This window comes from Simochromis diagramma, unplaced genomic scaffold, assembly GCF_900408965.1.
Source record: "Simochromis diagramma unplaced genomic scaffold, fSimDia1.1 OVJJ01000131.1, whole genome shotgun sequence".
NCBI classification, from domain to species: Eukaryota; Metazoa; Chordata; class Actinopteri; order Cichliformes; family Cichlidae; genus Simochromis; species Simochromis diagramma.
Genome location: NW_024387200.1, coordinates 5,194,738 through 5,333,986, shown reverse-complemented (window position 1 = coordinate 5,333,986; position 139,249 = coordinate 5,194,738). Strand labels below are relative to the sequence as shown.

General features: G+C 40.1%; 14 protein-coding genes and 1 long non-coding RNA gene across 17 annotated transcripts; 7 read left to right on the top strand and 8 right to left on the bottom strand.

Moving 5' to 3' along the window:
- Window positions 1–9,250: 9,250 nt before the first annotated feature.
- Window positions 9,251–29,846, bottom strand: LOC120745655 (granzyme A-like). The gene is made up of 5 exons (XM_040050697.1): window positions 29,717–29,846; window positions 29,391–29,532; window positions 28,558–28,696; window positions 10,043–10,300; window positions 9,251–9,909 (listed from the first exon to the last, which is right to left on the bottom strand). The coding sequence occupies exons 1-5, from the start codon at window positions 29,778–29,780 to the stop codon at window positions 9,745–9,747; spliced, it is 768 nt and encodes a 255-aa protein (XP_039906631.1). The 5' UTR covers window positions 29,781–29,846; the 3' UTR covers window positions 9,251–9,744.
- Window positions 29,847–33,125: 3,279 nt separating this feature from the next.
- On the bottom strand, window positions 33,126–36,450 carry LOC120745651 (granzyme K-like). The gene is made up of 5 exons (XM_040050693.1): window positions 36,084–36,450; window positions 35,757–35,898; window positions 34,997–35,144; window positions 33,885–34,154; window positions 33,126–33,796 (listed from the first exon to the last, which is right to left on the bottom strand). Exons 1-5 carry the CDS (start codon window positions 36,145–36,147, stop codon window positions 33,635–33,637), a joined length of 786 nt encoding a protein of 261 aa, XP_039906627.1. The 5' UTR covers window positions 36,148–36,450; the 3' UTR covers window positions 33,126–33,634.
- A 3,519-nt stretch (window positions 36,451–39,969) lies between these two features.
- Window positions 39,970–43,428, bottom strand: LOC120745653 (granzyme A-like). Its single transcript, XM_040050695.1, has 5 exons — window positions 43,230–43,428; window positions 42,905–43,046; window positions 41,912–42,050; window positions 40,579–40,848; window positions 39,970–40,441 (listed from the first exon to the last, which is right to left on the bottom strand). The coding sequence occupies exons 1-5, from the start codon at window positions 43,291–43,293 to the stop codon at window positions 40,280–40,282; spliced, it is 777 nt and encodes a 258-aa protein (XP_039906629.1). The 5' UTR covers window positions 43,294–43,428; the 3' UTR covers window positions 39,970–40,279.
- Window positions 43,429–47,520: 4,092 nt separating this feature from the next.
- On the bottom strand, window positions 47,521–49,749 carry LOC120745780 (granzyme A-like). The gene is made up of 5 exons (XM_040050927.1): window positions 49,637–49,749; window positions 49,273–49,414; window positions 48,809–48,947; window positions 48,298–48,573; window positions 47,521–48,202 (listed from the first exon to the last, which is right to left on the bottom strand). Exons 1-5 carry the CDS (start codon window positions 49,698–49,700, stop codon window positions 48,041–48,043), a joined length of 783 nt encoding a protein of 260 aa, XP_039906861.1. The 5' UTR covers window positions 49,701–49,749; the 3' UTR covers window positions 47,521–48,040.
- Window positions 49,750–53,749: 4,000 nt separating this feature from the next.
- Window positions 53,750–58,641, bottom strand: LOC120745859. Its single transcript, XM_040051052.1, has 5 exons — window positions 58,350–58,641; window positions 56,605–56,973; window positions 55,115–55,423; window positions 54,843–54,932; window positions 53,750–54,752 (listed from the first exon to the last, which is right to left on the bottom strand). The coding sequence occupies exons 1-5, from the start codon at window positions 58,393–58,395 to the stop codon at window positions 54,649–54,651; spliced, it is 918 nt and encodes a 305-aa protein (XP_039906986.1). The 5' UTR covers window positions 58,396–58,641; the 3' UTR covers window positions 53,750–54,648.
- Window positions 58,642–60,659: 2,018 nt separating this feature from the next.
- Window positions 60,660–72,522, bottom strand: LOC120745796 (cell division cycle protein 20 homolog B-like). Its single transcript, XM_040050951.1, has 12 exons — window positions 72,260–72,522; window positions 71,861–71,909; window positions 67,514–67,730; window positions 66,876–66,985; window positions 66,265–66,316; window positions 65,639–65,755; window positions 64,612–64,823; window positions 64,379–64,473; window positions 63,903–64,131; window positions 63,568–63,693; window positions 63,355–63,478; window positions 60,660–62,137 (listed from the first exon to the last, which is right to left on the bottom strand). The coding sequence occupies exons 2-12, from the start codon at window positions 71,900–71,902 to the stop codon at window positions 62,040–62,042; spliced, it is 1,422 nt and encodes a 473-aa protein (XP_039906885.1). The 5' UTR covers window positions 71,903–71,909; window positions 72,260–72,522; the 3' UTR covers window positions 60,660–62,039.
- LOC120745799 lies at window positions 66,688–67,577 on the top strand. Its single transcript, XR_005698701.1, has 2 exons — window positions 66,688–67,031; window positions 67,533–67,577. It is a non-coding gene; the product is annotated as an uncharacterized LOC120745799 (long non-coding RNA).
- On the top strand, window positions 68,381–70,938 carry gpx8 (glutathione peroxidase 8 (putative)). The gene is made up of 3 exons (XM_040050954.1): window positions 68,381–68,647; window positions 68,807–69,068; window positions 70,314–70,938. Exons 1-3 carry the CDS (start codon window positions 68,441–68,443, stop codon window positions 70,475–70,477), a joined length of 633 nt encoding a protein of 210 aa, XP_039906888.1. The 5' UTR covers window positions 68,381–68,440; the 3' UTR covers window positions 70,478–70,938.
- A 2,872-nt stretch (window positions 72,523–75,394) lies between the features above and the next one.
- On the bottom strand, window positions 75,395–78,010 carry LOC120745894 (multicilin). The gene is made up of 7 exons (XM_040051102.1): window positions 77,966–78,010; window positions 77,773–77,845; window positions 77,589–77,668; window positions 77,059–77,113; window positions 76,693–76,919; window positions 76,202–76,312; window positions 75,395–76,061 (listed from the first exon to the last, which is right to left on the bottom strand). The coding sequence occupies exons 1-7, from the start codon at window positions 78,008–78,010 to the stop codon at window positions 75,618–75,620; spliced, it is 1,035 nt and encodes a 344-aa protein (XP_039907036.1). The 3' UTR covers window positions 75,395–75,617.
- Window positions 78,011–79,419: 1,409 nt separating this feature from the next.
- On the bottom strand, window positions 79,420–81,866 carry LOC120745797 (cyclin-O). The gene is made up of 3 exons (XM_040050952.1): window positions 81,099–81,866; window positions 80,536–80,721; window positions 79,420–80,456 (listed from the first exon to the last, which is right to left on the bottom strand). The coding sequence occupies exons 1-3, from the start codon at window positions 81,450–81,452 to the stop codon at window positions 79,845–79,847; spliced, it is 1,152 nt and encodes a 383-aa protein (XP_039906886.1). The 5' UTR covers window positions 81,453–81,866; the 3' UTR covers window positions 79,420–79,844.
- A 209-nt stretch (window positions 81,867–82,075) lies between these two features.
- tut7 (terminal uridylyl transferase 7) lies at window positions 82,076–94,940 on the top strand. Of its 2 annotated transcripts, none has more exons than XM_040050727.1 (29): window positions 82,076–82,208; window positions 83,144–83,566; window positions 83,686–83,840; window positions 83,972–84,088; window positions 84,209–84,386; window positions 84,487–84,575; window positions 84,980–85,031; window positions 85,152–85,221; window positions 85,356–85,482; window positions 85,603–85,722; window positions 85,854–85,988; window positions 86,181–86,358; window positions 86,849–87,552; window positions 87,708–87,858; window positions 88,779–88,865; window positions 88,991–89,091; window positions 89,370–89,427; window positions 89,702–89,805; window positions 89,897–89,986; window positions 90,083–90,196; window positions 90,430–90,504; window positions 90,605–90,782; window positions 90,923–90,970; window positions 91,092–91,183; window positions 91,297–91,412; window positions 91,520–91,719; window positions 91,806–91,873; window positions 91,968–92,034; window positions 93,132–94,940. In XM_040050727.1, the coding sequence occupies exons 2-29, from the start codon at window positions 83,164–83,166 to the stop codon at window positions 93,188–93,190; spliced, it is 3,936 nt and encodes a 1,311-aa protein (XP_039906661.1). In that variant the 5' UTR covers window positions 82,076–82,208; window positions 83,144–83,163; the 3' UTR covers window positions 93,191–94,940. The 2 variants fall into 2 exon arrangements, with proteins under 2 accessions (XP_039906661.1, XP_039906662.1); XM_040050728.1 differs by lacking the exon at window positions 82,076–82,208 and adding an exon at window positions 82,255–82,553.
- Window positions 94,941–95,467: 527 nt separating this feature from the next.
- Window positions 95,468–100,809, top strand: isca1 (iron-sulfur cluster assembly 1). The gene is made up of 4 exons (XM_040050731.1): window positions 95,468–95,599; window positions 97,284–97,337; window positions 98,986–99,091; window positions 99,776–100,809. Exons 1-4 carry the CDS (start codon window positions 95,519–95,521, stop codon window positions 99,922–99,924), a joined length of 390 nt encoding a protein of 129 aa, XP_039906665.1. The 5' UTR covers window positions 95,468–95,518; the 3' UTR covers window positions 99,925–100,809.
- A 121-nt stretch (window positions 100,810–100,930) lies between these two features.
- LOC120745671 lies at window positions 100,931–103,960 on the top strand. 2 transcript variants are annotated; one of them, XM_040050730.1, is made up of 4 exons: window positions 100,931–101,007; window positions 101,108–101,168; window positions 101,550–101,994; window positions 102,148–103,960. In XM_040050730.1, the coding sequence occupies exons 2-4, from the start codon at window positions 101,121–101,123 to the stop codon at window positions 102,312–102,314; spliced, it is 660 nt and encodes a 219-aa protein (XP_039906664.1). In that variant the 5' UTR covers window positions 100,931–101,007; window positions 101,108–101,120; the 3' UTR covers window positions 102,315–103,960. The 2 variants fall into 2 exon arrangements, with proteins under 2 accessions (XP_039906664.1, XP_039906663.1); XM_040050729.1 differs by having other exon boundaries at window positions 100,931–101,168.
- A 121-nt stretch (window positions 103,961–104,081) lies between these two features.
- Window positions 104,082–108,912, top strand: kiss1rb (KISS1 receptor b). The gene is given in 8 exon segments (XM_040050299.1): window positions 104,082–104,304; window positions 104,307–104,345; window positions 105,389–105,400; window positions 106,054–106,260; window positions 106,800–106,824; window positions 106,826–107,027; window positions 107,123–107,263; window positions 108,027–108,912. Coding segments are annotated over 8 exon segments (1,035 nt in total). The 5' UTR covers window positions 104,082–104,132; the 3' UTR covers window positions 108,264–108,912.
- Window positions 108,913–110,538: 1,626 nt separating this feature from the next.
- Window positions 110,539–117,920, top strand: psat1 (phosphoserine aminotransferase 1). Its single transcript, XM_040050968.1, has 9 exons — window positions 110,539–110,728; window positions 112,603–112,663; window positions 113,001–113,070; window positions 113,550–113,755; window positions 115,301–115,473; window positions 115,734–115,903; window positions 116,008–116,136; window positions 116,923–117,060; window positions 117,478–117,920. Exons 1-9 carry the CDS (start codon window positions 110,672–110,674, stop codon window positions 117,578–117,580), a joined length of 1,107 nt encoding a protein of 368 aa, XP_039906902.1. The 5' UTR covers window positions 110,539–110,671; the 3' UTR covers window positions 117,581–117,920.
- Window positions 117,921–139,249: the final 21,329 nt, after the last annotated feature.

The following is a 139,249-nucleotide window of genomic DNA, read 5'->3' as shown; positions in this document are numbered from 1 at the left end:
TAATACTAACTATGAAAACAGTGAAAACTATGAAACCACAATGAAGATTATGAATACTAAGATGAGATGTGGATGGTAAACAGACGACCTGACAATCAACAAAGGAAGACAGGGGACTTACATACACACAGGAGGTGATCAGAAGAAGCTGGATTCTATCAGTGTGCACGATGATCCTCCTTCGCTCCTAAAAGAAGACCCACCTCGACAACGGTTGTAGTCATTTAGCAACAGAATAGTTAGGGTTTATAGTGTGATAAATTGATTATTCGGTTTTGATTGTTTAAATTGCAATTAAGCTGTTTGCTAACCCCTGCTGAAATATTGCTTTAATAAAAATTATCTATCTGCATTCAAAGTCAGAATTGTGGACATTCATTCTATTACTTCCTTAAAACAGTAAATGGTAAGACTTTATGTGTGTGTTAACTCATAACATCAGATTTAGGGTTCTTATAGGTTATTCTAGTCAATCATTATAACACGTCCTTGGGACCTACTGTCCAGTAGACTTGTAGTCAAGACCGCCTAATCTGAGACCAAGACAAGACCAAGACCAGAGGGTATCGAGACCAAGACCGAGTCGAGGCGAGACCAAGACCAAGACTGAGACCAAGACAAAAAAAGTCTTTAAACTGCAGCCAGATGCTATTCTATATACATATGCAGGACACCTTAAACTAGTTTTTTAATTAAGCAGCAAGGCAGAACAAAGTCAGGCCTGTATCAAGACACAGGGACTAAACCCCAATTCAACCAGACCCAGAACTGATCCAGAATTAAAACAGGACTACAACAGTAACCAAGACAGAACCAGAATCAGAACTAAATGATAGTGGCACTAAAAATCATCATAGACCTGCACTACACTTATTTTTTAATTCTACCAAAGTACAATATTTAGATTGAGAAAAGTTTATATAATTATTTAGCCTTGTTGTGCAAACAAGCCTGCATAACTTAATAAATATAGAATTTGAAAAGTAACAAATGGTATCTAAAAAGAAACACTAGGTACAAGATACATGTTCTGATGAGTTTTGGCAAACAACCATTTGACTAACATGTGTGTCTCACCTGCTCTTGTTCCATCTCTGTTCTGTCGTCATTCTCTCTCTCCCTCTCTGTTCCTCTCTCTCCCTCTTTGTGCTGACAGTCATCAAATATACAGTTGAAACCAGATATTTATGTACTCTTCAGATAAAAACACAAACACTTTTTTAATTGTAACATCAAATCAGACTAAATATTTATTTTTTTTAGATTGATAAATATAAAAAACACATTTGTTAACTTTAAGAGTAAAGAGAGAAACTATCTGTATTTCTTAATTGCAAATGGCACCAAATTGTACTCAAAATTGAGCCACACTTATGGAGCTCCACAATTCTTTTCCTGGTGTTTTGGTTGACATCTCTTGATTTTCCCATGTCAAAGAAACAGGCTCTGTGTTTTGCCTTATATGCATCCACAGGTGTGCTACCAATTTACTCACATGGACTCTACTAACCTATCAGAAGCTTCTTCAGCTCAGAATGGAATCGTCTGGAGTTTTCTTATTAATTAACAATAAACTTGGTGTATATGTGCTCCTAAATTTGATGAAAGTGATTAAAATAGACAGCTCCCTCTTTTTATTCTGACATTTAACTAATTCAAAAGATATTTCAACATTTATTTATCTAAAACAAAAGTTTACTCTAAATTGATGTTTAACAGTAAAAAAAAGTTTTTATGTTTTCTCCATAAAGTGTATGTAAATATCTGGTTTCAACTGTGAATATACTGCTGTGTATTGAAATTCCTCTTGTTTTGCATAGAAATATACTGAACAACATCCAAAGCATAATATATAAAATAACATCTACCTGAGTTTTTTCTTTGAAAGAAGCTCCTTATGTCCATTGTTGTGTTCATCAGTACACAACTGAAACCGATTTAGAGAGTTTGTTTAGCCGTGGAGGGTAACAACTGAAAATATTGTAACGTTCACAAGAACCAGACGGTTGGGGTCTCAGTTTGTCCGTTTATTTGGCACATAAGCCAGCGGGTTGTTAACGCAGGGGGAAGCGCTCTCGAACTACACCTCTCTTCAGCCTGGCACACACACACAGAACAACCAGGTCCCCCCACCCCTTCCTGTACACCACAACCAAACATGAATCTTAAAGGAACAACAACAGTGTGCAGAGATCACCAACATGTCACTGTACAATAACATTTAACCATCGTTACACTGCCCCCCCAGCAATAAGTTCCTCGTCCCCGAGGGAACGACACAGTCTCTGAGGCGGGGTGGTAGCCTACGTTCCCTCCTTGACCTCCTGAGCCCCTGAGGTGGACGCGGAGCTTCGGGGCTTTGGGGTGGAGCGTCCGAGGGAGGGGAACGCAGCCCCGGTCGGGGGTACACGTCCCTCTGGAAAGGAGGGGAGGGACTGCCCTCTGTAGGGGGCCATCCGGTCTCTGTGCAGCGCTACTATCCTCCCCCTAGGAGGCAACTGCACCCTGTAAACAACCTCCCCTACTCGCTCTAGGACGCTGCAAGGCCCCACCCAGCTGCTATCCAGTTTAGGACACCGTCCCTTCTTCCTCTTTGGGCTGTAGACCCACACCAGCTCCCCAGCATGGAAGTGCCTCCCCTTAGTGGTGATGTCGTAATTCCTCTTTTGGCGCAGGCCTGCCTTCGCCAGCTGCTCTCGGGCGTAGGAATGTGCAGAATCCAGCCGGTCCTGCAGCTTCCTTGCGTAGTCCCGGCCCGGTGGTGCCTCTGGCGCGTCCGGGGGCTTCCCAAAAGCCAACTCTGCAGGAGTTCTCAGCTCTCTCCCTAACATGAGCAGGGCAGGCGTACATTGGGTGGAGTCCTGTACTGCCGACCTGTAGGCCATGAGGGTAAGGGGAAGATGGTAATCCCAGTCCCGTTGGTGTTCTGAGGTAAGGATGGCTAGCTGCTGGGCCAGCGTCCTGTTAAACCTTTCCACCAGCCCATCGCTTTGGGGGTGAAGTGGGGTGGTGCGGGTTTTCTTAGTCCCCAGGCGTTCACACATGGCAGCAAATACCTTGGACTCAAAGTTACGCCCCTGGTCACTGTGGAGGGTCTCTGCTGTTCCAAAGCGGCTGAACATCCCCTCCACTAATACATCAGCGACCGTCTCAGCCTCCTGATCTGGGATGGCGTATGCTTCCGGCCACTTGGTAAAATAGTCCATGGCCACAAGAACATAGCGGTTTCCTCTGTCTGTGCGAGGAAATGGGCCCATGACGTCCACAGCTACTCGCTCCATTGGGGCTCCTGCTGGTTGCTGCTGAAGCTGAGCCCGGGACTGGTCCTGTGGCCCTTTGTGTGAGGAACATGCATCACAGCTGCGGCAAAAGTCCTCCACGTCCCTCCGCTGTTGACCCCAGTAATAGCCCTGGCGGAGGCGGCGGAGAGTCTTGGAGACCCCAAAGTGGCCGGAGCCAGTGCTCCCATGGCAGGCTTCCAGCACAGCTGACCTCAGCGACCTTGGCACCACAACCTGCCACCTCTCCTCCCCCGTGGCAGGATCCTTCCAGGCACGCTCCAACACCCCCTCCTTCAGCCTGAGAGCTGCAAACTTGGCCCATAGCCCCCTGGTACAGATGGAAAACCCAGTGACCTCATCCCAAAGGGGTTGCTCCCCCTTCTCCAGCCACTGCAGGACCGGCAGCAGGTCCGTGTCTTGTTCCTGCCGTGCCCTCCACTCCGCTGCATCCACCACCAGAAGAGCCCTGCAGGCGAGCTGTGCTGCTCCGTCTATTGTCGTGAGTTCCCGCTCTATTTCCTCTCGCTTCTCACAGTAACGGCAGCCAGCTGCAGCACATGGGCGGCGAGAGAGGGCGTCTGCGTTAGAATGGTGCGTCCCTGCTCTGTGCTCCACAGTGAAATTGAAGGCTTGGAGCTCCTCCAGCCAGCGAGCCACCTGTCCCTCTGGCTCCCTGAAAGACAGCCACTGAAGGGCAGCATGATCAGTTCTGATAACAAATGCTGTGCCGCACAGGTAGTACTTAAAGTGTCTCACCCCCGCCACCACAGCCAACAGCTCTCGTCGTGTGACACAGTAGCGCCGCTCACTCCTGTTCAGGACCCGGCTGAAGTACGCCACCACCTTCTCCCCTTCCGGCCCAACCTGCGACAACACCGCTCCCAGCCCCACATTACTTGCGTCAGTGTCCAGGACAAAAGGCAGGGCGGGGTCAGGGGGGGCAAGGACTGGGGACTCTGTCAGCGATCTGCGGAGGGTGTCGAACGCCTGCTGACAGTCCCGGGTCCAGATGAAGTCACGGTCCTTCTGCAGCAGGTGGAAGAGTGGTGCGGCTATGGAGGAAAAGCCCTTCACAAACCTCCTGTAATAAGACGCCAGTCCTAGGAAGCTTTTGAGCTGTTTCTGGTCTGCTGGTGTGGGCCACTCGGTAATGGTGTGAATTTTTTCCTCCAACGTACTGATGCCCTCACGACCCAGCTTGTGGCCCAGAAACTCCACCTCCCTCCTCATGAAGTGGCACTTGTCGGGGTGCAGCTTCAGGCCTGCAGCTGCCACCCTCTCCAACACTTGTCTCAGGGCATCCAGGGCAGCATCAAAGGAGCTCCCGTGCACTAGAAGGTCATCCAGGTAAACCAGACACCGTTGCCGTGGGACGCCAGCCAGCACACTGTCCATAAGCCTCTCGAAGGTCGCAGGAGCGTTGCAAAGACCAAAGCTCAGGACTTTGAACTGCCATAGTCCCCTGTTAGTGCAGAAGGCTGTCTTCGGTCTGGATTCCGGGGACAGTGGCACCTGCCAGTAGCCACTCCGCAGGTCCAGGGTGGAGAACCAGGAGGACCCGGCTACTAAGTCGAGAGACTCATCAATCCTGGGAAGGGGGTAAGAGTCCTTCTTCGTCACTTTGTTGAGTGGTCTGTAGTCCACACAGAAACGCATCCTAGGACTTTTTTTCTTAGGCACCATCACCACCGCGGAGGCCCACGGGCTATCAGATGGCTCTATGATGCCCGCCTTCATCATTTCACACAACTCTCTGTCCGCAGCCTCCTGATGAGCCAGGGGCAGGCGGCGTGGGCGCACTTTAATAGGCTGGGCATCCCCGGTCTCAATGACGTGCTCTACCAAGTGTGTCAAGCCAACATCACTTTCTTTCAGGGCAAAAATGTCACTAAACTCTTTTAGTACCTGCCATAGACTCTCTTGCTGCTGTGGAGTCAGCCCCTCACAGTTCTTTGACCAGATACTCCTCACTGCTAAGAGCCTCTCCTCCTCCGCTCGCTGTTCTGCTGGCGGGTCTGCAGCGGTCTCTGCGGTGGAGGTGGACGCCGCGGCAGATGCTGTGCAGACCGGGGGAGGAATAAGCGGCACCTTCTTCCCATCAGGGGTTACGAGGAAGCCTTTGCCTAAGTCCAGTACACCGCCAATGGCTCGTAAAAAATCCAGTCCAAGGATGCAGGCGTCCTGCACGTCAGCCACCCAGGCAGCATAAGACACACCGAGGTCCCCCACCTTGAACTGGAACACTCCCCTCCCTCTCATTGGGGCCAGATCACCGGTCACAGTCTTAAGTTGCACATTAGTCGGTTGCACAGCAGCTCCGGTTGGGACAATATCGGGTCGGACCAGCGTTGCATTGGACCCCGTGTCCAGCAGGGCCGTACAGGACACCCCCGCGATCGTCACTGGAACATGGCAAAAGCCGCCAACCTGGGTCCAGCCCACAGCGATGGTCGCACCGGGTGGAGGTGGCGGTGGTGTGGGGATGTCGTTCTCCCAGGCCCGTGTACTCCCGCCTACACGGGCCCGTGGGCGTTTCCCTGTACCGCTGTAAGCTTGGGGCACTGCCTGATGAGGTGTCCAGGTTGTCCACATCCCCAGCAGCTCTGTGGTCGGCGGTGTGGGCCAGCCCGAGGGGAAGGCGACTGCAGCGAAGCCGCCTGCACCAAACTGCACAAGCCCGCTGGCGTCTCCATCTGTTCCACAGGTGCTGACACAGCCCTCACCACGTGTGCGTCATCAGCGCCCCCAGAGGATCCTGCAAGCATCTCCCTCTCCAACGCTAGCTCCAGGGCTGCACTGAGTGTGGCTGGCCGAGCAAGCTGAGTTTGCATACGGAGCTCTTTAGGGCTCAGGGCCTGCAGGAACTGGTCCCGAGCTAACTCCGCTTGCACTGATGGTGGCATGCTGTCATACGCCCTCCGGCAAAGGCACTCGATTTCATGGGCCAAAATGCGGAGGGGCTCGCCTGGCAATCTGCGTCTGTTGTGGAACTCCGACCTCAGCAGCACTGGTTGGTTATACTGCCCGAAGCACCTCTGAAGTGCTCCGACCAGAGCATTATAATCTCCCCTCTGCTCCTCGGTCAGCAGCAGCAGGCATGCAGCTGCATCCTCACACAGACACAAAGCCAGTTGGAGAGCTTTATGTTCCTCAGACCAGCCAGCTGCGACAGCTAACAGCTCGAACTGTGCGATAAACACTTCCCATGGCGTCTTGCCGCTGAACTTAGGCGTTTTTATATTCGCTGCAGCTTGCTGGGCGCCGCCATGTTTGCTTACATCACGTGACGGCGCGCCAAGCGAGGTCGACTCCTTCCCGCCGGAATCGCGGCCGCTGTGCGAACAGTTCCCGAGCCTAGTCAAACCTGGAGAAAATCCAGCCTCGGCAGACAGCCGCAGCGCCGTTTCCCTCACTCCATGGGCGGGCGAGCGCGGACGAACCTCCCTCTCCTCCGTCTCCTTCTTAATCTTGCCCGGCAACATCCTCGTCTCGTAACGGCAAGCGTCGCCAGCAACAGGGTGTCGGGCGTTCTGGGGTTCTTTTTTCTTTCTTCACTTCTGACACCAATGTAACGTTCACAAGAACCAGACGGTTGGGGTCTCAGTTTGTCCGTTTATTTGGCACATAAGCCAGCGGGTTGTTAACGCAGGGGGAAGCGCTCTCGAACTACACCTCTCTTCAGCCTGGCACACACACACAGAACAACCAGGTCCCCCCACCCCTTCCTGTACACCACAACCAAACATGAATCTTAAAGGAACAACAACAGTGTGCAGAGATCACCAACATGTCACTGTACAATAACATTTAACCATCGTTACAATATGAAATGTAAGCTAAGACTCTCTAAAAAATCAGCATTGCTGTTCGGCTTTTTATTTATCCATTTGTTGATTCACTCGAAGAGCAAGTAACGCAACCAAGTGATCAGTTTGATATCAATCTTTTGTGATACACCGTCATATTTACATTATTAGTTCAGTACGAATGATTTGCTTTGGTACCTGGTCAAACTTATGCTCTCCTCTGTCTGCAGCAAACTCACAAGCAGCAGCTTCTCCCCCCTCGCTCACATGGGTGCTGTGCTCAGTCGCCTAGTGCCTGAGCTCGGATCATACCAAAATTAGGGGGAATTTACGACGGTGCGCTCTGTGCTTTGTGTGTTGTGTTTGTTTTATACAGTTGTCAGTCAGGCATCTAACTAACAAATTACACTCCAAAAGACCCCATGCTTCTGAAAAAATGACCCGGGCTTAAGCCCAGTAAGCCACCCCCCCGCTCTGCTGATGGTTGACTCCAAATCTCCCGAACACTATGTCGATTTGAGAACGCAAGACCGAAACAGCGAGACTAAGACCGAGACCAAGACAAAAGTCCGTCGAGACCAAGACAAGACGAAGACCACGTAAAAGTGGTCTCGAGACCAAGACCGGTCTCGAGACATCCAACTCTACTGTCCAGGTCACTAAATTTTACTCAGCACAATAACAAGTGCCATAGATCATTAGAGGAGAGCTGCCGTTAATAAGTGTGGCTGACAAATATGTTTCATTAAGGTTGCCAATGAGCGCATAGAGTCAGAGGTAGTGCAGGGCGGGCGCTTAGACGAAGGCAGTTAGAGGCTGAGGGAGTCTCCTCGCCACCGGCTTAAACTAGTCTCAACATCACCTAACAGGGTAATACCCGTAGGGATTAAGGGAGTCTGACCCGAAGGATGGAGAGCCAGTCCAGACCACCTGTACAGGGGTAACTGGGATCTAACACTGATAGATAGACATTTCTGCACGCACAGAAAGCCTGTAGTCAAATGTTGCAATTTATCATATATAATAACCATAGCACAGTGGATGCAAATATGCATGTATGTAACTGCCATTTTTAACTACACTTGTAACAAAAAATTGTAAAAATAGATGAGAATTTGTGGAGGTAAACGTGTCAGTAGTGTTTGTCATTACCGCGTGGAGAGGAGAGAGTGTGGACCTAAGTGTAGACGATGGAGACAGAGTGAGGATACTAACAAAAAGTGAGACTTTATTTAGGGCTGCACAAAACATTACAACCCAAAGGCAGGAAGGAAACTAACAAAACCTAAACTGGGAAAGCTAAATACAAAACACTTTATGAAACACGAAACCTGGAAACGGGGAAAGAGAAGCAGATGAACTGACAACAGACAGAGGAAAACAGGGGACTAGATACACAGAGGGGTAACTAGGGAATGAGGACCAGGAGGGAAACGCAGCTAGGATTAATTACAGCGCTACCATAGAGAGTCAGACAACCATTCACACTCATATTCACAAGAGAACATGTGCATAATAACATGATTTGCAACTGGTGTAAATGACTTTTTCAGAATAGCAGTGTCAGATGTTTTAGAAGGGAGAGAAATAAAATATGCATATTACCGTACTGTGAACAGTGTTTTTACCTTGTTTTTTGTTATCTGTATTACTTCAGATAGTTATCTGTATATTGTGAAATCATGCGTGGATGTGCTGCACATGTAAAAAAGTGTCTACATGGGCCACAGTCACTGACTGGAAGGGGAAAGCCTTCAACATGTGCAACTAAATGTTTTAGGATTTGTATCAATTAGTTAAAGTTGATACAAAGAGCAGGAAGAAAAGAAGTGAAAAGAAGTGAAAAAGTATCATTTTTCTTAGGCTTCAAAGTCAGACTGTAGTCATCACTTTCCTGCTATTACAAATATTAACTTTTGTTTTTGTCCTAGCTCAGGAACCTATTTTGATAGGATCAGAGAATAATCACATCATGCATCTGCTGGTTTGTTTTCTGAAAATACAATTACAAAAATCTTTCTTAGCCATTAAAAGTTATTAAATTTGAATACAAAAAATAAAAGACTACACTATCAGTTTTGGGTCACAAACATTTAGGAGTTAGAGTAAAAAAAATTTTTTTGAAAGGAATTGCAGTACAAACAACGAAAGAGAGAAAGAAAGAAATCTTTTTTGTTCATGCTGTTAGCTTTATTAGAAAGTAGAAAATGTAAAAGGTATATAAAAATGTTGCTGGGGGTTTTCATAAACAAATCTTTTATGTCAATTTTCTAGTTAACAGTACTAAGTATTATCTTTTCACAAGTAAGACAATAAAAGACCGGTGAAGGTCATTTTCCACTGCAAGAAGAAATTATTTTAGGAACTGTTCTTGTAGAAATTCTTTCAGAAATAACCACATTTAAGTAGACTCTACAGCAACAGCAACCAAAATGCAATTCTCAAAAATTAAATAATCCACAAACCTTTACAGTGATTTTCCAAGAGAAAGGCTGCAAAGAAGATCTGGTTTTATGTTTCTGCAGTGGACAGTACTAACCATGAGATGGCCGATATCATATATGTGTAGTCTATATGGTGAAAGCAGTGACAGATTAACCATAAAAGCATAAAATATTTTTGTCTTGCTTAGCTCATATGTATTGATGCCTGTGGATTCATGGCATTTCATATGACTTCATTGTTTCTTTGATCCAGCTGAGTTGTTTGTTTGAGACAAATGCGTAGACTCCCGGTACGTTCTCTTTACTCTCACACGTCCTTCCAAAAGAAGTAGCTCCAACCAGCACCCCATCGCACAACAGTGGCCCTCCTGAATCCCCCTGCAGCAAGAACAAATACATGGTAGTCATTCTTTGACTACTTGTGGATGTGAAAAAGCCAAAAGAGTGTTGAGCTGAATGCCTGTTTAATTCAGAGAACTAATAAATATACACACACACTCTATATACTTACTTGACAGACATCAACCTTTTTTTTACCAGTTGAACCAGCACATATCATGTCACTGGTGATAACAGTATAATAATAAGAGTTGCATGTCTTTCTGTCGATCACAGTCACATTGGCAGACATGAGGACATCAGATGGTTGGTTGCTTTCAGTTAGTCCCCATCCAGCCACCATACATTTGCTGCCAGCTGGAGGCTCCTTGACGGTGTTGCCCAACTGGAGACACTTCACTGTCTTGGTGAGCTTCACTGTTTTTTTAAGCTGAACAATAATTAAATGGACATGTTACATACTCATTATGACTGTTTATATTTGACCTTTACAGAGCAGGTCATAACGTAAGTATTCATGCAGCACTGTGCTAAAATCTTGAACCCCCACTCATGTATTTACACATTTTGTTTTGTAAATGGAAAATAGGTGTTGTAACTTACTGAAAAATCGAATTATACGTACACAAAAATACATTAAAGAGAATAAGTCTGCTTTTACCTTTTATCCTCCTAGTAATACCCAGCAATTATTTTTTGTCCTCTGTCAAGAACATGAGTCTGAGACTGCACTGTCAACCACTGTTTATGCAATCTATATTTTATGCCAAAGGGGGTGGGTTATACTTTTTTTAAACAAATATTATAATTCTGCCGGTTAAACTTTTTTTTTTTTCTTCAATTTGACAGCCTCAACTTTGATTTAGTAGGATTTTAGAATTGCACAGTAATTTTATCCCTTCCAAAACAAAACTTATTCATTGTCCTTTGTAGTGGACAGCAGGATTTACCTCACATTTTCAACCAATGTCCATACTTCAGGAAATCGGAGATTAGGGAGAAAAGCAGAAAGAAACTACGGAAGGGGAGTCTGTCTTCCTACTGTCAGGGGTGAAGGGAGACCAGACATCAGAGCAGGAAGGTGAAAGCTCAGAGGACATATCAGCTTTTGAGGAGCCTGAAAAGACATTTCTCTTCACAGGCTTGTCTCCTGTATGGTGGTTGATAAACCAAATTCCAGAACTTCAGAGCCCTAGCTCATACAATACTTCTTATCCACAATGGACACTATCTGTCATCATTTTGCCCCTTCTCAGGGTCCTCAAAAGCTGGTATGTCCTCCTTCTGAACTTTCACCTTGTTGCTCTAATGCAGGGGTGTCCATTTGATTCAGGTGTGTCAGAGCAAGGATGCATCTAAAGCTGCAGGACAGTAGCTCTCGAGGACTGGACTTGGACACCCTGCTCTAATGTCAGGCCCTGACAGCTCTTACAGTTTTTCTCAAATGCTAAAACACAAAAGCCAATCCTCTAAACCAAATGACCAGTTGTCTAAACACATTTACTAAATCTAGCCATCATTTACCAATATCATAAACAGATGTCACATGAAGACACAATTCACAGAACACAATCCTCCATTGTCATAAATCTAAACACATCTTTCCTTGCTAAAACACAAGTTGCAAAAGAACTCTGCTCATATTCTCAAATGAAAGCTCATGTGATGCAACATGCTTGCCACAGTCAGCAATATTTGAACACAATGAACACACCTGGCGTCATTCATTACACACAACTACTCAAAATTGAAGACACCTGTTGCTAATGCTGTGACCACATGTATAAAAGCAAGTTCAGAGTGCACAGTATGCTGAAGATTCCAAACAAACACCATGGATGAAGGCAGAGTCAGGGGAAGAGGAATTCGATGCAGAGGAGGGAGAAGAGCTGGCCCTGGAAGAAGAGGAGCAGGCCAATGAGGAAGAGGAGTTCAAATGAGAGGAGGAAGAGGAGCAGGCCAACGAGGAAGAGGAGGAGGCCAAGATGGGAGAGGAGAAGGTCCAGGAGGGAGAGCAAGACAACCTCGCACCATCATTACGGACGAGATGCGAGCAACAGTCATTGACCATGTCATTGACCATGGCATGACAATGGCTGAAGCAGGACTAAGAGTCCGTCCAAACCTGAGTAGGTTCACCGTGGCCACCATTATCAGAGCATTCAGACAACACAACAGGTATTGTACTCTATTGCTTTCTTTGTCATAGTTTTACAAACCTGTGAAAGTAGTCTATTGGTTTCAAATCAGTTGTGACTGTATTGTAACACATGTCAATTGACAACACATGTTTCTTTCTTTAGAGTTGAAAGAATGCCACATAGAGGTGGGAGGGTTGCCATATTTATTTATTTATTTATTTATTTTTGCCTGTCCCGTTTGGCTCTTTTGCCATCAGAATTATTGTCTAAAGGCAAAGAAAGATGCCCAACGGATTTACTTTACCAAATTGACCATCCCAGCCTTGCCGTAATGGTCCATTTGATTCACCTTTTATTGTTTATTTTATTTTCACTTGCTGAATACGGGACAGACTTGACTGGAGGAAAGAGGGGGAGAGAGAAAGAGGGAAAGAGAAACAGCTGAGAAGAGGGACGGGGGAGAAGGGCAAAAAACAAGAACCAACAGAATGGGCAGGAAAAAAAAATGCATATATCGATCATGGATCACCTGTTGAGAAAGAAAAAAAAAAAAACAAGCAGAAGAGAACAAGAGTAATAGAATAAACAACATCACAATGATATATGGGAATATGACAGTAAATACTAAATATTAAACATTATTGTGCAGCACATAAGATCAACAGAACACAGTGTGCTTTGAGGTAGGAGCCAAAAAGGGTGTAGTTTGTGGGTGTGATCACCCGTGTGTACACCTGTGAGAATGGACGCGCTTGTTTTTTTTGTTTTTTTTTAAAAGGTTACTTCATGTAATGATCTGCTAGAGGGTGTGGGGGGGCCACAGCCCCGTCCTCCAGGGCATGAAGCAGGTATGGAGGAGATCAAAACTCCAGACATCCAGAGGCCCCCAGAACACAAGAGACCAAGGAAGACCAACAGAGGGGCAGCCGCGCCACTGTCCCAGAAAGAGCTGAGGAGAGTCCCAGATGAGGGTTCACTCAGCAGCCGCGGAGCAGAAGCCAGGGGGAGTTGCAGTGACGTGCCTGTGAGCTCCGCCGGCAGCCAGCTGTGTCTGAGTGACCGAGCCCCAGGCCGAGAGGCCGGGGGCACCCCACCTCTGAAGTGGCCCGAGCGAGCCCCAGGCTCCAGGCCCCGATAAGCGGCCGCCAAGGAGTGAGCCGGTGTGTACCTGGACGCCCATCCCCAGACACAAAGAACCACCAACGCACCGATATCTGAGGGAGTCCGCCACTGGCAGGGGGAGTGGTGGTGGGGGGAGATAGACCTCCAAACCTTGGAGGGCCTGAGATGTCCCCAGAAAGGTGGCGTCTGATACCCAACCTGACATATAGACACAGACATACTTACTCCACACTCAACCAACGTGGAGACAGACATGAAGAGATGCTGTACACACGATCACACTCCCCAAGCGTACTCTACGAACCGGGTCTAGGTACCCTTGCCCCTGGAGGGGGGAACTGCACCCAGACCCAGGTGGTGTTACCCTTTTCCCTGCGGTGGGGAGAGGCAGACCACCCCGACTCCGCAGCAGCAGGGAGGCCCCACACTCCAGACCGCAGTCGGACAGCCAACTCCTCCTCCTAGCCCCCCCGCTCCAGCAGGTCGCAGAGAATGGGGGTGAGAGAAGACTCCAAACCTCCCTCTGCCCGCTCATTGTAGTGTTGATGCATGTGTGTTCTAAGGTGCATTTAAAACCCAGGAGGGCATGGAGCTACCTGCCAGAGAGCAGCAGGTAAGCGCACAGCCCCTCCTGCTAGCCCTCAATGTCTACGTGTATTTAAAATTGAGGGGTGGGCAACGACGCCAGGGGTGAGGTGTACACCCTGATGGTCTTTTGGAGTCCGTGTAGCGTGCCCACTCCCAAGATCCTATATGTATGTGTAATGAGAGTGTGAGTAATGTGAATGTCTAAGTTGTGGGATAAAATTGAGGCAGAGGCAGCCAGAAGGGGACGGGGGGGGGCTCCTCTGCACCCTGGTGACATACCCCTACTCCAAGGCCCTGCATGTGTGGGTGGTTGTGGTGGAGCGGGAAGAGGGAGGCAGCTGGAGATGGGGAGGGAAGGAAGGGAGGGGCAAGTGACCCCTCCCTGGGGCCAGCTCACCCGCTGACCCCAGTAGGCACTCCGCGACCCGCCAGGGAAAGGGGGCCCAGGCCCATCCAGACCGGGGCCCAGTGCAGCAGCGCCTCCCAGCCCCACAGAGCCCGGGACAGTCCACCCAACCCCACCACAGAGAAAACTGCACCCACCCCACCATCCACTCATCTTCCAGACTACATAAGACAATAGACGCCCAGGCTGAGATCTTCCTCCACCTCTCCTGTATCTCCCCTTCCTGCAGAGAGAGTACCTGAAGAGAGGAAAGCTCCTGCAAGATGTGACAATCTCCCCCACCAGTTGAAGAGCCCCCCAGGTAGGGTTGCCATATTTACAGCAGCACAAGAAACCCTCATTGTGGATATGGTTCGTGGGAACAACCTCATCAGACTCCGGGAGATCAGAGACAAAGTCATTGCCGATAATGTCAACTTTGAGAGCATTGACGATGTCAGCTTGGCCACAATAGACAGAGTTCTCCGGCGCCAAAAGACGCAGATGAAACAGGTCTATAGGGTTCCCTTTGAGCGCAACTCTGCGCGACACAAAGACCGAGTAGGTGCAAGTAAGTATCCATGTTCACAGTACAGATAGTGGACATACTGTGTTGCTCAGTGGCCTACATTACTTCTGGACAATACTGTGCTACCTGATTGACTGTTGTTCTGAACACCTGTGCACTTTCACATTTTCACAGAGGATATTACAGTTGGACGCGATGGCCAGACCTCATGAGTACCTCTTCCTGGATGAGGCTGGCTTCAACCTGCAGAAACGAAGGCAAAGAGGCCGTAACATCATTGGCCAAAGAGCCATCACTGAGGTCCCTGGCCAATGGGGGGGGTAATATTACCCTTTGTGCGGCCATGGGTTCGGAGGGGCTTGTCCACCGGCATGTTGTCCTTGGGTCTTACAACACCCAACGTCTCCTCACCTTCCTAGAGGAGCTAAAAGACATCCTCCTGGACCGCCAACAACACCATCCTGGGCCCGCACATCACATTTATGTGATCATTTGGGACAATGTCCACATCCACAGAACAAACCAAATCAGAGAGTGGTTCACCACCAACAGTGACCACTTTTTAAATGTCTGCCTGCCACCCTACTCCCCTTTCCTGAACCCTATAGAGGAGTTCTTCTCATCGTGGAGATGGAAGGTTTATGACAGACAACCATACACATGAGAGAACCTCCTAAGGGCAATGGAGCTGGCCTGTTGACATCCCATGTCAACAGGACATCCCGATGCAGCTCAGCGACATGATGCCGCACAGTGATTGTGGTGTGTGTGTGGTGTGAATAACGTAAATAAAAAAACTTCACATCCTGATCATGTTTTCAAGAGTACTGTTGTGTGCAATAGATTCTGTTTTTGCATTGAGTTGTGTTACAGTAGTGTACGTACATGCAGGATTTTCTATAGATTTATACTCTTCATATGAAACTCACAAATCTAAATGCCTAATCCTCTGCAGAGATCTACGACGATCCGTTACTGTATAGTTTCTAAAAATATGCATTGGCAGTTATGAAACAAAGAACCTTCTCACAAATTGAGCATTGTGTTTTCAATTGTTTTGCTGTAGTGTGTAATGATGTGTATAGTGTTTACATTTTTGAAAGCTTCGAGCTGCTCTTTTGGTGTGACAGTTTGAGTTTTGCAGTGGGAAGGTGTGGTTGTGTTTATGTAGCTTTAGAAAAGGGTGTTGTGTTTAGACATTGGGGAACATGGTGGAAACGTTTGTGAAATGTGTTTTAGCATTTGAGGAAAAACTATTAAGCCTTTGAATGAAAACAAACGCTGTTGTGACAGTGATGTACACTGTCTTGTTGTTATATGTATGATTTCTATACGTTATACATCAGATAAAAACTTTGGTTGTAAGATTCAGATAATTATTTAATAAAAGCTAGACATTTTAAATGAGAATAAGAAAAGTATTTCTTTGTTCCCTGTTAATGCCCTACCTGGCCCCCTGGCAAAACTTTGCTAGACCCGCCCCTGCACAGTTACCAGCTGTCAGCTACTTAGAAAAGGATCCTGGTGTTATTTGTCTCTCAGAAACAGTTCATAACTTCCCTTCAACTCATTCATGTCACCTAAAAGGTAAACCTATTTCTCCATCACCTGTTCAGTAAGGACATCTCCTGGTTTAATCTTCATGTTTCCCTCTCCCCAGATATCCAAACCGACATCATGGCCAGCAGCTTTTACGGCTGTGGCTCCAGCAAATATCAGCTGATACTAGAAATTAATATTAAATAAATTCTAACAACAGCTGATCAAGCTTAAAACGTGCTGCTGTTGTTTAGTGCGACATCCGCTGGTTTCCTCTTTCTGGCGCAAAGTGGGCGATAAACAAACAACAGCTGGGACTTGCGTCAGAAATACCGATCAGCTGATCATTGATCAGTTTTATGATTGAATGAGAGAAGAAGAGGCAGCTGACAGCGTAAAGATGCAGAATAAATCCAGCTTTGTGTCTTTTTCCATTCTAGCTGAAGTACGGGACAAACTGTGTTCCTTTTCAGCTCAATACGAAATGCGTAATATTTTCTCTGAATGCGGGACGATTCTGTTTTTACGGGACGGTTGACAACTCTACTAACTAACCTTATGAATAAAATAAAGTTCACTATCAGTAACATCATAGCACCCACCCAGCTGTATAGAAACTCCGTCATGCTAGCTAGTACGCAGTACGAGTTATTGTAACTGACTGTAAAGACTCAGCACAACGGAAATAAACTCCACCTAAACTTGGTTTATATCTGACCCAGACAGACTGCAGTTCATAACTGAAAAACAAAATAATAAAAAAAAATCATCGGCCCATAAAAACGAAAAATCACCATCGGCCCACCGGGCAAAGGCCCGGTATGCCCGATGGCCAGTCCAGCTATGGTCGTGCCATCAGTTAAGCCTTTGCGTGTCAACTGTGGCACCCGTGCCCAGGGTTGCCGACCCCTGGCATAGAGGATAGCACTGGCCATAACAGAGACACAAAAAGATAACATGAAACGGGACATCTGCGACAAGCTTGAATGGAAGATTGATACGGTTACCCATACACTGCGGTCAGAAATATCATCTGTGACAGCTCAGTTTAAAGCTGCTATAACCACCCTACAGGCCACCGTTAATGCTCAAGGGACCACCATTAAAGATTTGGAGCTTTCAGCTACAACCTGCAGTGACGACCTGACTTCTCTTCAATCTGCTGTAAGTGTCCTAACGGAGGAGGTCAGACAACTGCAAGCTAAATGTGAGGATCTAGAAGGAAGATCAAGGCGCAATAATATTCGCCTTATTGGCATCCCCGAGGGTTTGGAGACTTCTAACCCTAGGGAGTTTATTTCCCATCTCCTGCAAGATCTTCTGAAACTGAATGAAGCACCTCTGTTAGATCGGGTTCACAGGTCCCTTGGACCAAAGCCCAGAGAGGGAGCGCCTCCTCGCCCACTCCTCATTAGAGTCCACTACTTCCATGTCAAGGAACAGCTGCAGGGGCAAACTCTCCTCTACTTTACCAGGGCAGAAGGATCTCCATCTTTCCAGACTTCACACCTGCAGTGGCTAAAAAACGTTCACAGTTTACTGGGGTCAAGCGCCTTCTACACTCTTGTCCTGGGATCAAGTTCGGCCTGTTCTATCCTGCGGAACTGAGGGTGACACTTCCAGATGGAGTTGTACGTAAGTTTACTGATCCTGCGTCTGCCACGGACTTTGCCAATAAGATCCTGGGGAGCCCTGCCTCTCAGGGCACATAAGTGTCTTAGCCCATTGGGCTGATATGTCCATCTTGGTTAATTTCTGTGAAATATTCTATTCTATTTTTTTTTCTCTTTCTTCACTGTTTTTTATTTTTTATTGTATCTTATTGTATTTTTTTTTAAGTAACATACTTATGTTTATTTGAGGCGAGCTTGATTTATAGGATGTGTCTTGTTCTAATATATTTTCATACAATCCTTGATTTGTCTCTGCCTTGTATTGCAAGGAGCTTGAACTCAACTGGGACTTCGAATGGTTGGGAGGAAGTGCTCAGGGGTGTGTTTGGTGGGGGGTGCGCGCATCTTGTTAGGGAAGATGCTTCAGCATTTAGGGGGAAGTTTGGGTGTTCTTTGTTTTTTATGTTGTACTGTTCTGTTCACTGACTTTGTTTTTTCTGTGTTTTTCATCGGTCAGCTTCGGGTTTTTTCAACCTATGTTCTAACATGGTATTGCAATTAAATACTAATAATCAACAAGCAGGTCACTCGTTTAAGTTCTGTAGCTGGAATTGTAAAGGTCTGAATGAACCTATTAAAAGGAGCAAGGTCCTCCATCATTTGCAATTTTTGGGCGCCCAGGTTGTGTTTTTACAAGAAACACACCTAAAAATTTCAGATAATTTCAGACTTCGTAAGGGGTGGGTGGGCCAACTCTATCACTCTACATTTAAATCCAAAGTTCGTGGTGCTGCTATTTTAATACACAAACCAGTGCCATTTGTTTCTTCTAATGTTATAGCGGACCAGAATGGTAGATTCATTATTGTGAGTGGTAGTATTTTGAACACTAAATTCATTTTTGCCAATGTCTATGCTCCCAATTAGGACGATCCAAATTTTTTTTAGCACTTTTTTCACTAAAATTCCTGACTTGTCTTCCCACTATTTGGTTCTTGGTAGCGATTTTAATTGTTGGCTCGGGCCGCTGGATCGATCCTCATAAGCCTGGTAGGCAATCCAACTCTTCCAAAATTATTAATATGTTCCTTGAAGAATTTTCTGTTATTGATGCCTGGCGTTTTCTCAACCCCACACGTAGAGAGTACACCTTTTTCTCCCCTGTTCATCATACATACACTCGTATTGATTACTTTCTACTGGACAGTCGACTTACTTCACAGATTCGCTCTTGCTCTCATAGTGCTATTGTCATATCAGATCATGCTCTGTTGACTCTAGATTTGGCAGTGGGCCAAAGTTCTCCACCAGCTCCATGGCGTTTGAATACACGCTTGCTGTCAGACGATAAGTTAATCACATTTGTGAATTCCAAGATAGACTTATTTATAGAGACAAACATTACACCCGGAATATCACCCTCCATTTTGTGGGAAACGTTTAAGGCTTTTATCAGGGGACATATTATATCTTATGCTGGTTTTGAGGCAAATCAAAGGAAAGCAAAGTTGTCCGAGCTCATAATACGCATATCGCAATTAGATGAGTTGTATGCTGTCTGCCCGGCACCAGAGGTCTATAATGACAGGCTGTCTTTGCAGACTGAGTTTGATCACCTGTCCTCTGCTCGGGCTGAAGAGATGTTGTTGAAGTGTCAGTACTCCCAGTATGAGTATGGGGATAAGGCCAGTAAACTGCTCTCCCATCAGCTTCGTAGTGCAGCAGCTGCACATTCCATTCCTCGGATTCAGACATCAAGCGGTGTTTCTACGGATCCTAAAATAATTAATGACCAATTTCGAGACTTTTATTCATCTCTCTATGTGTCTGAGTGTGCATTTAGTACTGAGGCTTTGGACTCCTTTTTCAATCATCTTAAGGTCCCATCAATTGATCAGACACACAGCCTTCAGCTGGAGGGACCAGTAACTGTAGAAGAGATCCTGCAAGCTATCAGCAAATTGCAGTGTTCTAAGTGTCCCGGACAGGACGGGTTTCCTGTTGAGTTCTATCGTAAATTTATGCCTAAACCGGCCCCACTCATGATAAATATGTATAAGCATTCACTGGAAGTTGGATCCCTCCCACCCTCTCTACTGCAGGCATCTATATCCTTGATCTTAAAAAAGGATAAGGATCCATTACAATGTGGCTCATACCGTCCCATTTCTTTGTTAAATGTGGACTATAAAATCCTTGCTAAACTTTTAGTGATGCGTGTGGAAGCAGTCTTGCCATCTGTAATTAACCCGGATCAAACTGGCTTTATTAAAGGGAGATATGCCTTCTCTAACCTTAGACGTTTGTTTAATGTTCTTTACAATCCCTCAGACTCCAACAGCCCTGAGTTTGGGATCAGTTAAGATGCTGAGAAGGCTTTTGACAGGGTCGAGTGGGGATACCTTTTTTATGTTCTGGATAAATTCGGCTTTGGTAAAATAATCATCTCCTGGTTGAAACTTCTTTATATATCCCCGCTTGCCGCTGTCAAAACAAATGGCACATGTTCTGACTTTTTTCCTCTGTTTAGGGGGACTAGGCAGGGCTGTCCCATGTCGCCGTTGCTCTTTGCAATTCTAATTGAGCCCCTGGCCATATCGCTGAGATCAAACCCAGGTATCACCGGGGTTACTAGAAATGGTATAGAACAAAGGGTCTCCTTATACGCAGATGATTTTCTTCTTTATATCTCAGAACCAGCATCCTCATTTCCTTTGGTGCTCTCAATACTTGAACAGTTTAGCCTTATTTCTGGCTATAAGCTGAATCTCGCTAAGAGTGAACTGTTCCCCCTGAATGCTGCTGCACAGAAATATCAGTGCACAGCACTGCCTTTTCGAGTTGTATCGGACAACTTCACATATTTAGGGGTTAAAATTACAAGTCAATTCCATGCTCTTTTCAAGCTTAATTTCGACCCACTTGTGGAGAAAGTTAGGCAGGATTTGGACAGATGGTCTCTACTCCATCTGTCTGTAGCAGGGCGCATAAATACAATTAAAATGAATATCCTCCCAAGATTTTCTTTTCTTTTTCAGTGTGTCCCTGTATTTATCCCAATTTCCTTTTTTGTTAAATTAGACAAGATTCTCTCTGGGTTCATTTGGAACAAAAAAAACCCTAGAATACGCAAGACATATCTTCAAAGACCGAAAAAGATGGGGGATGGCTTTACCAAACCTTATGTTCTATTATTGGGTATGTAATATTCGTATTCCCAGGTACTGGCTACAGGGGGAAGGCATGAATACTGCCCCGGCCTGGCTGAGTTTGGAGACTTCTTCTTGTGCCTCATCCTCTTTACCAGCCCTGATTTATGCCCAAAAGCAGCCTCCGAGTGCAGGTTCTTATAATAACTCTATTGTCAAAGTTACCTTGAAAATATGGTATCAATTTCGTCGTTATTTTAAGTTGACCTTTTTTTCCCTTCAGTCACCCATTTTGAAAAATCCCTCTTTTCAGCCTTCGTTAGTTGATGGTGCTTTTTATTTGTGGGCCTCCTTGGGTATCAGGTCTTTTTCTGATCTGTAAATTCAGAATACATTTGCCTCCTTTGAACAGCTCTCATTGAAATTTGGCCTTCCAAAAAGTCACTTTTTTCGCTACTTACAAATCCAGAGTTTTGTTAAGGAGAAATCCTCTCAGTTCCCATCTAGACCTCCTTGTCATGACTTTGATAACCTTCTATCGCCTCCCCCTTCATCACAGGGCCTGATCTCTTGTCTGTATGGGAGAATATGTTCCTTTGGCAACTCCTCAACCTCGGCTATTAAAATGGCATGGGAGCAGGATTTGGGGTGTGTGATTCAGGATGACTCTGGGGATAAAATTCTTTACCAGGTCCATGGCTCCTCATTATGTGCCAAACATGGGCTGATTCAATGTAAGATTTTGCACCATGTACATTGGACTAAAGCCAGACTAGCTCAAATATACCCCAACCTTAGCCCTGATTGCGACCGTTGTCATCAAACACCTGCCTCTCTAATACATATGTTTTGGTCATGTCCATCCCTCAAATTAATTAATGGATTAATATTTTTCTGACTTTATCAAAGATCATCCAGCTAACCCCCCAACCTGTGCCCTTAACTGCTTTGTTTGGGGTTCTTCCTGATACAGTTGTCTTGCCGACGCCCCAAGCGGATCTGGTAGCATTTCTCACCTTATTAGCAAGACGCAGAATATTGTTATGTTGGAAGTCCCCTTCTCCCCCATCCTGGGAAATCTGGATCAGAGACGCTTTGCATTTTAGCAAACTCGAAAAGATTAAATTCACCCTGCTTGGGTCTATGGCCAAATTTTTTAAGACCTGGCAACCCTTTTTTGAATATGTTCAGATTTTGCAGTCTCGCAACGCTCCCAATTAGCCAGCTCAGACTTTATTCTATTTTATTTTATCTTATGTTTAAGTAAGATGTTTAAGTTTAAGTATATGGACTCTATCCGATTGTTAAGTGATGACGTGACGAATCCTACTTCCGGGCCTAAAGTAGTCTGCATTTAATATGGCTTTTGTGTTGTTAACATGTTTAATGTTATGTATTTTCTTCTATTTAATCTCAAAAAGCTCCTAAAACAGTCAGTGATCACTGTTGACCTCACTCGGCTTTTATTACCGCTAATCATTTATTTAAGCTCAGTTTTTAAAACCTTAGGATGTAACTACAGCCCAGCCCATTCAGCAGTATATGAATGACTAACCTCGTATTGTGGATGGATTATCTCAGTTGTTCTCCTGGCTGAAGTTTGGTCCTTTTACAGCATCCTGCCATGCGATTACATTTGTTCCTGACCACTGAGAACCCTCACGTTAACTTTTATCGAGTGAAAAAAAAGTTAGCTTGTTTATATTATGCTAACATAGCTGTGTCGCTAGCGGCCACGTAGCACATCATTATATACCAGCTAGCCAAACTTCAGTAACCCTACAAACGTCACTGCTGTTTAGTTTTCTGTCTTCATTTATGCTGGAAGTGTTACGGCCCTAGCAGGGCCTCTCTCTCCTGAAGGTGCCTGTGTGGGCGTGTCCCACTACCTCCTCTGCCTGAGGTGCCACCTTTCCCTCCTGTACAGCTGACTCCCATCAGCAATTAAAGGTATATAAGCCCAGAGAAAGGTGAGCTCTGGGCCAGAGTGCCATTTTGTGTGGGCCCAGCTAGTGAGCTGAGTGTCTTGTGGTGTTTCCAGCTAGTGAGCTGTGCTTTCCTTTTGACTTTTTGCTTTATTTGACCAACTCCTGAGTTTTGTTTGTGTTTCTTTTATGGTGATAACGGCTTGTCCGTCTCTTTTAGTTGAATAACTTCAATAAAACTGTTTTATTTAACTGTTTTGCCTCCCTGACTCCTTTTTCTGACCCGGTCACTTTTGTTGCTTCCCCCTTAACGCCTAGACCCCCCCAGGGGAACGTAACAGAAGTGATAACAGAGCTGTACGTTTTAATTTGTTTCCAAAACCCCGCAGTCAGGACATGCTATATTGTATTTAGATAGAAGCTAACGAGCTAACTCCCTACTAACTTCTAACTCCGTTAAATGTCATAAATTCCGTTTTCATGGATGCCTGGATGTTAAACTCAATTGCTACACCTGGTAGAGCAGAACGCTGATCATTTTATTAAAGATGAAAGACTTTAGACAGTTTTTCTTTTTGTACGACCCTTTCTTTTTGTACACCCACTGGTACTCCTATAATTATGAGGTGGGAGTGTATGTTTCATATTGTTTTATGTTCTTCAAAAAGAAAACGGCATATTGTTCAATTTGTCTTTTGTAAAAATGGATGCAGAAACTTTAATAAAAATATCTGAGGAAAAAAAGATAACATTAATTAGTAGGGATAGTGAAAACTTCTGTTTACGTTTGTTATAACAAACGTAAACAGAAGTTAGCCACTTGGCTATGATAGTAAAGAGTAGACACTGATGTAGCTGACTGAATCTTTTGGACTGTGTTCAGCACAATATTAATTAGTCATTGTCAACTGCTGATTTGTCGTATTCTCATTGTATGACTAATTATAATGTCTTTTTGTTAGCCGTTTGCATACTATGCGTACTCTCTCTCTCTCTTCGTGTGTGTGTGTGTGTGTGTTTGTATGTTTATCTGGTTAAATTCAGTATGCTTCCAACAACAGTTTTTACAATAAAATAATAAAATATTAGCTATCTAATTTGCCGCCTTTCATCAGTGATGATATATTGCTGGAAGAGTTGTCACGTCATGGTCAGAATGTGTCGGCAATGGTTATGCTCCCCTCTGGGTGCAAATCTGCGAAGTTACAGCATGTTGTTTCATTTCCAAGACGGGTGTATATGATTCCAAACAATGAGAATGAGGAGCTGAATATAGTGATGGAATTTAAGGTTGATGGGTTTGAATACACAATCTTTGCAACGATAGAAACCATGAGATGTTTTGGGTGCAATCAGGAAGGGCATTCACTCCGTAATTGCCTTGAGAAGGTGCAAAAAAAGGCTGAAATTGTGCAGGGTTCTGAAAACGCAGGGGAGGGCACTTCAGCAGAAAACTTGGCAGGAGTTTCAGCAGATAAGGAAGGGAAAGGTGTTTCTCCAGGTAACGCAGAGAAAGGAGCTCCAGCAGTTACTGTAGGAGAGGAAAGGAAGTCCAAGGTTTCAAGGTATAAAATGCTTAGCAGCCAAGAAAACAGCGAGGTTGCCTCTACTTCTTTTTTTTTTTTTCTTTTTTTTTGCCTGTCCCGTTTGGCTCTTTTGCCATCAGAATTGTTGTCTAAAGGCAAAGAAAGATGCCCAACGGATTTACTTTACCAAATTGACCATCCCAGCCTTGCCGTAATGGTCCATTTGATTCACCTTTTATTGTTTATTTTATTTTCACTTGCTGAATACGGGACAGACTTGACTGGAGGAAAGAGGGGGAGAGAGAAAGAGGGAAAGAGAAACAGCTGAGAAGAGGGACGGGGGAGAAGGGCAAAAGACAAAAACCAACAGAATGAGCAGAAAAAAAAAAAGAAAAAAAAAAAGCATATATCAATCACCTGGATCACCTGCTGAGAAAGAAAAAAGAAAACAAGCAGAAGAGAACAAGAGTAATAGAATAAACAACATCACAGTGATAAATGGGAATATGACAGTAAATACTAAATATTAAACATTATTGTGCAACACATAAGATCAACACAACACAGTGTGCTTTGAGGTAGGAGCCAAAAAGGGTGTAGTTTGTGGGTGTGATCACCCGTGTGTACACCTGTGAGCATGGACGCGCTTGTTTTTTTTAAAAGGTTCCTTCATGTAATGATCTGCTAGAGGGTGTGGGGGGGGGGGGGCACAGCCCCGTCCTCCAGGGCATGAAGCAGGTATGGAGGAGATCAATATATGCCTCTACTTCTACTTCTGCTGAAGTATGTGATGAAGTTCGCCAAACTACACAAGAAGGAGTGCAGCAGGTTATGGATGTGGATGAAACGGCCCGTAAGGAAGGGAATTTGCTCAGGGATGATGAAAGTATTTTTAAGGTACCAAATGTTAAAAGGAAACCTAAAGATTCTAAAGGGGTAAAACCAAAAAAGATGCAGGTGAAACAAAAGTGTGGAAGAGAGAGTGAGTCGGATGTTTTATCGGATTCTGATAGTGATAGAAAGGCATCTGACGCTTCTATTCCTGATGGCCAGAGAAGCGATGGGTACAGTCTTGAACAGATTAGAAGTTTTTTGGAAGTAACTAAAGGGAAACGAGATGTAGCTGTACAGGATTTCTTCCGTGATCGAAAGTTGTTTCTTGATTCAGCTAAATGGTTAATAAGACAAAGGACTCCTGATGGCTTAAAGGACACTGAAGTATATAGACTGCGAAAACTGATGCAAAAAATTAGAGCTCGAGTTTAATGTGGTTCCTGAAGGAAAAAGACAGCAGATAAGATGCTGTATATTAGTTTTTTATGGCTCTTTTTTGTGTTTCTATGAGTTCCCTTAAAATCTCAACCTTGAACCTTAATGGTGCAAGGGATACGAAAACCAGGGCGATGTATTTTGAACTTCTAAAATCTAAATGCATTGACATAGCGTCAGGGGTGGATCTAGAAGGGTGGCATGGGGTGGCAAGTGCCACCCTAAAATGATTCCTTGCCACCCCAAGTGCCACCCCAGTTTTACATATGACAGTGTTGTTTATTAAAATAAGATAGCATTAACAGTTTGAGCGTAGTTACAGTCAACAGTGAATATAAATGCTAAAACTGAAAATATTGCATAGTGTTACCCCCCTCCACCATTAACAAATGTTTCAGCCCATAGCAGGACCGGCTTTTTTCTTATTTTCAGTAGCAAGCGATGCTTATGATTGTGCCAGAGCGCATTCTGAACAACACCATGGGAATTTCACTTTTTACACAGGCGGGTGGATGTTACACTCTGGAAATGGAAGGAAGGTGAGTGTTATGTCAGTGCGCCCCAGGGTGGCTGTGGCTACAATGTAGCTTGCCATCACCAGTGTGTGAATGTGTGTGTGAATGGGTGGATGACTGGATATGTAAAGCGCTTTGGGGTCCTTAGGGACTAGTAAAGCGCTATATAAATACAGGCCATTTACCATTATTAACCCTCCATTGCCCACGGACACGCTGCACCTCCAAATCACATGACTGATGTAAGCTGACATAGCAACAAGCTGCTGACATGCTGAGTTTCTATTTCAGCCCACATTGAAAATGCGGACTTCAAAGTTTTTAAATTTTAATTACAGGCCAGTAAATCCAGAGTTATGATAATATATATAAGCCACGCTTTTTTCTAAATACTGTCGTCACGTTTGTGTGTGTGTGTGTGTGTGTGTGTGTTTTAAGCGTTTTGTAAGGACAGCGCGAAAACAGTAAAGAAAGAAAAAAAAAAAAAAAAGCCACCGCTTTCCTATCGGTGGAAAAATGTACCATGTCGACCAATTAAAAAAACAGTCAACACGTGGGATTTGATTGTTTAGGAAGAGGGAAAAGTTTTAGGAGTGACGGTAACGGCAGCGAGACAGAGCGAGCGAGTGAGAGAGAGAGCGAGTGAGAGAGCGAGAGAGAGAGCGAGAGAGTTTTTAGATGTGGGAGATTTGTGACGTTTAGTGTGGAGTGTTTACTTAGTGTGTTGTCTTGTGTAGTTGTTCTGTTGTGTAGTCGTTTTGTTTTGTGTTTCAGTGAGGGCACTAATGAATGTCACAAAGGCACATTTGCAACGTAAACACTGTCACTAAGTAGAAAACCAGCGGAGTGATACACCTCCTGTTGTCAGGCCTGCAGGTTTATCTCTGTGTTGTTCTCCTCTGTCTTTTGGTGGACAAACTTTTTTTTTTTTACTGGCACACATCATTTGTGGGGCATCTTATTGCGACACCTAATTGTTCTCTCATTTTAGTTTTAGTAATATTTTTAAATTACGGAGCCCCACAGGGGACATGGGAGAAAAAAAAATTAAGACGGACTTTTGCGAAATCTCGCAAAAGTTTTGCGAGATCTCGCAAAACTAACTCGGGATCTCACAAAACTTTTGAATTAAATGGTTGTACAAAATGGTTGTACAAAATGAAAAAAAAAAACGCAGGTGTATTGGCTGCATTTTTAGATAAATAGTTGTATATTTTTACAAAATGTACAATTTATATTTGCATTTCAAGTTATAAAAATTTACTGTTTTTTTTTTTTACAGTAAAAAAATACTACTAGGATTTTAAGTTCTTTGTGTGATTTCAGATCAGTAATACTAATGCAGTATGTCAGTGAAAAAAAACAACTAAATTCAGTTGAGCTGAAAAGAATGACACCAAACAAGGCAAGGGGAAAAAAATAAAATGAAACAATTTGAGGGTGAAATACAAACGTAAACTCAAAAGGAGTCAAAAATGGCCGGTTGTATTTCAGACCTCAGTGGGTTAATCCAACAAATCATGAAAAATTAGGTTTAAATTTTTGTTCATGACAGTGCAGATTTCTGACATTTTGTGTAATTTAAGCATGTAACAATGTGATTGTTTTCTAACAGTGTGAAACTTAAGTTAGACTTGTGTTTGTAAATGAACCGCCCCATGTTGTGTAGCTTTCTGGATTTCATACTTGTTGGGCTACATATTTATTTATTATACAGTACATAGAATCAAAACTCACATGTTTTATGTAACTAAAGTGTGTAATTATGTGGGCTACAGACAATAATTAAATTCTAGACTATATTTATATGAAAAACGTGTGTACTTACTGAATTTGAATTATTCTAACCATATGTAACCACCTGCATATGTGTTTGGAAAAAAAAAAGGCTTCGATTTTGCCACCCCATTTGATTTCTTTGCCACCCTCATGCCACCCTAAGAAAATTTCTCTAGATCCGCCCCTGCATAGCGTTTGCTCAAAAAACTCAGTAATATTGATATTGAAGTTGACTGGAAGAAGGAATGGGGTGGAAATATTGTTCATAAAACCTCACTGAGTTCAGGAGTAGCAATTCTTTTCTCAAGAAACTTTCTTCCAGTTTCTATTGAAGTAGATGATATTGTACCTGGGAGGTTGTTAAAGGTCATTGTTACGTATGAAAATTTCAAGCTGACATTGTTAAATGTGTATGCTCCAGTCTCTCCTCGTGTTCGATGTGTTTTCTTAGCGAGTACGCTGTTAAGTTGTACGTCAACGGATCATTTGATTTATTGATTTATCCATACACACACAGAAATACATCATATAAGATTAAAAACAAACGTATTCACATAAATGAATCTTTTTTTTTAACTTGGTTTCAGACAATGAATGATCACTTTACCTTGAGCAACATGAGGTCATTCTCCTTGGATCCCTGGCAATAGTCAGGATGAGGAAAACGTTTATCAACCTTTTGGACCTGTTTAGAAGCTTTTTCTTTTTTCTTGATCGAGTGTGCTCCCAGCGTCACTTTACTCATACTGTAGAAGAAAAAAAAATGTATTAGTGAAAGTTCACTTATAAAAAAGATTAATAGGTTAGATTAACCCTTTTAAATAAAACAGTTATAACATTATCATAGCTGCACAGTTATTTCATTATATGTGTATTATTGTATATAGTTGGGTTATGGTTATTTTAGAGACGTAGATAAAGCTGCATGGTGTCTTCCTCCAGGTGAATAAAGAATTTTCAACAATATAACATTTTGCAGTTATGAAATTTCTGAGTGCAGTCTCTTTCTATGACAGTGATTACCACACTGTTTAGATAAACATTTAATCTTTTTTTTTCTCATTTGGATTATGGCCAACATCAATATTTATGTGCAATGCAGACAAATCTACTTGTGTTTTGCAGGCTTTTCTATAAAAACAACAGACAATATGTTTGATGCCAATTTGATTTGTATCTATGATAAGGAAATGAAGAAATTCTAAAAAATTTAAAAAAAAAAATATGACAATGATTAGTGCAAAATTCTCTGTGAAGATATTAATTACTACAAGAATATGGACAATCTATAAATAAAAAAAATAACAAACATTTTTACATTAATAATTATAATAAAGACTTTTTCCTTCTGATCTCTCGTGAAATCTCTTTATGTATTATCTTTCACACCGTCAGTTAAACATAAATATTACAATATTGTGATTTGAAAAGCGTTCCTACTCTTTGCAGTGGGCAGCTGTCAGGACCCATTGTGGATGGATTAACGTCCCTCCACAGACAGATTTTTTGCTTTTCACATAGGCCATGAAAGGCAACGAGTGTGGCTCGACTTCTTTCCCTCCAATAATCTCAGACCCACCACCTAAAACAAAAAGAAAATATCCATCACATAACAAATTCAGCAGATGATGCAGTCAAAAACAGATGAGTGAAACAAATACCCTTCACCAACTGCTTTTGTAATGCCGAGTATGCATTCTGCTTATTTAAATGAATGAGAAAATTGTCTACAGGTAAATTAAAGTACCACATAAAATATTAATCACCTGGCTGGATGATCACGAGGAGCATGCATGAAACGAAAACACTGAAATAACTCTGGCAGAACATTTTGCCCTTTGTCTCTCATAGATGTTGAATGCACTGAAACCGTGACGCTCAGCTTTATACAGAGAGCTGAAAGGATGTGGTCTGACAACTGAAATTAACAAGTCAGCAAAGTGGGCTCCTAAACGATTCTAAGGTTGTGATCAAATATATCATTACCAACCTTACCCCATTCACCATCACCACCAATAACAACAACAACAACAAGAACACACACATATACTTACCCACTTTTTGACCGTGAGAAATTTGACTTGGTGTATTTCCCATGGATGAATACTTCATTGTCCTTGGCTTGACTGTTAAACTAAACTTAGATTGTTGTAATTTTCATTCTGTGCTTTAAAAACTTCCATATTTCATGACATAGTATCTGTGGTGAGGCATGGTCAGTGGTGCCGTGCGGCCGCACCTGCACGGCATCCGCAATCACGCCTGCCGTGTTAAAAACGCGGGGAAGCAGGGGTTGTTGTGAGTTGTGGTGTGATGAATGTGCGGCTGACAGCTGAGAGGTGCAGCCGAGTGTGCAATAACGATGGCTTTGCCTAACACTCTCTGGACCTGCCGTGTCTCTATCACACACCACTCATTCAAACTTATGGGACAATTGAGAGAAATGTGTAGGCTGGTCAGCAGGATACAGCTGAGACTTAATTTTTTTAAAGTTACTATTCAAAAACCATGTTTGGACAATGTGTAAAGCAAACTAAAAAATAATTTGTTTATGTTTGTACTGTTTACTAATAATTGATCGACACTGTATTGCCAACAGTATTTGTTTGTCTACCTTCACACACATATGAACTTGAGTGACAGTAAAACAGTAAAAATATGATGTCATTCAGTGGTGCATTTGGGTAATCTCAGTCTCTCACTGAATGTGCTCCTGTGATTAGCTAGCACGTTATGGAGTGGGTGCAAGGTATTGTCCAGCGTTGTCCTTATGTTGGAAAGCGTCCGCCTCTCTGACACCACAGTAAGAAAGTCCAGCTCCATCCCCACATCATTTCCGGCTTTGCCAATCAGTTTATTGAGTCTGTTGAACACAATAAATATGTCACAGTGGGGTACGCCGGTGTGTTTTGAATATAGACCCAAATGCAGACACTGAGCAAGGAAACAAAAGCGATCCTTCATTAGGGCTGACGACGAAAAGTGCAAACAACATGAACAGTGACGAGAACTAAACTAACACCTAAACTGGAAAGAACTAATACTAACTATGAAAACAGTGAAAACTATGAAACCACAATGAAGACTATGAATACTAAGATGAGACGTGGATGGTAAACAGACGACCTGACAATCAGCAAAGGAAGACAGGGGACTTACATACACACAGGAGGTGATCAGAAGAAGTGGAAACACAGGGGAAACAGCTGACTAGAACGAACATAATGACGCCACAGAGGAAGTGAAACAAAAAACAATGACAAAGACACACAAGACTCTTTCAAAATAAACCAGGAAACACCGTGAAAATAACAATAATCAAAGAATAAAACGAAAACACACAAAACACTGGATCGCAAACCCAGTTCCGTGACAAAGAACAGCTATGGGAAATTTTGTTTAGGTACATCTGACACCACCAGGTTACGCTGCAGACTGTCCATGAAACCAGTTATGCCCTGGTCACCTCTTGTAGGAGACCCCCCCAGGACACCCTCTGTCATCTCATTGGGAGCGTGCCCTAGCATACATAAAAGCACATGAGAGCAGGGCTCTAGACTAACTTTTGGCCACGGTTGCACTGGTGCACCTAAAAGTTAGACGCCCAAATTTTTCAAGCGCATCGCTTGACACCGCAGTTTTACATGTGCACTTTTTGGGCCGTCCATACAGACAATATTGTCTGTAAATGATTAACTAACGATCTTGTCAACAAGTTACTGAAAAAGTGCTTGTGCTTAAAGTGCTTTGGGACTCTTTGGTAATATTGCAGACAATGTTAAACTTAATCATCACATCGACCTCCTCTGATGACCCGTTTGCGATGGGAAACTGTTCTTAAAGTACACTGAGAGAAAGAGAGCTGTGCATGAAGTATGATTTTAACGTGGTGGAAGCAAAACAGCAAAAGTTAGAGGGAATTAATGACGACATTTATCAAATGTGAAGCGTAGTTTGAATCTTCTTTTGCTGCTGGTTCAGTGAATTTTGGTTAAAGAGAGACAAAACCTAGCGCACAAAAGATGTAAACACAAAGCGCGCATCCGCGCTCTGTGTTTACGTTGTTGAAATCGTTTTGTGAGCTTTAATCTGAGATTCTGGCGTTTCTGGCAAAAATACATTTATATTTAAAAGTCAATTCAGGATTTAATGAATTGATTTCTCTTTATTCAAGCTACTCACCTCTATCTATCTGCCTGCACTTTCAAACGTACACACGAAGGACTACAGGAATATCTGGACTACGGCTAATTAGAGAGGTCCCACCCCTGACTATCTCTGACTGGTTTAGACCATGATAGGGGCATAATATATGTCAGTTGTTGAACACATGGAGACTTTCAGAGTTGCAGCGGCTTTTCTTTCTTTTTTCGACACTGCAAAGAACTCTAACTAATGGTATAGTAAGAAACTGAGCGTCAGTGTCACATGAAGCTCATGGTCTTACAAGTAAAGATATTATTTATAATATTTTCGGACTGTTCATGTTACAGTAATGCTGAGATGTATTTAGAGGGCTAAGTAGATTGGTTACTTTCCCTTTAGGATCAATAAAGTTATTCTTATTCTTTAACTATTCTCAACTCGCAGTGCAGCTAATTGGTTGTCATCAGCAGACAGCAATGAAAGAACAGCATCATTTAAGGTAAAACGTCTAACTAACAAATTGAGACTGCCCCTTGTCATGGATGACACTTGTGGTATGTCATGACATTTTGCACTCTTCCTGTGCAGGGTCTTAGCATTATTTTTTGTGGTTTGCTCTTAGTCAGAGGCTCATTATGCTTGTTCTTCTAGAAGTGAATGTCTGTTGTGTTGACATTACTACAGAAGAAAGAAGAAAATAAATTACAAGATATCATCTTTACTGTGTAAGTGATTTAATTCCACAGCCATTCACTGGTATCTGGTTACAGTGACTCTAGACATGCTTGCAAAAGTACGGGACAAGTTTGCCAATCATATTGACATATGTCACATGTCTGGAGAGAGACATATTAAGTTCAAGTACTGTATTTATAACTTTTATTAACTATGTATCTTAAAATGTAAGGTTGGCTCTATGTCCATTACTTTTGAAGAATGTAGCATTCTAAAATCAGATACGTTTTTTATATGACATATATTATGTTTGAGAAATTGGAAATTTGAAAGAGCTATAGTAAAAACAATGAAATAAACAGTGATTCCTTTTAAAATTTTGCTTTATTAGAAAGTAGAAAAAGAAGAAAGTGTAGTCAAAAAACAATACAGAAAGAAAAGTAGAAACAATGCAGATTTAAGGCACTTTTACATTTGCTTATCTTTTCAGGTGTGAAAGCTATGTAACCATGTTTATGTATGGTGTGCAATGACAATTGCTAAAATACTGGACAGTCAATCTTTTCCTACACAATACTAAAAAGACTGGTTATAGATATCTCACCCAAGTTCCTGCAAGGGAAAGGGTGATGAACCCACTTCCAGTTATATGATGTTTAAACAAACGCCTGTTCATGTAATAGATGTGCTGATGCTTTCAATAGTCTGTAAAGATTATAGCAAGCAAGGAACCTACTCTATAAAAGATGAAACAGAAGCCATTAAATGAAAAATAATAGATCAAGTGGACCCAGCAGTGGCATGTTTAACAGCATCAAAGATTCATATCTGGCTGTTAGCTCATATCTGCATTGATGTCGGCATCACATTTCAGGGGCACCCATTGTGTTCTTGATCCACTTGAGTTGTTTTTCTGAGAGAAAAGAATAGACTCCAGGTTTTTTTATGTTACCACACTCTTTAGGTCCAAAAGAAGTGACTCCAACTAGCACTCCATTGCACAACAGTGGCCCTCCTGAATCCCCCTGCAGAAAGAGCAATCGCTTTTGAATTATTTACAACTTTCAAGGTGGCAGCGGGTCTTCAAGCACAAAAAATATGCATGATCCTTACCTTACAGGTATCAGTCTTTTTTTTACCCTTTGAACCAGCACATATCATGTCACTGGTGATAACAGGGTTGCGGTTGTAATAGTCACGAGAGTTGCACTTTACTCTATCGATCACAGTCACTTTAACAGACATAAGGACATCTGATGGTTTGTTTTGTTTAGTTAGTCCCCATCCAGCCACCAGACAGTTGCTGCCAGCTGCAGGGTCTTTGACATGTTTATGTAGCTGGAGACATTTCACCGTTTTGGTTTCCTGCACTGGTTCATTAAGCTGAAATAAGATTAAAAAGAAACATAACATAGGATATAAATTGTGTATACGTATCTTTACAAAGATTTTTCTTAATAAAAGAACTATATGCAGTAATGCAAAAACTGAAGCCTCCTTTCTCTACAATTTGCTTCAAGGAGTCAACGTGATCTTTTAAGCTTTATCAAAAAGGAAAGCTTTAAGACTAACCTTAAAAGTAAAGAGGGGGTTAATTGTGAATTTAGTGACATGAATTTAACCAGCCAGAGTCAGTGAAAAATGTTAAGTGTTTCCATTTTTTGACCTTAAGGGGCTTGAGTATGACTGGATACTTTCAGGTAACCACTTGAAAAGCATGCAGTCTATGCAATGGCCAGATTAAGAATTCAATACCCTGTTTACTTTTCCGAGTAGCATCAAAGTGTCTACAATAGCATGAGGGCTTTGAAGGCTGAAGATCAACAAAACTGCTATTTTTTAGTCACAGCAGAAAGGAAGGATGTTTTAATGAATATGGTCTTTTTATAAAATTTGTCTGATACTTAGAATCAGTCACAGAACAGATTAGAATAAATTACAGTGTTTGCAATGAACCTTAATTACAGCTACTAAAAGTGTTGATATTGTTAAAACAACATAGGGACATGCGAGAGCCTTGGAAGAGTATAACAGGCACACAAATTGTTTGATTAACAGCATTTTGAATAAACAGCAACTGAAAAAAGAAGAAAAGAGACTTTGATTTTGTTTGATTTAGACCATATTCTTATCTGAAGCTCAGATATGTTATTTTAGATTCCTTTTTAATTCACATTGCTGAATCTTTGCTCTGCTCACTGTTGGACATTCAATTATCACCTTACCTTCAGCAACATGAGGTCATTGACTTTTTTTTCTTGAGAATAGCTGGGATGACGAACACATTTCTGAACCTTTCGGACCTGCCTTAAACATGTCTCTTTCTTTTTCTTTTTCTCGATGGAATGCACTCCCAGGATCACCGTACTTATACTGGAAGAGAAAAAAACATCAACAACACTTTGTGGTGATGATAGTTTGTTTATAGAACAGGTTAATAAAGATTTATAGATCATTGTTTGGTTGTTATTGCTTTATAAATAAAATTCCTTACAGCATCTCTGTGAAAGATCTATCTTTGTAAAATGTGTAAAATGAGATTGTTTAATACTATGCTGTTGATAAAAATAAACCTCAAAGTATGGACATTAGCTCTACAGTTTCTATATCTTTCATCTATAATACTGTAGACACACTGGTCACATAAGCCAAACAGAGTAAATATGATGTCATCAGAAAATCTGTCATAATTCTGTAACTCAGTGTGTGTCTGCATGTGTATGTGTGTGTGTCTTTTTAAAAAGGTCTGATAGTTCAGTAAGAGATCAACTGTTTATTTAAAAGGTAGATATACTGAATGTGTGTGTGTGTTTCCATAATGAAAGCCAGATGCGGTAAAAATGTTATCTTTTGTAAATAAAGTCCATAAGCATCAGAATAATAAATATACTGTTGACTGGCATATACACAAAACAATTGTATTAAATTGCATTTTAACATTTTAAAGCTTGAAAATTGTAATAAAAGTACGATTTAGTTTCCTACTTTGGACAGTGAGCAGCAGTCAGGACCCATGTTGGATCAATTAATATTCCTCCACACTTTGGTCCATCACGCTCCAGCAGAGCCATAAAAGGCAGCGAGTGTGGCTTGACTTCTTTCCCTCCAATGATCTCAGAACCATGACCTAAAACAAAATAAAAATGTCCAGTCACTGGATGTTGAAGTCAAGAACAGATGAGCAAAAGAAAGAAGCACACTGCACCTCAACAAACTGCTTTGTAAGACTGAAAGACCTCAGTAATGTGAGTTTGCATTGTGCATGTTTACATAATGGAGCAAAAGGCAAATTCAAGAGAAAACACTGCTCACCAGACTGGATGATGAAGAGAATCACACATGTGATGAAAAGACTGAAATCTCTCGGGCAGAACATTTCTTCTTACCTCTCCTTATCAGATGCTGAATGCACTGAAACCTTGGTCATAGCTGTAATGCACAACTTATGTTGAGCTGAAAGGATGTGGTCTGGCTGCAAAAGGTTCAAGCTTACATCATTTCAAGAACTCTGGTTGAATTTACCACGAATAATGACCATTTTGTTTATTTACTGTGCGATGGTGGGTTTCTTTACGTGATTCCGAGAACGTTGTCACTGGGTGCAGATATGTCAGTAAGTCACTGACGCTTTCACATTTGCTTTCTAAAATGTCATCTTATTAACCAGAAGAAAAAATGATTTGCAGAATAAACAATGAAAAAAGACACACTGTTCACAGACATGTTGAAATCATAAAACCATGAATGGACTCAAACATAGTGAATAATTGCAAACAATGCTCTGGAAATGTGTAAAACAAAAACTCAGTAAAACATTTGAGGTTGTCTTTTTGTGAAGTTTACGTTAAGTCTTTTAAAAAATTCATTATCACAGAAAAAATAATCATATCAAAAATAGGATAGAAAATAATGGATGTATTCAACTCTCTTCTGTGGTAAAGCTGGTATTTAAAAAAGAGGGAGAACAGGAGGAGAAAATAAATAAATAATTATTCACAGTCGGGGAAGTGGGGAATGAGGACCCAAGTGCCGGCCTCCTTATGCTGAACAGCGTGTTTATTTATAGTGCAGTAAATAATCCACAGAATAAATCCCCATGCACTCCCCTGACTCCCGTGTCGTGTCTTCTCCCAAAACATCCGTGTTCTGTGCTCTCCACTCCCGTGTCTCTGCATTCCCCATGCCTGCTGCTATCTGGCGTTCCACGCTCCTCCTGAGACACAATAGAAACAGCCATCAAGACACCACATAACTAGTCTTCAACACTGACTTGAAGACTGACTTGGAGTCTCACGCAATAATCCCACGCCAGAGGGAGCTCCATCATACTCTTAAATAGCTCCCCCTACGAGCCTCAGCAGCAGCAGGTGCATGGCATGGTCTTCAGGTGTGGTCAGCCCCCTACCAGGGCCACACCCACCAGGCCTGCAGGTGCCTGTCACCCAGCCTACAGGAAACAGTGCCAACCGCAGACAAACAAACATCCCAACACACACCTGCCTATTCCTACAACTTGGGACACAGCCGGCAGCTCAGTGCAGCTAAAACACACAATAATAATAATAATAATGATAATGAGTCCACACTGCTCAAGAACCCTGGATCCTTCAAGCCCAGATCCCTGACAATTATAAAGAGTGCATATACACATACAAGCAATTGTAGTAAAGAGCCTTCAATATCAATATCAGTATCTTGTGGATTTTGTGGGGTCCAGAAGAGAGATTTTGGATGCCTCCGTCTGCATTTTGGACCCTTCCATGGTCAGAGAATACCGCCACAGCTACCCAAACAAGCCCGGGAGGCTCACCGAAGGACTCACCTTCACTAGAGTCCTTCGGGTGCTTTAGACCATCGAACTATCAAAAAAGACCACATCTGGTCTAATGAAACAAAGACTGGGCTGAAACTGGGCTGAATGCCAAGCATCATGTTTGGAAGAAAACAGGTACTGCTCATCACCTGGCCAATACCATTCCTGCAGCAAAGCACGGCAGTGTCAGCACCATGCAGTGGGGATATTTTTCTGTAAAAGGAAAAAAAGTGGGAGACTAGATAGGATCAAGGCAAAGATAAAATCAGCAATATAGAAAGACATCCTTGATGATAACCTGCTCCATAGCACTGTACTTTGGACTTTGGGGAGGGTTCATATTCCAACAGGACAACGAACCAAAGCACACAGCCAGGATAACAGAGGATTGGCTTAGGGACCACTCTGTGAATGTCTTTAGTGGCCCAGCCAGAGCCCAGACTTGAGCCTGATTTAATATCTCTGAAGAACACAGAAAATGGCTGTGGACCAACACTCCCCATCCAGCCTGATGGAGTCTGACAGGTTCTGCATACAAAAATGTGAGAAACTGCCCAATAACAAGTATGCCAAGCTTGCAGCATCTTACTCAAAATTACTTCAGGATATATTTCCTGCCAAAGGTGCTTCAACAAAGTATCGAGCAACGGCTCTGAATACTTAAATGCATGATATATTTTTGTTTTTTATTTTAATACATTTGCAAGAATTTCAAGCAAAGTTTGTCCCCTTTTTCATGATGGAGTACTGTGTGTAGAATTCTGGGAAAAAATGAATTTGATCCATTTTGGAATAAGGCTCTAACATGACAAAGGCTACGTTCACACTGCAGGCGAAAGAGCATCAAATCTGACTTTTTTGGTATGACAGTTTGAATAGCACAAATCCGATATTTTCAAATCCGACCTAGGTCACTTCGGTACGTGGTACTGAATCCAATAAATATCTGATGTTTTAGAACGCGACTGCTGTTTGAATGGTCATATCGCATTAAATTGGTCTTTTACGTCACTGACACAAGACAGACGCCAATTATCAGCACTGGAGAAGACAAACAAGAAAGCATGGCGGCCATTGTTAAAGCACGGGCTCTCTTTTTTCTCAGTGTCCTTCTTTCTCTAATTAATTTGTCAAAATTCTGTCGGTTACGACTGCGCAGAAATTGATAGACTGCTGCAACAACACCTACTAGCTCTGTAGCCGCCATTTTTACTTTCGTAAACAGAGCGTGTTGTGTGTGACGTCTTCTTTTGTGCATGCGGGCCGCTTTGAGGGCCGTGAACGTTCACACTAGAGTGCGTTTGCTGTCACATTTTATTTGTAATGTGAACAACCAGACAAAAAGATCGGATTTGATCAAAAAATCGGAATTGAGCATTAAGACCTGCAGTGTGAGCGTAGCCAAAATGTGGAACAAGTGAAGCACTGTGAATGCTTTTCGGATACACTGTAGCTGGTTACTATTGTTTTGTGGAGCATGATGTACCAAGTCCTTCTTCTTCTACATGACGTTATCACACACACTGTCCAGCAAATTATCCCTGTGGATGAATTACAATATGGTAAATGGTCTGTATTTGTATAGCGCTTTACTAGTCCCTAAGGACTTTACACATCCATTCCCGCACACATTCACACACTGGTGACGGCAAGCTACATTGTAGCCACAGCTGCCCTGGGGCGCACTGACAGAGGCGAGGCTGCCGGACACTGGCGCCACGGGCCCTCTGAGGCAACCAGTAGGCAACGGGTGACGTTGACGTGTCTTGCCCAAGGACACAACCGAGACTGTCCAAGCCGGGGCTCGAACCTGCAACCTTCCGATTACAAGACGAACTCCCAACTCTTGAGCCCCGATCGCCCCTCAATACAATAGAGCTCAAATAAAAGGCATGGAATTTCATAGATATGGTTGCCTTTTCCCTTCAACATTACAAGGTCCATCCATCCATCCATTCTCTTCCACTTATCCGTGTCAGGGTTGCGGGGTGGCTGGAGCCTGTCCCAGCTACTTTACAAGGTTACTCAATTTTTTAGTTTTGTTTTAGCTTATCAAGCAGTTTTATATAACCATATAACCACAGCTCTGTAACAGGAGAAGTGGCCCAGGACTGAATTATCTAAAAGTAAAATAAAAAAGTAACGTGTGGAAAAAGATTGGTCAGTGGTTTCTGAGCACAAGTAATCAGAATGAAAAATGAACAAATAAGAAAGCATGCTCAGTAATTTATCTACATCAAAACAAAATCAGTTCACAGGCCTCAGTTTCAGTTTCAGTATATAAAACAGGAGCTGGTGAATCTTTCTCACTGGCAGGATGAATAATTTCACTTTGTTGTTTTACTTTCATGAGTTTTGTATGTACATTAAAAAAACAAAACAAAAAAAACATTTGTATGCTTTTATTGCAGAGGTAGCCTTCAAATGCAGCAAACAGGAGTACTCATATTCTTGGGGTTACTTGGGGGTTGAAAAACAAAGAAAAGGAAAAGTTTGTGCAATGATAAGGACTAACAATAACAAGGACCTGTCATATATGTGCAGAGATCAAAAATAAAAATGTAAAAGAATGAAATGATAATATTAATAATGCTCAAGTCAGTGGTCTATAGGAACAGCAGTAACAGATTTAACAAGGAAGATTACAAAGTTGCTCGTGTTCATTAAATTATGTGGACTGATTCTTGTGGATTCCTTAAAATTCAGATGACTTCGTTGTTTTTTTGATCCACTTGAGTTGTTTTTTGGAGAGAAATGAGAAGACTGCAGGTTCATTTATCTCGCCACACACTACAGGTCCAAAAGAAGTGACTCCAACCAGCTCTTTATTGCACAGCAGTGGCCCTCCTGAATCCCCCTGCAGCAAGAACAAATGTTTGACATTTTTGGGGGGTGTTTTAACTATTCTGGAGATTTAAAAAAGCCAAAAAGGTCTTGCGCTTTATTGCAATTTACAATTTCATATTACAACGCAACACACTAATATATACTTACATTACATGTACTAGCCTTAGCGTTTCCATTTGAACCAGCACATATCATGTCACTAGTAATAACAGGGTTGCGGTTGTAATAACCACGAGAGTTGCACTTCTTTCTGTCAATCACAGTCACATTGACAGACAACAAGACATCCGACCTATTCTTCTTTTCAGTTTTTCCCCATCCAGCCACCAGACAGTTGCTGCCAGCTGCAGGGTCTTTGAGAGTTTTGCCCAGCTTGAGAAATGTCACTGTTTTGGTTTCCATCACGGGATTGTTAAGCTGAAAAAAAGAAGCTTTACATATTGATAATGATTATCTATGTATTATGTTTATATAGTTATAAAGTAAGTAAATAAGACAGAACATAACAGCAGGGTGCGGTATATTAAGCCGCTGGCTTAATATACAGGAATATTTGTGCTGAGTATGGCCTGGATGTCCCAAGGTCAAAATGGAATACACCCTCTAGGGTGGTTAAGAATGACCAAGCTAAGATCCTGTGGGACTAAGTAAAGAAAGAAGGCTGTAGTAATAGATGTAGCTATATCAAGTGATAGCAACATCAGGAAGAAGGAACATGGGAAGCTTGGGAAATACCAAGGGCCGAGAGAGGAACTACAGAAGATGTGGAGGTTGATTCAAAAGTTGTCCATGAGGTAACTGGAGCACTTGGAGCAGCTCACCCCCAAACTAGGTTACACTTCCTACAAGTGTCATTATTACTAAAACTAGTAGTGTGGCACACTAAGCAGGAAAGTGCCAGAGGAACAGGGGATAAAGCATGATGCTATAGCAACATGGCTGAGAGCTAAGATAGAAAATCCCTAAAGATAAAATTAATCAATACTTTAAATATAATTAGCTGGTAATTTCAACAGTGAGTGTAGTGTCGTGATACTGGACTGCAGCGAGCCAACACCAAATGAGAGTCAGTTAATAAACAGATTGCTAATTTTTAACAGTCAGTTATTACTCATTGGTCAGTACTAGTTTACAATGTTTTGACTTTAAAAACATGTTTCAACTATGTAAGAAGAGTAAGTAAAGAAAAGAAGAAAAGTAAATGTTAGGTCCTGAGCTGCCTAACATTTCATATTATTCATATTGTTACATATTTCAATTGTCTTTTCACAAATAGAAATGTTTTATGTAACATAAAAAACATGTAATACTACATCAAATCTCATGTGATTAAAAGCTCTAAAAAATTGTGCACTTTAATTTACTGCCCCATTTTAAACAAATTCCTCTAAGTGGGTTTTCTTGAAAAAGCGTTTAAATTACAGGGTTGCATCTTTGCTTCATTTAGTATTGTGAATTGTACAGTGAATATTGACCTTACCTTGAGCAACATGAGGTCATTGCCCTTTAATATATTACAAAAGTCAGGATGAGGAAATTGTTTCTTAACCTCTCGGAATTGTTTCGAATCTTTTTCCTCTTTCTTGATGGAGTGTGCTCCCAGGATCACCTCACTAATACTGTAAAAGAAAAAAATACAGAGTAAAGTTAACATATATAAAAGCTTCATAGGGGAGGACTACGATAAAACAAAGATAAATTAACTCTAAATGTTCCCTTGCTATATGCATATTATTAGAGGTGGTTGGGTTATGGGTTTTACTGAAAAATTACTTTCATGGGTGTAGGGTGATGATGGCTAGAATATGAACAGATTTTGTCTATTGTCATTTTTTGGAGTGTTATCAACATCTATTTCCATTAATGTGCAAAGCAGTCAAACATACTCGTGTCTTACAGGCTTTTTTCCTGAGAGCTGAGGCTTGTCCTTAAAAACAGCAGAAAAATGTGAGGGATTTTTAAAAGCAATACTGTAGCGGGGCGAGGTGGACGCACCTGAGCGTCATCAGCGATCACGCTGCGCTTGCTTTAAAAGGGTGAACTAGGTCCTTTCTTAGTTGTTGTAGGGGAAGTGAGCAACTGCGAGGTGAAAAACTGAAGCAGGGTGTGAAAAGTGACAGCAACCGAGAGTAATAAAAGCAACACTGAAATGTGGTCGCTTCCGCCATGAGTTTATTCAAATACATTTTTAAAGAGATGCTGATTTGATTGTGCCTACTATTAACATGATAAGTAATTATGTAAATTATTTACACTGAAGATGTGAAGTTTTAGCATATTTGTACTCACAGTATCAGTGAAAGGATTACTGGCAGTATTTTATATGTATACATATGTTATATGTATATATTATTTTATATTATTATGTATATATTATAAAAATGTATTAAAAAAACACACAATGTGTTATTTTTCACAGTCTGTTAAAAATATTAATATATTTTGATTTGATGTCAGAAGAGTAAGTCTGTACTTAGTGCAGTGGGCAGCAGTCAGGACCCATTGTGGATGGATTAATATCCCCCCACAGAAAGACTTTTTACTTTTCAAGTAAGCCATGAAACTCAGGGAGTGTGGCCTGACTTCCTTCCCTCCAATAATCTCAGAACCATGACCTAAAATTAAAAGAAAATATTCACTTAAATAACTAAATCCCAAGATAATCAAGTCAAGAATTTAAAAATGAAAGAAGGAACAGATGAGTAAAACACAAGAAATGCCAGCGGCTTTGTAATACTGAAAGTAATGCCCTTGCATTCTGTGTAATGAATGAATGTGCAATAGAAAATATTACTCACTTGACTGGATGATGAAGAAAATCAAACATGAGATTAAAAGACTGAAATTCTTCAGGCAGAACATTTTGTCTTACCCCTCTTTGATTAGATGCCGAATGCCATGAAGTTTACTTTGATGCATAGCTTTATACGCTGAGTTCGAAGGATGTGGTTTGAGCATGGAAAATAATGAGTCAGCAAAACTGACACATGCCAGCTGATGAACTGGTGATATTGTTTCAAAGCAAGTGGTCAGATTTATCATAAATAATAACAATTTTCTGTAGTTTCTATATGAGAGAGGGGATTAAATTGAAGTTTTAAGGATTGTAGTTTTAAGGTTTTTATTAAAAGTCAAGAATGGATTAACTGAATTCAATTTACTTTTATTCATATAGCTCCAAGTTAAAAAGGCACTTATATTGGTGCCAAAGTATAATTCAGTTTAATGCAGTAACCTGAATTGTCAATCAAAGCGACCAATCACATTAGGACCCCCAAAAACGAAATAATTTGCTTGTTATTTTGATTTTTTTCATACAGAACTTGTAACATAAATATAATTTCAAATCTTTGCCTCCAGAAAAAGTGAGCACCGACAAACACTTGCTCCTGCGTCTTCACTCCAGTCACTTGACTGCTTTGGATGTCACTCACCTGCTCTCTGCTGTTCCACAGACTTTGCCTGCCTGCCTGCAGTAACCTCTCCTCGTGCTCATTCCAACAGCATGACAAGAAGTCCCACTTTCACTCCATTCAGTACTTGTTGCCTTCTTATAACATTTACTCTTCAATGGAGTCTTACATGGTGAGCGTGTACATAGGTCATGGCGGTTGAGTGCATTGCTTATTGTTTTTCTTTCAAACAATTCTAACTACAGATTCCAGGTCTTTCTGTAGCTGTCCACAATTGGTTCTTGGCTCTTGGCTCAGTCCTATGTCTGAACTCTTGTGGGGAGCATCTGGTCGTGGTTGATGTGAAATTATGTTGTTTTTTCGGGGCCCTCAAAGCGCTTTACAATTCCACTATTCATTCACTCTCACATTCACACACTGGTGGAGGCAAGCTACAGTTGTAGCCACAGCTTCCCTGGGGCAGACTGACATTCTGTGTCCTGTGTCCATTCTCATTATTACATAAAACATATGGACTTCTATGGTTTGATTTATTTGCATGTGTGGACTGGATGGATTTTTACTGATATCTGGCGAGAATTTCATATTCATATGCACCTTTTATTAGGAAATTGGGGAGATATTCAGTACTTATTTTACTCACTGTATATTCGTACATTTGACAGTTGAAATGAGCACTAAATCTGTTCACAAAGCACAGGTTTATTAAAATTTACTGTTGAAATGCTACATCTCTTCAATCCGTGCACATTCTACACTCATTAATCTGTTTATATTAACCCTATAAAGCCCTTTGTATCATATTTGATACCTGAGTTTCTGAGACTTCTATCTCATCAATATGATCAATACTTGTCATAATTTCAAAATGTTATGGACAAAACTCAAATATTTGTGTCTATCATAAACTCAACGGGTGCAATGACACAAAATGAACCCTCTATGGTGGCTCCAGTGGTCAAGGTTTTTCAGGCAGCAGTGTTTTAATTGTTTACTAAAGTTTAATTTTATATGTTAATATATACCAAGACTGACAATCATATTTGACACATCACTTGCAAATTTGGCAACAATATGACAAATATGGCCGGTCACCGGTCATATACATGCTTGACTTATGCACATTTCGTTTATTCTTGTTTTCTAAACAGGCAAGTGCACATAGACTATTTGAATTTGTGTTTGATGGTCTAGAAAAAAAAATTAACTCCAGTTACACTTGCTCGCCTAGATGGCTAAATGGTGAAGAGGACGAGACTGTAATTCTATTGACACTTTCCAAGATGACAGTGAATAAAGTGCGGGACCATGTGGTGACATATCACCATTCATATAAATGAGTGCAAACGTCACTTTTTTGAAGCTGAGGTGCGGTCACAGCACAAACCGTCATGGTGGGTGATCCTGACCACTATCATTAGACCCCCATTTATTGGACAGGCACACGAGGATAGAAAGAGGAAATCTTTCATATCACATGACATACCTTTGTCTTCAAAACATGCACATCTAGCAAAGAATCATGCACTTCTCATTTTCAGCAGCTTTATTTCAGTTCATTTCAATCCCATTTCTTTCTTTTGCTATTTTTTAAAAACGTTTAGACCACTAGTTTTTGGCAGATATTCAAAAAATGCTGAATTTTATAGCAAAAATACAGTACATTTCTTCTTATTTGGCTTTGACTAAAACACACTCTGGTGCGCACTCGTCTTTATGTATTAAGCCCAAAGGAAGTGGTCTGAAAATTCAGCATAATGGGCTCAAGCAAGGCGTGGGAATGCATTTGTTTCAAAGATAGTGGTAGCATTTACAAGTATTCATAACCATGTCTTTTTTCTATGTCGTTGCTGAGGTTTGTTCTGTCTGGTGTACAATGAGTCATCCTTGAGTGTACGTGTCCATAAATCTACTTGTATGAAAAAAGCTAGAAGAGTGTATTGATGTTAAAAGAAAAAGCACTTTACAATAACTTTACAGTTGGTGTAGAGATTATTTCCTTATCAGACATGTAGCTTTGAAGCAGCTTCACCTGTCAACTAGTGCCAGTAAGAGACAATGAGGCATGTCTGTCAGCAGACAGTCCACAGATACATCCTGAAGGAAACATCTCAAAGGTAGTGCCCAAAAGAAGAAGGAACTGATTATTTTCAAATTATTAATAATTAATTACTTAATTGAATGTATAGTCATAAAGTGGATGTTTTCTATGTTGACATTACTGTAATTAATACTACTCAGAATGAGAAGACAGTATGTGCAAGAAAAAGTTGTTCACAGCCTTCTCTTTTTTAAGGCTTGTAATACGGGAAGTGGTGAATCTTTCTGGCTGACAGGTTGAATAATCTCACTTTGTTGTTTTACTTTCATGGGGTTCAAGGTTCAAGGTTCTTTATTTGTCACATGCATAGTTATACAAGTATAACACACAGTGAAATGTAGGCTGACACGCTCCTCGACATGTGCAAAAATTTGGGGGGGGGGGGGGGGTGTAGAGGAAGAACATTATATATATATATATATATACAGACATATATACAGACATAGGGTTTGTGTGTCCACAAAAAATGTGTTTTATCTCATGTGTTTCCAGCAAATGTGATTGACCGAAGCAAACAGGAGCACTTATATTTCTCTTGGTATTTTATGTAATTTGCAAAAAGAGAAAATATTTTTTTTAAATTAACAAACGTCTTTGTTCACAAAAAAGAAAAAATGAGGGGAAAAGGAGTAAATATGTCATTTCCCACTGCACGAACTAGCTGATTGTTTGTTTGTTTTTTCCAAAGGAGTAATTCTCTGTTGGCCAAGAGAAAGAATATAGGTCTGGCTTTTCATGTCTCAAAGCTAACATGTCAACCTATATGTGCAATCTGCAGTGACAGCATCTAAAATATTAAATTGTAATCCATCACTTATCACAGTGGCTGTGTCCATTTTTGGTAAACAGAACGGCCACAAAGGCAGTTATCTTGCAAATATTTGACTCATCTGACTTCAGTTCCTGCAGTGGAAATGGCTAGCCACAGCAGAACTACGATCACATGTGTGTATAAGAAGGAACGCGAGAAGCTTGAGAAGTATCAAGGGCTCAGAGGAGAGCTGCAGAAGATGTGGAGGGAGAGGGTAACAGTGGTCCCAGTATTAATCAGAGCACTAGGTGCGGTGACTCTTAAGCTAGGCGAGTGGCTACAGCAGATCCCAGGAACAACATCGGAGATCTCTGTCCAGAAGAGCGCAGTCCTAGGAACAGCTATGATACAGCGTAGGACCCTCAAGCTCCCAGGCCTCTGATAGAGGACCCGACAGAGACCGCAATGACAACAAGACGTCAAAGATTTCCATCTTGTTTATCATGTTGATGCCTCTGGAGTCATGAAATTTCAGTTTGCTTAATTTATTCATGATTCAGTTGAGTTGTTTTTCTGACAAAAAAGAGTAGACACTAACTGAAGTTGTTGTTCTGTGTCTTCTTAAATTAATATATATATTTAACCGCTGACAGACAAGAAGTGTGGTTATAATAAAAAAAGTTAACATATATTTACTGTTAACTTTTTCAATTTGTGATTGTGGAATATTCATCATTTTCAGCTTCATTTCAACTTTTGATTTTGTGGGGTTTTTTTTTTTTTTACTGTGTATTAAGTTGTAGTAGCTCAAAATAGCTGCAAACTGAGGTCCGGTCACTAAACAAATTATAATGCATCATGGATAATCCTAACCACCATCATTCAATTCAATTCAATTTATTTATATAGCACTCTTCACACATACACATAGTGCTTCACAGTAATATAAAAACAGAAATACATTTAACCATAAAGTACATAAACAGGACATAACTTTGTCTTTGCAAGACATTTATCTAGACACTCTTATCTCAATATGGCATCTGATTCTTGGTGTGCTTGCTTTTTCTACATTCAGTAACCCAGACCATTGGTTACTAATGCAAAACAAAAGTACATTACAGAAAAGTACACTTCTATCAGTCAACTGAATTTCACACCATATTTCTACAGGTTGACAACCACTGATTTACAACAAACGTTCAGTAACACTCTGCTTTAACATCATCCCTAAAATCATAAATATAGACAGATATAAATGTAGACTCGTGGTGGCAAAATAACACAACTGAACTTAGTATCCCTCTTTAATTTAAAGATGGAAGCAGGAATGATTCAGAGAACTCATTCTATTTTAGATCCCTTCATTGTATTTTTGATCCACTTGAGTTGTTTTTCTGACAGAAAAGAGTAAACTCCGGGTTTTTTAATGAGACCACACATCCGTCCAAAGGAAGTGATTCCAGCTAGCACACCATTGCACATGAGAGGTCCTCCTGAATCCCCCTGCAAAGAGAGCAATAATATGAGGTTCATTTTTTCATTTATTTTTCGACTCGTTTACGGTTCAAGTAGCGAAGTGGACGGTGAGGCGTACATACCTGACAGGTATCAGCTGTGTTTCTACCATTCGAACCAGCACATATCATGCTGCTGGTGATAACAGGTTTGAGGTTGTAATAGGCACGTGAGTTGCACATCACTCTGTCAATCACTGTCACATTGACAGACCTCAGGACATCTGACATTCGCTTGGCATTGCTTTTAGTTGTTCCCCATCCAGCCACCACACAGACGCTGCCAGCTTTTGGCTCCTTACTGGTTTTGGGCAGCGTGAGCCAGTTTACAGCTTTGGTTTTTTTCACTTTCTTGTCCAGCTGAAATTTAAATAATACTTATTTAACCATAATGGCTTCATCATTGCTTTTAGTAAAAACAAACAACAAAACACACACATTTATCATATTTGAGAGAGTGCATGTATATATTTGAGCTTATATGTATAATTTTGACTTTGAGAAAATTCAACAAAAACAAATTTTCTATAAATTCCTCTAAATATAATTATCAGCAATCTTGGATCACTTTTCCATTCTTTTGTAGTCACATTACCTTGAGTAACATGAGGTCATTGACCTTGTCCGTGCCATCATAGCAGGGATGAGGTAAACTTTTTTTCACCTTTCGGACCTGTCGGAAATCTTTTTCATCTGCTTTGATGGAGTGCACCCCCAGCAACACCTTCTTAATGCTGTAAGAGCAAAAACGGTGCAGTGTTAAATTACAGTTCAGTTATGGAATAGGTTTATTGACTAAGAAAGTGCCAAATATAGTGACAGTGATGCAGAGCAGCACTTGTTCCTTGTAAAGAAGTGTTCAAACCCCTGAGCTCTTGTGGTTTCTTTAGTCACTATCTGCCAGATTATAGCTGCTATAATGAATGCTGAGTGGAGCATCATAAAGAGGAAATGTTACTGACTACCATGACATTTTGAACAATCATAGTGCAACATCTTCGCAAGATCCAACAAAAATTAAGATTGCAATTTTCAAATGTTAATGGGAAAGATTCCTACCTAGGACAGTGAGCAGCAGTCAGGACCCATGCTTCATCAATTAGTATCCCTCCACATATCGGTTTGTCACTCTCCAGCAGAGCCATGTAAGGCAGCGAGTGTGGCTGCACTTCATTACCTCCAATGATCTCAGAACCACGACCTAAAGTGACAAATATTCAAAGAGGTCATTGAGATGAACAGATAAATTCTCTTCACACCTTCCTTTGTAAAACTAAAAGACATTTAGATCACACAATCTACATGCACAACACTAAACAAAGCATAAGAAACAAGCAGAAACATTACCATGACTTAGGCATATTTACATCAATTAATTCATTAGTATTAAATAAACAAATGCACAACGGATGAAATAACTCACTTGACTGAACAATGAGAAGGACAATACATGAGAGGAAAACACTGAAACCCCTGAGGCAGAGCATTTCTTCTTGTTTCGCTTTGATCTAAATAGACTGAAACACACTATGGTGCACAAAGTCGCCTTTATGTGAGCTCAGAGGAAGTGGTCTGACAAATGGAAATTCATGTGTCATGAAAAGTGGTCGCAAGCATGAGGTGAGGATGCATTCATTTCAAAGCCAGTGATCCGATTTACAAGTAAATCTCGTGATCTGTGTGGCACAGTGCAAGTCATCAGTGGGTGCAGGTGTCAATACATGGACTAGTGTGAAACAGTTGGAGGAAGACATTATTCATGTTGAAAGAACAAGTCCTTTACAAGAACTACACTACCAGTCAAAAGTTTGGACACACCGTCTCATTTAATGATTTTTCTTTCTTTTCATAGCTATTTACATTGTAGAGTCATATGGCATTATGTAGTAAACAAATAACTCAAAACATATTTATATTTTAGATTCTTCAAAATAGCTACTCTTTTATTTGATTACTGCTTTGTACACTCTTGGCATTCTCTCGATGAGCTTCAATGAGTCAGCTGAAATGGTTTTCCAACAGTTTTGTAGGAGTTCCCAGGGATGCTGAATATTTGTTGGCCCTTTTGCCTTCACTCTGGGTTTGGGTTCATCAGATCCCAAACCATCTCAATTGGGTTTAGGTCAGGTAACTGTGGAGGCCAAGTCATCTGGTGCAGATCTCCATCACTCTCCTTCTTGGTCAAACACCCCTTAGACAGCCCGGAGGTGTGTTTGGGGTCATTGCCTGTTGAAAAATAAATGACGGTCGAACTGAAGGCAAACCAGATGGGATGTCGTGTCGCTGCAGGATGCTGTGGTAGCCATGCTGGTTCAGTGTGCCATCAGAGCACCCCATCACACCTCCTCCTCCATGCTTCATGGTGGGAATCATGCATGTTTCTGCGTCGTACAAAAACACGGTGGCTGGAACCACAGATTTCAAATTTAGACTAATCAGACCAAAGCACAGATTTTCTCCACTCTAATGTCCAATCCTCATGTTTCTTGTCCCAAACAAATCTATTCTGCTTGTTGCTTTTCCTTAGTAGCGGCTTCCTAGTATCTATTTGAGCAAATCCACAAAGGAACCCTGACAAAGCCCATCTGTCATGGTCCGTGTGAGCAGCTGGGTGTGGCTGGTGTGGATCCCGGCTTCCTGTAACACTAGCGTTCCCCCTCCTCGACTCAGAGATGGTCTTTCCCTTTTCCCTTTACAGAGGGTACATCTTTCACCATCTTACAATGCTGTGATTGCAGCCATTTCCCAACTCTCTGTGAATGGTACTCATGGTCTTTGATCAGTGGGCTTTGGTCAGTGGTTGTTGATCAATGGTCATGAGAATTAGAATTATTAAGATTAAGGAACTGACCTCCCAGCCTATTGTTTATAAGGTTGGGGAAACCTGCAGTCAGCTGAGACTGAAGAAGTCACTTGGATGAGTGATGAAACGTTTCTCCCACAAAACGCTACATCCAGATGAACAGAATCAACTTTTGGAGATTTACAGTACTTACCTGGATTATTGAGCATGCATCAAGATATTTAGTTACATATATGCGCTTCATAATTCCATACATTTTTATTCATATATTTGATGGCTTCAGTGAGAATCTGCAATGCAAATTGTCTTGAAAATAAAGAAAACCATCAAATAAGAAGGTGCGTCCAAACCTTTGACTGGTAGTGGTCACTATGGTCACTTTTTTTTTCTCTGTAAAGGTTCTTTTCTGTTTTTCTTATCAGACATGTGACTTTGGAGCAGCTTCATCTGGCAGCTAGTGTCACTGAGAGTCAGTGAAGCATGTATGTTAGCTGGGACTCCACAGATATACCCCGAAGGAATAATAATCTTCTCTAAAAATAAGTATGGAGCTTAGTATTTAGTCTGTAGCCTTTTCAGTTATTTGGAGTCTGAAGTTAGAGTGAACAAGGTTGGAAACATCGTCCTCTAGTCAGGTATCCTTTGTGATGTGGCAAAATACCATTCATGTTTAGAGTACCCAAATGGTTAGTGTGGGATAGCAACTAGCTATACAAGTAATTTATAGCATTGACTAGCTAGCCTAGTCAGGCTAGGCTAGAAGAGAGCACCTTCTTTCTGTATTTGCATCTGTTGCTCCAGCCCCAGACACATCTGACCAATAAGCAGACTAAATGTTCTCATGTGGTTTGTAGTGACATGTTTTGGTTCACTTTGAGTTTTTTTTCTGTGTGAATTGAGACAAAACCACAGGAAAACCTACCCGCCATCCCCCCTCCCCACCCCTCCCCTCAGTCTAGCCCAGTCATAGACTGGAAGTTGAGCAAAATTAATGACTGAGTCGGTAAGTTGGTGGAACATAGTCATAGCACTGCGTAGCATTTATTCCACTGAACACTATGCAGTGGTTTCAAAAAGTAAGTATAGGTTTTGATTTAACACCTTGTGGAACCACCTTGGGCAGCAATAAGTTAAAGCTCTCATATTCTGTATTACTTTAACACTTTTTGTGGCAGAATGTTGGTCAACTGTTCTTCTCTAAACTTTGACTAGATGACCGTAGCAGCTTGATTCCTTTTTTTTTCAGCCATTCTGCTGTTGTTGGTATGCCTGACATCTTTCTCTTGTTGCAGGGCCCAGTTTCAGCCAAGCTTCAGCTGTCAGACAGATGGCCTCACATTAACTTTGCATTAACTTTGTATATAGATGAGTTCATGGTCGAATCAATGACTGCAAGGTCCCCAGATCCTGTGTCTGCAAAACAAACTCAGGTCAACAAAGCTCCACTACTATTTAATGTTTGACAGTCGGTATGAGGTGTTTGTGCTGATATACTGAGTTTGGTTTTCTCCAAATGTGGCACTGTGCGTTAGAGAACACTGTTCCAGAAATCTGGCTGTTTGCTCACATTCTACTTTCATAATCGTACAATTATGAACTTTAACATTTAATATGCAAACTGAGGCCTGTAGAGTCTGAGATGTAGCTCTGGGGTTTTTGCAATGTCTCTCAGCACTTCATGGTTTGACCTTAGGGTGAATTTGCTTTGACATACACTCCAGGGGAGAGTATGCCTTTCTATAACACTGACACCTGAGTGCTCCAGACCAGCAAACTGCCAAAACCTGTGCTTTTATATAGGTGGTCACACATGCTGATGATCAGTTAATCAAGTGCATTAGCAGCACATGGCTGCTACATACCTTTTTACTTTCCTGTAGAAACAGGAATAGAAAAGAACAGAATGGAATAGAATAGTCCTTTATTGTCATTGTACATGTACAACGAAATTACAGGTGCTCCATACCAACAAATATAAATAGTAGACAACAGGATTAAAAAACAAACAAGATTAATATAAAAAATTATAGAAATTATAGAAAGAACAAGTTGGTACAATCCCAAAGTCTTTTTTCTTTGTTTTTCATTAAATGTGCGTAAATAATCAATAAACCAACAACTTTATTGAATATTTGTATCTATGCCACTCTTTGTAAATAAGCTTGTCAGCAGAGTATAGTAAGTAATCAACTGTTTATACTGCTATTCAGTTACTGTTAACTTGTTTCCTGATACGCTACATAAATCCTAAAGGCAGCTTAAAAAATACACCTAAAGGCCTGAGAACCATGAGATCAGCAAGGTCTTTATGTAAAACACATTGCTTGTTTGTGTAATCACTACTTTTTTTACCTATGTTTGGTTCAAGAAAAATATCTCACTCTCAATCAAGAATACTGGTAATGTTATTTTCCATCTTTGAAATGCTAATGTTTCATTTGGGTCATGACATTCAATTAAATGCACTGCCACTATCTGAAACTATTGAGAAGACCCTAAAAGTTATGTTTGTCTAATTCTAATTTAAAGCAACAAGTACATTTTGAAAGAAGCTTTATAATATTTCGTGCAATATCAATGGGCCCTGTAATAAAAAAAATATTGTAATAAACAAACAAATGAACAAAAAACACTAAAAAATATAAAAGAAAAAAGAAATCCTAAAAGTGAAGAATAACAACAATAAACATTTTTTAAATTTTACAGTTTAAATTTTTCTTTTTGTTCCTCTTAATAGTTTATATTTTTATGACTTATAACTTCTAGCAGCACTGGATGAAATATATTGTTCTTCGCTCATTTTTCACATTTACTGACTTTCTTGCTTTTTTAAATAAACTAAAGGTGAGTACATCAAGAAAAAGTGGAAAAACAAAACAACATAATACATAATATGTGATTTCTTCCTACTATTCATTAAAATCAAATGACGGTTTCATCTTGAGGTAAAAAGTGATACTACAGTGGTCCATCTGACACTTCACTGCATTGACCTGTGCTAATACTTCATAACTCAGACTGTGATGAGTTACAGCATGACACATTTTGTGGGAAATGACTAACAGGTAGTTTTAGTTAAAAAAAACAAAAAAGCATAAAATGCTTTTAACAAATACTCCAGGGACTACTTTTTTAAATTTTGGGGGGTCACATATTTTCACATATGCTCTCTAATCTGAATGACCAATGGTACAACCATACAATACAAAACAACAGTGTAGATGTCTGTTTATAAAGATGAAGCCAATGTGAAAGTGCCTTAAACCTGCATCCTATGTGAAGGGCCGCTACAATGCAATATCTGTGGCTGCGTAAAGGCTTTCGGTACTATGAGTCTGTGGGTAAACGGCAACGGAAAACACAATCCTGTTGAGTTCGTGGTCTTAGTCACTCATTTAGGATCAAATTTAATAAAAATCGAAATGTATTTTAGAAAATTTGGTCATACCATGTTTCAAAAAAGAAGGTTTAACTGTAGTATTTTCTACACACTGGTTAACGATTCATTTGCAAATGAGAAGCAGTTTATTTAAAAAATGAATCTGTCTCCATGTATTCTATATTCATTGTGTTGGAATTTTTCATTTGAAGAGATTTTTCTACAAATGTCTAGACTATGTTTTTTCCGTGTCTTAACCAATGCCTGGAGTTTTCTGAGGGACCAGATCAACAATTGTGTCTTCAGTTGAGAACAACACTGGAGAGATGTAATGATTTGATTCTTCAAAACGACCTGCTGTTTAAAAAATAAAAATAAAAATAATGTTATATGTTATGGAGATTTTTTTTAAATATATAGATTTTTTACTGGAGAAAGAAGACCTACCTTTTTTAAGGATATGATAAAGAATCCACAGTGGAGGAGCAAGCAACATCAGTTTAATGACCATCAAAACAGCAAAGATGATATCGTGATCTACCGAAGTAGAGAGGATACAGAGACACAGATACAAAAGAGGGAGACGAGCACCAGTTTACAATGATGAGTAAATGGGCTGAATATAATAGAATATTTTAATTTAAGTTGTTGTCAGTTATTGTACACAGTATCTAGGAAGCAAGCCATGACACAAAAATAAACAAGAAGTACTTCCTTACCTGTTTTAACGTCTACTGTTGTAGGGTTACTCTGCAGGATGATGTTTCCACCAGTAACACTGTCAGGCCGAACAACAAAGGCAGAGATATGTAGGAAATACTTTGTGCCTGATGTTAAGTTGGAGATGCTGATGCTCATCGCTGCAGAACCATTGGTGCAGGAGTAAAGGACTGTCTCACATCTGCTGTCACATATGGTCACATTGTAACTGTGTGGTGTCGTCTGCATAAAGGCAGAGATATTCCAACTAAGATTCACGTGTTCCGCACCCACTGAGTCAACTGTCACCGACTGAGGGGAATGTGGACCTGTGGGAAGAAAAACAGTCAGAGTCGAGTAAGAGCTCAGGATCATGGATCATAAAAAATAACATGTTATCAGATAGGTTTGATGGAAAATGATGGAGAAAACAGAGATTTAAATACCAGGTGATGGGTTATTATATGAGGAGAGCTAGATAGGTCAGTGAGGGAGCCAGCAGCAGAAGCAGTATCTGCTCTTTTGTGGGGAGGAACAGGAGAATCCTGGTAAAATACTAAAAAATGAACTCCAGCATGAACTACGGTGGACTAGTTCATCTATCTAAATTGGTTGGAGGTACTGTCTCATGTTACTGTGCTTTTGAGCAGGGATCTCCAACTTCAGAGAGCTGCGGGCCACTGCTGGCACTGTCATCTCATTGTATTATTTCAAATATTGTATAAATATTGTATAACAACAATTTTTTTTCTCACTCTTAACTAACTGAAGCTTTTCATTGAACTACCAAATAAACAAATTGGTACTCTCTTTCTGGCCAGACACATTGCAGCACTTTTGCAATCATTATGTTCATATTTAACAAAATAAAAATGCAGACATAAGTGTACACATTAGTTTTTTACTGCCAGTGAAAAATGTTTTCTTTACAAATAACTCTCTCGCTGAACTAACGCAGCCAACATGTTTGTACTGTCTGCTCATATTGCCTTCATATTAAATATTTTTTTGCTTTTTAATGAACTTTTTAAGGAACAACAGGAAAGAAATCCTCCCTAACAAAAAGAGTAATTTCAAGGGCCAAATTGCATTATATTTCGTCACCTCAACATATGGGCCGCAAGTAGGGGTGACACGGGCTGCAAGTGTCCCCAGGCTGTGAGTTTTAAAGCCCTGCTTTAGAGGTTTAAACCAGCAAAACTATTTTAATAATGATTTTTTTCAACTGCTACCTAACTAATCTGTTATAAATAATAACAGGCAGGTGGATGCAGGTTATAAAAAAAGCACCATAACATAACCAGTAGAGTATGGGATCATTTTCTTGTGGCAACACACTCACCTTAGACAGGTAGAACAGGTTTTTAGTCACTGCATCGTGTTTCAGTGAATCTGACTGTTTGCATTTTTTAGTTGTGTGCCTCATCTTTATTGAGTATCATATTTAGACTTTGTAGTTACTATATTTGTCAGTTTCTAACTCCAAAAACAGCAAAAATGCATTACTTACCCTGACAGACAACCATGTGTGGTTCCTTACAGTAGCGAGCCAACAGGTTCTTGTCTTTTTCCAGCATGGCCTCTAAACTTGCACAGCAGCCTTCATAGTTTCTCCTGTACCAGTGTTCATAGCCCAGTTGTTCCCCATTCACCCACTGCCAGTCACTGGAGACACTCTGGCGTTTCAGACCAAGCCAAAAGCTGACTTTTGTGGCAGGAGTAGCATTCAGGACACTGAAGTACTGCTCCTCTGTGGTCAGGACAGCAAGGTCCACATAGTACTTCTGACAGAACTCCTGGGCTTTGACCCATGGCATAGGTCTTTGGACTAGGAAGTAATAAGAAGAGATCTGACCCACTGCTAAGCCATGACATACCACTGCGTAAGGGAAAAAAAAAACATAGATGAAGGCAGAGTAGTTAACAATAGCTATGTTTGGTTGTTTGATTGTGTTATAATCTATTAGACATGTTTTCATTATATACATTTAAATAGTGTGTTGCAGTATTTAGTAGAATAACTGTGTACAAGTGTTAAATAAATACTGAAGTATAGCCACCATTTTTCAATCTACAGAAATGCCCAAGTTGTAAAGACAGACATTAACCTTAAAGACGAAAATGCAACTGAGAGATTTGAGACTACATTTGTATGTCATTGTAGAAGAGCATGGAACAGGGGGCCAAGGGTCTTCTCCCTCTAATAATCTGTCCTCGTGAGCAGCTAAGTCACATTTTAGCTAACATTAACAGCAGCTAGAGTATGTCTGTGAAGGTTCTCAGTCATCCAGGTCATCGTAGTCAAAGGAGCTTGCAAAGAAAAGCGTCTGGACTTCTTTAAGTTACTTGAAGACGTTTCACCTCTCATCCGAGAAGCTTCTTCAGTTCTAAGGTCAAATGGTGGAGAGTCCCAGATATAAACCTAGTGGGAGTATCCCCCCACAGAGGGACAAAAGGACCCCCTGATGATCCTCTAATCCCCTGAGCCAAGGTGTGAAACTGGGTGTGGGTCCCACTCAAAACGTGCGGCTATCCTAAATGGGCGTTCTTAAAGTCAGCAAAGAGGCACAGAAAAGAAGATCAGACACCAGCGAGGGAGGATAAGAAAGACAGACGCAACAACATTGTCATCCCCTATGTAGCCGGTGTATCAGAAAAACTCAGGAGAGTTTTCTCCAAGCATGACATCCCGGTGCATTTCAGACCCAGCAACATGCTCAGACAAAAACTGGTTCACCCAAAAGACAAAACGCCAAAGCACAGACTTAACAATGTGGTGTATGCTGTACAGTGCAGTGAGGAATACCCAGACCTCTACATTGGAGAGACCAAACAGCCACTTCACAAGCGCATGGCACAACACAGAAGAGCCACCTCCACAGGACAAGACTCAGCAGTCCATCTGCATCTTAAGGATAAAGGACACTCTTTCGAGGATGCCAATGTTCACATTTTGGACAGAGAGGACAGATGGTTTGAAAGAGGAGTGAAAGAAGCCATCTATGTCCACTGTTAGCGACCATCTTTGAACAGAGGCGGTGGTTTACGACACCAACTCTCTGCCATCTATAATCCAGTTTTGAGATCCCTTCCCAGACGCCTTAACGCCCACTAGCTAGAGTATGCAGTCAGAACATAAGTACTAATAAAAAGCTTATTGCATCAGATGCTAGACTCATTTTGACATTTACGGACAATGAAACATGGAATGACAACATGCTTGACTCATGTTAAAGAAGTTTTGCAAAATGTTACCTAAAATCGCCAGCTGATGCAGAATTGCCGTCTCATTGCCAGACATAAAGTAGAATCCGTGTAGTTTTCTGGAAGGTGATATATATGTTTTTATTTCATTCCCATCAGACAGCTGACCATGAGCTGTCTGGTGTTTCTCAAGTGCTCCCTATAGTCATCCCATACGCTCTCCTTCTCATTTGCCCAGGACTCTGTTCGTGTGTAAATTTATAAAGCCAGCTAAAGCCTCGGGGTGATGCAAGAGGTGAAAAAATGGGAGTGTCTAAAGCTCAGTGCTTACCTGTATGAAAACGTTTTCAGGAATTAGTTACACAAGATATTAAAATCTATAAATGCATTTGCTTTACATTGTTTGTTTTCCTAAACCTTTCCAGTATCAAATATCCTAAACATTACAATCTGCTTACTAACTGCTATTTGAATTTTTTTTTTTATCTCTACTGGAAAACAGAAGATTGTGGTTGTTGGCAGACAAAAGCGCCTGGAAAAGCTCAACAATGCCACTGTAACTGAAGACTGGGAGAAAGCTGCCTAGCTTTTATAAGGGGGTTAAAAATACGGCGTAACTAGATCCACCCTGCAGTCTATTTTTAGAACAGCCTGGTTGATAATTTGTTAGTTAGTGTACTTTTTGACTTTCAAATATGAGCCCGATTAAATATTTGCAGAACAGCAAACAACATTATTCAGGTTTCAGACTCTCTTGTCTGTCAGGTCTCTGTATTACCCATATGGAAAATTATGCAAAAAAATTAAGAATGACGTAAGGTTGAAGTATACATTCACTACTTTAGTCAATGGGAATTTGTTAAAAAAAATGTTTTCTATTTTTCCCCCCATATGTTTGCACTTCATCACAGACATAGTAGTTTTTGTAACATAAAGCAAACACTAGAATTGTAAACAGTCCCCCTAAGTCACATCTAGATTCACACACTTGCCGAGTGGTGGATACTGTAGTGAGTATCCTGAGCTATAGATACAGTGGCTGGCAAAAGTATTCGGCCCCCTTGAAGTTTTCCACATTTTGTCACATTACAGCCACAAACATGAATCAATTTTACTGGAATTCCACATGAAAGACCAATACAAAGTGGTGCACACGTGAGAAGTGGACGTTTGTGAACAGCAATTTTCAGATCTTGCCACAGATTCTCGATTGGATTTAGATCTGGACGTTGACTGGGCCATTCTAACACATGGATATGTTTTGTTTTAAACCATTCCATTGTTGCCCTGGCTTTATGTTTAGGGTCGTTGTCCCACTGGAAGGTGAACCTCCGCCCCAGTCTCAAGTCTTTTGCAGACTCCAAGAGGTTTTCTTCTAAGATTGCCCTGTATTTGGCTCCATCCAGCTTCCCATCAACTCTGACCAGCTTCCCTGTCCCTGCTGAAGAGAAGCACTCCCAGAGCATGATGCTGCCACCACCATATTTGACAGTGGGGATGTGTTCAGAGTGATGTGCAGTGTTAGTTTTCTGCCACACATAGCGTTTTGCATTTTGGCCAAAAAGTTCAATTTTGGTCTCATCTGACCAGAGCACCTTCTTCCACATGTTTGCTGTGTCCCCCACATGGCTTGTAGCAAACTGCAAACGGGACTTCTTATGGTTTTCTGTTAACAATGGCTTTCTTCTTGCCACTCTTCCATAAAGGCCAACTTTGTGCAGTGCACGACTAATAGTTGTCCTATGGACAGATTCCCCCACCTGAGCTGTAGATCTCTGCAGCTCGTGCAAAGTCACCATGGGCCTCTTGGCTGCATTTCTGATCAGCGCTGTCCTTGTTCGGTCTGTGAGTTTAGGTGGACGGCCTTGTCTTGGTAGGTTTACAGTTGTGCCGTACTCCTTCCATTTCTGAATGATCGATTGAACAGTGCTCCGTGGGATGTTCAAGGCTTGGGAAATCTTTTTGTAGCCTAAGCCTGCTTTAAATTTCTCAGTAACTTTATCCCTGACCTGTCTGGTGTTTTCTTTGGACTTCATGGTGTTGTTGCTCCCAATATTCTCTTACACAACCTCTGAGGCCGTCACAGAGCAGCTGTATTTCTACTGACATTAGATTACACACAGGTGCACTCTCTTTAGTCATTAGCACTCATCAGGCAATGTCTATGGACAACTGACTGCACTCAGACCAAAGGGGGCTGAATAATTACGCACACCCCACTTTTCAGTTATTTATGTGTAAAAAATGATTGGAATCATGTATGATTTTCGTTCCACTTCTCACGTGTGCACCACTTTGTGTTGGTCTTTCACGTGGAATTCCAGTAAAATTGATTCATGTTTGTGGCTGTAATGTGACAAAATGTGGGAAAGTTCAAGGGGGCCGAATACTTTTGCAAGCCACTGTATGTCAATTAGGAATTACTTCCTTTCAGTGTACAACATTTTACATAAGGGATGCAGAATATGTTGACCCTTTTTGTACCGCCAGTTTCAGCTGAGTGGAGCCATCATGACTTTGACCTGGCGTTAAAGGCCAGCATATTTGTAAAGCAGTAAGCTCACAGAGAAGCACAACTTATGCAGATTTCTTCTCAGTTCTTTTTTTAAAATTTCAGTTTCTTTGCTGACTGGGCTTCATTTCAGACTGAGCTTGAGGCATGTTGCTGCTTTCAGTTGAGTGTTGACATTATTCATCTTGACCCTTAGTCAAAAGTGGAACAGCGTAGGTTAGACTTTGCAGACATCTGAGGTTACAGGGACTATATAAACCAACCTCAGTCATTGCACGTTTGCTCCGACATCTCAGTGTGACTGTGAACATATAACCTATAAGAAATAACTCATGTAGAGGGGGGGGTCTTGCTCTGTTTTTATAAAGGAAGTCTTCACCACAGTGCTTTTGCACAAACTGTTCTCTTAAATCTTCTCTGGTCACACTCTTGCAAGTCAAATTTTGCAGCACATATGCTCACACACAAAGTCTTTTCAAGCAGAAATCTATTCTGCTTCATTTTACATTTAACTTAAGTCTAAGTGATTTAACTACTAAACACATAACTTTTAAAACAAACCACAAAGCTTTCACTCTATTTCTAGGTAAAATAGGTAGTAGGGATGTTTCATATCATAGGGGCAAGAATAAAAGCTACCTTAGGCTGACAGAGTGTATTCTACTATTAGGTTCCTAAATTTGATTTCATTGTGCAAAATATAATTAAAAAAACATTTCAGGAAGTCAAAATTTACAATGAAGACATCTCAAAATGTAATATAAATAAAAACACAACAAACTCAAAGTGAACTCACATACAGAACAAATAAATGCTGATGAGCCTTAAGTCAGCAGCAGCAGATGTCAACTGTTGGTGCTGAGCTATTTCATATATGTGTACACTAAAACATGTCCCATGTCTGTCTTTTGTTACCTTTCATATGCTAGTAGTCAGTATGGCATATCTGTCATATCATAACTATACAAAAGATTCATGTCGTCTAGCTATTAAAACAGGAAACCTTTGCTACCGGCATGCACGATGCATGAAAAAAGGTGTGAGCTGGTGGTAAACTGGCTTCGAATTGTGGTTGACATCATGGGAGGGAAATGTGTGGTCTCTATGACACAATTGCCAAGAAAGCAGCAATGTGCACTTATGTGGTAATCAATTGTATACCTATTTCTAACCAGATGCTAAAGAACTTTATTATCAATATGAATGTCACGGTTCCATGATGCTGGTTACTACAAATCCCAGATGTGAAAGCGCTGGTCCGCACCGGTGGAGAAGATCTGAGAATTGTCAGGGTTTAAGGCCAAGTGAAGGACTCGATCAGAGTGACCTGGTTAAAAAAAGAAAAAAAAAAATTATTTAAAAGAACTGAAAATCAGTTCTTGTTGTTGCTATAAGTAGTAAGAAAATGCCACATTAACAGGGAATTAATATTGAATTGTACTACCTTGATTATAATGCCTTTTTACATTGATTTTTATAGATAATGAAATAAAAGCAACATGAAGTTAAATGTAAAAAATAGATAATACCGAAAACTGAACAATATAAGCACTCTGTTCCAAACCTCACTGCGCACATATTTGTCTGTGATTCAAACAAGCATCTCATTCAGTAACAACTTCTCCTTGTTTGCCAGTACAACTGAGTCAATCAGAGCCTTATTGGCAAAAATGAGAAGGGGGACTTTATGACTGTGGTTAACCAAGAAAATGGTGACTAAAAATCTGCCTACAGAATAACGGCCTGCATTGGTGCAACTCAATGGGAGCTACACGATTTTGTTTTTGTTTGTTTTTTTCCATTATGAAAACAAGTCAATTTCCCTATCTTATCATAACCAGTATTCCTATGGGAATAGGACTTTACCACAAGGGTTGATATCAGTAATTACACTTCTGAAAAATAGCGCAGAATGACCGTCAAGTTTTCATTTAAAATATAAAAGTACAAAAAAACTTAAATTAAAAAAAGTAAATTTTGAAAATTACTTGATCATTTTTTTATTAAGTAAAATTATTCAATATTACATATTAGTGGGTTTTCAGTAAAAGTGTCTTTTGCATTCAGTGCTTGGTTTGAGCCCCCCTGACCAGAAAAAACAGGAATTTAGCATTTCTGTTAGCGGTTTATTTCTCATTTTTTCCCCCCTTAAGCCGTAAGTATTGGTTTTCTAACACCAGCTCACATACTACAGGACAGTGAGACAGCTCATATTAAAACTAGCAACCTTAGTTTCATATTCACTAGAGAGAAGCCCAGAACACGAATCACTCAGCACACGATGGCCATTAAAGACATTAGTGGTAGGTGACAGAGCTGCTCCACTGACAACAACTGCTTCTGTGAGAATATTACTCACTGTGTTATTGACGCAACAACATTTGTTCCTATGGGTGTGTTGTCAATGTGTTGAGACTAAGTTGAGATAGTATCAGACAGCAGTGCTGATACAATTTAACGTTGCATTAAACAGAATTATTTACTTTATTAATAAAAAGGTTATAGTAATGTAGAACAGTCTTGTGTGTTTTTTGGTTTTCTAACCTGTGAACTGGTAAATGGGGCTGAGAGAGTGAAACTCCCACACCCAAGATGTGACTTTGTGATAAGGTAGGCCATGACCTGTAACCAGATATCTCTTCTTTTCAGCCCATTGTAGAGAACAGATCTGCAAATGAGGGTAAATAGTAATAGTTTATCCAGCATTTTTAAATACAGCAAAACAAAAATATCCACAATACTGTAATTCTCAAGCACCTGTGAATTTGTTTGCACAGAAGTAACACAAGATGCTGATTGTGTGTCCCAGATTCTCAGCTCACCATCTTTCCATCCCCCTCCTGTAGCAATAATGTTTCCCTGCCATGGGCACCACCCCATTGCCTAACAAAATAACACACACAAAGGTGGATACATTAACAGCATTTTTAAATCTCTGTTTACTAACCCAAAATCCTTACACATTAAAACCATTAGCCTCTTATTCACATTTAACTGCTTTGACGTCTGCTCAAACTCTGTAACTCTGGCTGTGTCAGCCTTTAAAAATGCCAAACAGTTTACTTTTAGCCTCCAAATCCAAGTACACAGACCTTGACAGCACTGGGCTGCTTCACTGTCATTATTGGCTGACTTGACATTTTTTTTCCCATGATGTCATCATCCCAGATATGGAGAAGGCCTTCTGTGGAGCCGCTGGCCAGCCATTTGCCTCCTGGTGACCACTGCAGACTGCAGACCCCCTCCCTCTGGGTGGTTGCACCTACCAGAGGTGTGAAAGCCCGTGGGTCAAGGTGACAGATATGTCCAAGAACAGATCCACTGTCAGAAAAAACACTGCTTTTATGGACACTTTTATTGATTAAGTGTCTCCTACCCTGTCCGTGACTAATTCATCTACATTTCTTTTACTAAAGAGATAAAGCTGTATGCCTTTAGCTCTTATCCTAAGCCTATCTATCCTATTTATTCATTCATTTATTTAGCATAATTTCCAAATTGGTCAATCTTTTCCATTTCATTATTAAGCAGCACATTCTTTAAATACCAGAACAAACCAAATGGGTACCTGCTAAGTAACTGCTGTTTCCAGGAAAGCGCTCTCACCACAGTCAGGTGTGACAGCAGAAACCTCATGTTCTGCTTGTGTTCGACATCCCACAACTAAAGAGTCAAAGAGAGACAAAGACACCACAAACAGTCATCCTGCTGATTCAGTAAATATGACACTTCCCTTCTCACAGAGCCCCCCCATACCACATTTGGTTTGAATAAGTTTCCAACCTCTATGAGCTCATTTACCTGTATCTCCCCTCGTCTAGTCGCGATACTGAGGGCTCTTCCATCTGTGCTCCAGCACAGAGACGAGACCGACTGACGATATCGGCATCCTGATTGTGGACTCAGGTCCAGATGTCCAACCAGACCACGAGTTTCTGAATTCCAAATGTAAACTGAAGAGCCGAGTCCTAATGCAACCATGCCACTACAGCTGCAGTCGAGAAGGTTAGTGTCTGAAATGACAAAGTTGCAAAAACAAAGGACTACAGAGGACTATATCATAGGCATAAATTATTGATGAACAGGATGAGCCTTAATTATAAACATTATTTTTTTTTTGTTAAATCTGTTAAATCCACCAAAGTGTTTTCAGTAAGTATTTTTCAGAAAAAAAAACAAGTAGCAGATGTTCCAGGTTGTATTTTTGTTGCCCATATGGCTATGCTATTTAAAATAATGAAATTTCACCAGCACACCCCAACACAACCACCATCATTCGTCAAACATGATGGAAATGTTATAGCACGTAGATGTACAACTTCTTAATGGCCCAATACTGATAGAAGAAGAAGTGTCACCTGATCCTAATCCAGAACAGCATGCTTATCAGTTTTAAATGCAAATAAGCCCACAAATAAGCACCAACCAACAGTGGTGAAGTAAAGGCCCAGCAGAGCATCTCAAGGGAGGAAGCACCACCTTTAATCATGTCCATGCATTCTAGACTTCAGGCAGAATTAATGCAATGCAAAGGATTATTAGTTTGTTCAATTACTTCTGACCCTTTAAAAAAGAGATTATTTATAAAAGTGACTATAATTCCTAAACAGCTAATGCAAAGCATTATTAACCCCAATGAATTTAAGATGAAAACTACATTTCAGCCACATTTGGATTGTTTTACAGTCTACTGTGGTGTCTGTGAAGGTTCTCAGTCACCCAGGTCATTGTAGTCTAAGGAGCTTGGAAAGAAACATCTACTGTGGTGGTGTACAGAAGCAAAAAAACAGTATTTGTAAAAGTCATTTAGGGCTTCATTTTCTCTTACAGTAATCATTCAGCAGTGATGGTGCACCCAACTTAACCACTGACTTCCCGTGCAGGCTCAGAGTGGTTTTGTTCAGAGTGGCAAATGGCTGAAGATCATATTTTCTTTCATCATAACCTTCAATGATAAAATATAATTTAAAAGATATTGTTACAAAACATACATTGTACATCTGCTGTTAATCCATTAATTTTCAAACACTTTCTTTGTTGTATCGTGTTTTTGACATGAATCAATAGTTGCAGCAAGCATCCACATTGATGTACATTAAGCACTCGTTGCATTAAACTAGAACGTGTTGAAACTAGTGATGACTGCTAAAGTGCCTAAATGTGAATAAAGTGTCAAGAGAATTTAACACGTGATTTCTTTCAAACTTTTCTTCCTTATTGCTATTCCAGATGTCATCTTTGTTGTCTTTGTACGCTACCAAATTTCTCCAGACTTCAAAAACTGGTGTGCAGTTTGATAAAGTAAACCTCTAATTACATCATCCAGCATTCAAAAAACAAAGCGAAAAAAAAACTGCAGCGTGATCAAAGTATGTATTTGGGTTCCCCAGTATGACATCATGTAGTATCAGTCCAGAGATCATTCACACAATCATTCATAGAAACATGATCTACCTGAGCAATTGAGATTTTCAGGTTCTTGAACTGCAGGTCTCCATACCCATCGCTGTAAAACATAAACAAAAAAGGGAAAATAATTATTACTATTCAGGTTTCAAAAATATCTAAAATTAGCATATCATTGAAGGTTAGCATTAGCAATATATGCAGATTTACTTTTTTATATGCTTTATACATCGATCTGTTGCAGGGCCATAACACAAGACAAGAAAAAGTATTCACAGTTAAAATCAATTCAGAATAAGCAATCACCCACTGCATGTCTTTGGACTTCACACAGAAAGGCCCCAGACTCTACATAAACCCAGGACCTTCATCCTGTGAGGCAGATGAGCTAGCCACCACACCACCATCTCTGATAGGATAATAACATTTTATTATTCTTATATCAAACTGATTGTGTTCTTTTATTTTATTTCACTTCGAGCAACTTTTGGAAACCACACACATACAAAACTTTCTGACTTTTTTCACTTTTAAATGAAAACTTCTATGTTCGTGTATGAGACGATGACTTGCAGAAATCAGTTTAGCATCCCCCTCAAACTACTGCATCACAACCACACACAGACACAAACGAGGAAGTGCAGCTTCCTTAAACAAACCTCTTGTGGGGCATTTTCTGCAGCAGGCCGTGTCTTTGCAGCGATCGTGCACTCTGTGTTCACCGACTTAACAGACTCAGAGTGAGACGAGCCTCCCACCAGTGCTGCCTCTGGTGAAATCAAATGACATCATAGAAAACGTCCAACAGCTCTCAGGTAAAAATGTACTGTGTCAGTATGATGATACACCTGGTGAAGATTAAAAAGAATGAATATTGTTTCTAGATATGGGCCTAGGGGAGTGCATGCCTGTGCATTTTAAAATCAGCAGTGTCATATAAGAACAGTGTTACCCAGCTGAATCATAAATATGTTGTTCAAGTGCAACACCAACAGCTTGGGTACAGTCCCCAGTGGTGACTAGCGTCTTCATGTGGCAGGATAAAGTTGGTTGGAGTTTTTTAAACCAAAATATTTATCCAAATTACACAAAAATTGTTGCATTTTTATGACATACACATTATGCTTTAAATCCTGAATCAGTCGTTTTTCCCCTCTTCTAAAAATCAGTCGTTTAAAACCTGACTTCGGGTAATTTTTAAGTTTAATCACACTTTTAATGACCTAACTTATGTGAATATGCCTGGCATCAGTATTGCATTATTATTATTACTGAACTTCTGTGTGTTGTTTAATACCTTGGATTTTTCCTGGTAGGACTTCCTGTCCCGGTTCATGCTTTCTCGGTGGAGAATCGAGCTCCAGCCTCTGACAGATGGTATCAAACTCGAAGCTTGGCTCACACTGCCGCCCAGGGGCCAGTGGGGTACTTGCAACAGGGCTTTCTCTGCAGCGCCTCTGGATGATCCGCCTCCTGAAGCATTTGTATGTGACTTCATGGTCCTCGTATTGTCCCTGAGCAGACAAATAACAATTGTTTTTTTTAATACCATCTCAAAATAAGGTTATTCAAAATGTACTAAACAGTAACTTTATATCATTAGAAACTAATCTATTAAGAGCCTAACTTCCTCTTAAGATTTTTTGAAACCTTTCATAGCAGATGAAGATTCTGTAGTTATTTAAATGCTTTACAGTGATTACTGAGGAAACCACTGGAAAGTTTGTATGGTTAAGTGTTTGCTGAGGTTCCTCTAGTGCTAATAATTTGCACTGAGCATTCAGGCATGTTTATTATTGTTATGATGATGATGATGATGATATTAATAATAATAATAATAATAATAATAAGTTCCCGATTTCTGTTTTTAATGTTTTCCAACATTAAAAACAAGTGATATAGACCTCAGTCTCAATATTAATTCCGTCTTATGCTTTTTATATTGAACACACCTAACAAAACTAAAACATAAGGCATTGTTTGTTTGTATTGTTTTGTTTTGTTTTTTAAAAAAATATTTTCAGCTGACCCTGTGTAGCTGAAAGTCCAGTATTTACATGTAAAGTTCACTTATTATTAGTTTTATTTTGCTGCTGAGTTTCCGGTATAGTCGCTTTTCACCGTTTCTCCGTCCAGCTTAACGCGACTATTTCCTCTGATCCGCCCCAGAACTTCTGGAAGGAGAGCCCCAGTTCAAGCTACGGTTTGCTCTTTCCCCTCCAAGATGGAGGCTTTGGGAGGTTATCCTACCAGGTCCTCCAACCCAAAAGCGAAAAAGTTAACTGTGCTGTTGAGCATGACGGTGGGTGTGGGGTGTTTATTTCTTCTGCAGACCCAGCTGGTGAAACCCAGAAAACCGAAGGATTTTTATTCTTTCGAGGTGAAGGACGCGAAGGGCAGGACGGTTTCTCTGGAGAAGTACCGAGGAAAAGTATGTCCATATCATCAGCCGTTGTTTCAGACTGAGAATAAATCTGTTTAACTGTTTAACTTTCCCCGTGTCAGTTTAGACTTGATTTATTTGCAGAGTGCGTATTTTTAAGAGCTTTTTAAAATAACTGTGCACTGCTCCTAATCCCCTCCTTTGCAGGCGTCCTTAGTTGTAAACGTGGCGAGTTACTGCCAGCAGACGGAGGCGAACTACAAGTCTCTACAGGAGCTCCACCGGGAGCTGGGCACCTCTCACTTCAACGTCCTGGCCTTTCCCTGCGGACAGTTCGGGGACACGGAGACCGGAACCAGCCGGGACATCGAAGCTTTCGCCAAGTCAGCCTACGGCGTTACCTTTCCTTTCTTCAGCAAGATCAAAATAATGGGATCAGAGGCTGACCCTGCTTTCAAATTCCTCACAGGTTGGGAGAAAGACTTTTAACGAATATCATGACTGTGGGATCACTGAGTGAGATCACAGAAACGCTGATTACATATTTATACCTGCTCCAAGTGCAGGATGTATTTAAGGATGGAAGGAAGTCAAATTTGGAGCTGTCACCAAACCTCAAATACTTAACAATTGGTCTCACCTGTATTCCAGGTACAAGTGTTGATAGTCTAAAACCAAACTAGATTAGGCAAAGCCTACTTTTACTTCATCTGAGAGGAAAATAATCTGTTACTGTTGTAAAATGTGGAGCTGAACGTAAAGTTTTGTATTTTTCAATCACCCCAGGGTAATTTAATGAGTTTTTATGAACATGATGCACCTGAAAGAAGACCTGCAGAACAAGTCTATGAACTCCAGAGGTAACTGGAATATAAAGTATGGTTCTGATCTATTCTGTGATTACAAGACTTGATGGTATAAAATTTAATCAATTCAGTGTCATATCTGCTAAGTAGCAACTTCATTTATGTTTGTAAAGCAGCAGAACTGACATTCTGCTCCATGCATTAGAATCTGTTTTAATTAATTAGCTGTATTTTTACAGTTACAGTTAATATTATTAATATACAGTAACACAACAGTCGTGGTGAGCTATAATGATTAGCAGTAACCAAGGGGAAATTATCATTTGAATTAATGCTATTACAGCATATGAACATAAGTATGCACATTTGAGTTTTTTAGTATTAGGTTTTCACTTGATTTTCAGTTACAACACATACATTTTTCACTGCACTATCAAATTATATAATATTGAAATGATACTATAGGATTGTGTAGCTATTTTCTTTTATTCTTATTTTATTTATTTAATATAATTTTTTTATGCACGTATTATTTTGATTTGATAGTGTCCACTTCTGTTAGGAAGTAACTTTTTCTGTCGTCGTGGTACTCTGCTATTAAGTTATTAAATTAAGGCATTTGGTATTTTTGGTATTTTGGCATCCTGTAGTCGACCTAACTGTCAGTGTTTTTAAGCATATTTTAGACTCTGATGTGTCTGTCTCTGTTTTATCCTGGTTTTACCTTTGAGGAATATTTTTTGTCTTCAGTGTGTAATAGTTTGTTTCACTATATGGAAACTGAATTACTTGTTGCTGCCCATCTTGGGCAAACAACTTTAAAGATTGCTTAAAAATAAGATAAATTAAAAAGAAAGAAAGAAATGTAGCATTAACGACTGTTCTGCGACATCTTGTTTGTTTTTCAGATTCTGTGAAGAAAATTCCAAAGTGGAACTTCTGGAAGTTTCTGGTGAACCCAGAAGGGAAGGTGGTTCGATTCTGGCGAACAGAGGAGCCCATGGAAAGCATCAGAGAAGAGGTCACAGCGATGGTGCGGGAAATCATCCTAAAGAAACGAGTGGAGCTATGATGGCCCCTAGTGATCGGTACTGGACATAGCACTGCTTTATGTCTGTGTTTCCTGAGCTGTGACAGCCAGGAAGGACTGAACTGTTGACAGCGAGTGTTGCTTGGAGAGGGTTGTCGTTCCAGAAAGATGCAAGATGAAAATATCAGGCAATCACCGTGATGCAATGCAAGTCAGAGTGTGTGTGCGTGTGTGTAAATGAGTGTATGTGGGGGTGTTTATCCTGTGGTCAGTGATGAGCATTTCTTAAAATGACCACTGCTGCAGCTGCAGTGGTTATTTAGCTTTTCAGTTGTTGGCATTTTGAAATGTTCAGCTTTCCTTCTTTTCATCTCTCCAGTGTTTACATTAAAATCTTTTTTAAGAGGAAGCAAATTAATTGAGCCTGATTTGACTGATTTGAGCCCAGCAAACTGTGCAGCATCTATCAAACAATAAAAAGCTCTCATAAGTATTTGTTTTAACTAATGACTTTAAGATTTTTCATTTAGATGTCCTGTGTTGTGGGTATTAAGCGTCTTTCTTAACTGAATAATTAAATCACATTACACATTACCTGCTAATGTTAATGCATTGATATTAAGGCCATCTCCTTAAATATGGTGCTGTAGTTGATTTTTCTGAATATTTATGGCTATGAGAAAATAATATAAAATAGACAATAGAATCAATGAATCGCATCTTAGTACTGATAGCAGTGAAGGATGACTACAGACATCACTGTTGGTGTGGATTAAATGGACAGTTGGAGGGCAGCAGCAGGTGAGCTGGCACAGGAAGAAACTACCAGCTAACAAGACACTGCCTTCCAGCCACCCACAATTCAACTTCACCTTCTGTCCTTATAATAAAAAAAATTATATTTTCTTTGCAGAGTTTGCAAACATTTAAAAGTCATATTGAATGGCTTTTGAGCCATTAGTGTGACCCACAGTGAAATGTAACTGTTAAAGTAGCAGAGCAGTGTGAGCTGGCTGAAGAAACGTCAGCTAACATTACACTGCCACCCAACCAGTCACAACACATCTGTCCATGTAAATGCAAATGCGTGGATTTGACTGCTGTACCGACGTCCAGCTGCTCATTTATCAGTATGCAAAATGTAGAATTGTCTCCCAGCTTTACTCTTGGCTGACTTCTTATTATATACTATAATATAATAAGAAGCGGGTTACGTGGCAGTGTCGGCAAACATGTTTCAGGTGAGTTGACAGTAGCAGTGAGGAGTGCAGCTGACAGCTGTCAGTCAAATAGCACAGCCAGCAGCAGTACACTGCCGCACTGACACTGCAAGATCAGCAGAAAGAGGAAGGAGGCACCCAACAAATGAAGCGGGAACATTTCTGATTATTTTAATGCCAGTTTCACTTTAGTTCCCCCTCTTACCTTGAAGGGAAAGTGCCGCTTTCCTGTAAAATCTCGCAACATCCTCCTCCTGATCATAAAAACAAAAACACCACAAGCTCAGCTCATCATCACGTGAAACTAGTTTCTAACATCTTAGTCTGTGCTTTCAAAGAGTTATTCACCAAGGTGTGGACTATTTCAAGTATGCTGCAATTAATATAAGTGACTGTGTGTTTTGGGTTTTTGTTTGTTTTTTCTACACCACTATACGTAGCACATGCTGTGGTTAGAAGAACCCAAATAGGAAGAGTCCCTGTGTTTAGTGTTTGAGTTGCCTGGTAGCAGCAACAGCAACCGATCCTAAGTAACATATAACATGTCTTGACTGCTCTACTGAGGCTATTTTAATTGCCCGCAACTATGTTATAACTTACTTACCCATCTGCGTGAATCTTCACTCCAGCGTTTCAGGCGCATCGTCCATTTCCTTCATTTAAGCATGCCCCAGTCCCCACTATCTCAGTCCTCCCTATCTCAGCCCAAGTGAGGACACTGACCGGTCATGCCTGGTGCACCTGTTGTCTCCTCTCCTATATACTCTCGCTGGGCGGACGCCGGAGCGGGAAGCAAAGTCCTCTGCTGTGCTATTGGCAGTTAGGTCCATTTCCCCCCTGTTTTTAATTAAGCGCCCTATAGACTCGCTCCTATTCAGGGATTCCCTTCGCGTCCTGGTTTCTAATGGAAACAAACAGACAAAGAAAGAAAAAGAAAAGAACAACGCGGTAATGTTATAAAGGTGGAGGTGGCTGCGTGTTATCAGTTGATGTCCTAACTTAGACAAGGACAAACTACTTCACCTTTATTTCTTTAGGGTGGTGTCAGTTTGCACACTTAATCACATGGTTTACAGATGCAGGCTTTTATTCAGCTTGTTATGTCGCTGAAGAAAGCATAATTTTAAATACAAAGGCTAATGATGATTATCGGCTATAGTTACATTAGGAAAGAGGTAGGATCGTGCAGTTTGGCACCTTTAAAGCACACGAAAAATTATTGTAAGTAAATCATAAATTACAAATCCTGAAAACATGCCAAAACGAGAACTGAGACCCTATCGAATAGCCTTAAATATTTAGCATGTTAAGAAATACAATTATTATTATTTATATATTTATTTATTGCTAAATTGTAGGCCTAATAAGTTGTTTTAGATGTTTGGAAGTGAATTCAAACATCAGCAAATTTTGACAACACATACTAATAAACACTCCGCAAACTGCAGATTTTACTGATTGGATTTAATGCGTTGTCATAAATCTGTAACAGCTCCTCTGGTGGGCAATCAGTGGCCGTGTTTTGCGGGTAAAGGCCCTGTATCCGCGGGCCACACCGTTTAATGAGGAGCTGCTCTGGCGCTAAGTGGGCCGAACGGCGCGAGAGCACGCACGTTCTTGCCACCTGCCACTTCCATATGCGCTCGCACCTCGAGTGCGAGCCCGGGACAGTGCGCCAGGTGCTCCATCAGGCTGTCATACAGTCCAAATGATAGACATAAAAGGTTAAGCTCTCAAGATAACCCACGGTAACCTTTAATTTATCATCACGTCCAACAGAAACAATAGCAGCAACAACAACAAACGGCTCAGTGTTTGTTATTTTTACTTTTAACCTGGAAAATTCACAAATCTGTGGCAGAGCAAACAAAATTACCACATAGCACTATAATCTAAATCCATCCAGTTCTCATTCATAAAATAAAAATGGTTAAACTAGTTTTGTTTTTTTCATCAGTATAAAATGTATCAAATTTAAACAGCCTGCATTTTCATGTAATCTTTTATTTAGCCAGTTCATTTAAGTTTTTTAAATGAGTTAAATGTGAATTAGCTTTCATTTGCCCAGAACCTTGCACGTCTGTATCCCACCACAGGAACAATACGTATTTTTCCCGCTGGACTCCGTCGGGCTTGCAGCCTCTCTCCAGGTTTGAGTTTAGTCACCTTAGAAACGCATTGTGTCTGTATTTTCCTTTCTCCTCCCGCATTGTTCCCCGCAGTTTGGCGGTAGCTTAACAGGTCACAGCTTAAAAGTGTCACAGCCAGCTTATACAATGCTTTGCCCTGTGCCATGCTCTCACCAGCGGTGCTGGTCAGATACAAAAGCATTTGTTTGCTGTAAAAGTGGCTCAAGGCCCGGCTGGATGTCGAGCTCAGCACACGTGCAGATGTTTTCTATAATAAAGTGGCTGAAATTTGACATTAAGCATCAGATTGTGGCCAAGGTTGGCCAGAATGTAACAAGGGAAGTAGGATGGTTTAACTAGATAATTATTATTGGACTATCTGCATCTATTTAGAAGCAGCTGGACAGGTCAGATGTAAGAATCTGCCACACCTCACTCTCCTCATCATTAAGTTTCTTCTTGAAAGTTAAACACCACATTTCTTTTGCAATGACTAAATTGATTTAAAAAGTTTCTCTGTAATGCAAAGCCAGTTTAAAGCTGGATTTAAAAAAAAAAAAACATCAGTCAAGTGGTCTTTAAGTATAAATTTGCTATGAGTTATTTATCGGTTAAATGCACCTCAACTTCCCTTGGTGGTGTAACTTTCCATGGTCTTTAAATAAATAGTCAGGCCTGTGTTAATCAGTTCTCCATCTCGCTATCAGGTTCTTCTTATCTGCACTCGCTGTGTTAAATGCGGTGTTCATGACAGCAGGAGTGTCAGTACTGTAAACTGTCCCCAGTCAAGGGTCTGCACTGTTGCCTTCACTGCTGTAAAACAAACAGGCCCTGGTTGTGGAAGTTTAGACAGGTGCCTGACCTGAGATTGTCCAAATGTCTTGTGTACCAGCCAGGTTCTTACAGCTAAAGATTTCAACAGTGAGGTGGAAGAAAGATTTTCAAAGGTCAGAAGGTAACATCCTCTTTAGATAAGTTAATCTCTTCTTCTTGGTTTAATTTCCTTTTTGTTTTGTTTTTGCCTGGTTTATGGTGGTTTGGGTTTGTTTTTTGTGTGTTAAATCCGATATTCTGTTTGTTTGCTTTTTTAGATAGATGACACAGCTAAAGTCTTTCCCTCTGGGTATACTGTTTATACAACTATTGTGTTAGCAGTCAGGTTCATAAGAGTGATAAGTCAGGAAATACAGCCCCCAAAAAAGAGAGAATCTGTTTACATTTCCAAAAAGGATATAAACAAGGATGTTGGCTGCACTACATCAATGCTCTGTCCACTCTTTCAGGCCACACAGTCACTCAGACAGAGACAAAGCCCCTGCTTCTTAAAGCAGGTCATAGGGTTACATTTGTTTCACTGCTCAAACAAGGAAAGTTCACAGTTTATTTCCTAATTATCACCTAAGCTCCCTTATCATCTTAAAAAACCCAAAAAAACTTGAGTCAGCTACATGAAAATGTACACATTGTTTTACACTTTTAAAAACATTTTTATTTCCAAATATGTAAAATCACTGGCATTTTCCAGGACAACAAATATATAGCGAGATGCAAACATAAACAAATATTAAACTATGTAAACCAAAACGCAATGTAAACAACAGCTTGGGCAGTTTAATTTCCTTTGTTAAGCACCTCTTCTCTGAATGATTAGCTTTCAAGCTACCTGAGGAAGACATCACTGAATCACTTACAGATATCACTATAGATTATAAGTTAAGCATTAACAGTTGCAGCCCACACATACACTTCTGTCCACCCAACAGAATTAGGGCATTTGCATATGACTAATCAGAGCCACATAACAACTCCAGCTTTATTTGCTAATCTCTCATTTCAGCTTTGTTTGGGAACCCAGCGAAAGCGGTATCCTCCTTGCTGAGTCCTTGAGGTAAAGGCATGTCCGTGAGGAAAGACCTGAGTTCTTATAGTGCTGTGTTCTCTGACAGAGGTCCTAAAAGATGAGACACTCTCTCCAGCTTCTGCTGCATCCACAGTTATGTTGCTGTCTTTAGCTATGGATGTCTGCAGGCCTGAGAATGCACCATACATGGATATTGTCTTTGATTCCTGTTGCAGCCTTGTTTCTGTAGAGCTGCTGTGAAGTACAGCATTGCAGCGTGTGCTAATATCCCTCAACATGTCCTCCACTGAGTCAGAGGATTCAGTTTCATATCCTTCATCCAGTCGCTGGCGCTTACAAGGACTCAGTGAGGTTTTGTCACCACCATAAGGCATTACTGGTTCTTTTACATTTGAGTCTCTGACTGTCATCAATTTCTGAAAGAAAATGATCCAAATTAAAGACTAAAAAGTTTAAAGATTAAAAAGTTTGAAACACAATTTATGACAATACAACCAAGAGGTTACATCATATACATGATAAATACTGATTTGACTTCTCACAGTTCTGAACTTACTTCAAGCACAGAGGCTAGGTGCTTTGCTCGATTAGCCAGCTGCCTGAGGTGAACGTTTCTTTCTTCAAGACAATCAATCTCGTCTTGTTGACTTTGGAGGGACTCATGGAGCTGCAAGCACACAAAGCAAAATATTTTCTGTAATGTGTTCATCTTTAATAATTACTTCATTTTTTAATATTGGCATAACTAAGTTTGTGTTTAGATGTGGACAAACAGTTATTTCAAATGCACCTGTAATTTACCTATATGTGTAGGTTTTCCACAAAATCTCCATTGTATACCTTTTAAACCAAACTGGGTTCTGATCAGGATAAGGTCTTGGATGTTATAGCAGGTAAATAGGTTTATATAACTAAATAATTAATATAATTATAATTTTTAACAATTATAATTTCACAATTTAGATCCATTATAGTCCAAATTACATCAAACTTTGTATCACCATTTACATCATTTACATTGTGCAGTAATGCTCCATAAGACCTTACCTGTTTGTTGACTGCTATGCTATGTCCCAGTGCCTTTCCATGACACTCTGCTATCCCTTTCCAGGAATCTCCATTCTGGGCAGGTGGGTTGCCTGTTTCTGCAGATGAGTTAACCAGACTGTCTTCTGGTGAAAGGTTGTGCTGAGGGGTGAGGGGAGGTATAACATATCCTTGATAAGGTACCAGCTCAGCTGAAGACAAACTGCTCTCCAGGGTTGTAGGCGAAGCTGACAGAGAAGACAAGAACCCAAGGACTTAGCCAACGTGATTTTGGAGGTGCACGATTTTAACTGTATTCATGTCAATATAAAAGTAACAATAGCGATGAGCAGCACCCCAGCGGTGTGGAAGGTTTAGTTTTCTCACCTGCCATGAAATCCAGCCCATATTCTCCAAAATCCTGGTCATTTGCATCCAGTTCCTGTGTGGAAATAAAAATGACGATCAGCATTTATCAGTATTTCATATAAACAATGCGATTTAAAATAACGAAAAAGAAAAACGAAAAGGTGCATAGCAGTTTTACCTGGAAATCCCAACAGGAAAAATCAGGGCAATACGATGTTAAAGCAGAAAATGTATTAGTTGACATTTCAGTCAATATGTTTTCGTGTTGTCGCGTTCACGCTTGTCTGTGTCAGCTCGTGGAAAAAGACTGGACCATTTTCTAGCGTGTGTGTCATGAGTTAAGTACAATGACATTCGTGTAGGATTCCAGCACATCGTGTCAAACATTAACAGAGTGATCCAGACCTGCAGCTCTGCTCACCATCCTACATCTCCATCCGTCGGAAAGGGGTTGATTTACATGGCTACGTTTAAGCTATGCCATTTACGTGGAGATGTGACAAAAACTGATGTCCATTTTTTAAAAGAACATTGGTCTTTTTTCTCACCTGACAGCCGAGGGAGTCTCTCTCCTGTCTCATAGAGGGCACACCCTCTTCCAAATCATCCCATGCAATTGTTGAGAAAGCTGCGACAGAAGAAAACAGTGGGACCCCTGAATGCATTTATGCGCTCAAAGTGACTTAAAGGCACTAATCCTGAAATTCAGCCATTGTGTCAGGTTGAGCTTACCTTGTTCGATGATACATGGAAACTCAACATACACAGTGACGGGACTGCTGCTTCTTGGCACAAGCACTTTATCCTGTGGGTAGAAAACACTATAAAAGTCTTTCCCACTGCACAGAGAAGCTCTGTGTTTTGTGAAAAGGCAAATATTTCAAACCGTTTTGTTTGTGACAGCGTTCGTCCATTTTTGCCTCACTTGGTTGGGACAAATACCATCAAACGTTTTTCCGTCTCTTTGCATCTCGATGAGCTAAGCTCCGTCTGCAGAACTAGGAGGGCATGATTTGATTTAGGGCTGATATACTCGACGTTCTCCCGGTCTGCGTTTCTTCATGCCGCGGTTTCACACTTTCGACCCAATCAAATGCACCTATTTGGTCTCCAGGGAGTAACAGCGTCCTCGGAGATTAAACGGGTGCAGACTAACGGTTTTCTGAAGTGTAACAGTGGTGCCGCGCGTAACGGCGCCATTAGGCTACAGCAGGTGTTCCTTGCCTCAGACCTGCTTTCCTTGAGCATTCAGCTAGATAGTCCCTGTGCCAGATGCTGGCTATGGTTTCTTTTGGACATACTGAAATGTTTAGAAAAATGCCTTAGGCTCATGTATTGTATGGCGTACATAAACAACAGATGTTGTGCAAGCTGAGCGTCACAAAATAAAGTCGCCAAAATATCTTATTTTATAATTATATATCGTAATAATTATTACATATTTTATGTAATTATAAATAAATCCTCATCAATTTATTTAATAGCATGTTTGCGACCAGAACAGTCAGTGCGTAATTTCCATCTTACTGTGCGTAAAATATCTAATTAGCTTAGGTACAATCCTTCTGCTACAGTTAAAGAGCAGGGGAAAAGGAAAAGGACAATTACAGCCGACAGCTCAGTAAACAGTCGTGACAAATGCCTCTATTAGTAAACAAACAAGAGTACCCTTAACGCTGAATACACCTGTGTGGTCGACACTGTGTCAGCAGGTCGAGCTGCCACGCGTAATGGATTATCAGATAAAGCCCCTCGATTGACCAAACTGGGTTGGCACAATTTGGTTTCACATAATATAGCCAAGGGTAAACAAAAAACGAGGGTAAACGGACTTCCAGGCAAACAAGCACAATAGCCCGTGTTGGAGAGCCACACGAGTCAGTACATTGAAGAAAGTAATGTTACACACAAGGTCTTATCCTCACATTTACAGCACTTTCATGGTCGTGTGTGTTTCTGTGTGTGTGTAGGGTGGGGGGTATTAGATTTATACTTGTAAAAAACGTGCTTTCTGGGGTGACATTTTGTCATCAGTCATTTAATACTGCAGTGCTGTGAAAACTGAGACTCCATTTCCACGTCTATTAAAATACAAAGAATTTGCAAACAGACATTCAACTGCTTTTTCTCAGGTGTCATGATTACCTATGCATGTAATCAAGGCAGATTTTTATGTTTTTGACTCACATGTATTCTTTAAGTTGTCATTTTAATTAATTTTATTCTGTTTCATATGATAGTCAAAATTATTTTAGCTGCATTCTTTGTGGTAGCTCACACTTCGTGTGGCACATCTTGCTTATAGCTGATTTATTTCAACAGTAAACATAAGTTGCAATGAATCACAATAAGTTTAGAAACCGGGACAAATGCGTTTGAAGATGATTTTAATTAACTGTAGCAATCAATTCATTACAACACATTTTTCTTCATTAAAGATGTTCCAAAACTAACAAAACTCATAAACCCACAACAAATAAACTGGCATACAGAGGATTCTGACTTTTTGTTAAAAATAATGAAAAATAAAAATTATATTTCAATATACTTCATAATTATATAGTAAATTATCTTAAATAAATAAAAAGCAATGCTAAATCATAAGCATCCTGTAGCTGTAAACGGTTGACTGTCTATGAGGTATGTATAAGTAAAAGTAGGTCTGCATAAACACAAGAATTCTGAGCACCAAAACCCCCCAAATAGATATCTTATCCTCACTTCTTTGTTTAAGATATAACACTATAACCCACAATTAAAGGGGAATTTAAATTGCTGTTATCAAAATAGTCACACTCATGTAGTCACATAGTAGACATCACATCCAATGTCTCCAGGTTTAATGACACCAGCAGCTTCAGGTTGTCTTTGCATTCCTGCACTAGACTCTGTTTGTAGCTGTCATCTTTCACTGCTAGTGAGTCTCCCTCATAATGCTGAGAATTGCCTGTTGGCTGAAAAGAAACTGACTGTGTGCATAGTTCATCCACAAAACTGTCCCACTGATCTTCGTGTGAATGGATGGTTTCATGCTCAGGAAGACCTTGTTTACTTTTCAGTAACTCACTAGCTACTCTCAGTGCACAGCTGGCAGTCAGTGATGGAGGGTATTTGTTGAAAGCATAGTCTGCAAGAGTCAGCTCACAAACATTTTGTGCAAGGTTGCTGCACTGCCTGGGCATTTTTGTGTCAGGATTCATCCCTGAAATCCTGTCATCACCTTTGTTCCCAGTCACTAGCTGTGAAGCCTCGATGCAGTTGGTGTAATAGTCTAGAAAAAAGGCCAGGGTGGGTGCAGAGAGGCGGAAGTTAAGACGAAGCAGGATGAGACACTCCAGGTTGCAGAGCTGCTCTTTGGTGAACACATCACAGCACAATGACAAGAGATGGCTGATTCGTGGTGAGCAGACCTCCACCTGCAGAGGACAAAGAAAAGGATAGTAGAATGATATCCAAAAACACAAACCGTCTGCTCCACGAGCATACCACACAAACCTGTTTACTGGCTAGGAGAAGTGCGGTGACACCAATGAGCTGGAAGCAGTCAGCAGCAACAGGTGTGGAGGCCAGGAACCTGTCCATGATGTTCACAGCCAAGCAGCAACACTCGAAAGACAGACGGAAATGTTTGTGCACAGGGATGAGCCAGCTGACCAGCTTACAGCGGGCCTCTGCGGTCAACTGTATGTAAAACACACACTCATCAAAATAAAAACTTTTAGTGACCTTGGTTCTTAAATATGATGTGCTCTTAATGTACAACAAGGTATATATTTTCTGGCATTTCACAGTACAGTACCCTACATATTATTAGTAAATGGTCCTAAAATCGTCATGTATTCTGCATCTCAAGTGTTTCTTTAGTTGAACAATAGAACTAATTAATATCTGGAAGTCACTCTCACTGGAACATTTAACTATCTGCCTTTAAACAAAAGGAGTGAATTACCAGTTCAATTTATATGACAACAAATATATTTTAATTTTTTTAAGTAGTCAAAAAAGTATAAATATACGTCTAACACGGTTCATTTAGTTACAAGCTGTAAGTGTCTTACTTGCGGTTGGCGTGCCAGGCTTTTGCAGGGATGAAACTGCGCCTCTTTCTCCCTTTGGATCATAAACCCGATGTCTCCGTACTGAAGGTACCAGCTGCAGAGTTGCCCTGCAACAGGTTTTTGTGACATGAGCAGGGAAATCTCATTCTTAGCTGGGGATGAAATCGGGGAGCATGCCAAATCTTCTTCAAAACCAGAGTCTCTTAATTTGGACACGAGTTTCTGTTTTCTATTCCGAGCAGTTTGGCGCTGTTGAGCCAGCGTGAGAGTTTCTGGAGAAGGAGAGGCGACGTTCATTCGGCTCCTTTTGAAAACACTGTCGAAACCACCTTCACAGTTCTCAAAAGACACCATCTCCAGTGTCTGACTAGAGCCGGTTTGCACACGCGCTGTTAGGCCAGCGACTGCGTATTTAGGCTACTGAGAGCAGTGAGTCCACAGCAGCAGTCTCCTGGATGCTGGTTTCTAGATTTAGTGGGGAGTTCTCTCTGATGACGTCAGTTTTCGCGGGGTCTTCCCCGCTCAGGCAGCTCACGGCTCTCCTGTGACCCCGGGCAACCAAAGCTAAACAATCACTGGCACCATCTAATTAATTATCCTGAACCATATGTTATACTCTTAAGTCACGAGAGAGAGAGATTAAAAGACAATAGATGCCTTGCCCTTTAACTTTTTGCAGAAAAAACATCAAATTACTTGGGCTTATTATTTTATAGAAAGCCTACATATGAAATGTTCACATGTGAAATGTATATGAAATAGTTTACATTTGATACATGTATTTTTCTTCTTCTTGTTCTTCCTATAATCATGCTAACATCAGAAAATTATTAACAACAATAACAACATTATAATTTCAATTATACTACAAAAATGTGAGCAGTGTATAAAGTTCTTAATATTCACGATGTTTTTATAAGTATTAAAAATTTAATTTCTGTGCAATATATCAGTTTCTTTTTCTTTTTTGCGGTGGGCGGAACACGGCCGCTGACGACTAGAAAATAAACGGCTCCTATGTCACCTTTCAAACTCTAGTGCAAGACAAGAGAGCGTGCCAAGTCAGAACTGAACAAGGCTTCAACTATGTCCTCTGTGCACTAGCGGGAGGTATTTTGATTCATTTAATAATACACGTGTATAGTACAAGCTAGCGTGTAATTAATGGCTGCCTTTATCTCAGCTGTAGGCTGGGCAGCTCGACAAAAACTGCAAGAAACAGGGACGGTAGCCGCTGCTAGCTGTTACCCCTAAGTGCCTGTGCTAGCAAGCTAAGTATGTGTAGCTAACGTTAGCATTGCTGTAACTGTGTGGCAGCAGGAGCTAACAAGTGCGGTTACTAGCACTTATTTGTTGACGAGTTGTAAGGCACTGAGGTGGCAAAGTTATAAACCGCCAGCTCGAGGAAGTAGAAGAAGTAACAGTAGAGTCAAATAATAACGCTGCTGAAGCTAGGTAAGCTAGCTAACGTCTACACCATGTCATAATCTCACAATCCTGTAGTTTGGGTTAGGCTTTACGTGTGTGCGCAAACTATTTCAGCTAACCAAGCGGCTGTGTTATACTAAAAATAGTGACGTAAAAATGTTTACATTTAAAACAAGTTTTTGTTTTTTAATTTTTATTTTAGGAATGTCAGCGTTCATGGCCATTGAAAAAGGGTTAACTGTTAACCCGAGTTTGCAGAAGTCAGCCAGTGTTTTAGAGAGGTTAATATTACCGTTTTTATCACCCGCTACTTATTGGCTCAGCATTTTCGAGTAGGTGCTGAGCTGAAAAATAAAAATGCGGCATCGCCTATATAAGTTGTGCAACAGTCTGGTATGGATTACATGGCAAGTTGTGAAAATTGTGAGCAGTTGCGACCAATATACGTTTTTATACATGCCAAAATAAAATGAACTGAAATGGGACACTGCTTCTTCAAACAAGGGACTTCTGCCAAACGCAGACGTTTGGCAGGTCTCTTGTAACACAGTTTGTGTTAGTGCTGTTTTGATTACATAAGGACTATTACCACATTAACTGGACATTTTATCTTGCAGTTTTATCACAGCAGTGTATCATGGAAAACTCTGGCAGGCCTTACCGGGCTAAGCAAGGCGGCAGGGAGAGGGGGGCAGCAGCAGCGGCAGAGAAGGGAGAAAGCTGGTGGATGCAGGACCAGGTGCGAGGACAGAACTTCAGATCAGATGGAGGCCAGCAGGCCAAGAAAAATCAAGGTGGGCCTTACAGGGCCAGCCCTAAGAAGGGAGGACTGGGGCCCCTAAGCCACTCTCCTGGTGGATTAAGAGGAGGCCACAGCCCCTCACAGAGAGATGATGTCCGGTGGTTCTCAGGTCCTCAGGAAGATAACTGGAGAGAGCGCCCACAGCAGAGCTGGAGGAGGGGTATGCAAGGAGAAAGTCCAAAGGAGGACAGGGAACAGGGAAGGAGAGAAGCCACGGATGATGGTTTTCAAAAATCAGGTAAATGTTTGGAAATCAGTCTCTGCAGAAGGAATGAAACACTTTCAGCTTTATCACTAAGTCTATGTTGAAAACAAACTAGAAATTCATACATCCCCCTGCATTTCTCATTTTCAAAGGTAAAAGACGGCGTAACAGAAACAAGAAGAAAGCTTTTGCTGAAGAGAACAAGGGCTTTGTGATTGAGGAGTCCACACTCTCAAACAAAGAGCTGCGCAACCTACGGCAAGCAGAGAGGCGGCTTAACAGGGACGAGATCTACAGCCTAAAGAAGGTACAGACCCTAAAAGCCGTAAGAGGTGATGTAATGTTTGAGTTGGTTGGTGTAGGTGATTTACAGATATTTCTAACAGTGTAATTTTTTTTTTTTTTTTTTTTTGTGTGTGTGTTGTACAATTGTTTTAGAGGTCCCACAGCAACCCTGCTGCTCTTTACAACTGTGCCCTGTGTGATGTTCTCCTAGAGTCTGTGTCTGAAGCTTACAAGCATATTCGGGACAAACGGCACAAGAAAAGGGCCAAGGTTATTTTACATTTACCGTATATAGATTGTGTTACTGTGTTGCTATTGTGGAGTAGTAGTTTTTATGCATTAAAGGCTGTGATCAAGACCCCTTTCCTGTATTTGCATGTTGGCTTATAGGAGCGACAAGAGCAGCTGATGCTGACTGAGATCCTGCCTCCTAGTCCAGAGCAGATCAGTGCCATAAGTGCAGTACTAGATGCTGTTGTCCAGGAACATGGTCTGAACGACCTGGACGTTGAGAAGAGACGGTGTGTTGTCTCCACCATGCAAGATCTCCTCCTGTCTGTTCTGCCTGGTAAGACACATCAAGAGGAAAGTTCACGATATACAACAACTGTACTCTTTCAATATTATTACAATCGTAGCAATATTTACCTGCTTTCTCTCATCTATAGAGGTCCGACTCAGGCTTTATGGATCATCTTGCACTAAATTTGGATTCAAGGATTCTGATGTCAACATTGACATTCAGTATCCAACTCACGTGAGTAACACAGTGTGAGTTCATGATGTGTGATACAATTTTATTGTATTTTTATGTTAATTTTATAATGATATTAACGTTAAAAATTAAAACTGGAGGCCTGTCGGGAGAATAATAGCAAGGGGAAGAAGTCTTTCATCTGCATGTATATGTTACAAGTTACGTGGGTTTAGGGTGACATTATTTAAGGGAACAAATACAAGAGATGACAGCAAAAATATTAGTATATGGCAAAGGTAAGATGTGGTGGTGTGGGTGGGGGGGGAAAAAAATATAATTTCACTTGATTTTAGATTTCACAAGTTGTGTTGTGTATGCTGTGCTTGTAGCATGCACCATAATTACGTTCTTTTTAATATTATATTTATGCTGTATAAAGGATTTGAAATGGAATGTATTCACAGATGCATCAGCCAGATGTCTTGATGTTGGTTAAGGAGTGCCTCTCTGTGAGCTGTGAGTTTTATTTTCATTTTAGACTCAAGAGTCTTGAAGAAATCTTTCAGACATGGTAAAGTCAGTCATGTTCTTGAGTGTCATGGAAAGTTTAAATTGTTTGTGTTGTGCTATTCTCAGCTCTGTTTGTTGAGATGGAGGCGGACTTTCATGCCAGGGTGCCTGTGGTCATCTGTAAAGAGAGAAGTAGGTCTGTATCATTTGCAGTTACATGGGTTTTTTTTGCATGTGACAAGAGAATATTAACAGTGCTCATACCACAAGAGCATAAAACTCCAAATTAAAATTAACTTATTTTTTTGTTTCCCCCTTCTTCCTCAACAGTGGTCTAATCTGCAAAGTTAGTGCAGGGAATGAAAACGCGTTCCAAACCACCACATATCTTTCTGCCCTGGCGACTCAGGAGCCTCTCCTCATGCCACTGGTTTTGGGCTTCAGACGCTGGGCCCGGGTATGTTTCTAGTAGACAAAGACTTGTTCCTCACATTAGCAAAGGCATCAAAACTATTCACTCATTTCTTTTTTTCAAAGTTGCATTTGTTCTTAACATCATTTTTGGCTTTCTGTTAAGATCTGTGAAATTGATCGCACAGAAGAGGGGAGTCTACCACCATATGTCTTTGCCCTTTTGGTTATCTTCTACTTACAGAAGCGCAAAGAACCTCTCTTGCCTACCTATTTCAACCAAGATGTAAGTCTTTATTTTCATTTCCATCCTTAAAAAAACAAAAAAAAACCATATTAGTTTGCTTTTCATTATTGGCTCTTTTTAGGATTTATTTTTTTTGGAATAAACTGATGCAAACATCTGCCCATCTTTAGATCAAAGTGTTTTCTCTCAGCCGGCTGTCAGACTTCAACCTTACTCATACAGAGGATGGGTATTTACACTGGGCCTACACCCCTTCCTCCAAGGAGTCATCTCAACCAGCAGAAGGCAACTCCATAAAGGGGAAGGTAATCATGAAGATAGACACATAAATAAACTGAAAGACTTCCAAAGAACAGAAAATATAATTTTGACTTGTATTTGGAGACATTTTTTTTTGTTTGTTTGTTTGTTTTTTATTTAGTTTTTTTTTTTTAAAGGCTGTTAAATACTTGAGTGATAATTTTTCAGACTCTTACTAATATAAGGCTGTCTTGCAGGTTCCGCTGGTGTTTCAAAGTCCTCATCCACCAGTGGAAGTTGGACTTCTCTGGGTCGAAATGCTTCGCTTCTATTCCCTGGAGTTCATCATGGCTGACAATATAATCAGTGTGCGGACTGGTGCTGTCCTCTCCAGAGAGATGAAAGACTGGCCTAAAAAGCGGATCGCTGTAGAGGGTCAGAAGCTTTCTGTTATGTTTGAATCATTTTCATGTCTTGATACTTCTGTAAGGAGAAGTGGTCACACAGAATCTGTTTTATTGTTGCTTATTTCTCTGTTGATTCTGTCCAAACCTAGATTTTTATTTCTGTTTGATTCATGGATTAAAGCAGTGGTTCTCATACTTTTTCTTGCATACCCCGTTTCAGACGTTGGAAAAGTTAACAACCCACAGTTTTGTTTTTTTATCAGTCATTAAATATTAATTGTAGTTTTACTTGTAATACTTTATTTCAAAGTGTAATTTTGCTTAAAGCTCAGTGCAACATAATCAACAAACTATTGTATACCCCTCATCCCACCCTTTTAAAAGTTATTAATTCAATTTAACCCCCCACCTCCCCCTCCCCAAACCTGGTTGTTTGTGTCCAGTTGCAGTGGCTAAGGTGCGTTTGTGATGAAGAGACTTTTTATGTGTTCTAATGTTTACAAATGGTTCTGTTTCAGACCCGTTTGCCGTGAAGAGAAATGTGGCCCGCACAGTGAACAGCCAGCAAATGTACGAGTACATCCTCCACTGCCTCAAAACCACATACAAGTACTTTGCACAGTCACTCAATACACCAGCTGCTAATCACAAAAGAGGACTGAAGGGAGGATATGTTCAAGGGGCCAATGCTAAGGCTTTGAATGACGAGAGTGTGTGCTTGTCAGATTTCAGTAATCTCAGCATTCATTCAAAATATACGAGCCAATCTAAATCTGTAGAAAATGGCCCTGAGGACTCTGATTGCATTATTGAGGAAGAGGAGGAAATTGAAGAATTCAGTGACTCAGATGAAGAGCGGGAAAAAGAAAAATTGGACTTGGGCAAAAGCAGCCTTTCGGAGGATGAGGATGATGAAGACGAGCAGGATGATGACATAAATATTGATGTCGACATGCATAACCGAGACCACCTGGACAGCTTCACCATAGAGGATGAAGAGATTTTCCTAGTGGACGAGATCTCAGGGGAGGAGCTTTTGTCTGATGAGGAGGGTCCAGATTTGGACACACCTGGTTCAATGGATGAGGAAGAGGAGGAGGAGGAAGTGGATTTGGCACCTGTCAGTGTTTCTCAAATTAAAGATGAAACACCAGAAAATAAAAGTGAAAAACAGAGCAGACCATCTTATGAGTTCACCAAGCAAGCTTTCACCAGAGGAAAGGTAAGTTTGCCTTCACTTGTCATCAGTTACTGGCAGCATTTGCAATTGTGTAATTTGATTAAACAAAAAACACATAAAATTTTAAAGTTGTATGGTAAAGATTGAGGTTGTAAGTGAGGAAAACTATATGTGTAACTCCTTTCAATATCACATAGTCCCACATGGTCGTGTGCAGCTTGTGCAAACGTGATGGACATTTGAAGAAAGATTGTCCAGAAGATTTCAAGAAAGTGCAGCTTGACCCCTTGCCCCCAGTAACACCAGAGTTTCTCAGTGTCCTCAACAAAGTCTGTGAGCAGTGTTACAGTGAGTATTATGGGACATGTAACCCTTACCTGCATTGTGATGTCATATTTCTACTCTTGCAAATTTTAGTAATACATACAATGACAAAAATATACAAATGTATTTAAAATGGTTGAAAAAAAAATTGTTTTTGTCGATGGTATGAACAAGTTTTAAAAATGAGGCTCATGCAAACATTTTCATACTGTTGGACTCAACAAACTCTTTATTGCAAGTTCCTCATTTCAACTTAATGAAATCCACCTGTTCATGTTTTTTTGAGTTCTAATCATTAGCACTTAAGCAAAATTTATGTAAGATTTAAAAAGTGCTTTGGAAGAAAACACAGATGTATCAGTGGTTTTAGGCTTATTTGGTAAAATTTGTGTGAGTTTATGGTTTAACACGTGGGATGAGAATATGTTAAACTTTAAAGTGTTAAAATGTACACAACTCTAAAAAGAGCTTAATGCAGGTGCATGGAAAGTGTAGTATAGCATCCACTGGACCTCAGCTTATGTGACTGTGTTTCACAAAATAATTTTGTATAAATAAATACAATTTTATTTATATAGCACCTTTCTAGACAGTCACAAAGTGCTGCACATAAGATAACAAATGATAAAAAGGTAAAACAGACTATATAAAACAGGCAAAAATGAGCCAAAAACAGTTTTAAAAAGGTGAGTTTTGAGGGTTTTTTTTTTTTTTTTTTTAAAGTTGTTTCGAGTTGTTGTTTTGATATACTAGTTAGTTTTTAGTTAGTTATCATAATATGTCTAATTGGCATGTTCATATAACGTTATTTCCTGAGTCCTGTTGTAAAGCCAGTTATTTAAGACCACTTTTGGTGGAATAGTGCTTGTGTCCAGTAAATTACTTGGTCACTAAATATCATTCATTCATTCATTCATTCATTCATTCATTCATTTATTTTTAAGGTGATTTCGCCCCAGATGAACTGGAAGTGGGTGTAAGAGAGCACATCCTTCAAGACCTTGAGATTTTTGTGAGAAGACAGTTTCCTGGTGAAGTTGATCTTTTAACTTTTTTTTAACTTTTTTTTTTTTTTTTTTTAATTGAATTGGCGTGATGATGCATCTGAATGATTTGGTTAACAAATCATGTGTTGATTATTTATTTTAAATCACAGGTGCTCAGTTACAACTGTTTGGCTCATCCAAAAATGGCTTTGGATTTAGACAGAGTGACCTGGACATCTGCATGGTGTTGGAAGGACAAGAAACCATAGATGTGAGTTATCAATAATTCTTTACCATGTAGTTTTGGTTCTGTTCATCAGGGAACCAGCTGCAGTTGATCTTTAATTTACACCAACTTGATTTATCAAGCTTCTAATGACGACTTGAAGTTGATGCGTGTTTGATTTGCCAATATGCTTGAAGAATACATTGGTAATATTATTTTACTTGGAGGCAAGTTGCCCTTGTTCCTTTTCATTGTTATGGTTGAATTACTTATTATCTAGCAGGAGCTTATATTAAATCATTTTTGCCTTCATTCCATCACAGGATATTAACTGCATCAACATCATTGAAAGCTTGGCAAGATCGCTAAAGAAACACCCAGGTAAGACATAGTAGCTGTGGTACGAAACTGACATTCATGCACTTTATTTTGTCTGCAACCAGCAACTGTCAGTTTTGATCAAATGACAACAAACTGTTCTGGTTTTAAGAGATTCTAAAGTTCTAATATAATCTTTAAAATAATTCACCTTAAAATAATGTTACCTACCCATTTACATTAATGAGAAATGCATTAAGCTGAAATAAATTATGATTGAATAAAGTTCTTAATCTTCCCCATAAGTGCCTGTAATGTCATTATGTATCCACATCAGGTCTGAGGAACATCCTTCCCATCACTACAGCAAAAGTACCCATTGTGAAGTTCTACCATGTTCGCACTGGCTTGGAGGGAGATATAAGCCTCTACAACACACTGGTGGGGCTCTTTTTGTCTTTGTATGTATTTGAAAATAAGAAAATTTGCACCTTTTTGAAATTTGCAGTTTCTGTTTGTTTTTTTTTCTCAGGCCTTGCACAACACTCACCTACTAGCTACGTATGCTGCAATTGACAGAAGAGTGAAGATCCTCTGTTATGTCATGAAGGTTTTTGCCAAGGTGAACATGCTTTACAGACTTGTGACTAAGACATCTTTAAGTGTTCTTGCTATTGTATTGTTCAACGTTAAAATGTTGTTTCCACTTCCATTACAGATGTGTGACATTGGAGATGCTTCACGTGGTAGCCTCTCGTCATATGCCTACACCCTCATGGTGCTGTTCTTCCTTCAGCAGAGAGACCCACCAGTTATCCCTGTGCTGCAAGAGGTACAGATGTCCGTTTGAAATTAGAGCCAATTGTATTCTCTTTACAAACAAGTTGCACATAGATGTGTTGATTTGTCTATGCAAGTGTTGTCTCAAATACGATTATCCCCTTAAACTAAAACAACAAACTTATACCTCCATTTGGATGAATTTGTCAACAAGTCTCTTTGTAGTAGTTATTTAAAGTATTTCACAATATCGTGTGTCGAGCTTGACTGCTTGGTTTCTTGCAGATCCATGATGGGAAGAAGCCTGAAGTACTAGTAGATGGTTGGAATGTGTACTTCTTTGATGATTTTAAAGCACTAGTAAGTGTTTTGTATTTGATTTGTGCCTAAACATTATGGTTAATATAAATGTAAGACTGTGTCTTAGTAGCTCATCAATATCGTCTTTTTCCACCTTCAGCCCAGTCACTGGCCACACTATGGGAAGAACACCGAGACTGTGGGGGAGCTGTGGCTCGGCCTACTCCGCTTTTACACTGAGGACTTTGACTTCAGAGAGCATGTTGTCTGTATCCGACAGCATGCCCGCCTCACCACCTTCAACAAGCAGTGGACATCCAAATACATAGTCATTGAAGGTAGCCTTGTGTGAGACTATTGCTGCAGTGTATTGTAACTAATTTATCCACAATCAAATGTGTAATTTTTATTTGCTGAATCAAAGTAATTGTATATGTCTGCTTGTGAAGATTTTTCAAGTTCATTTTCTTTGTCACAGATCCATTTGATCTCAATCATAATTTGGGTGCTGGTCTCTCGAGGAAAAGTAAGATGGATATAGATTTTTATTTTTTATTTTTTTCCCCCCATTTCTAACATCTCAATGATTTTTCTTGCACTTTTCACTACTTAAAATGTGCATGTTTTTATTTTGGTCATCAAAACAGTGACAAATTTCATCATGAAGGCTTTTATCAATGGCAGAAGAGTGTTTGGCACACCCATCAGATACTTTCCTCCTGTGTATCCCAGTCAGATGGTCTGTATTTGTTGTCTGAACATTACATTTTTTTTTATTTATTTTATTTTTTTTTATTGTGGTGATATTATCCAATCAGTGCTAAAACTGTGTTTTACCTGCATCTTTCCCAGGAGTATTTCTTTGATCCTGAAGTACTTACTGAAGGAGAAGTGGCTCCCAATGATCGCTGCTGTCGCATCTGTGGAAAGATTGGCCACTTCATGAAAGACTGCCCCCTGCGTAAGAAGTGGGTGCAATCTCAAGTATTTTGTCATAATATTTACTTAAAAGTCTGTTAGCACCTTGTGTGCCTGCCTTAATGTTAGTGTTACATCGTCAATGATTTTGGACCAGGTCTAAGCATAGAAGGGACTCAGAGAGAAGGCCAGAGTACCCACAAGACAAAATGGATACAGCAGAGGAATCGAAGGATCAGGTCAGACACAAAAGTGAACACTGGCGGAAAAGGGATGGAGTGGATATCCGTTGCTGCTACCTATGTGGATCAACTGCCCACATCAAGAAGGACTGTCAGCTGTACAGAAGCCCTGCTGGTAAGTACCTGCAAGGTCACTTTACATTCTTTGAAGTATGAAAAAAATCACATACTTACTTTCAATGTTCACTTGTCATTTGGCAGGTAATGTGAAAATGGAGAATTATTCTTCTTCACCCCACTTTAGGAATTTGCGAGAAACAGAGAAACAGGTATGTTGTATGTTTTCAGTCAACCTAAATTATAATTAATTCTGCTTTGTACACTTCTACAACTGTACATCTTTTGAGCTGTCTTTTATTTTAGGGCATACCTATACAAGAAGATAAGAAGAAGAGAAAGCAGCAAAATGTGATATTAAGTCCACAAGCAGGTAATTTAATTTCCTATACTTTTTATCCATGGAATCAGATGTCTCAAACCTATACTATTAGCACTATGTAGCTAATTTTAACATGTATTTGATTTATTTTGTTTTTAAATTGAAAGTAATTTAAACTATTTGGGCCCAACTAGTCCAAAATAATCATAGCAACTACAGATAAGCATACGGCTATTTATTATGTTATGTCTTCATTAAGTTTAGTTACACTGCATTTGTACTTAATTGTGGATTGTTAGCCAGCATAGTCATGTATAGTAACACTATAGTGGGCCTTTGATTAGATGTACAATTAGCACCCAATTTAAAAGTGATGCTTTCCCAACAACGTTTGTGGGGATAGGTTAATTGGACGATCCAAATTGCCACTAGGTGTGAATGTGTGAGTGAATGTGAGTATGAATGGTTGTCTGTCCTTGTGTGTTAGCCCTGCGACAGACTGGCGACCTGTCCAGGGTGTACCCCGCCTCTCGCCCTATGACAGCTGGGATTGGCTCCAGCACCCCCGCGACCCTGAAAAGGATAAGTGGTAGCGAATGGTTGGGTTGGTTGGCTTTCCAAACATGTATTTCCATCCCTAAAGCACACATTTTGCCAACTTTATTTATTTATTTATTTTTAAACGAGAATTATCTGTAATTTATGGAGACAAAGTGCAATTTCAATTTTCAGAGAAATTAGACTTGGTTGACAGTGTATTTTTGCATTGGGTCAATTGTCTAGGGCTCATAAAGAGAGACGACATGATTTCTATGCAGCAAGCTCAGATTCATCCAGCTTTTTCTGGACTCTGGAGCAAACACTTTCTGATCTTTTTCCTCAAATGTAGCATTCAGGTCCTTATTTTATCTGTTGTTTTCCATGTGGTCTTAGAACACATTCTCTGAGTTATTGTACCTGGTATTGTTGCCTGAATGCGTTTTTGTTTTTTCATGGTCAATAAAGCAATGTTCAGTTTGTGTGGATCAAGCAGTCTGCTTAGTTTTGTCACCTTCTTAATATAGTGGGGGGGTTGTGTTAATGCTGCTGTTGAGTTAGAAAATTGTGTTTGTAATAAATGTTGATGACTGCTTTCTGGTTTGTTTCAGGTAGTTTAACCTGCCGAAATTCGGGTCGCTCTGGTCAGAGGAAGAGCCCAGTGGAATGAGAAGCGGCTGTGAATAAAAAAAGAAAAAACTACCAGATTCTACTTTTGTCCAGGCAGACAGCAACCCAAAGTCCAGAAACCCTTAAATCTGAATGGTACTGTTGGGCCAATAGTAGCCCGTTCAAAGCCAAAGCCAGGACATCTTGACTTGAAGCCAAATAGGGCCTTTTTATTGTTGTGGGTTTTGTTTTTTTGGGTTTTTTTCTCCCCCTCAAAGCTCTCCTCCTGAGAGGGTGTTTTTTTTTTTTTTTGTTTTGTTTTTGTTTGTTTTTGTTTTTTTAAAAAAGCTTTCATTTAAAAAAAAAAAAGAAAATAAGCAAGTAAGCATGCATGTGATGCATGTGATGTCTTAAAATACTTTGCCAGTCAAGAGGTTTTCCCTTGTTTTGTTTGGGGTTTTTTGTATATATAAAAATTTTACATTTAAAGCAATATTACTGCAAATTTGGTGTAAAATCTCTTAAAATTGGAATGTAAATAACTGTCTCCTAGACGACTAATAGCTTAGATCTCAGTAGGGTATCTTTTGACATCATACTGTATCTTTAATGCTAAATTTTATTTTTAATTTTTTTGGTGGACACTTGAAGGTTCAACCGTCCTTTAATTTGGTAGATTTGGTTAACCAGTGTTTATAAACACTGTTACAGCTGTGAGTCAGATTGAAATGATAAACTGATTATGATATTAGTCTGCTACTCAACATCAAAACGTCAAAGCTATTTCACATTAAACCAAAAAGGTTTCAATTCATATGCGTTTTTTTTTTTTTTTGTTTGTTTGTTTTTTTTCCCCTTAAGTGTTGTTTTAGAGATTTGGGGAAAAGAAGATGTTTCTTAATGGCAGTATACCTTTTTAATGGCCTGGATCTGTATTTTTTATTTTATTTTTAATTATAAAATCACGTGTTTGTCCTCTGCACTGATGACCATCTGTCCATGTCTCTGGTGTTCTTGAAGACAGAACTACCTGCAAGGTGTCTCCATGTTTGTGTGCCTTTTTGTTAGAGAAACCACCATGTAGATGTGTTTCTCAGGATCAGTTTTATTCCTAGACTGCTGGTCCACTCAAGCTTCATGGATACATACTGCTCTAAAACTGCCTGCAGATGTTAGTAGAGGGAAGGTAAAAGCTCATTACCTCTCAATTTTCTGTATGTCTTCACACTGCTAGGATGTGTTGTAACGATGGTAGAGGATCACATGCTTGAGGGAAGTTGGGTTAAAAAACCTTCCTGTGCAGACTCTTAAAATTGATATTTTAAAAAGGAAGAAGGGGGAAAAAAATGAAAAGCTGTTCTGGCTAGCTGCACACACTGCGCTCCAACTAGAGGTAATCTCAGTTAGTTCATTGGAGAGAGAAATGTATTTATTTGCCACAAAGGCTTCATTTCATTGTAATGTTGCCACAGATTGGTAGCTGCACTGTGGGGTGGGTGGGTGTCCAGGCCCTTGGATTATGTTGCTGCTAATGTCTCAAAGGCCTGCTTATAATTCAACTTATGTAGGGTGTCTGGCTTTATTATATCTTACTCTTACTGATTTTTATAATAAAAATAAATGTTGGTATTGTAATCATATTTCTTATTTTAAAGGATGTGTGCTTTAATTGCTTTAATACCAGCTGTATTTTTATTTTTACCAGGATTAAATGGTGGATTTAATTTGGTGTCAGGGACCCCTGATTGTGTTAGGAAAGGTTTGCTCATTGTCCAGTTTGTCTCAAAGAATTAAACTGAAGTCAAATTCCAGTGTGCTTTTTTTTTTTTTTTTTTTTTTTTTTTTTTTTTTAAATGTATTTTTTTTATTTATCCCCCCTCCCCTTTCCTCCTCAAAATATTTAAAGTATATGAAGCAGTAATGCCAGGAGTCTTCAAAATGTGTTAGATCATATACTGCAATCCTGCAGGTGTCACCAAAGCTGAAATGTTTAAAACGATGAAAGAATTTCACTATTTTCCCTTTTTGTGTGGTACCACCACCCCACAACACAAGTTCTAGAAAATCTAGTAAGCCTGGAAAACAAAGCTGTTTGACGGTATAAATAACACTTTAATAACAATGGGTGTAAATAAGGTGAAAATTGTCCACGCATGAGCACCGCCGCAGAAGTACGTATTACCTATGGATTTTACACAAGGCTCGTGTCTGTAAGAGAAGGTTGCATAACAGTGACATCCTGTCATTTTAACCCCTAAACCTGTTTGCAGCCACAACTGTCCGTCGCAATAGTAGCCAATCAGATGGACGGATATTTCTTTGGGGGCGTTTGCTAAGTTTTTATACGCTTGCGCAATCCTATGTTGTGATTTCTACAGTTGCGAGCAACATGTCTGCCTCCGTGGTGCGAGCGACCGTTCGAGCGGTCAGCAAAAGAAAGATACTGGCCACAAAAGCGGCGTTGACACTGGTATGTTAATAATTTTTTGGTCATACATGCATGTGAAGCACTTTATGTGCTGTGAGTACATAGTGCTCGAATAAGGCTGGGGTTAACGGCTGCGTCCGGTATGATGTTAGTTGTGTAAGTTGGCTAAGCTAGCTAATCATCTGTTACACGCAGATCAACTTAATTTCAACTTTTCTTAACCCTTATTGTAACGCTGCACTTTTTCATGTTGCATTGACATTCACAATATTTAGAGTAAACACTGTGGCGGTTCTGCAAGCACGACGTTAGGCTCAGCTAGATGCTAACGCTGATAAGTGGCTAGTCAAGACGCCTTTTGTTAGTGTGCTGCTGAAGTTTCTGTACCTTGACAGCAAACTGGACGTTCGTAATATCAAGCAGAGTCACCATTTCAAGTCATACGGTATAAAGTTAAGCTTCTTCTGGGATTTAGAAAAAAAAGTGTCTGGCCTTAATATGTTGTGGATTATGGAGTAAAAGTTGTAACAGGTTTGATTGCAGCCTCAGGTTTGATTATTGAGGCTCGCAAAGAGTTGGCAGCATCGCCAGTGAATAAAAACCACCCCGAATCATATCCCGTATCAGTCCTAAAGAACACTGGACACATTTCCCATAAGCCAAATGGTAACACTGGTTCGTTTGCTGTGTAAACTCTACATGCTCAGAAAATAGATGGGTCGAGTCTGGTTTCACTGTTTTTGGCCAATAAACTTTAAGTAGTTAACAAATTTTATATTACTTGTAAAATTATTATTTTGAAGTAGTTTTCAAAATAATTGCAATTTTATAGCTATTTGGCTCATGTTCTGGTTTTTGCTCGCATTATATACTGTAACCAAAATCCCCCCAAAGCGGAGGGTGGGTTCCCAGACTAGGTAATTGTACATAAATGTATGACAAATTTAAAGTACATAGTGTGATATTTAATGTTAATGTAAATAAAATTCTGAGAGTGCACTTGGCGTGTAGTAAGCTCTCAGTACAGGCCAGAGTCATTACTTGTTTTCGTGCGTGGGATGAATATGCTCAGCGATTGGTGTTTCAGCTGATGAGCTCTAGTAACAGTGCTGTTGCAAGATAATGTACTTGCATGGTGGTTTCTGCTGATAACATTAGTGTACTGAAGTGTACTTAAAATAGTGGGACATTCTTCAGTAATGCAATTGCAAATGGTGCCTTACATAAGGGGACTGCCGTTACCCACAAAACATAATACAGCGTATTTACTGTATACATTACTATGGCACGATGAGTTATTTTTAACCTTGTGCTGGTGTGGTAATAAATACACCAGCACAATAAATACACCTATAAGTACATAACTTTGTATTTTAAAATAACTCTGGGTTGTGACACAGCAACACGTGCAGATGATCACAATTTAATGGCGTACAGAAATTGGTATTTTGTGTCACAAATGCCTCCACATTAGAACTCACACACTGGCATTGATACTTTCAGCAACTACTGCTACAGCTGAGGTTGCAGAAGTTCTGGCTATTTTATGACACTGCTGTCCTTTTGGGGGGGTAAAGAGTGGATTTTATTTCAACAGCAGCTAAACATTATTTTTCTCTGTTGTTTTTAGAAACAATCCTTTGCCAAATGAATTGTTTGCATCTGAATGCAGTGTAAATTGTAGCTGATGCCAGTAACATTTTAACCTTCTATTGTCTCCTTTTAGACTCCAGCAGCAGTGAGCAAGATCAGATTGTTGTTGCAGGACAGACCAGAATATGTAAGTAATGAATATGGCCAATAAAACAGCATCCAATTAAGAAGACAAAGCTTCTTTATACATTGATTAAAAGTGTTCCTTTAGTATAGCACCAAATAAAATAAAATTCTGTCATATTGATCTGGTCAGTTAGGTAGCGGACAGGGTTGTTAATCAGTTTCAGCTGCTTTGGTGTTAATGAAATTAACAGCAGGTGCACTAGAGGAGCAACAATGAGACTACTTCCAAATCAGGAATAGTTTTATAGGTGGAGTCCACTGACATTTTTTTGCCCTCCCGTGTTTTCTGACAATTTTTCACTACTTTTGCATTTGACTAGGGTCAGTGTCACTAGTGGGGAGGTGATGAGGATATACCTGGACCCTCCAGAGGTTGCACAGGTAGTTAAACTCCTCCAGGATGGCACATTAATGTATGCCATTGCAGTGTCTCCCAGCACAGTCTCAAGAGGATTGATAAGATTCTAGGAGAGCTGGACGGGGCCTTAAAAAGTTCTTAACTCATTAGCAATGTGGGTATCTGCTCCTTTGTGCAAGGAGGAACAGATTGAGCATGGCCACAGCCCTACAAAATGAGGCCACTGATGTCAATGTCTCTGATCAAACCATCAGAAACAGACTTCATGAGGGTGGACCCAACATCGTCTGTTGGGCACTGTGCACACTGATTGGCATTTGCAACAGAATAGGAATGCATACCCAATTGCACCCTGTGCTTTTCAGTATGTTCATTGAACATATGTACTGATGTAAAAGGGTTTGAGGAAACCATGGAGAGCATTATGCTGCTTTTTTAGCATGTCCGGTTTGGCAGTCAGTTAGTGATTGTCTGGGGAGGCACATCCATCCTAGACTGTCCAGGAGCTCAGTGATGCCCTGTCCAGATCTGGGATAAGATCCCCGGGAGCCTGGCGCGACGTTGTCAAGCATGCATACAAGCTTGCGGGGGCAATACAAACTACTGAGCAGCATTTTGAGTTGCTGCAATGAAATTTCAACCAAATGGGCTACCCTGTCGCATAACTTTTACACTTTGATATTCAGGGTGTCTTTGAATTCAGTCTTCTGTAGGTTGATAATTTTCATATCCATCATGTTGTGTGAAATTCTTTTCTTCCTAACACCGCACACAATCCATATCAGTATAGATACACCCCCATCACTAAATGAGCTTTGTCTGTATGGATTAAACAGCAACATGTTCACCTTATTTTTTCATTTGCTAAAGTTTCTTTCTTTTTTTTATGAATCATTTGACTTGAAATTAAATTTAAAAATGTTATAAGGAATATCTGTGGGGAGTAGACTACTAATGTCAGCAAATTGGTTTTTGAATTACAGCTCAAAATGTCAGTTATTTAATTAAAACAGGGACATTCAAGCATTCAGAGTGAGCTTTGCCTCTGTAGAAAGTATTATTGCTACCATTAAATTTACAGGAACAAAAGAAGCATTTTGAGATATGAGTAGTGTCAAGACGGTTTACTAATTAAACTGCAACATTTTACTGAGAAGTATAATAATGTTTAAAAATAAAACTATGAAGATGTATTTTTTTTCTTGTATCATTCATCCTTCCTTTAGTGCATATATTACAAAAAAAAATAGGGGGGGACAAGTCTGTTAACATATATCTGGTTCTCCATCAGATTGGTTTGAAGGTTGGGGTGAGAACACGTGGGTGTAATGGGCTGACTTACACACTGGACTACACCAAGGAGAAAGAAAAGTCTGACGAGGAAGTAGTACAGGATGGTAAGCTTTGTTTTATAATGAATCCAAGCTGAGAAAGGACTTTGTTGTAAGACTGATTGTGTTTGCCACACTAGGTTCTTGGGTAAGGTAATTGATTGAAAAAGTTTAAGGTTTTTATGTGTTTCCAGGTTCAGCAAGTGCAATTTTTAAAATGTTCCAGGATTAAAAATAAGATAAAAAAAAAAAACAACTAAATTTAGATGATCTCACATTGAGCTCCCATTTATCTTCTTGGACCCCTCTCGACTCCTTTCAGCATGGTTTGGTTTGTAAGTCTCTCAATGAAAGTCCCATTTTGACCACTTGTACTGTGCACACTCCAATTTCACCACGTACAACTTCTGTTTCAAACCAATCCAAATTTGGTGTGAATAATCATCACACAGACTGTGGTGCATGGGAGCAACTCAGTCATTTACAAAGGATTTATTTTTTCTTTTAGCCACATTAACCTGGGTTAATCTGGTTAACATCAACTCCACAGCTTTCCTTCTTGAGATGCAGGGAAATCTACATTAGGTTAAGTTGAGCATTTTCAGAAGACCATTTCTGTAACATTATCACAGATTGTACTATTTGTGTTTCACTGCCTGTAAACAATCCAACCCTAAACTTCTTAGATAGGGGCCGACCATAAGGCTGAAACCTGATAGTAGTGATGACATTGTTCTGACCTTTTTTCAGGTGTAAGAGTGTTTATAGCGAAGAAGGCCCAGCTGACCCTTCTGGGAACTGAGATGGACTTTGTGGAGTCAAAGCTGTCTAGTGAATTTGTCTTCAACAACCCTAACATCAAAGGCACATGTGGTTGTGGAGAAAGCTTCAACATATGAGCACTATGGAGCCTTAGTCCCCCTTCCTTGCTCCAGACCCTGTCTCACTGATAAAGACTGACAAGGAAGTCTGATGTAAGGGAATCTTTGAGATGTGGGCATCCTTGAGTTACTACCACTGCTCTCCTGCAAACCACTCGCGCATATGTAGTCATGATATCCATGTATGCATATTGATGCTTAGAAGATTTTAATGCAATTGATGTAGTCAGAACCATCTTGACAAAAACGATTTTTAGGTTCAGATACCTCTGATGTAGACAACTGTTTATACTCGGCTCTGCAACTTTAAAAAAAATCTCTTAGGACCTCAAAAGAAATGACTTTTTAGGTTAAAGCTATGTTATTTCATAAATTCAGTCAGGTCCTGCCATGGCTTGTGTGAGGAGAAAATGATACATGTCCTGAGAACATGTTCACTAAAGCTGAGATCAGATGGGATTTACACTGTTAAACAAAAGGATGAAGCATGATGTTTCAACGTTTGAATCTGTCCTCCAAAACTTGCAGAAAGCCAACAATCAGCTGTTTGACAAACACGCCTTTAAGTTGTGCTATTATCCAGGGTCATGTACCAGTAGTATGCAGAAGTGGAAGAGCTTGAGTGTCTTGAAACAGTTTTATCAGTTTGTAAAAGCTTTTTGAAAAGTATGTATTTATCTCTGTGTGTAAATAACTAAGATTGTAAATCCCTTGAACAACAACAACATACGCACAAAAAAAAATCGCACAAAATATGCATCCCTCAAGTGAAACATGAGGTTTCTGTTTTTTCTTTTTGCTTGATGAAAGCCAGGATTTTGTTTGTATAGATGCTCTTAAGATTTGTAACCTGTGCAATATGTCAGTGTATATATGAAAGAAGAATAAATAGATCACACCGCAGCCTGTGCTTCATGTTCTGTTTGCATGTAGGACTCTGACCACCTGTTACTGTCAGAATCATCACAGTTGTCATGGAGATGTGATTCTGTGTCACTGCTATGCCACAGAGTCCAGTTACTTGAGCCTGCTGCCCACCTGCCTTTTTTTTTTTTTTTTTTTTTTGCCTACATTTTGTAGTCAGGCTGGAGACAGAGGGAGGTACTGTCATTGTGAAAGATTCAACTCTATTTTAGAGCTTTAACAGTGAAATGATGCAATTTCAGTTCACTTTATTGTTGCCGATTTGCTTATATTGTAGGTGTTCTACAGTCATGGACAGTCAAAACAAGGATGGCAGCAGAGAGTCTTATGAGCTCAAGGTATTAAAAATCAGTATGTGTAGAAAGATTGCCTTTTTTATCTAGTTCTAGTTTCCCCTGATTTCTCTGAGGTGTTTCCCGAACACCAGCATCAGTCCATGATTTTTCATTAACCACTGCCAAATCTAAATGGTCCTAGTCTTAAGTGTTACTTAAAATAACGTGAACACTCAAAGAATTTCTGAAACTCATCAGGAAACAACTGCTCTTTGTCAGAAAGACTCAAGAACAGCTCCCAGTAAAGTTCTACATCACAAATGAATTGGAACAGTAGCTGGGATAGGCTCTAGCTATGGGTCATGAATGATGGCTGAAATATTTGATTGCCTTGTGCATTTTTTGTGAAACCCCTCATGTACCAGTGTCTTTTGTGTGTCTTAGATTTCAGAGTTATTAAAGGGTTTAGCTGAGAGGAAAACATCACCCAATGAGAGCATTCATGCTAACATCAGCCTCTCCATCACAGAGCCAGGAACTTCTTACAACCATGGGAACTTCAGATCTAGAGCTGTCCTCCCTAAAAAACTCTGTCAGCTGTCCACGTGTCAGTATGAGAGGCAAGATCATCTGAGAGAAAGCTTCAGTGCTCCGGTACTCGTTCTTGCCTGCATCCCTGCATCTCAGGCGGGACAAAAGCAACCCACGCTATCATTCCCAGATCCAGTCCTCTTTGCACACCTGGTGGAAAAATCAGAGATCTTTGCCTCTGACTCAGAACAGCTTGAAAAGCAAGAGATATATCCGTACATCCTAGGAGTGCAGGCTTGGAGGAAACCGGAGCAATGTGAACCACAGTGTCTGCTGCCTAAACAGTTTCCCCAAACTGGTCAGTAAACAGTTGTAGCTGCAACTGTCACATGTAGGTTGGGGTGAACTAGGGGTGAACAATTTTTACAATAAAAATTGTAAATATTTTGATACATATAATTACTAGATCAGCAATAGATCCTACACTGACTGTTGCTTCATCCTGGTTCAGGGACAACCAACAAATGGTTCTTCAAGGATTTACTGGACCTCCAGAGGAAGCTGTTTTTGGGTGCCTCAAAGAAATCTGGAGCCCTGAGGAAATCTCAGACACCTTGGAAAACTTCACACCACCAGTCAGAATGTTCTTCTTTAATGCTTAGGAAAGTTCAAGACTGACAGAAGAAATAAACTGCAAATGAAACTAGCACTAACACTCAGTGGCAGAGTGGTCATTGAGGCAAGAAATGTATAATTACGTGTCAGAATGGTACCATGTTCCATAAAGCATTCTGAGACTTGGAAAGCATAGTCCTAATAATATGAAATATCCAATAAAATCATTATTAGATATGCAGGGAATAAAGTTAGATATTTTTTTCACCCAAAAAGTAAAAATAAAATATGCAGATTTATAAAGACATCTCAGCACAAACATGTTTCTTATTGTTTCATGCAAAAATAATTTTAAAGTGTTTAGTGGCCAGGTTAATATGTCAAACAACAAAAACAGACATGGATTATATACTCAAATGCATCTTTTTCTGTGTATGACATTGTGAAACTGGCAAGGTTTACTTGTTACTTTTCAGCCAAGGCTTCAAAGGTTCTAATGAGAGCTCCAATAACAGTTAATTTTACTGGAGGTGGTGAGAGATCAAGCTGTGCAGATCTTGTGTAAAGTGGCATACCTCAGCATTGTCTCCCTGTTTACCTTCCTCAAGAGTGGCTTCTTAATACTCACCTGTCACCTGAGAACGTTTCTGGGTCTTTTTGTTTTTTTGTTGTTGTTTTTTTAGCCCTGCTTCTTTTTGTCCTCCGTTTGTCGGTTATTTTAAGCACAGTACACACCACACCAATATATGCCACATTTTTAGCTAATAGTTCTTCAGGAATCAACTTTTTGGTGAATAAGTAATATTACACTGACTATCAATCTGTATTATCGTTTATGTTTTTGCAGATTTAACTAATGAATTGGAAACAAGTTATGTACTTTTACAGTAGGCTGCTAATAACAAAGAACCTAAAGATACAATTTAAAACTGTACTTATCTATTGTATGTAGAAGCAAATTACTTTTTTCATCCATTTTTATATATTTGAATGATTCATAGGTCAGTGTTTAGTGGTTTGAAAACATTAGTAATAAAAAGAAAACTGAAAATGGTCAGATTTATCAGCTTGACTGAAAATGTGTGGCAATATCTAAATAACATTTCTGAAAGACTTTCAGAAAGTTTGATAATGATAGATCCATTCTCTTCCACTTATCTGGACTCAACAGACTCATAAGACACAAATTTTGAGCATAGTGACTCTTTTCACTTGGCACAGAAGCAACAGCTTATTAACATTAACCTGATGAAGAAATAGAAACAATTTTAGCTTTTACAAGGTCACCCAGTCCTGGTTAATTACAGGTAATGATATTGAGTCTCTCTCACTCTTACACACACACACACACACACACACACACACACACACACACACACACACACACATAAATGACACAAAGCAAAAAACAACCCACCAGGTCTAGTGGTGTATAACAGTCTTTTCATGTCAGACCTGCAGAGAATCCATCGACACCAGTGCTGCACCTTGGTTTAGAACGCAAAGAGAGGAGCACTGCCAAAGCAAATAAGCACATCACAGGTAAGAGAAGCTTATTGTTAAAAAAAAAAATCACTAAATTTGCTTATATATTAGTTTATCTTTACTTGATGCCATACAGTCCTGTCCAATTATTTTCAGTTTTCTAAAAATGAATACAAATGTAAAAAAGTATCTCAAATGTTAAAACATGTCATCTAATACTTTTGTTAAACCACCTAAATTGAAGCTGATAGTTTTCATTCACGTCTTGGTTATTTGATTTAAAATCTCTGTTGTCTTTGTTCTTTTGCGTTTCTTGCACTCTGCTTTTATATTGAGAATTATACACTGATATGTTTATATTTATTGCAGAAATATCATTGGCTTTGATGTGTGAAGATGATGGTGGAATCAGACTCTGATCACTGTCCAGAGTGTGTGTCTGTATGCAACAAGTCTGCAACTCTGACAGGCCAAGGGCCACCGGTGTTGGTTAATGCCTGGCTGGTCCCCACTTTCTTTGGCTTCATCATGCTGGTCGGTCTAGTTGGGAACTCTTTAGTGATCCATGTTATCACCAGAAGATGAAGACTGTTGCCAATTTCTTTATAGGTAAATATCTCTGAAACACTGCAGTTTTTAGAAAGAAGCTCTCATATGTTTGCTTGTTTTAACTGTTCCATGAAATGTTTTATTTTTTCAAATGTAAATAAAACAAAAATTTGTTTAACGTATGATTGAATAAAAAAAATAAAAACAGTAACTCTGCTGTTCTGTCCCTTTGATTCCTTTAATTTAAATATTTACCATGAAAAGCCATTACCAATGAAATAAAAATAAATGCTAAGACATGTAAAAGACTTCTTCAGCAAGTGAGATACACTACACAGAAACTATGACAGGCTGGAAAAATGAGAGTGGCAACAGAATTGAAACAGAATATCAGTCACCATTAACTGTTCAACATTAATGATGTTAATGACTTCAACAGATGTTAATTCAAACACCATGTAAGTGTTCTGCAATAATAATATAATTGAAAAGTCCAGTGAGACATTAGCTCATTATACAAAGTACATCAGATAACTAATGTGCAGCTTCCCAAATAATGCAAAAAGAGAGAGAAAGAAAAATACTGAAAAAAAAAAACTTTTTTAAATTTACACTTATGCAATAAAAATAAAAAAAAATTTTGCACTTTGATAGCTGGTACACAATATCAGTTTAATAATTGGCTAAAATTAAAATGCTGCTAATAAAAAAGCACTGCCATGACATCCAGGTTAACATCAAATTAATAAAAATAATAAATAAGGCTGTCAAAGTTACATTAAAAATTCCTGGTTTATGTCCTTTGTGTTGCTCATGCAGTTGAAATTTCTGTGAAAGATAAGTCTTCCTTGACAGATTTTTCAAGTTTAAAAGTTCTTTACTTACACAAGCTGATGAGGAGCACAGCTTCATGCCTGTTAGTTCAACTTCCTTCTGTCTTTGAAAAATGCCCAGAATCACCACTGAATGAATACCCATAACTATCAGTTATGTAGCGTAGCCATCCAGTCTCTTTGGCAAAGGCATTACTATCTGTAGACATCCCCAACTTTCTAAGACACATCAGATGATTACACATGAGGCATCTGATTAAACTACATAAGTAAATCATAGCTGTAAATAAGGTTATACCACTTGAACCACTTGTTAAGAAACATCCTACCATATAACCCCCATTTGTGCAGCATAGCACGGCTCAATCAGGCACTACTGAGGTGGTTTTTTTAAGCCTGGGTTGCTTTGATGGCAGCATTCAGCTCCTTTTTTGGGGTGTATATTTTTCCCATTCTTCCTGACAATACCCCATAGATCCTGTGAGGCCAGTTAGGCCAGGTCAGGCCAGTTATCTATCAAATCAAGCAGTAATAACATGGTCAGCATGTTATGTTATTAGATGTTTAGTACTGTGGGCAGGTGCTGCTCGAAAAGGAAAACTGGATCTCCATAATGCTTGTTAGCAGATCAAAGAATGAAATGTTCTTCTGGCTGAGACCAGCTCCAACATCAGAAGACGACATAGCATGCTGAACACCTTGGTTATCGGGCCTCTCTACTCTTCCTCCAGACTCTAGGACCTTGATTTCCAAATAAAATGCCAAATTTACCTTCACCTGAAAAGAAGACTGTGACATTGAGCAAAGGTCTATTTAGTGCCCAGATAAGCTCCTCGATATTATGAACGCAAATACTCAAAATTCCCAACACATTAATTGCATATATTTCTCGTGTTTTCACTTTCTACAAGATGTAACACAATAAAATGCACCAGACACCACAGGTTTAAAAAGGTTTTGTTGCACAGTGATAGTAACAAACATACCTTGTGTTCCTGGTTTTCAGGTGACTGCACAGGCGACATGTGTCACTCTGTCAGCAATGAGTGTCGACTGCTGCTACGTGACTTTGTACCCTCTGCAATCTCTGAGACATCGGACGCCTCGGAGGGCTCTGGCCATCTCCCTGTCTATCTGAATAGGTATCATACAAACATACCATGCACACATGTGCACCCACATCACAAATAGGACTCTAGTTATTTAATCCATGAATTTAATGGACAATTAATTATCCAATAATTGATGTGTGCTTGTTTTTCTGTCTATAAACACCATCCTCAAAAAGTTTTTAATTAATTCTGATAAAACTTTGTCAAAAAGTTTTATAATTTAGGACCCCAAAACATCTTATAGGATAGAAAAGAATGAAAATATACTACGGGAAAGAGATTACCTATTATCCATTATCTTCTCTGATATAAGGTTTGTGTAATCAAAACAAACATCTGCTACACTTATAGGATTTTACTTGGATTACAAACATCTTAAAGTACATTTCAAAGAACAAATACAACAAAATGAATATACTCAAAATGCAGTACTGTTCCCTCAAAGGTAAATCCTGTCCAGAGAGTGAGCTGCCTTCGCGAAGGTTTGCACTTCTCTGAGTGCTTCTTGTTATTTTTTATTTGCCACAGTATAAGAAGGGAAACTACATGCCATGTCCCCTGTCCTCCAGGCTCCTTGATTCTGTCCATCCCCGTCGCTGGAGGTGGGATACTGCTGGTTCGGTCCTCAGACATACTGCAGTGATGTTTTTCCCTCTGCCCATCTCCAGAGAGCTTTCACCATCTACAGCTTTCTAGCTGTCTACCTCTTACCCCTGCTTACCATCACTGTGTGTTATGCCATCATGCTCAAGCGGATGGGCCAGCCCAGCATGAATCCCATTGGCAGTGGCTACCAAGTAGAAAATTATTTATTTTTCACATATTAAATCCACAGAGAATTTCAAATATTCCTTTTAATTACAAAGACCTGGCAATGCCTCCTTTATTCCAGTTAAATCGTGCAGTAGCAGTACGGGCGCGAGTCTCTCGTATGGTGGTGGTGATGGTGTCTCTATTCCTTGTCTGTTGGGGGCCGATCCAGGTTTGCATCCTCCTGCAAGCTTTTGGCCTCCAGAGTTATATCCTATATAAGGTGATCTCTTTTATTACTGATTAGATGGTCATCGTTTCATTTTTGTTTTATATGTAACACCAGCTCAATACAATAAATGCAAAATCAATATCCTACAGTATTAAAAAGAAAACCCAAACAACCAGCTGTCAAGCAGGGTGATGGGGAGGAAGAGCTCCCTTTTAACAGGAAGACTGCAATTTTTTTTATTGTCGTCAAGGTTTTGGGAAAACTACAACTACAAAACTATTACTCAGATGTTTGGTTATCCCATTGAAGTTTGTTGTTGTGAAAATATCTAGCGAGAAATGACAAGAAGATCCAGATGTAGGGAAGTTTGCAAAACCCCTAACAGGCGTCATCGCTGGTGCAGCTAACCCTTGGCTCCTCACTAGAACCTCAGAACAAAGTCAAATACACCCAGAATTTACTTTTTTTTTTCTCAGGATCTATGTCTATCAAATGCTAGGGGTGGGGAGTGCTAGGGAGTGTCATTTTCAGGGTGTCACTAGGTGAATATACAGTCTTAGTGTAGCTCTTAAAGGTGTGACAGTGAACAAAAGTACTGTGATGACAGAAACTGATGCTGTTGCTTTAAAAACAGCGACAGCGTTCGATTATTTTCATCTGCCACAGGTTTCTTCCTGTTAAGACGGAGTTTTTCCTTCCAATAGTCCAACATTATTGTAGGTTCTTTACAATATTAAGCACCTTGAGCTGACTGGTGTTGTGATTTGAATTGAAAAACTTGAAAATCGAGTGCGCCTTAATTTTGCATTCACAGCTGAAGATTTGGGGTCACTGCATGTCTTGCTCCAACTCCTCTGTAAACCCATTTGTGTATGCTTTCACGGGCAACAACTTTAGAAAGGCTTTCAAGCATGCCTTCCCTGCCATTTTGCTGTGGCGCTCAAGAGGGAGAGTCAGAGTGGGAAACACAGACGCAGAGGAAGGAGTAGAGACGGATCATCAGGCACCCAAAGGAGAAGCAGAGATGCACTTTCTTTCATCTGGCCCCTAAAGGCCATGCTGAGCATTTTGACACGGTGCACTCATTGTTTATTTATACTTTCTCCTGAGATGAGAGCAGTCTGATCGCTGTAGTGTATGTTTGCTTGGACATGCACACACACTGAAACATTGTATAATTCCATGTGATCTCTAAAAAGGGACAAACCGGTCAAGCGAGTCTCATGTGTTTCACGAGCTGCTGAAATACAATTATCTCTGTCACGCTTTTCTAAGTTACGGTTAAATTAATGCTGTCAGCCTGACTGCTAGAGCTTCTGGTTTTACCTTTGTTACAACTTCATAGAAAAAAACTCAAACTGTGCCAACAGCAACTGCAATGGACTATTTCCATTTGATAGAAAATTGTCTTGCTGAATCTTTGGTAACACAACACTCTGTGCAATGCTGTGCAGTAAACACTCAAACTGACTCATTTTAGTCTGTTGTGCTTACATTTTCAAACGTTTGTTTACTTTCATCTCATCTTTTTTAAAAATGCTCATGTTCACGCTTCCACCTTTGACTGTGGGAAATGTTGTTATTTTGAGGACAAATATATAACAAATACATATCAGTCTGCGTTTGAGTTTGGTTGGGATTAAGAAGAGATGAAAGTTTAGATTCAAATAGTGAAAACCGTGTCTTTTTTGTCAATTGTGTGTGACAAGGTGGTACAGTGTGCAGCTACTGGTGAGAGTGACTTCAAACGAAGGGCATTTACGTCTTTACGTCCATCCTTACAGAGAGCAGATGTGTAAAAGACACTGTGGGATGTTCATTTTCTCTATCATTGCAGATATTAGACAGAATCAAATCTGAAGGAAAACACAATATGTTGCGTTTGTTTGCTCGGATATATTATATTTTGTTTTTTTTTCCACGATGCTACCCTATGTAGTCTCTTTTGATGTTGACTTTTTGAGGAAGCAGCTGTGAGCGCATGCGACTTGTCTCCATTAAACCCCGTTAATGTTCTGCTCTTCAGATGTTTTGCTGTTGTGGGGGGAAATAATCTGTTCAGTGGTATTTATAAGTGGAAAGTGTGTTTTTCTCCTTCTATAGTGTGCAGTTAGACACAATACATCAAAATAGGAAACAAATAGAACGCTGAAACATAGTTCTATGAAAAGTAACCAGAAGCTATCAGGATAATAAGGAAACATTTGATCAAAATGTGTCTAAATGTTGAAACTCTTTCTTTCTTATACAGGCACAGACACAATATGAGAGGTTCCATATAAGCTCTATGGGATGTTGTTATTCCTCCTCTTCTCAATGCCATAACTTTGCAGAATCAATTCATGCTGGCAAGCAATATGAATTTGTCATTTCCAGAAATTCCAAATTCCTGCAGCATTGATTAATTGATCATTGAATAAACAGGATACTGCGAAAGAGCAACCAGTGCTCTTCCTGCTATACGTGTAAAGTGCTTTCAAATTACTTGAGACTTGAAGTTTTGCTCGCTCACATTTTCGGTGGCGTGACGGTGCACTCAGCCAATCACGTGACAACGGGTCCTAGTTTGGGTCCTGGTGGTGCCTTCAAGTGCTGCCAAGTAAGTAACTTAGTTGGCGTGAACTGGTCAAAAAAAAAAAAAGGCAAGTGTAAGATCTATGTATAGTTTATTATATATGTGAAATAATTGAAATGAGGAAAAAAATTATTTGATCTCAGTTAAGAAGTTTCTGCATGATCTAATTTAATAAATAATTTAAGTTAAATATTTTTACAATGTTGTAAATCTTTTAAAATCAAGTTGTTACGGTACTTAAGATCAAAGGGAAAACAGTCTGGGAAAATTTCACAGTAGTTATTTCACAATAGTTTAAATATAATAACACTAACCCAGAGTACTCTTACTGTAATATTGACTTAAGGGAACATTTGAGTACAAGGTGCTTTGAGAACAATGTTTAATTATGCTTTCAATTTAAAACAGGAGCCACAGAGGGTTTTTTTATATATAAAATAATTGTTTAATATTTGAATCGGAGCTTATCCACTCGGACAGCCTAAAAGGTTAATTCGCCTGTTTGAACGAGTGACAATAACTACTAAAAAATAATTATAATCAGTAATTACTGGAGTTAACGTTTTCCAAAAACGCTGCGTCCATATGATCAGAATCAACTTTTTGAGGATTTGAGGATGCATCATGCATTAATACTCCCTTACTTGGTCAACTATGCATTGTAACCTAGATCGCATGACTCTATTTTGTCAATTGAGGCTACAAATTTACGAGGCGTTCACAAACGCAACATGCTATATACATAACTGGCATTCAAGCCAACCAGTGCTGGAGGAGGAGAGCAAAGACACGGCCGAAGCTGAGGCTTTCACAGCGCTGAATCTGGTAGAGACAGCAGGCAGGGACAGCATCCACCAGCCGGAGTTTCGAGCTCGCTTTACACCATGGAACACAAACAAACCATCAACTTTGGAGCCGGACCTGCAAAACTTCCCCCCTCTGTAAGTTGGTATCCCTCTCTTGCTTGTGTAACGTTAATAATGTGCAGAAAAAAAGCGAGCTAATTGCAAACTGCTTTAAAGCAAATTGCCACTTTATAATTTGTTTAACCGCAGGCGGGTCGCGGACGCGATGGCCTAATTTTCCTTTCATTTTCGTAAAGAGAGACACTGTATGATGAAAAGGACTTTGGTTTAATACCATTGTCAGCTTGGCATTTGTCAACAGTGTGTTGAGTTGCATCAGCCTCATTCATTCATGTGGAAACCTGCTCCTTTGTGGTTCACTGGCAGCGGCAGAGAGAACCTCTAGATGGCAGAAGAAACACGCTTAGATGAGAACAAATCACAGCTCCCAGATAACACTGACGCCTCCCGCGAGGTCTTTTTGGTTGACTGCAGACTTAATGTACTCTGAGTGGTTTGTACTGCTGCCTGCGGGGCTTTGTAGAGCCCAATAAACCCAATGAACTGTAAGGATTTAGTCATGAGGCGTTAAAATGGTCAAAACAAAATAAAAAATTGTAAAACGGAAAGAGACTGACAAGTAAACTCACTGGTGTACAGTTGCAATGCTGATTATCGACTGTTTTAGTGCTTAGGCAAGTTTGTTTTTTGCTATTTTGCAGCCCACCAAGATTTTGGCTTTTCAACATTTTTTCAAAATGTGGTTTAATTTACTCATGCTTAAAAACACTGTAGTTTATCAAATGGCCAGAAACAGCATATATACAAAACACATGCACAAACTTCTCTTAGCAGTGACTCTGCATTAGTCATTTACTAAAAGCCCTTTTTCTAGACTAGAAAAACCTTAATGTGATAGCAAAGTTTACGTTTAGGAGCATCAGTTGGTCATTTTATGATTTTTTTATTTTATTTATTTTATTTTTTTAGGTCAAATAAGATTTGTGGAGCTAAAATGTGTATTCATTAGTTATTAATAGCAGTCCTATTTATAAGATAGTGATCAGAGGTGCAACACATTTTTAATTTTAATTTACAAACCAACATGTTGGTTAGTAACAAAGACCAAAAACATCTATGTGGTTTCATTAACAGCTGTTTTCTTGTTGCAGTCCAAACTTTATTTTTAGTGCAATGAAAAAAAAAAAAAAACGTGTTCAGCTACCATCATAGTTTTTGAAGAGATATCCAAAAAGTTGATTCTGTTCATCTGGACGTAGCGTTTTGTGGGAGAAACGTTTCGTCACTCATCCAAGCGACTTCTTCAGTCTCAGCTGACTGCAGGTTTCCCCAATCTTATAAACAGTACATTTGCATAATGACTGAAACCAGCCCACTGAGGAACAATGGGCTGGGAGGTCAGTTCCTTAATCTTAGATATGCAAATTCTGATGACCATTGACCATTGACCGCTCAATGAACCATTGACCATTGAGTGCGGAGTCAGGGAGGCCATTTACGTGAAAAGGGAAAGACCATCTCTGAATCAAGGAGGGGGCCTAAGGGTACATCTTTCGCCATCTTACAATGCTGTGATTGCAGCCATTCCCCAACTCTCTGTGAATGGTACTCATGGTCATTTATCAGTGGTCTTTGATCAGTGGGTTTTGGTCAGTGGTTGTTGATCAATGGTCATGAGAATTTGCATAATTAAGATTAAGGAACTGACCTCCCAGCCCATTGTTCCTCAGTGGGTTGGTTTCAGTCATTATGCAAATGTACTGTTTATAAGATTGGGGAAACCTGCAGTCAGCTGAGACTGAAGAAGTCGCTTGGATGAGTGACGAAACGTTTCTCCCACAAAACGCTACGTCCAGATGAACAGTATCAACTTTTGGAGATCTACTTTCCTGGATGATTGAGAATGCATCAAGACGCTTTTGAAGAGATATTTACACGATGTGTTGCAGGTGCTGCTTCAAGCTCAGAATGAGCTCCTAAACTACAGCGGCACTGGCATCAGTGTCCTCGGTGAGTAGAAAAACAGATCAGTACACAAACATGTTAATGTATTGTCTCTAGATTTTTCAGTAAAGGATGACTCTGTTGAGATGGATCCTTTGTGACCTCTTGTTAATTGTGGCCTGTAGCTGACATTTCATACACAGTGTGTGTTTACTGTACTGTGTCCAGATTAATAAACCTTGAGAGATTTCCATACGTCCAGATATTTCATAGCTGATCACTGCTTCCTCAGTCTCTGGAATCTGTGAAATATTAAACATCACAAAGATCACATTTTCATCAAAGGTGTGTGTACGTCATATACAGTGAAATAAAATCCCCCAAAATGTTCTTTTTGTACTAGAGATGAGTCACCGATCATCAGACTTCAATAAAATTATCAACAAAACAGAGAGCCTCCTGCGAGAGCTGTTGTAAGTAACTTTTGTTGCTCTGCTGTGTTTCTTCAGATATGCTGCACTATAATCACGCCTCCTAACAAAGGTGTTCATTTTTTTTCTTGTAGTTTCAGCTCACAGTACATAACGTGTTGTAATCATAGTCAGACTTCTTTTAATGCATAAACACTCGTACCCTTTTTTCCTCTTTCGTACAACAGCGCTAATGACAGGCAAACCGGTCAAACGAGATGGTTGTGCACCTTTTCTTCGAAGTTATTCTTAGACAGTCACATTGCTGTCAATCCGATGGAGACAGAGATGTACAAGAGATAGCTGCATATTTTACCTATCACATTTAAACCACACTAGTGTCTCAGCTGAGTAAAGAGATGCTTTTTGCTTTCAAACTGTACCTTTGCTTGGTTTAAGAATCAGACTTCCTGTAAGTTTACATCTGCACGTGATTATGTCTGGATTGCCTTTAACACACACTGGTATTTTTTTTTTTTCAGAAATATTCCAGACAACTACAAGGTACTGTTCCTGCAGGGTGGTGGGTCTGGACAGTTCAGCAGTGTTCCTCTCAACCTGATTGGTCTTAAGGAGGATAGGTGTGCCGATTACCTGGTGACGGGCACGTGGTCGGCCAAAGCTGCAAAGGAAGCGGAGAAATATGGCAAAGTGAATGTTGTTCACCCAAAACTGGATAGTTACACGAGTAAGTGTGCAGACTGGCAAGTTTTTTTCTTTTATTTATTTTTTCCTGCCATGACATTAAAACAGGAAAAAAAGGAAAAACTAGTATAAGCTGAAATAGTCAGTAATTGTTATTCTGACTGCATCAGGACAGTGAGTCTACAAAATCTGGCTGTGTACCCGGGCGGTTGCATAATAAACAATAGAGCCAAGCACCAGTGAAAGACTCTGGTATGCAAGTGGTCATTTCCACATGGTTGGGCGTAATATTTAGAATCAACGCTACGGTGCTTTGAATTAGAGTACTGTGCAAAAGTCTTAAACCACCCTTCATTTCTTTATATTTTGTGCCAGGAAAACAGACTTTCTTCTAATTTTTGCAGCAGTTTTGAGAAGTAGTTTTTCAGGCTTTCTGAAGGTCTTTCAAAGGTTTTTTTTTTTTTTTAAATTGGCGGCTTTTTCACTTATTTTCAATTCAGTTACTCCACCTGACCATTTTTAGAGGCGTTAATCATTCAAACCTTAAAAAAGTCATGTAACTCCAGGGATTAACCAGTGTTGCGTCTACACAAAGCAGTAAAAGCTGACAAAGAACAATTTTAATTGAATTATATTCAGACTCTAGCTGCATATTGCAAACATACATTTTCTCCCGTTTCTTTAATTGAATCTATGGGGAAAAAACAAAGATAACATGACCTTCTTGGGGACACTCCCATACGGCCTAAAATCTGGGACTCTCCACCAATTGCTGTCAGAGCTGAAGAAGCTTCTCCGATGAGAGGTGAAACGTCTTCAAGGAAACTTAAATAAGTCCAGAAGCTTTTCTTTCCGAACTCCTTAGACTACGATGACCTGGATGAGTGAGAATCTTCACAGACAAAGATAACACTGTTGGACAGGCGTAAAATTGTATTTTTGCACCAGTAAGCTGATTCCCAAAGTGCTATTATATTGTTATGTCTCGCTACCAATATAGATATTGGCATATCTCGGTATGGTGTGCAGTGTGTCCTTTAAAAAATTTGAGGAAACTGGAAAAATCTAGGAAAAGAAGTAAGAGGCCTAAAAATTATCTACAGCAGCAAAATAGTATCTGAAAGTCATGACCTCAATAAATGGCAGAAAATCCAACAAAAACCTGAAACGAGGTTCAAGAGATACATCTGGCCCTTCGGCTGATCACTGTTCACCAAAGCATCATCAGAAATCGATACAGTGGAAGGGTAGTTTTCATTTTTCAGCATGGCAGTATTCCCAAACACACATTATTGAAGCAGTGTGGAATCACCTTGAAAGTGAGCAAAATAAAAGGCAGCCAACATCTAAAAAAGAGTTTTGGATGTCCTTCAGGAAACCTGGAGAACTATACCTGAAGACTACTTGAAAAAATTACAAGAAAGCTTGCCTAAGAGCCTTCTTACCTGATACGACTTTCTTCACATTATGCTATCGCCATGAAGTTTTATTTTAAGTTTTTGATTGCTCTCACTGTGCTGCTAGCATGGCTTTAGATGCTTTGTTAAGTCTTGTTTTGATTTTATTATGCTGGGTTTTGTGTGTGTAGAAATCCCTGACCCCAGCAGCTGGACCCTGAACCCCTCAGCCTCCTATGTGTACTACTGCTCCAATGAGACAGTCCATGGTGTTGAATATAACTTTACCCCAGAAACAAATGGGGTGGTCTTGGTGAGCGACATGTCCTCCAACTTCCTGTCCCGACCTGTGGACGTCTCTAAGGTGAGCTGGAAAAATGCAACTGAAAAATGTATATATTTAACTCTTGTGCCTATGGGACCCTGTTCTTAAATATGTATTTAAGTTCTATATTGCCATATTAGCTACCAGGGAATTTTGAGTGGGGAACATGTCCAAAAGTTCTTAGCTTCCTTTTGAACCTCTAAGTTCCCTCTCGCCAAATCAAAGGCATTTTTTTGTCTCAAAGTAGACCCGTAGTTGTAGGCAAGGCTGTATTTATTGTGCTCTCCTGCAATCTGCAGTTTGGGCTCATTTTCGCTGGGGCTCAGAAGAATGTGGGCTGTGCCGGTGTAACCGTGGTCATTGTGCGAGAGGACTTGTTAGGTCACGCTCTGAAAGAGTGTCCCATTGTCCTGGACTACAAGGTGCAGGCTGAGATGAACTCCCTGTACAACACACCCCCATGTTTCAGGTAAAAACTCACCAGTGTAAGAAGTTAATCTTTATCCTCCAGACTGAAGATGATCAATATGTCAATTTGTCACAAACTTTAATCTTTTTCGTCACTGGGTTCAGCATCTACATCATGAGCCTGGTTCTGGAGTGGATAAAGAACAATGGCGGCAGTGCTGCCATGGAGATGCTCAACAAGCAGAAGTCCTCCATGATTTATGACATCATCAATGCTTCTAATGGTTTCTATGTGTAAGTATCACATCGGCATTTAAATACAAGAATTCAGAAGAAAAAGCAAAATGATAATGAACAAATGGGTCAGGAAGTAAAACTCTACCAAACCTATATATTAGTAGTGAAATAAGGAGTTCAACCCAGAGCTGTGTGCTGTGTTGTTACGCCCCTAGTCTAGGCATGTAGAGACACACATAAGATTTGAGGAGAGAGAAGCAAGTACCCACCCTGGGTCCCAAACCTAACATCCGAAACCGGCTATGAGTAAAAAAAAGGTGATTTTTATTTAATGTCAGGAAGCATAGCTCCAGGGTGAACCCAGGCCAAAATAATAAACAAAACCAACTAAGTCCTGCCAGAGGAAACTAACTAAACCCTAAGAACAAAACAAAACAAACAAATGACAATACTATCCCTCGCTTCCTAGCCCAGAAACAGGAGAAAACTGTTCAAAAGAAAAGGCGGCTCACCCCTTCAGCTTCAGCCTATGCACACATAAGCACTGAGTTTACCCACAAGCATGCTTACACAGATACAAAGTAACCCAAAAAGTTGGAAACCAGGGCCAGGTCCGTGTCTGCAGTCAAAAACTGCTCGCTCGCTTCTCTCGCTCTCTCCCGGCAGCTGTCAGAGCGGCTTTTTGTACGCAGTCACGTGCTCCACGGTCCAATCAGCAGCTCACTACTCTTCATTAGGGGAAGGATCTGCAGAGAGTCTTAAGACACAGTAAAGAGACAGAAACACAGCAGCTCACACAGACTTCTTATGGCCACGAGCTGTAACATGTGTCCACCTGCTCAGGTGTCCTGTAGACACAGCCTGTCGGAGCCGGATGAATGTACCATTTCGTGTGGGGAAGAAAGAGGGAGATGAAGCCTTGGAAAAGGAGTTTCTGGATGGTGCTTCCAAACGTGGAATGATCTCACTGAAAGGACACAGGTTCGTTTGACAAACATTTTGTGTGTATAGTGTTGCTCAATTAAATCAGATTTTTAGATGTAGATTTTGCAACCTAGTAGAATTAATTTCCCTTTTAAGGTTATAGAAACAGGGTGGCACACTGGTTAGTGCTGGTGCTTGGGACCTGGACTAACTGACAATTCAAAATTGGTGGTTGGTGTGAATATGATTTGAATGGTTCTCTGTATTGGCCCTGTAATAGACTGGTGATCTGTCCACGGTAAAGCCTGACTCTTACCTCATAACTACTAGGATGGATCAAGCAGACCCCATGGATGGAAGTGGAAGACAATAACTTTAGCCAGGAGCACAGATGTTGGATTTGCTTTGTAATTTTGTAAAGACAGAGAAGGCAGAGTATGAAACACACTTTTTTTTTTTTTTCTCACCCTGCAGGTCAGTTGGAGGAATTCGCGCATCACTTTACAACGCTGTAACACTGGAGGACACTAAAGCACTCGCTGACTACATGAAGGAGTTCCTCAAAGATCACCAATGAAGCCTCTCCTACTGAATGCTGCCTGATCCCAGAGGGGCAGTTTCATTATGTTAATACAGTTTTTCAAAGAGGAAAAAAACAACAACTTGTAACTCTTCTTTTAATCCCGTTGAGATCCACGTTGGATATGAAAGTTGCACCTTTTTACATGCCTTTTATAACAACCTAGCATTGTTCCTAATAAGCTACTGCCTTTGCTAGTTATATATGTATGTAACATAGCCAGTAAACGAATTAAAAATAGTAATTCTAACAGGACTTATATGTGTAAATGTTCTAGGTGAATCTTGTTATTTGTAAAAACTGTACTTACATTCCAGTAAAAATTAACTTGACACTACTTTCATTTTGCAGTTGTTGTTTATTTTTTTTAAGCTACTTTTTTTTAAAACTGCTTTGCATTGCTGATGTTTTTTCTGTTTGATGAATGTTCAGGGGAGAAGGCAGAAACAGAAAATTTGGGGTACATAAAGCAAATTAACCTTTTGCATATCTAAAAAGTTTTAACCAGGGACAGCCTATATCTTTTTACACTTCATCAGTGAGAGATTAAGGACAAAAAAATGATATCATAAACACACATAAGCTATATTAGCCAGGAAAGAATCAGCTGTGAATCACCCCTGCAGTGAAATGAGGTGTGCTCTGGTGCAACAGACTTAACATTTTCAGTCAAACAGTGCAGTAAAAGTTTAACCTTGCAACAATTTACTCTTAAGTAACAATGTGCAGTGCAGCCATAAGCAGAGTTACTCTTTTGCCTGTGAGGTTAAACAGTCACGTACTACTAACTAACTGGCTGCTGAAAGCAAGAGCAGCTCTGTATGTAGGAGTTAACAGGTCTGTATAAGGACTGTGTCAGTATAAGAGAGACTGTGCTCCATGTGGGTGTCCAGAGGCCTGTTCATTGCCGCCTTTGCCCCGCTAACGTCTATCGGGACGGCACTGCAGTGCATTTCACCCTGACCTTTGACCTATGGGGAAATGAGAATTATATTACAGCAATAGATTGTATAATGTATCCTTAGGCCAACTAAAAATACATTTAAATGTAGTCTTGGTTTACAGTCTTGATTTTTAGTTGAACATGAATTGTGTAAACTGTGCATAGCTAGAATGTACTATGACTGATTTTTTAACCCATCCATAAAATCTGCAAACAGCAACTGTGACCTAATAAGCCCTGTGAAAGCTCACCAAACAAGAGAGGAAAAACACAACACATTAAGAAAAATTATTTGCAGTATAAGAATAAAAACAAAACTGATTTAAACAGATTCAGCATTAAGACAAACCGATTCTAGTATTTTTCAGTGGCCAAGTTTAAAGCAGACAGTTGGACCTTCTTTCCACTGGTACTATTAACTCTTACAAAAGGGTAGGGGATAAAGATTTCAGGAGTAGTTCTCGTAGATGCTCCCTGGATATCGTAGCCATCAAACTCTATAACACTAAAAAAAGAAGAAGAAAAATCTCAAATAGGAAGGAAGAAGAGATTTTTAAATAACTGTGTTTTTTCCTTAATATGTTCTCTCACCCATGTGTACTGCTCCCTATAAGCGTCAACAAAATAAAACTAGATGTTTTAGCACCAATTATCCTCTAGGTGGAAGTGTTCATCAAGAAACTTATTTTGCATAACCCAGGCATGATTGAATGGAGTCTTTCAAGCTTTGCCCATCCCATTTAATTATTAGTCTTTAGTGATATGTTATCTTGTAATCACACAGCCAAGATTGGCATATTACACAACAAAAATTATAGTGTTAGTATGATATTGTGGCACAAAAGAATAGAGACAACTGAAACAAGTAATCTCCTCAGAAAAAGAATTTGGATTATAGTCTTGTTCTCCTGTCTAGACACAAACACATGCATACATAAATGCATGTTCATGGTGTTGTTTACTCTCATAGGGTCAAGTGAGCATCACAGGTGAAGCATTCTCAGCTGAAGAAAGAAAGCATACATCTCTACTTCATAGTGCTTGGAACCCTGAAAGTAATTCAATTCAAATCAGTTTTATTTATATAGCGCCAAATCAGAACTATCGCCTCAAGATGCTTTATATTGTAAGGTGCACCCTACAATAATACATACAGAGAAAAACCCAACAATCATATGACCCCCTATGAGCAAGCACTGTGGCGACAGTGGGAAGGAAAAACTCCCTTTTAACAGGAAGAAACCTCCGGCAGAACCAGGCTCAGGGAGGGGCGGGGCCATCTGCTACGACCGGCTGGGGAGAGAGAAGGAAGACAGGATAAAAAAAAGTAATAAGTTCTCCGGGCTTCCTGAAGAAAAAGTACATCAGTATTAGACACAATAAACGTGTGTCACAGTTTACAGTTATTGCTGTAAGATGCATAAGATAATTCATATTCCAGGAGGTCGGATAACTCTCTCTCCTTTTATTCTAAGTTACATTTATTACATAATGATTGTGAGGTTAGTACTCTTATCTTTATACTTCAAAAGACAGCCTGCTTATGATGTGCACAATACTGCAAACTCCTTTTTGTAAAATTAAGATCATTTAGATATTTTATGTATTATATATATACCGCACCTTGCAAATTTTTTAAGAACAAACAATCAATTTTTCTTAAGTCTAAATCTATTTCTTATTTGTATTTTTAATGCAGAGTCAATTTCAAAAACCAAAAAAAATATATATTTTTATAACATCATTTTTTTTTAAAAAACATCCTTACTTTAGTTTTAGTGCCTAGAACCTTTGCACAGAACCGTATCTGAAAGCTATGGAGGATGAAGTGCAAGAGCTGAAGCTGTGTTTCAGAGTCCACCTGGTGACCACTGGAAAAAAAATCAACTTGCCATTTTCTTACTTTCATTTTGAAATGTAATGAAACACAAGGCAAAGTTGATCCAGGAGTTATTATTTTATATAACATCCCAGGTGATTCTTTCCAAAAAGTAATTTTGGCTGTTAGCAAATATCAATACCAAAAGCAGGGGAGAAAGTCTGAATGCTGCTGTTGACTGTGGCTCTCCGGGGTGGGAGATGTTGGACCTGCTGCTAAGGTTTGTGTGCTGAGAGGTAAAAATTATCTACCTGAGTGAGGTATTGCTTTAAGTCAGCCCTGTCAGTATAATAGGAAACTGCCTTAAATCATTCTTTACATTTCCACCTGCAGCTTAAGACGACGTAAGTCTTTCAGCTTTTTATAATTTACAATTATTTTCAAGAACATCACAGTAATGATGTCATTAGCTACAGGTATCATCCTGGTTTTTCTCTAGAGATCAATTGACTTTTGCTAATTGCAGAGGCCATCTAAGCTCTGACACTTGGTGGATGAGGATTAGTGTTTAATTAGGCTACTTTTGTTTTCAGCATATTTATTGTGTGATTATATTTCTATTTTACTTAGGTAATGGCTGTAAAAGGAAACTTAGAGGCACACATTTGAATGAAACATCAAGATATGTAGTAATTTTGATGGCAAGCTATCACATAGTTGCCTGTATATCAAGTTTATGCTATATTAAGAAAAAATGAGCACAGAATGCAGGACACAGGAGGCCACACTGCAAAAACAAACGCGAGCTTTAACGTAAAGCTGATTTAGTGGAGGTGAAAAAAGTTCAAGAAAACACAAAAATAAGAACAAGCACAAGGAAGAACACTGGTAAAGAACATGGGTAAGCATACACACTATGATGAGAAGGGCAGGGCTATAAATAGGCAATGCAGAAAACTAATTGACTCAACACGGGGGAAACTAATGCGGGCAGGGCAGACAAACACAAAAGGCTGGAAAGAAATGACGACAGAGTGTAAAAGACTGAGACAAGCAAGGTAAGAGAGAAAACAAAAAATAACCAAAGTTCAACAAAAAAACAGACACAGTAACATTATAATTATCAAACAGATGCTGAAAAGAGGTTGAAATACAAAATATTACTGATTTGCTTGGAAATTGATATTAATTTGCTTAGAAAGGAAAGGAAAGGAAATATGAATATCTATAATAATGCAAGCGTTTGGTGAAATATTTGAAAGTCCATGTGATTGGGTTTTAAATTTCTGTTTGGGCTCAAGTACAATAATATCAACCGTTGCCTGAAGCAAGAAAGGTAGTGTAAATAATGCAAAGGGATCAGTGAGAGACATTTCCTTTCTGTATTTGTGTGTCTACAACATGAGTTATGTTTCCGAAATGAAAAACTGAACAGGTCTCTTATTGCAAATCCAAGAGACCTTTAAACCTTGCAAAGCACTTGGGACTAAAGCTTTAGGGAAAAAAAAATGAAACAAATCCCGAGATGTAAATTCAAAAAGGGATGAGAAGGATTTCCTCTTGAAATCCCCTGAAAACACAGTCAGTGATGGACATACACTCACAGGACAGGTTTTTAGGTAGCCATTCAGACACCCTTTGGCCTTCTGAACTGAGGTAATTTTTTAGATTCAACAAGGTGCAGGAAACAGTCCTCATTTGACTACTGAGTGTCATCTTGAAGAAACCAGTTTGAGATGATCTTTATGAGCTTGGCGACATGGTGCGTAATATATTGATGCAAAGCAGGATGGATCCATGCTTCCATGTTGTTTATGCCAATTTTTTTACTGTTCTGTCAGAGTGATACAATAAAAGTTGAGATATTTTTAGTATCAGAGTTTTCCCAGGTGCCTCAGTCGGAATTCACATAGGCTCATTTTCTTAGCTGACAGAAACTGCACCTTGTGTGGTCTTCTGCTTGTAGACCAACTACTTACAAGTTTGACATGTTGTGCTATTACACTTCTGTATACTTTGATTGCAATGAGAGTTACTGTTGCCCTCCTAAAAGCTCGAAGCAGTGTAGTCATTTTCCTCTGACCTCTGACATCATCAGGACATCTCGGTTCATGGGATATTTTGTCTTTTTCAGACCACTCTGTAAATCCTATATATGGTTGTTTGGGAAAATTCCAGTAGATCAACAGCTTCTGAAATATTTAGACCAGCCCACCTGACACAAACAACAATCAGTATAATGTAATATAATTTATGTCTGTGAAGGCTTTCAGTCATCCAGGTCATCGTAGTCTAAGGAATTTGGAAAAAAAGTGTCTGGACAGCTTTAAGTAATATAATGTAAATCACCTTTATGCCAAATTCTGATAAAGGCCTTGAACTTTAGCAGGCCAATATTACTATGTTTACTCAGCTAAGTGCACTGAGTTGCTGTCAAATTACTGGCAAATTAGGCATTAACGAGCAGTTATATGGATGTAGCCTAATAAAGTTGCCAGTGAGTGTATCCCCAGTTGTCTGAAAACTGATGCTATCTATCTATCTCATCTCATCAGGATCACTAGTTTAAAAAGTTGAGCCATACAACATATTTTGTGTAGGACTCTAGGATTGCAAGTGTAGAGTGTTTAAAATGAGCTATGTTAATTTGATTTTCTTTCCACAGGAATACATAAATATATACTACTACTACTATAATACTACTTCAGTCATACTTTACGAAAACCAGAATGTATTACATGTTGCTAAATTAAGCTCATTTCTATATCTCTGTAAAACTATATCTGAAAAGAGATGTTTGAGCTAGAACATAGCATTATGCCATATCGTCTTTCCAGTGAAGATTCTGCTTTTTTGTCTTTATCAGGTGACAGTTCTTTATACTCTGCCTTCTGCCAAGATGCCACAAAGATTCTGACAAAATACCAAACCTCTCAGTAATTTTCCTAAAAATATTGTCCATGACCCTGCTGCAGATCCACCTGAAAGCTGAAAAAAGCAAGTGAGAGATAAGAAGAGGTAGAGGGGCTTTGAAATGCCAGTAGGGTTATAGCAGAGATGGGAGGTTGTGACAGGATTGTGTGGTGATTCTCGTCCTGTCAAGCCCACTAATGTCGAGGTAATGCTGCCGGCAGGCTGCAGTAAGACGGTGATAATGAAAAACACCAGGGAAGACAATATCAAATGGCTCTTCTACATCCTACAGTGCAGATTAGTCGACACAAAAGTAGGGTGGTAGCAGCAGAGGAGGCAGAGGCAGGCTTTAGTGCTGCTGATTGAGTCTCATGTCAAGAGCTCCATGCTTCTAGCATGAAAAGTTACTGTGACTGACATTCTTTATACAGTCAGACCCACACATACACACTCAGAATCTGTTTTCTATAGATACTGTGTATGCTGCCTGCCTTAAGAGGAACATCGCTGAATTTCGAATGTATACTTGAAGTTTATTCCTTTTCCTTGGATCTGCTCAGTGTGCAGTGCAGAACCTTTAGTACAATTTTAAAGATTGCGTTTCTCCCCAGAATTTATGTTGCCACAACACTGCACACAGAAGAAAAAGTCTGCTCAGGTAGCTGATAGGTGGAAGAGAACAGAATAGAGATTTTATGTATGTATTTATGCTTTTGATTATTTGTTGTTTTGTTTTGTTTTTTTGGCAGGGTGATAAGTTCAAGAAACAACACTGATATATAAAGGTTAAATGAAATATTTCAAACACTGGCCATACTGTTTTCTTGTTTCCTTTCCGATTCTCACGTACACCAGTGCAATTCACAGGAAAGACAATTGTCTGCATATTTAAAATGAAGGAGTTTGTGCAAAATTGCTCCTGCAAGGTTGATAACAACACAAAACACGCTTGTGTTTTAATGATAAAGTTCAGAGTTTGAGACCAACATTCAGAAAGCAGCTGTAATTTTGAATTGGGCAAAGGTTTTTGATGATAATGGGACATCTGCCACCACTCAGATGCCACAGAAAGAAAGGATTTTCATTTCAAATTTATTTTAATGCTGCACAACAAACCTGGACCTCAAACCTGTACAAACTAAATAAATTTGCAGGAGGAAACAGTATTTTCTCTTTTAATTTCAGTTACTTTAAAGGCATAGCAGTGTGTGACTTTTAGTTTTTCTACTGCTTTGGTGCTTAATGAACTACGACAACAAAAACAAGTGTACTTACAGCTTTAGAATGACTCCCATTATCCCTTTTGTTTTTGGATGAAATGTCTCAAGAACTTCTAGGCATTGCACACGTGTTTACATTTTTAGCTAGTTAGCTAGCTAACTCGCTAGCACGATTGTTGATAGCAATCCTCCACCTACTCAGTGTTGCCAACTTAGCGACTTTGTCGCTATATTTAGCGAGTTTTCAGAAAAAAAGACGTGAAAGCGCATATCAGTTTTACTCTCAACAAGCAGCGGGTGCTGTAACGCAGTCAGTTCTTTTACTCTTTTACTCTTATGCTGTTTTGTGGATCACAAGGTTTAAAACTACTTATAAACACACACACAAAGTAACTCCACCAGAGTGCCTATTTCGGGTCACTTTTGCCGGTCCAAGCCCAGGTAAAGGAGCAGGGTTGGAATTGTGACATTAAAAAAAACAATAATTCCTAAAATAAATTTAATTTGTAGTTCTAAATAAACTCTAAATGCATTTAGGACGTTTTTTACTCACTTTATGTCTCTTCCACAATGTTATTTCTCTCTCCAACAACATAGGTTACAATTAGATTAGCATGATTATGCCAATTATGCAAATTAGGCGATGACGTCATTTAGCGACTTCTAGCGACTTTTAGGACAACCAATAGCGATTTTCCTTACTGAGGAGTTGGCAACACTGCACCTACTGGCTGAATAGTGCATGGTAGCATTTTACACTGCACATTTTGGGTGGTTATGAGGACACCATTCTGGTAGGTGTGCTGTACACCTCATCTAGACTACTGGAAATGTAAAGGGACTGGTGGTGATATAGGCAGCTGAGCTAGAATTTTTGGCTTAAAACTTAGCCAACATAGCCTGGTTTAAATGTTTTCAGGCTACTCTTAAAAACAGCTTTTAGACACCAAGTACCAGCATTCCTTGTGCTAATTGCAGTAATTACATTTTTTTATGGTATGATTCCTGCACTGCTAGGAATAATATGACCCATTTTTATGTTAGACTGCACACAGCCTGAAGTGATAAGTCCGCCTAAATGGAGAGAGCTAATAACCACTGTTGTGATTATCTTTGACTGGAGTTTAGGTTCTTTTCAGCCAGCTAAGGCAAATAATGCCCAACCATGTTGAACTTTATTTCTGAGATACCCCACAGGAATTCAGAATTTAACCTACAAAACACAACAATCCAAACCTCAAAGACAGAAACGATAAGGCGATAATGAGCTGGTCCTGATGTTTGGTCCAGAAGTTGAAGCTATATTAAGGATGCGTTCATACATACTTCAGGATGTCAATGCGACATTTTGAACTCTTGTTGGCAGAGTTGGGACGACATCCAAGGAGGTGAGAAATCATTTTTGCGAGCAGACAGCAGATGTGTAGCTATTTGTCTGAGGTAAAATTGTATTATTTTAATATTTTTATAAATCAGTATTTGTGTGCGTTTTAAGCCACAGGGTAATGGTTACCAAGTGCAGTGGTCTGGTTGGTCAGATCTGTTTATTTGGAGCAGAACAGCAGAAAAATCAACGCTTTAGACCATGAACCTTTGTACTTTTGTAGTAAAGAAATCCCTTGAAGCCTGTCATACTACTGTATAACAACATCCATGTGACTCACTGGCAGATTGAGTTCCATTTGCCAATTGTTTTACCTATAAAAAAAGCTGTCTGATGAATACATGCAGGACGACTTTTTTTTACATCTTGTATTTATTTATTACTTCTATAAGCTTGCTCTTACAGCCTCAACCATGCCTGATAATTAAACATGACCAGAACTGCACATCTCTTCCCTGCCTGTTATTATTTAGTGAGCCCATAAAGCTGAATGTCCTTTATGCAACAGTTAATTTAAAGGCCACGCTGGTAATGAAAAGGAAAATGAAGGAAACTAAAAAAGAAAAAAAAAATCTTGAAACTGAAGGACACCATTTTTACCAGCTGTGACAGCGTGGCTGTTATTATTTTCACCTTGTGAATTTGTGTGTCTGTTACTTTAACAAAACGAGGTCTTGGAGACACCAACTGTACCAGGAACTACACAAATGTGATTTTAAACACTTTGATGAATGTTTATACGTTTTTCTGTAAATGGATTTAGCGATATTGCCGGAACCACGCAACATGCTGTCATGAAACGCTTCAGGTAGCTGCCGTTAAAATGAAGGCCCACCTCAACATCTCATGTCTCTCATCTTGAGTGATCATCATAGAACCTCTACCTCCCTTTCTTTCTCTTTAACTATTGTGTCTTCAGTCCATTTAGTTTCTTTTTCTTTTAGTCCATTCTTTATTTAGAATCCTTTGTTGTTTTTCATGTCTCTGCCTTCCTACTCTTGTCTAATCGTAGTCTTATTTCTCTTCACTTTCTTTTCAGATCCTCATATCCACACCATCTCTTCTTCCCTCCAACACCATCTAATATATTTCTGTCTCAGCTGAATCTCCTTCCCAGCTTTCGTTTTCTTTGCCTGTGTATGTGTGTGTGTATGTCTGTCTCCCTCGTAAACTCATTGCTCCACAAGGCTAATCTTGTTAGCACCAAATGCGCCATGTTCCGCTAGCTCCTCTTAATTGCTGTTGTGTTATTAATGAGTGGGGAGCGGGGAAATCACTCTTAATTAGCTTGTCTCATTCGGCAGGCATCTCCAGTGAAGCAGTGGCGACGGCGCTCAGGCACAAACACACTGGGGATAATTAAAGCACTTCACTTGTCGGAGTATTTATCTAAACCAAAGAGCAACAAGCCGTTCCTGCAATTAGCCTTGTCATTCATTACCAGCAGAGTGCCATTCATTTGAGTGTTACATTGTCATTTTGCCATTCATCCAATCTGAACCATCTAGGTGCAAGTGCTTAACTCATTCAAAATCATGGCATGGCCTCAATGCACATTTGGCTTGTGCTGAGTCACTTGCTATATGTGGAAGCCACATTACTGTGATAAATTAAGTTATAGTAATGCATGAAATCAGGTTATGAATGTATTAAATTCTGATTATTCTAAATTAATACATTTTTCCTATTCCTTTACTGTAATCCAAACCTTTCTGCTGAAAAAACAAAAACCAGTTTACATGAACAAATAGCTGTTTGAGGATAGATGGTGATCTCTCCAAGCTGTACCTCACCTCTTGCCCTTTGACTGCACACCTAAGGTAATCGGGTTTCCATAAATTCTTTAAGCATAAGTTAACTCAAAGTGATAACATTGTGCAAATAGAGACCAATGAAAACCAAACCCCTGAACATATTGTGTCATTATAAAATATGTAAAGGTAGCTCATATGGTGAATTACAAATACATTACAAATTAAAAGAATGGGCCCACTGGTCCACTTTCTCCAATACTCAATAGGTCAGACTATACCCATTTTTAAGCTAGACTTTAATTTTAAGTTTATCTGTACAGCTGCTTTGTGACCATCTAATAAAGGTTAAATAAAACCCCCAAAACAAAACAAAAAAAATACACAAATTTAAAATGTAAAGAAGCTTGAAAGAGACTTCCTCTCTGGAAGTCTGGCTCTGACTACGCCCTCATGTCCATCTGTGATCTTACCGCATTTATCTGCAGAAAGCAAACATTAACTTCAGTGTCCGGCGGTTCCCAGACACTGAGGACTCTTTAGTGAAAGAGTCCTCAGTGTTACATCTCGTGCCCTCAGAGGAGTTTTTTTGGCCTCACTAGCACCTGATGCTCTAATAAGATTTAGTTTCCTGTGACTTTAACCTTTTTGCTAAAATGACATCCTAATTAAATTGTTACCATTTGATACAGTGGATGAGTTCCAAGTGAAAAACACTTGTCTGCAAACGCTTGGCAAGCACTAGTGAAACTGTGAAAAGTGCAATGCAAACTGAAAACGCATACATTTAGCCCTTTTTAAAGCATGTTAGTTGCAGTGGTGAGGCACATAGCTTACTTTGAAGGTGAGTATTCTCTATTTCAAGTTTGCATTGGATGTTTTCAAGTTTCGCTAGCTGTGTTATCTGTGTTACCAGCAGTCTAGGTATTCTACAGCAATTTTCTGCAGAATACGTCTCTGCTCTGGCCTGGTGTCACGTTTTCAGATGTTTTGTTTGCCACAAATTTGTCTTCAAACATCCACTCCAATGGACACTTTTCATTATTCCACACGTCTCATGGCTTGAAAGCTTGTTCCCTTGTTGAGTCTGGCCAATGAGAACCAGTGAAGCATGAAAGGTCCTGTAAGCAGGTTTTGCTGGAAAATGGGGCTGATCGTGTCGGCTGTGACTCAGGACTTTGAGCTGGTTGTCTGCTAAAAGGCAAGTCGGTGGTTTGTTTCTCAGCTCCTCTATTCTGCTGGTTTCCATTCATGATAGGAAAGGAGCTGGCAGTACTTTATGGCACAGGTTAGTCTGTTTTTCATATTTTGCTATTTTAGCATTAGGTTTCTTACACCCACTTGACCTGTAAAACCAGCTATTTGAAGCCTTCTCTACAAATTCGAAATACTTGATACTTGCTTATTTCACCCAGTGTTAAACTGTGCTTGAATCAGTTGCCCTGTAAGCTACACATCATCCAACTTGCTGACTCTGAAACCTCCTTTCTTTTGTGGCTTCCTGTCCTCTTCCTGTCAGTTTTCCACTCTTTCCAGAAAATATTGTGTTTAGGACAGAGAATAGGTTTTCTTTAGCATTCATCTAAAGGAAAGGACATTTACACGGGCAACGTGTTAGTATACAGTTATGCTAGCAATAGATACGACTCTATCCAGACATGTAGTGCCCATAATTGGTTCAGAGACTATGACACAAATTTTTTACAGTCTGGGATTTTTAAAGCTATCAGCAAACACTGGTGCACTTCAAATAATTGTGTGGATTAACTTTAAAGGCTTAATGTGCTACCACTGCTGCAAAAAAAAGCTCCAAGCTGGCTAACTGAATACAATTTTGGGGGGTATGTGTAACCGATCAAAATTCTGGAGCTATTTTCCTCGATTCTACAGCTTACAGCAGGAAAAAACAATCTGTAACTGTGCCTGTGAGTGTAAATGAAAGCACCTATCTTTGTCTCCGTGTGACCCTGACATGTTCTCGTATGATGAAAGACCAGTGACAGTGCATTAAGACAAATTTAATTTGCACCTACAGCTGAGTGAGATGAGGGAGGGAACTCTTATTGGGCACGACTAATTGCTGCCTGGGGATCTGTGTTCGTGTGTACCTGTGTGTGTATACTGTGTGTCCCCGGCTGCATCTCTGCCAATATAAACAGTTTAGTGAATATTTAATGCATGTGTTTGTCTGTGTGTGCCTGTCAGTGTGTGATAACAGAATGTCAGCAAAGACAGAAGAGTTAATGAGGCCTTTTTTTGCCATGAGGAGTGGATTGGACAAGGTGCACAAAGCTCTGTGAGCACTATTTCTGTGTATAATCATGACTGCTGTGGGTAATCTGTGCAACCATGGTGTAGAGTAAAAGAATGGATACTCAAATTAATCATCAACATGATAAACTATTAGTCTGTTCAACACATATAGTGTGGTATGTATTCTGAAAATTAACCTAATCTTCATATTTACATTATTATTATTATTATTACTGGTGACAACACATGAACTGGAGACCATACGGCAGTCTAACGAAGGTGCATTGGTTCTATGTTTTACTGACACTGAGCAGGCACCGGTCTCTGAGGGTAGTATTGTCAATTTCAACTTTAACTATAAAGTGCTGAGGAAAAACATTTAGGTGCAAATGACCTGAACTGTGGCCTGTACCATTATGTGCAAGCACATTATCATTTATCACCTGCAATATTTGCTAGATTTGGCTCCCCATGTCCTTTTCCTCAAAATGAAATTCCATCTAAATATCACCTGTAATAAATCAACTTAAGTGATGCGTACTTGGCTGTCACTAAAGTTGTGGTCAGATAATGTGATCACCCTACGGCACCAGTTGGTTTCGTCATCAGTGAACTTTGTTTTAAACTTTGCACTCGATGTAACCGTAATACTTCCAGACAGTAGTAGTGTTGTCTCTTGATGTGTGTTTCTTCAACAATAAAAAAATGAACACAAATAAATCTCAGTTATATGTGCAATATTATGTACCACACTGCAGTCCTACTTATTTAATTCTATTCTCAAGGAAATTGGCATCGACAAACACCATTAGCAATATAAACAGAATAAACTGCAATCCCACCTAATAAAACACAGTGCTAACACAGAAAACCCATTATATTAAAATATCTAACTTTAATGCACAAAATCTTTGTTTGTGAACTCCTCTTTCAGGATCAGAAGTTGGGCAACTAAAACTGGTCTTAAGCTCCTGAAGGTTCCTACCTATATCAGATCTTATTATGTCATCACGTTACCTAGCAACCAGCTACCTAGGGAAATGACCCAAGTAGCATTTCTGCACCCACAGCAACTTATAAAAGCATATATATGAATTTAATTTCAAGATATTAACATGTAATTAAACCCAGAGAACTTTCATGTATTATGATCATTGTGTTACCTAGAAAACTTACTAAGGATTAAAATTACACACAAAACATATGCCTTAAAATCTTAAATTACATCAGAGCATGGCTGTGTGGGAATGGCGCCATCATGATTTGTGCTACACCTGCCTATTTGCTACGAACGCAATAAACAACATCTTTGAGCAGTGCCTTGATAGGAGCTCCTTCTATATGACAAGAGATGACAAATACAAAATACAACATTTCTAGATGTACATGAAACAGTTTATGATACACCTGCATTAACTATATTTAATAAATGTGGAGCTATACTGGGTAATTACTATATAAATTATGTCTCCCACATGCAGCAAAATGGATATTTTTCTTTAAAGAAAATGGAAACTTTCTTCTCTAAGGACAAGCTGTCACTATCCCTGCTAGGCAGTACTGACCTGTCACCTGATGCTCTCTGGAACAACTTAAAAGATAAGGAAATGTCTGCTACAGTTAACAATAACTGAAAGGCTAATTTTAACCTGTTACCGTGGACTTAAAAAATAATTGTAAACCATGGACTTTAGTTTCCTATTAATGAAAACTAAGGAAAAAATGTTATGAAAGGATACTAAATCTTACATTGCTATTTTAACACAGTGGAGATGTAGTACACTGCCAGAATAGTGTTTCCAGGGAGCAATCCATATGTAGCAAGGTTTGCAGTGAAGCTTCAAACTTAAAAGGAATGGAGATCAAATTTTACCTTTTCAAGAGACGGTTGTGAATCTTTTTTGATTGAACCAGCATATATAATATGTACATAAATAAAATACATAAATAATCATTATCCAATAATTCACTTCAAGGTGCACTGTGAATTTTCAAGATTTTCGAAATTTAGGGAGCAGTTGCCACGCAACTTTAAGAAAATAAGACCAATCATGTATTTAATTTAAACATGTTTGCTGTCTAATTGGATGCAAATTTGAAGCGAATGGGTGACGTCAACTATTAACATCAATCAACATTTGCCTCCCTACATACTAACATTTGATGTAGTAGATCCAGGATTATGTGCTTATACTTAATATTATGTAGAGTAATTACAGCAGTTTGCAACCTGTTTTACAAAAAAATCTGCAAACATTTTCTATGTTAAGATTATTATTATTTTTTTACTTTAAATAGTATTGCTAAAGCACTCTAACAGATAATGCATTAACAACCACTTTTCTGTTTTTTAATATACTTGAATGAAATGCTTTTTTTATTAGAGCTTCACTTTGCATATTTTTTATAAATGTGTAATGGTAGGGCTGTATTTTAGTTGAGAGCTGATCCTTCACTTATTGTAAGAACAGTCTAGCATTGTGTGTTGTGTTTACATTTCTGAATAAAGCGAGAGGAAAAAGTAGGCTACTGTCAGGGGTAAAACTTTTTGTTCCGTGTAATCTCATCTGTCGTAGTGCTGCAGTGTTTCCTCTGTCTCTGCACGCTCATGTCCTCAGCAGGCAGGCTCATAAATTGGGCAGCTAAGCCTTTCATAAAGTTTAATAAAGCGCTGTTTCGTGGCTCAGGGGAGCTGGTATTAGTGACGAGAGCCACTGCTGCCATTCCAGCAAATCACATCATCATAATGAGGCTGTACTATGGGAGTAAGACACCTCCCTCACCGCCTACACATCTACCCACCCCCCTCGACCATCTTTGTTTTCTTTATCATTCCTCTGACACAATATGATGTCTTCACTTCACAGCCTTTTCCAATGGGAATTTGGGGATAGCGTTGTTTAAACGTCGTGGCCAGCTTGGACAGGCTAGGGTTATTTCTCATTTAGTAAAGATCACAGACGGTGTAAATGCTCCGGCGGCATGCCGTGAATGCCAACACCGGCGTGATTGGCAGCTTGACGGCAGCAGCAGCATTTGCATGGCATTTAGCTGGGCGGGCGATGGCCACCCCTAACACCAAGGTGGGTAAATAAGATGACTTCTCTGTTCACACAATGTACACACGCACAAACACACACACACACACACGCTTATGCACTCACGCATGCAATCTCGCTCCTCAACAGCCCCCAACTATCTTGGCCTGCCAAACCTGGAGTCACTCATAATTGTGTGGCATTTAGGCAGAGGGAAGGGACATCTAGTCGTGTGGGCGAGTGGTCCACTGAAAAGTCTGAGCCGCCCACCGCTCAGTTCTACATTTGAGGGGGTTATTTTAGAGTGATTAGGGACAGCCGCAAATTACCCAAGCGAAAAAAAAAGGTGCTTTATAAGTGTTGCAACCCTGAATAGAGCTCATATTTTTTAAGATTACTCCAACCCCCCACCTCCACCTTCTTCTTAAAAATAAAAAAATAAAAGCACTACTGTAGCACCATATAATATACATAGAGTGATGCAGCTTGTCGTCTTACTTAATTGAAGTATCTTATTTATTTTAACTGGATGACTATTGATTAGCCATGACATTAATAAAATAAAACACTATTAAGTACTGCAAAAAACGTGATAATCTCTTTGGTCAAATCAATCAATTCTAGTTGGGATTTTAACCTTTTTTGTGTTATCAGGCTCTGATAATACGCTCTCTGATCCAATCATCCAAGTGTTGTTTAGACAGTTGCTTTCCCTGGACAGGATGAGCAAAACAAACAGCTGGTTGCATAAGCACGAAGCAGGCTGGGGGCAGATACACGGGGCCTCCTGTACTCAGCGGTAGCAAAAGTATGAAGAGAAAAAAGCTCCCAGGTCTAAAATGAGGTATCAGTGAAAGGTGTCCACTGACGGAAATTAAGTGCAAACCCTGCAGTGCAGATATGGATGAACTAACACTATAAACTAGTAGGAAAAGGCCAGTAGTTGCTATTTCCGTAACTACCTTCTTTTGCAGTATTTTATTCATTCTCAACTTCTGAAGGGAAATGGCTGCCTCTTTGTAGCAGCTTTGCCCATCTGATACTGAGGATGCAGAGTGAAGTAGCTTTGAGGAGCTGTTTTCTCAAACAGGAAAACATCTACCTTCACAAGAATAACAGGAGTAAGAAAATAAGTTCATTAGAGTCCAGCTGGGATTGGCACTCATACTCATGCACATTTGTTGACTGCTGTATTGATATGTTGACAGTATTTCAGGGTTTATTTAGAAAAAAAGGAAGATGATGCAATCATTGTTTATTGGCTTTCCTGTAGCACGTTTTTGTACAGCATGCATAATGATAAACGTTGGGTTTGTAAAGGTCTGCCCTTTGTTTTGTAGTAGTTTTGTAGTGTTCTTTGGTTTGGTCTTGGTAGCCGGGGATCGGTCCGCCAGGACCTCAACTCCTGGCCGCCGCCCGGCTCACATTGCACCCGACCCCTACGGTACCTCTTGCGAGTGGTGGGCCTGCAGGAAGGTGGGCCCATGTCCCTTTTTCAGGCTGTACCCGGCCAGGCCCCATGGACTAAGGGCCGAAAGGAGCCAGTTGAGGTGGTTTGGGTATCTGACGAGGATGCCTCCTGGGTGAGGTTTTCCGGGCATGTCCCACCGGGAGGAGGCCCCAGGGCAGACCCAGGACACGCTGGAGAGATTATATCTCTTGGCTGGCCTGGGAACGCCTTGGTGTTCCCCCAGACAAGCTGGAGGAGGTGGCTGGGGAGAGGGAGGTCTGGGCTTCTCTGCTTGGGCTGCTGCCCCCGCGACCCGGCCCCGGATAAGTGGAAGAAAAAGGATGGATGGATGGATCTTTGGTTTGGTAGCCTTGTGTGGTTGTAATTAATGAGAAAGGACATCTGGACAAAAACTATTTTAATCAGTAACATTTATACAAGCAGTGGAATCATATAGGATTCCTAATTAAATCCCTTTTGTGGAAGTATCCACATAAGATTCTTACTTCCTTACACTAGCCATACAAATCTTGCCATCTACGTCTCACCCAAAAGAAATTTTCCGGTGAAGCAATTTATTTTTATTTTTTCTATTCAAGTAATTTTATGGTGTGATTTGATATTCTTCTCAGTCGCACCGTGTGTATTGGTGTCAGCAGACGTGGCAGCAGTGAAGAATCAAAACTCAAGACTTGTTGTTTCCAAGTTCAATTTATCATTTATCTTCTACTGTTTTAAATCCCCATAAATTAAAACCCTTGCATATGTTCACATACCTCTTTTTATTCCCAGAGTAGGAGATTTATTTGTCAGAAGTCATATTAACCTCTCCAAGTCATCTTATTTTCTAATAATTTATCCTGGTGCAGACGCTCACATTTACACACAGTCCCTCAACTTTTATTCACCTGCAATGATTCTGAAATGACATTACCAGTGACAGCCAGGCAATAACAAAAGTACAAAAACTTCTTTGAAAAACAATAAATCAATAAGCCTTGCCAACAATTCCTGTTACATTCGCGACTCCTTGACACCTGAAGCTCATTAAACACAGCCTAATGTCAACTTAGAAGAAGGAGAGTACACAGAGGCTCGCCTTTTCACAACCTATCACAATAAGAGCTGCTGAGCAGCCTTGATATATTGTATATACTAGAAATAAATATGATTGTCCTTTAATCTGATTTTATTATACTGGGGACTCCCGCTGGCAAATCTACTGAGGGCTGATAGCCTGTAATCTTATTGCAGGGAGCGCGGTGTATTTCATATCCCCTTCCTGATAGTTTTTTATCATGTCAAGACTATTATTGTTCCTATTGGTATATGTATTTCTCCATTTATATGCACTCGTGTATATAACCTAATAAATCGCGTTATTGCACATTCTTGAGCATCTGTCTCTGTTTGCATATGTATGTGTGCATGTTTGCGTGCATCCAGAAGTCTCTCCAGCTCGCATGTGGGTGCTAATTTTGCCCCTCAGCATGCCGTGCTGCATTGAGGGTTCTGCTCTGTTTATGAACCAGGCATATTGACCCAATTTAAGGCCTTGGCGCTTTCTCTCTCATCTCTTTCTCCCTCTGTCTCTCTCTTTGTCCACCTGCCGGCACATATTGGGAGCCTGCACGGTTGGCGAGACGGGCTCGCTCGGTCTGAACTAAACGGCACCCGCATCATTGAGCAGCATTACCAGCCTCTCCCGACTCATCACTCCCACTAAATGCTGCAGGTCTGTGCGTGTGTGTGTGCTGATGTCTGTACAAGATGTGTTCGTGTAGAGGGCCCGTTAACTAGAAGGTCTAATAAATCAACCTGTCTGTCCACAGCCTCCGCCCATTCTTTGCTCTTATCTGTTCCCCCTATTACTCCTCCCTCCTCCTTCCTCACAGTCCTCTTTTTGCTCCCCGCTTTCTCTCTTTCTTCCTCCTCTGCTCTCTCCATTGCTCCCTCCTTTATGTCCTGTAATTCTTCTTTTAAAGCTCAGAGGGTGGTGTTGGAGGCATTATGCGCCTCCTAATAGATCACTGTCTGCGAGCAGAGCAGAGCAGAACAGTGAAAAGTAACATGGCCATCGGCAGATCAACTTACTGTTGCATATGTGCATGTGGATATTCTGACAATGCACAGTATTGTCCCAAGTATTTTACCATTGTGCCCTTGTGTGCATGATCGCGTACACGCGTCTCAGGTACTCCTGATTGTATATTATGTGCAGCTTCTGTGTCCAGGCATACACTACAACTAAATGCAGCGTGTGGCAAGGAATGATCTCCCTGTCCTACTGAATGGTGGCTGATTGAGACACATGGACTGCCGTTGTGCCCTGATCTAGTTGCCATTGATTACCTATCAGGGTTTTTGATTGCATCCTGGAAGTAATTCTTTTAAATAGGCCCTAATGGCCTCCAATCTGGGCTGATGACGACCTCAGAGAGTCCAATCGCAGATCCATTTAGACTCTTTCAGACCCCTCCATGTACACTCTGAAACTCTCACTCATAGCTCACCCCTCTACCCTCCCCACACACCCTCCACCATCACTACTGCTACTATTTCTTTGCCTCGTGTGGTGTCAGCGCCAGATTTTTGCCCTCTGTTACTCACACGCAAAGAAACGTACTAACCCTCAGAAATAGAGATCGTTCACGTCCTTCGTTTAAGATTAGCGGAGCTGATGATTTCGGGAGAGGAAGAAAAGTAACTGAGAAGGAGAGTAGGAAAGATAGAACAAGGTGCAGAGATACACAAATTGCAGGCAACAGTGCTTTTAACTGAAAAGGACAAAGTAAGAAGAGAGACATGCAAGTTTAGAAGAATTAGAAAGGGATGATAGATCTGGTAGGGATAAAGGAAGGAATGTGTGTGTGTGTTTGTGGGTGTGTTGTGGGTGTGTTGGGGGGGGCATCGCTATGTTAGACTGTGTTATTATAGTCTGAGGGTTGGATGGAGGCACAAGAAGAAAGAAGAGTGGAGGAAGAGGAGGAGGAGGAGATGAGAGAGGCAGTGGTGGTGAGGGGGATACAGCAGACAGGAAGAGAGCTCGCCGTCTAATCCTCCAATTTTCTTACATTACTGCTCACCCTCCTTCTCTCCACCTCCATCCTTCTCTCCACCAGTTCCCCCCCTCACTCTTACTCCCTCCCTTCCTCCGTGCTGCCAGGCCTGTCGACAAATGAAACTAGAGACAGCAGCAGCTTCACATAGATTGACTTGAAGGAGTAAAACACACACAGAGAGAAAAGAGAGAGCGAGACAGAGACCTCCTGCACCTCTAACAACATAAATGTACCCAGAAAACCCCAGCGGCTTGGTCATCTATTGTTCTATGCTGGACAAGAAAAAAAAAGACAAAGAAACAACACCATATAGGTGCACATATTTTCTTCAGTTGCAGCCAAATAATAAAGAACTAAACAAGCATAGAAATGTAAATACACCTGATGATAAGAAAAATATATAATGGAAAAATGCAGATGTATTGTTGTGAGACCAGCCTTGAGCACGATCAATAACTTCCTGCTGATAAGGAGAAAAACCTGATGACTGAATATTAAATTTAAGAGATTGTTTTACGCTAGGAATGTATTAACAGCTCACTTAGGAGAATTACGAAGCAATGATGACAAACAAGGTTCCTCTGCCAGGCAGTGCTGATTGCTAATATGCTGAGCCTTGTTTATTTATTGGTAGATCCCCCCCACCCCCAACGGATTTTATTTGATTCAGAGAGATTCTGTGCCTGGTTGACTGGGCAGTGATTTGATGAATAGCTGATGCTGATTAAATATGGGCTTTAGAAAGAGTGTAAAACGGAGCTTTTAAGGGAATTAAACTTGCAAATTCAGAGTAATGTTTATATAATTTACAGTTGATTTCTTCAGGCTAACAAGAATCACATGCCAAAGAGCAGTGCATCATCCATCCCGTGGAAGGAGACCCGCATTGGCCAAAAATGCCCCTCACGATCTACCGTTGCAAAGAACAAACTTCCCAAATTGGCTCAATTTCGACCTTTTCCACTTTTCTGTCTAATTTCCTGTAAACAAGACGGGTTGAATTTTTTATCCTCTCCAAAATAAACATTGACACTACATTCTCATCCTCTGCTCTTCACCACATTTTGTGATTTCCATTTGCCCGCCCTCTTGATTGATTTGCATTCCAATCACTTCTCATTGGGTGAGGCAGAACCCTGACTGAGTGGGACTAATTTGCCATGCTAATGAGATGGCTCCGACAAACAGAGCCAGCTGGAGACCAGAGTAAATGATCCTGTCATCAGTCAAGAACACAAACATGGCTAACAGCTAATTAGCTCGCGGCAGTTTGTAGAGGTGACATTCTATCTGATCTGTGCCTCGGTGGAAGAGAGGAAGAAAAAAAGAGGCGGTACAATAATGAAGCGAGGAAAGTGGGGATGGGGAGGTTTGGCTTGCTTGTGAGTTTGGCTTTTTGTGTTCCCAAAAACAACTGTGGGGCATGCAGTGCATAACATACACAAGCACATGTTCAACACCATCTATAACCTCCCTGATTCCTTTGCGATGCACTGTGCAATGAGGATAAGAGCTGGTATATGCCATCAGAATGAAGGGAGAAAATATGCTAAGCAGACAATCAGAGGTGTACCCCCTGGTGCTAAACAGCCAATCATGGCTGTCCCAGTGTGTGTCACCAGCCAGCAGGAGGCAGAATTAGTCCTGGTTAGCAGCCAGAGCCCTGCCGAGTGGCTGATTAGTCTTTTAGACTGAAGAGGAGACAGAATGTTAAACGTCCAACTGCCTATCTGAGACTCCCCTGCACAGCAGACAAAGGCAAGGACTTTTTTATTGAAAAGAAAAGTTACCAGCTGCCCTGTTGTTTTATGAATGTGATACATCAAACTGGAC

Excerpts from the sequence above, each read along its gene's own strand:
- LOC120745655 (XM_040050697.1), bottom strand. The coding sequence starts at position 29,780 with ATGTTCTGCCAGAGTTATTTCAGTGTTTTCGTTTCATGCATGCTCCTC. Across the intron at positions 28,697-29,390 it reads ACAGCTGCCCACTGCAAAGA|TATGAGTAAAGTGACGCTGG; the intron begins GTAGGAACGCTT and ends TTTCTTCTACAG. Across the intron at positions 10,301-28,557 it reads ATGACCTCATGTTGCTCAAG|CTTAAAAAAACAGTGAAGCT; the intron begins GTAAAGTGATCA and ends ATTATTGTTCAG.
- LOC120745651 (XM_040050693.1), bottom strand. The coding sequence starts at position 36,147 with ATGTTCTGCCCGAGAGATTTCAGTCTTTTCATCACATGTGTGATTCTC. Across the intron at positions 35,899-36,083 it reads TCTCTTCATCATCCAGTCTG|GTCATGGTTCTGAGATCATT; the intron begins GTGAGCAGTGTT and ends ATTTTGTTTTAG. Across the intron at positions 33,797-33,884 it reads AAAAGACTGATACCTGTAAG|GGGGATTCAGGAGGGCCACT; the intron begins GTAAGGATCATG and ends CTCTTTCTGCAG.
- LOC120745653 (XM_040050695.1), bottom strand. The coding sequence starts at position 43,293 with ATGTTCTGCCTGAAGAATTTCAGTCTTTTAATCTCATGTTTGATTTTC. Across the intron at positions 42,051-42,904 it reads ACTGCTGCCCACTGCACTAA|TATTAGTGAGGTGATCCTGG; the intron begins GTACAGACTTAC and ends TTTCTTTTACAG. Across the intron at positions 40,849-41,911 it reads ATGACCTCATGTTGCTCAAG|CTTAACAATCCCGTGATGGA; the intron begins GTAAGGTCAATA and ends TCTTTTTTTCAG.
- LOC120745780 (XM_040050927.1), bottom strand. The coding sequence starts at position 49,700 with ATGCTCTGCCTCAGGGGTTTCAGTGTTTTCCTCTCATGTATTGTCCTT. Across the intron at positions 49,415-49,636 it reads CCTTCTCATTGTTCAGTCAA|GTCGTGGTTCTGAGATCATT; the intron begins GTGAGTTATTTC and ends TTGTCACTTTAG. Across the intron at positions 48,948-49,272 it reads ACTGCTGCTCACTGTCCTAG|CATTAAGAAGGTGTTGCTGG; the intron begins GTAGGAATCTTT and ends TTGCTCTTACAG.
- LOC120745859 (XM_040051052.1), bottom strand. The coding sequence starts at position 58,395 with ATGTCTGGCAATGAGACGGCAATTCTGCATCAGCTGGCGATTTTAG. Across the intron at positions 56,974-58,349 it reads GCATCAGCTGGCGATTTTAG|TGGTATGTCATGGCTTAGCA; the intron begins GTAACATTTTGC and ends TCCCTTACGCAG. Across the intron at positions 55,424-56,604 it reads ACACATGGTTGTCTGTCAGG|GTCCACATTCCCCTCAGTCG; the intron begins GTAAGTAATGCA and ends TTCTTCCCACAG.
- gpx8 (XM_040050954.1), top strand. The coding sequence starts at position 68,441 with ATGGAGGCTTTGGGAGGTTATCCTACCAGGTCCTCCAACCCAAAAGCG. Across the intron at positions 68,648-68,806 it reads TGGAGAAGTACCGAGGAAAA|GCGTCCTTAGTTGTAAACGT; the intron begins GTATGTCCATAT and ends CCTCCTTTGCAG. Across the intron at positions 69,069-70,313 it reads TGCTTTCAAATTCCTCACAG|ATTCTGTGAAGAAAATTCCA; the intron begins GTTGGGAGAAAG and ends TTTGTTTTTCAG.
- LOC120745796 (XM_040050951.1), bottom strand. The coding sequence starts at position 71,902 with ATGTTGCGAGATTTTACAGGAAAGCGGCACTTTCCCTTCAAG. Across the intron at positions 66,317-66,875 it reads CAGAAAATGCCCCACAAGAG|CGATGGGTATGGAGACCTGC; the intron begins GTTTGTTTAAGG and ends TATGTTTTACAG. Across the intron at positions 63,694-63,902 it reads AGCAGCCCAGTGCTGTCAAG|GCAATGGGGTGGTGCCCATG; the intron begins GTCTGTGTACTT and ends TTATTTTGTTAG.
- LOC120745894 (XM_040051102.1), bottom strand. The coding sequence starts at position 78,010 with ATGCAAAGAGACGGAAAAACGTTTGATGGTATTTGTCCCAACCAA. Across the intron at positions 77,846-77,965 it reads ATGGTATTTGTCCCAACCAA|GATAAAGTGCTTGTGCCAAG; the intron begins GTGAGGCAAAAA and ends TTCTACCCACAG. Across the intron at positions 77,669-77,772 it reads TCCATGTATCATCGAACAAG|CTTTCTCAACAATTGCATGG; the intron begins GTAAGCTCAACC and ends CTTCTGTCGCAG.
- LOC120745797 (XM_040050952.1), bottom strand. The coding sequence starts at position 81,452 with ATGGTGTCTTTTGAGAACTGTGAAGGTGGTTTCGACAGTGTTTTCAAA. Across the intron at positions 80,722-81,098 it reads GCCTGGCACGCCAACCGCAA|TTGACCGCAGAGGCCCGCTG; the intron begins GTAAGACACTTA and ends TTTTACATACAG. Across the intron at positions 80,457-80,535 it reads TTCTCCTAGCCAGTAAACAG|GTGGAGGTCTGCTCACCACG; the intron begins GTTTGTGTGGTA and ends TGTCCTCTGCAG.
- tut7 (XM_040050727.1), top strand. The coding sequence starts at position 83,164 with ATGGAAAACTCTGGCAGGCCTTACCGGGCTAAGCAAGGCGGCAGGGAG. Across the intron at positions 84,387-84,486 it reads CCTCCTGTCTGTTCTGCCTG|AGGTCCGACTCAGGCTTTAT; the intron begins GTAAGACACATC and ends TCTCATCTATAG. Across the intron at positions 87,859-88,778 it reads AGTCTGTGAGCAGTGTTACA|GTGATTTCGCCCCAGATGAA; the intron begins GTGAGTATTATG and ends TTTATTTTTAAG.
- isca1 (XM_040050731.1), top strand. The coding sequence starts at position 95,519 with ATGTCTGCCTCCGTGGTGCGAGCGACCGTTCGAGCGGTCAGCAAAAGA. Across the intron at positions 95,600-97,283 it reads CAAAAGCGGCGTTGACACTG|ACTCCAGCAGCAGTGAGCAA; the intron begins GTATGTTAATAA and ends GTCTCCTTTTAG. Across the intron at positions 97,338-98,985 it reads TGCAGGACAGACCAGAATAT|ATTGGTTTGAAGGTTGGGGT; the intron begins GTAAGTAATGAA and ends GTTCTCCATCAG.
- LOC120745671 (XM_040050729.1), top strand. The coding sequence starts at position 101,058 with ATGATGCAATTTCAGTTCACTTTATTGTTGCCGATTTGCTTATATTGT. Across the intron at positions 101,169-101,549 it reads GAGAGTCTTATGAGCTCAAG|ATTTCAGAGTTATTAAAGGG; the intron begins GTATTAAAAATC and ends TGTGTGTCTTAG. Across the intron at positions 101,995-102,147 it reads TAAACAGTTTCCCCAAACTG|GGACAACCAACAAATGGTTC; the intron begins GTCAGTAAACAG and ends ATCCTGGTTCAG.
- psat1 (XM_040050968.1), top strand. The coding sequence starts at position 110,672 with ATGGAACACAAACAAACCATCAACTTTGGAGCCGGACCTGCAAAACTT. Across the intron at positions 112,664-113,000 it reads CACTGGCATCAGTGTCCTCG|AGATGAGTCACCGATCATCA; the intron begins GTGAGTAGAAAA and ends TTTTTGTACTAG. Across the intron at positions 113,071-113,549 it reads AGCCTCCTGCGAGAGCTGTT|AAATATTCCAGACAACTACA; the intron begins GTAAGTAACTTT and ends TTTTTTTTTCAG.